This window comes from Megalops cyprinoides, chromosome 1, assembly GCF_013368585.1.
Source record: "Megalops cyprinoides isolate fMegCyp1 chromosome 1, fMegCyp1.pri, whole genome shotgun sequence".
NCBI classification, from domain to species: domain Eukaryota; kingdom Metazoa; phylum Chordata; class Actinopteri; order Elopiformes; family Megalopidae; genus Megalops; species Megalops cyprinoides.
In genome coordinates, this window is record NC_050583.1 from 49,951,464 (window position 1) to 50,063,203 (window position 111,740).

Sequence of the window (111,740 nt, forward strand, 5' to 3'; positions counted from 1 at the left end):
TAAGCATTACAGCACCACAGTGTGGTTCAGCCTATCAGTTCAGCTCAGTGGCTATTGGCCTTACATTGAACCTACTGTCCACAATACAAACAAACAGCTGTATTGACTGGCTGTGTTTCTCCTTTAGTGTGAAGGATCTGACTTCTTTTTAAATCTTATACGGCAAGCCTGAAGTTGAGCATGAGTTCCCTACAGCTGTGGAGAGGGGTTCTATCCTCTGCTACCCTATATCATTGACCCCCTGACCCCTGACCTCTGACCTCTGCACCATGTCTTTTTGTCTCTGACGTCCCTGGCCGTGCCGTTCCACAGGGCCATTGGAGCAAACCCGCTGTACTGCGACTGCCGCCTACGCTGGCTCTCCGATTGGGTGAAAACGGGCTACAAGGAGCCCGGTATCGCTCGCTGTGCCGGACCGCCCGGCATGGAGGGCAAGCTGCTGCTGACCACTCCCGCCAAGAAGTTTGAGTGCCAAGGTGAGAGAGAGCGACAGAGAGAGAGAGAGAGAGAGAGAGAGAAAAAAAGACAGACAAACAGAGACAAAGACAAAGAGAGACAAGGTAAGTGGCAGGAGAAGAAGTGAGAGAGAGAGGAACAAACAAACACAGACGAGGTAAAGATGAGAGAAAGAGACAGAAACTACCATTATTAATCAATTTATAACCAATTTAATCATTTTTCGTTGATCGGTTTGGATTTGTAGGCATTATTTGTACCTTTTTTCTTTCTTTTCATGTGTTGCATGTATGTATATATGTCTAAATATGTATATGTACATATATGTGCGCATAATATGCCTTGGCAATATTTACACTATGTATTTCATGCCAAAAAAGCAAATTTTAGTTGAACTGAATAGAACTGAGAGTGACAGAAAGAGAGAGAAGGGAAAGAGACAGGAGAGAGAGGAAGGAAAGAGAGAGGAGAGACAAAGAGAGACAGAGAGAGAGAAAAGAAAAAAGATAGGAGAATGAGAGACAGAGAGAAGCTTAAAGACAGCAAGTAATAACAGCTTCAGCTTTCTACCTCTAAACTGTTGAATTTGTCAGATTCCTAATCTCAGAGTGGACAGGGGATTTCTGCTCCCTGATTGGCCAAGGGCAATCTTGCAATCAGTAAGCAGAGCTTCCAAGTAGATTTGCTACCACCATCACCATTATATTTTATTTACAGGAAGTGCTATGATCTACATGGATGTGAATTTGAGCTTTACTTCAGTGAACCTGCCCTCATGCTCATGGCAGTGATGATTTCTTTTTTCTTCACGGCTCCACCCACAGATGCTGTTGACCCTGCAGTCCTGGCCAAGTGCAACCCCTGCATGTCCAACCCGTGCCAAAACCAGGCCACCTGCCAGCCTGACCCTGTGGACACCTACCAGTGCACCTGCGCAGACGGATTCGAGGTAGGTGGCAAGCCCTCACGACCCCCGGTCATTGTGGCCTGCACTACTGCTTTTAATTCAGAAAAAAATGACTGCTGTCAGGTCAAAACAAGAAAGCCCTGAAAAGCTATTCACATTTGGTCTTTTGCACCTCACACTTGTGTTTTATGTGAAGTGTGTAATTGATTATTTCCCTGTTAGTCACGCAGCCCTTGGTGCAAGGGCGGGGAAAGGCAGAAAAGGTCTTACATGTGCGTTCTGATGTGATTGGACCATAGCTCAGAGTGGTCATCCTTTCACAATAACCCCAGCTCATTCAGCTCATGCTGAATCATGAACATCTCATGATTAGCATAGCAGGCAAAAGCAAAACAGGACAATCGTCTCCTGACTGAGAAGTAACTATCCAGTAAATGAGACAATTAAATAAGAATCATCGGCAGCCTTTTACTCCAATGTCATCCGTGGTGAATATGCATTATCGTACTTTGTACAGAATAATATAACTATATGAAAAGAACAGCTGGTTTAAACTCTAAACCTTCTCTGGCCGCTTTGCTCTGATCACAGTTAGTCAACGTGAAGTGCACAGTAGTAATGCTGTCATGTTGGACTCAGTTACTTAAACGGAAATCATCTCCTGATTGGTGGTGCTTACTAAAGTTGTCAAGCTTTTATATTATGAAAAGTAGGCTCAGTACTTTTATCAAAGATATGTTCCCTATATACCCTCACCAGCTGCTGCGGTCCCTTGTAAAAGATGTTCTATTGGATTACTGAGAGGATCCCTTGTAATCCCAGAGAACATTGGTCTAATCCTAAAGCACATTTTTGGAGGGATTCCTGTACATTCAGTTATGCCGGGATCAGTGGGTCAGCGAAACGCTTATTGTCATATTGGGTTGGTGGTTCTCAACCTGTGGCGCCGTTAGCATTGAAGTGTGGCCCGTTTGATATGAACCAAAAGGGAAAAAATGGCTGGCTGCCACAGTATAGCTGGCCAGAGGTGCAAAGTAAGAATGGTTTTCATATGATGGAAAAAAATCTTATCTGAAACAGAGATTTCCACCTTTTTTATGCAAATTTCCACATTGGTTGTAAAAGTTGTATATAGATAAACTGTAACAGGTTGTATATAGCTGATAAAGGCGTGTGTATATGAAAGGTTAGAGGTGAAAGGTGCTCTGGGACACAGGTGTGACGTGAGGGGCTCTGTGCTGGCTGTGTTTCAGGGCAGGAACTGTGAGACGGCTCTCAGCGCCTGCGCCAGTAACCCCTGCTCCAACGGAGGGACCTGCAGCGCCACCGGGGAGGACGGAGAGGACTACAGGTGAGAGAGCGCGCCAGGTAGCATACTTTACCTCACACACACGCACACACACACACACACACATATACACGCACGTTCATATACACACATACACATGCACGCACACATATACATTCACACATATACACATACACACACACACATACAAAGGTTCACAAGCACACATGCACACGTATACACACAAACATGAACATATATTCACACATGCTCACATACATGCATGCTCACACACACACACACACACACACACATATACACGAACATACACGCACACACACACACACATACACAAACATACACGCACACACACACATATACACGCACATACACGCACACTCTCGCCTAGAAGAGACATCTAGACACAGATAAGAAATGATAAGAACAGCACACCTGGTTTTAAACACAAAGACTTTATAGAGTCTGCTTGACACACCATATAACAGCAATGGCAGAGAGAGACCGGAGGGTGTTGGGGGTCAAGGCCTGACTTTTTGTGCTCCCCCCCAGCTGCTCCTGCCCCCTGGGCTTCGAGGGCCCGGCCTGCGAGATTGACGTGGACGACTGCGAGGACAACGACTGTGAGAATGGAGCCACCTGCAGGGATGGCCTTAACAACTACACCTGCGTGTGCCCACGCTTCTATACCGGTAGGGGCTCGTTGGTCTAGGGGTATGATTCTCACTTAGGGTGCGAGAAGTCCCAGGTTCAGTTCCTGGACAAGTCCTTGCTTCAGGACATTAATTTGGCAAATGAAGCTGCGTGAACTTTGCTTGGTCTCTATTCCAAATAGCCCTTCCACAGGTACACAAACTGTCACGAGCTGCTGTCAATCACCGACTCAAATGAAACAGTCAGGCTTTGGGATCCATAGCAGAACACTCCAATTGGTTCAAATCAACAAGTCACTGATAATAGCCATTTCAGGTTTAATTAGATATTAATTAGATTAATTAGATATTCCTCTGCCTCCACCAACTTTCTGCTCACAGGCCTCTGCGTGCTCACTCGAGCACTAAAGCCAGTGTCAAAAAAGTGATGAAGCTGGGAGGAGAGGCATCCATTATTCAAGGCTACATTATTAAATCAATCAATTATTCAGAATTAGGGATTAAAAATGAAATCCTCAGTTGGATTGCTAATGCACGCTCCCTTTAGGCTGGTAATTAGAAACTTCACAGAAAGCTCACATAGTGCTGAGTTACTGGGTGCAAAAAAACTGCAGAGAACCATCCCATCCCTCTCTCTCTCTCTCCTTCTCTCTCTATCCCTTGCTCTCTGTCCTTTTCCCCCTCTAAATGACATTATGTTCCCCTCTTTCCCCCTCTCAATGTCGGAGTGAAGCAGAAGTCAAAACAGAAGTACACCTCCTACTCTCCTGCTCAAACTATGAGTTAATTAGAGATGCACACCTCCAGAATGTAACAACAAAGTGCCAGAATTCATTGCACTGCCAAGCTGTGAGAAACTGAGGTGGACGAAACAGCAAAGCAGGCAACAGTATACTGGATTTTCTCTATCCCTGCCACAAGGCATGGGAGGATAATACTTGATTCATTCCCAAATCTTCCTGCTCTCTGTTAACCAATGAATGAGCCATTGTTACTGTTATACTTGATGTTCTTGTCATCAAAAGTAGCTGTATAATAGTGCTTACTATTATTTTGTATTTTGTTCATTTTTATTCTTGTTGTTATTCTTGTTATCTATTTCTGCCATTACTCTTTATCATCTTCAATGTCGTTCCTTTTCATGAATTGAATTGAACTGAAATGAATTATCTCTCTGTCCCTGTCTCTCTTTCAAACACCTCCTTCGTGTTCACATGTGTTCTCTCTCTCTTTCTCTCCTGCCCTCCTTCATTCTTTTTGTCTCTCTCACTCTTTCACCCCCACTCGTGTTTCTCTCCTACTACCTTATATTTTATCCTCCTGTCTCTTTGTCTCTGTCTCTCCTCTCTCTCTTCTGCCTACCTGTCTCTCTCTATTTCTCACTCTCTCTCAACCATATCTCTCCCCTCCCTGTGTCTCTCTCCTGCTATCCCACATTTTGTCTTGCTCTCTCTTTGTCTCTCTCTCTCTGCTCTCTATCTTCTCTGTCTTTCCCTCCCCCTCTCTCACTCTCTCCCCTCTTGTGTCGCTCTCCCTCTAACTTGCATTTTTTCCTCCTGTCTCTCTCTCTCTCTCTCTATCTCTCTCTCTGTCTCTCTCTCTCTCTCTCCCCTCTCCCTCTGTGGTACAGGAGAGCTGTGTGAGGAGATGGAGGATGTGTGTGCTGCAGGGCGTAACCCTTGTCACCACCTTTCCACCTGCATCATCACTGCCATCGGACCCAAGTGCGTGCAACACACACACACACACACACACACCTAAACCTTTACCTTTTATCTTAAACCTAAATACATTTTGCCTGTAACTCTACTTCACATAAATATGCCACTCTCAGTAAGTGATGGGAGACACTATGTGACAGATACATTACATCCTTTCATCTGCTGTATAGATAGATGCAAAGACTCCTCTCCTCTTTTAGCGTCTTCAGTTGTGCTATTATCCCATTGATGTTGTGTATCTGTGTGTGTGTGTGTGTGCGTGCATGTGTGTATCTGTGTTTATGTATGTCTGCGTGCATACGTGTAACTGTGTATCTGTGTGTGTGTGTGTGTGTGTGTGTGTGTGTGGCAGGTGTGTGTGCGCTCCTGGCTATGTGGGTGATGACTGCAGCGTGGACTTCGATGACTGTGAGGAGAACCACTGCCAGAATGGAGCGCAGTGCATAGACGAGATCAACGGATACTCCTGCTTATGCACTGAGGGGTACAGGTGAGACGGACAGACTGACCACAGAGAGACAGACAGACACACTGCCAGTCTGGCTGACTGACGGACAGGCATACCAAGAGACAGACAAACATACACACTGCCAGTGAGACAGACAGACTGACACAGAGAGACAGACAAACATACAGAGAGACCGAAAAACATACAGAGAGACAGACACATATGCTGGCAGTCTGATAGGCAGACAGACTGACATAGAGACACAGACAGACTGACAGACAGACATACAGAGACACAGTCAGACCGACAGACAGACATACAGAGACACAGACAGACATGCTGGCACTCAGACAATACTCCAAGCCTACATTTCAGTGTAGTGAAATGTGGCTCATTTCTTACTGATCTTTTCATCAAATCGGGAAGGAATATTGCCTGCAAATATTCAGAAATTATACTTTCTGTGTGTTTTAAAAGTTTGTCTTTGAGGTCTGGGTGGAGCTTGGGGTCACACCACTTTCACGAGCTTTCACTTTCATGAACATTGATTGGATCTATACATTCTCACCCAGTGTGTAAGGTCATTTTAGATGAAGTCACAACACAACACTTAATTAACACAATTACACTGTTTACTTGAAGACCCATCAGTTCCTTCTCAGCTCACAGGGAGTGGGGGATGGGAGCTGTGTGGTTCAAGGCACCATCAAGGAGGGACTATTATTGGAATTACATAGACACTGTACAATTACGTACACACTGTGCAATACAATGACTGATTTGTACATTACATTACATTTCAATCACAGCAAATGCTCTTATCCAGAGTGACTTACATAGGTTACAGGTTTTTTTTTACAATGTCACCCATTTATACAGATGGATATTTACTGAGGCAATTGTGGGTTAAGTACCTTGCTCAAGGGTATAGCAGCAGCGCCCCAGAGGGGAATCGAACCTTTTGGTTACAACTCCTGCTTTTTTAACCACTATGCTACACTGCCGCCCTGTATACATATGCTTCAATGGAGTTAGAGTGTTTTCTATGACTGCCTTCCTCATTTAACAAACAGAAAACAGTAGATCACTGGGTTACTGTTGTGTCTCTTGTCCAGAAGATATGGCTCCTGCATATTTTCAGGATTTTAGGGGTTTATTCTCACCCCGACTTCTCTCCCCACAGTGGGCAGCTGTGTGAGGTGTCCCCTGCGCCCCGTTCTCTCTGTGACCGGGCAGAGTGTCAGAACAGCGCCCCCTGTATGGAGAGAGGGGGCAGGGCGCTGTGCCAGTGTCTGCCCGGGTTCGGAGGCCCACGCTGTGAGAAGCTCATCAGCGTCAACTTCGTGGACAGAGACTCCTACCTGCTGCTCAGCGACCTGAAGAACTGGCCTCAGGCCAACATCACACTGCAGGTGCTGGGCACGCAAACGCACTTACCCACACAAGCAAGTGCACTCACACATTTACACACACAGATAAACACAGACACACACACACAATTCATCCTGGTATAGGTATACACAATATACAGCACCAGTCAAATATTTGGACACACCTGATTAAGACAGTGGGAAGCATGCATTCAAAGACATTTACATCTAAAGACTTTTGCATGAGTGCTCGAAACTTGTTCCATAGGTAAACATAAATAGTGCAGTTGACAAAGTTGATTAATTTCTTTCCAAAAAACTTTTATTTGACTATTTTGAATAAACTAAAATATAGAATAGTTTTGATTTGTTTAACACTTTTTTGGTTACTGCAAATATTAATTTGTGTTGTTTCATAGTTTTGATGTCCATACTATTATTCCAAAATGTGGGAAATAATAAAAATCAAAGTGTGTCCAAACTTTTGACTGGTACTGTATATCCACACATATGTATGCCCTCAAATGTACACAGTCACATGTAGACTTGCTTAAACATACACACACGTTCACATACACTGTCTCTCACACACACACTCTCTCTCTCCATGCCTACAGGTGTCCACTGCAGAGGACAACGGCATTCTGCTCTACAATGGAGACAATGACCACATCGCCGTGGAGCTGTTCCAAGGTCATGTCAAGGTCAGCTACGACCCTGGCAGCCAGCCCAGCCATGCCATCTACAGGTCAGTACTGCCACTACAGCTATGGACGACAACCTCCCATCCACATGCTCTCTCACTGCCAGTCACAGACAGACCAAAATATACTGATGGGCGGATGAGGATTTGTGAACCCCAGAATGTTGGGGGTTATCAAGAGTAACCATTGACTCACTGACTGGAAGGAATCAAAGTGTTCGGCAATAGAAAAAAGTCTTTTTATTGGTTGATACAAATGGACTAACTGACCATCTAGGGGTTTGTGAAGCCCCAGTCTCCCATCAGAAAAGCACACCTGAGTATTTCTGTCCGTTCTCTGTCCCTCTGCCTCTACAGCACAGAGACCATCAATGACGGCCAGTTCCACACGGTCGAGCTGGTGACCTTTGACCAGATGGTGAACCTGTCCATTGATGGGGGGCTCCCGACGACCATGGACAGCCTGGGGAATGTGCGGCCCCTGAAAGGAGAGGCCCCGCTATACGTAGGCGGTAGGGTCCCTCAACCACAGGGCACTTTATGGTATCACTGTCAATCACCACCTGCGACCCACCCCCTCACTCTGTGACATCACAAAACCCCACACACACTGCCCTTCCTTCCCCACCCTGAGCGACCATACCTTCAGCCTGTGCTTGCTGGGTCCAAATTTAGTCCCATGATGCATTACTATGGCTCTATCCAGAATGGTTGTTTGTGTTTTATGTTGGATTTCTGCAAGTATAACTGACCCCATAACTGGGACAGCAGTGTAGCCTAGTGGTAAGGAGCACAGCTCATAACTAAAAGGTTGCTGATTTGATTCCCCACTGGGGCACTGCTGCTGTGCCATTGGGCAAGGTACTTAACCCAGAACTGCCCCAGTAAAAATCCAGCTGTAAAAATGGATAAAACTGGAACCTATGTAAGTCGCTCTGGAGAAGACTGTCTGCTAAATGGCAATAACATAGTGTAACTCCTCATGCCATTAGAAAATCAACTATTTATTACTCTGCAAAAACACTCTCATATCAGAGCCATGTTTTCTATATGTGCATGCATGCATGTATGCGTGTGGGTGCGTGTCCCTGCCAAACTCACCCTCCCTCCCTGCCCCTCCCCTCTCCCGCCAGGCATGCCCGAGGACGTCCACTCCGCCGCCCTCCGCCTCTGGCAGATCCAGAACGGCTCCAGCTTCCACGGCTGCATCCAGAACCTCTACATCAACAACGAGCTGCAGGACTTCACCCAGACGCAGATGAAGCCCGGCGTGGTGCCGGGCTGCGAGCCCTGCCGCAAGATCTACTGCCTGCACGGCATCTGCCAGCCCGACGGTGCCGCCGGGCCCGTGTGCCACTGCCAGCCCGGCTGGAGCGGGTCCAACTGCGACCGGCCCGCCAGTGATCCCTGCCAGACAAACAAGTGAGTGCCACCGAGTGGAGGCCTCCAGGCAATCACCTGAGCATCCATCACAGAATCAGAACTTCCTGCCCTGTACAGTACCAGTCAAAGGCTTGGACATATCTGAGTAAAATAACAGGAAACATGCGAAGACATTTTGGTCTAAAGACTTATGCTTAAACCTGTGAAGTTTGTTTCTTAGGCAGCAACTTCACTATTTACATTTGTCTATGTATTCATTTCCTTCCAAAAGGCTACTTTGAAGAATCTAAAATATTAGTTTTGATTTAGAACTTTTTTGGTCACTGCATAATTCCATTTGTGTGATTTGAGTTTTGATATCTTTCATATTATTCTAAAATGTAGAAAACAGTAAAAATAAAGAAAAAAAACCCTTCTATGAGTAGATGTGTACCAACTTTTGACTGGTACTGTAGGTGCACCTGACAAAGTAGCTGCAGGCTATTCTGGTGCGCTGCACTGTCTGTCTACTGCATGGTGGAATGCTGAAAAGTGTTGTCGTTTTGGCATTTGTTTAGGGTGCAGTGGGTGAGTCAAGAGCTTCAGGATCAGATGAGCTGTCTTCATTTTTTTTGCCAATCAATTCTCACCTCCTAATTTTTTAACATGTGCTTGTACATTACATTACATTAGATTCATTTAGCGGACACTCTTATCCAGAGTAACTTCCAGCAAGTTCACTTCCAGGTTGAATGAGCAACAGTGTCAGACCAGGTATATGGTGTTTTAGTGCAGCTGTTCCATCAGATGAGATGACACCATGTTGACTTCCTGTGTGTGTGTGTGCATGTTCACACACAGGTGTGTCCATGGCAAATGTGTTGCCTTGGATGCGCAGTCCTACCGTTGCGAGTGTGAGGAAGGGTACCGCGGTGCCCTCTGCAACCAGCAGGGGGAGCTCTCGAACCCGTGCGGCGCTCTGCAGTGCGAGCACGGCCGGTGCCAGGTCTCGGATGTGGGTGAAGCCTACTGCCACTGCGACAGCGGCTACAGCGGGGAGCTGTGCGACACAGGTGAGAGCGGCCCGCACCTGGAGACAGGCGGTGACAAGCACCCCCCCTCCATTGGTTCTTATTACATTATATTACCCTATTGGCATTTACCAAATGCTCTCATCCAGAGCGATTTGCACAGGTTACAACTCTTGCATGTTATCCATTTAAACTGCTGGATATTTACTGAGGCAGTTGTGGGTTATGTACCTTGTACAAGCAGCAGTGCCTCAGCAGTGAATCGAACCAGCAACCTTTTGTTTAAGAGCCCTGCTCCTTACCACTATGCTACACTGCTGCCGTATTAGTACCTTGCACAGGGGTATAGCAGCAGCCCCGGTGGGGAATCAAATCAGCAACCTTTCTGGTACCAGCCCTGCTCCTTACCCCTATGCTACACTGCCACTCCTGTCTTATCTGTTCATCATGTGCTCTGAAAAGCCCAGAAAACCACTTCAGCAAAATGTCCTGTATTTAGAATCAAGGCAGGGGGGCCGGGAATGAAGGACCTCATCTGCATTATGGTTTTGATGACTCATCAAATATCGCTGAGTCACTCGCTCAGTGTCTCGCGCCCAGACGCCCGCAGAGAGCGGCGGTTACAGCCAACGGAGGCGTCGCATGCTCCGCCCCACCAAAAACCCGTCATTTCATACCGCGAGGGGCTTCGGATAAAACGCATTAGCCGTGAACCTTTGCCGCAAAATAGCCGACGGATGTTCTCCTCCATTTCGCTCTCAGACAACAGGACAGAGGGGAAAAAAGTTAAAAGCATTTGCGTATTTCTGATCCTAGCCCAGTTTGTGATATCAGGCCTTAGTTCTCAGACCGGTGTTTTTGATGTTAGGTTGCTGATCTCAGATCAGTGTTTGAAATGTGAGGTCAAGTTCAAATCAATCAGTTAAGTTTTATTTTGTTATAGCACATTTTTACAATCAGGATTATCACAAAGTTCTATACATAGTGCATTTTCCAGAGGGAATCAAAAAACAGATCAACTAGGCTAGTTGGGGAAAAAAACTGGAAAATCAATCCCTGACCCCAGTAAAAGGTGGTTAAGAGAATGCTGGAAAATAATAATCGAAAGATAGCACTGGTGTAACACAAGGTATCAGTACATTTCTCATCTCATCTCAACACTTCATCAGAATAGTTCCATTCTATAGCCAGTGAGGTGGACAGGGGATAGAAATATTGGCCTCCGGTAGGTTATGTGAGTAGGGACCCTCCTGAGAGTGGATGGTGCTGCAGCAATGGGCCAGGCATCATGTTCATCTTGGTGAGTCAACATAGCTGCTAGCAGGTCACTTCTCTCAGTTTACATGTGATGCTAATCCCTGGTTTCAAGATGCAGTTTCTGACATTAAATTGCTTATCTCAGACTAGCATCTGAAACGTGAGGTCACTGCTGTCATTTCAATTCAGTTTTTGATGCAAACCCCTGGTGTCAGACCACAGTTTCTGATGTTAAGTCACTGATCTCAGGCCATCGTTTGAAATGTGGGGCCATTGTTCTCAGTCCTGTGTTTGTGCTGCTAAATTCTGGTCTCAGGCAACGGTCAGGCAAAGGGGCTGATCTCAGACCAGTCTTTGAAACATAAGGATACTGCTCGCAGTCCTGTGTTTATGACGCTAAACCCTGGTGTCAGGCCAGTTTGCTGACATTAAAGTTCTGATCTCTGCCGTCCATTTGAAACATGATGTCACTGTTCTCAGTTCAGAATCTATAATGCACAACCCTAGTCTCAGGAAACAGTTTCTGGCAGTTAAAGGGCTGACCTCAGATCAGAAATTGAGCTCCCAGCGTTATCAAGCGACATAATGATCCAACCCCCCCCCCCCCACCCCCCATGGGTTTCTCTTTGCAGAGTCAGAGTGCCGTGGGGAGCCCGTGCGGGACTTCCACCAGGTGCAGCGGGGCTACGCCATCTGCCAGACCACGCGCATGATGACGTGGTTGGAGTGCAAGGGGTCCTGCGGCGGCGCGGCCATGGGGGGGGGCACCCCAGCAGGAGGGGGTACCTCCTGCTGCGGCAGCCAGAGGATGAAGCGCAGGAGGTACACCTTCGAGTGCAGTGACGGCACCTCCTTCAGCCAGGACGTGGAGAAGACCATCAAGTGCGGCTGCATGCGGTGCATGTAGCAACACCCCCCCCCCCCCCCCCCCCCCGGCCCCTGGAAGAGGAGGAAGAGGAGGGAGTCGGAGCGAGAGAGAGAGAGCACGAGAGAGAGAGAGAGAGAGAGAGAATAGCAAAGTATATATGGAAGATTTATATATAAATATATGTTATGAACAACAATGTTTGTAAAATAGGACATTCTTTTTCCCCGGCTCTGAAGGGTGTATCATGTAAAATCGAAACAAAACAAAACAAAGGTCAACGCAAAAAAAAAAAAAAAACATTGTATTCCTAACATTGTTCAAAAGTGACATCACCGTTTGGAGCATTTGGGCTCAGAGAGGCTGACACGCAGTCTGACCTTTGACCCCTTGCACCTGTCAGTTGGTGGGGATGTCTGGTGGCCTTGGTTGGCGTCCCTGTAAAGATGGCCGCCTCAGTCGGGCAGGGATGGAGGTGGTTCTGGAAGAGCGGAGCTGGAGAAAGTGCATGACCACATGTGAACATATTCACACAGTCAAACATTTATGCTCACCAGTGTAGCACTGACTGCTTGGCTTATTTATTCATCGGTGGATTCCCAAAGGTGATTGGCAGGCAGTAGCTCTCCACGTCTCAGCCACTGAATGACATCCAATTGCATGTAAGCACACGCATACACAAACACGCAAACACACACCACACACGCACACGCACACACACACATATATGCAGGTTCACAGGCAGGCAAATGTACACTTCTGCACAACGGTACATGAGGATAAAGCACATCTGCCTCTAAACAGAAGTGGGAAAAGAGACGAAAATGTCAGATGGCTTAGTGGCAGCTTGAGTCGCTACAGACAGGAAACATTTCCCAGGAGGCCACCCAGTGCTCTTAATAATGAAGGATGTTTGCATGTACCTTGGCTTTAACTCCACCCACCATGAGCTCACAGTGCAGAATGGCAACCATGTGACCTAGCAGGTCCCACCCTACTTACCTGATCTCTCAGAACAGAAAGTGTGGACTCCAGCCTGTAGCTTCTCAGTGGTACAGCGAGTTGAGGGTGGGAAACTGCAGCAGGGCTAACAAGCTGATCTCACCTTACACGAGAGTTGATCATTTCACAGAAGTCTTTTCAGAGAATGCTGAAGCAGCAGTCAGAGCAGACTCGGGGGATTAGGAAGGACATCACTGGGTCAGGACATAAGGGTAGCTCTTTGTAGACGTGCATGCCTGGTGTTTGGTGGCCTCATTTGCGTTGTCCTCATTGCATTTCGATCCCTGTACTTTTCCTTCCATCTATGATCCTCAGACTGCATGGACACAAGGCCTGGGGTAGGCACGTACACACTCAAGCATGCATGTACCACACGGCCATGCTCTGTCACACAGAGAACAGTTCAGTCCAATGAGAGGGTAACCCGGTTTGATCCAACGCGAACGGACCCAACAGAAGGAGGCAACCCCCATGTCCTTCGCACTGAACTCCCGGCCACCTGGCTGAAGCTGGCAGTGCTCAGTGATTACTGATTACACCAAGCAGGTGTTGCCCAGCGATCTTATGGATCGCATAAGCCCCGCCCTCTGCTTTTACAGCATAAATGGGGGGAGTTCTATCCCCTCCCCTTTTGCAGTATTACTTGTGCAAATTATGTATGAAATTTCTTTTTAAACTGAAATGTATTATTATTATTATTATTATTATTATTACTATAAAATTAGGTGCAGAGTAGTTTTTTTGTACATTTTCTGTAATTTCAATTATTTTCAACATTTTTATGTTTAATTTTAATCCTATTTTTTCCAATTTGTATTTCATTATTTGGTATAGTATTTTTTATATTTTAAAGAGAAAATTGGTCTCTGGAAGTCTGTATCAGAAGTGACATTTGATTGGTTGCCTAATTGTTTTTTATTTTTCTATTGCACTCACTTAAGCAAATCAGTGTGTATTTTGCCAAAATAACATGGTTGGCCTTGTTCTACAAAAGGCAGTGTATTAGAAAAATGTATAATATTGTATGTCGTCTTCCTGGTGGATATCATATCGAATATTTTATAAGTATTTTTAGTGTGCCATTTTCTTGTTTTTATTTATTCTGTGGAAGGCTTGTCCCAGGTGTAGGAAGTATGCAGCATCATCTTTTTTTTTTTGATAAAGATGAAAAAAACTACAGAAATAAGCTTAAAGAAAGTAATAGAGAAAACATTTCTAAGGCAGTAGTAACTGTTAAAGTGTAAGGCCTATTCATGAGCCTGTTGAGCCTGCAGTGTGAAAGTACCCTTTCTTCTTTGGGTTACCTGAATTCTGTTAATTCTTCCCTGAGTGTAGGCCACAGTATATCTTTAGAAGAGTATAAAAACTCCAAAATTCAATATTATAAACACTGACACACAACATATTTATTTTACAGGACAGTATATGATGTATATGTATATATTTTTTAACTTTATGGTAGGTGGCATTTGTGCCGTTTTCATCTGAGCAATTTCTGAACGGCACAAAGAGGAATACACAGAAGACGGTAGAAATCCTACCTAAGAATACTCAGTTTACTGCAAGCGATAATATTTATGCCTTCCTGATTAAACCTGTCTGCTGCCGCAGTATAGGCGGAGTCAGTCACCACTCGTGGGAGAAAACATCAGAGAGAGAGCCCCCGACATGACCTGCCCACTAAAGTCCTTACCCTGTTACACGTAACACCCACGTAATGGCAGACGGCATGTAATGGCGCGGTGAGGCTGTACTGAACAGTTAGCGTTGCTGCGTTACGGAAATGTTTCTGTGTGGAATAAACGGGGGTGCTCTATTCTACCTTCAACAGACTGGAAATAGGATGCACCCATTGTACAGAACTGAGGGGCACAAAAGGGAAAATGCTAAATGGTTTATTATTATTATTACTATTATTAATTTTCTCTCAAGCTGGTGAGTTTATGTTGTTGAATTTACCCAGCAGATAAGTATTAAGTGCATTATCTTTTTTTTTGTTTCTTCATACTGAATGTATTTTTTGGGACCTGTACAAATGAAGCCATTGCAGCTTTGTTCTGGTAGAGGGCAGGGCTGATCAGTGCATAAAAGTGAACACAGAGGTGGAGGTTGTGTGCTCAGCTTACCGGAATCTTGTCCTGTCGCCTCCCTTATTTAGATTAGTAAATGGCACCTAACGCAGCGGTACCCAAAGCTGTTAGCTGAAGCTTCACGGTAGGAGTGTTGTAAGTTTTTTGTTGTTGTCAATGGTTTCCCTTCTCATTTCTATTCAATTGATCTGCTTTGGACTCCTCTCCCCAAGACCACTCTACTATCTCCTCTAAGCATTACTTGGTGTGTAATGTCCCGGTTTGTTGCTGAATGTGCTGCTTCTATTGCTTTTCTGTGAGTCTCGGAGCTGTTCGCCCTGATCAATTAACTGCCACCATGCTGAATGTACTGTAGCGCCACCTGCAGGTGTTTACTGGAACTCCGCCCCCTTTTTCTTTCATTAAAATTAAATGTGTGTGATTTTATTAAGCCCGGCTTCATGTCTCTGTTGATTGGTTCCCACGTCTCCACACTGCAGACGCTATCAGGTCTCCAGAAACCTTGCATGTTTAATCTAAATTCAGTACATTTGGAGGAAGAGAGCGTCTACATTTGCTAGGGAGGTAATTTGCTCAAGTGAAACAATGAGTAATATGCACAGAACAAAAATGTTCCTAGATGGAGAGCATTTTATGCAGCCAAGCACAGTCACAGATTTTGAATCACTAGATTCTCTTGGTGCTCTATTTGATGTGGCGTGATCCAATATAGCATCCTGATAACTCACAATGGCTGACCTGACATTCTAGAATGAGATGTATACTTACAGAGCCACGTTGTGTAAACCCGTATTTGCTGCTAAGAACCTGTTTACACTTTTTTCAGTACAGTCATTCCTCCAAATATTCAACAACTACCTCTCACTCCCCACACACATGCACATGCACATGCACACACACACTTATATATTGCTCTGCGCACAACTGAATATTCTGTTACTGAATCTACATTTTTACATCAAAAGCTCACCAAACAGGGGAGTGGGTGAGGGGAGAATGCATGAGCAGGAAGGCCCTCCATCCCCAGGAATACAGGAACACAGAATAAAGAAAACCCAAGCCCAGGGTTCACAGCGTTTAATAGAATTGTGATTTATGCTCCACCGTAACCATAAAACACGACAGGGAACCTCCCCTCTCCACCCCCCCACCCCCCCACCCTGGACACACGCACATGCACACACAAATGCACACACAGTCGCGTACACGAGCATACACATATATACACACACTCACATGCATTCACGCAGCATACACACATTTGCACATGCGTGTGTGCACACGCAAATACACAGATGCACACACACATGCACACAAATGCACGCACACACACACACACACACGCACACACACCCACGCATACATGCACACATGCTCTCATTCACAATCATGGAGACAAGAACATAAATTAAAGAGCAGTCCATGAAGTTCCCTGTTTTTCCAACTCGTGTCTTTCACTCTCAGACAGCTGCAGAGTGTGACCCAGTAACACAGCTGTTAAACGCAGTACAGAAACACAGTGCAGATTATGCACTGAGAGTTGCCGTCTCCTCAGATTATTCTCATTACATAATATTGCTGTAGTCTGTACCATTCAGAATGTACTTGCTTCTGTAGGCATGTAGTACAGTGTGTCTCAGTGGGATCTCAGATGATACTGGTATTCTAAATTAACCCGAATATGTCACTGCTTAAAAAGTTCACTAAATAAATAATCACGTTCGATAAATTTTACAATAACTTCGCCGCTGAATTTATAAGTAACGATTACTAAAACAAGTTGTGGGCATAGGTTGGTGCATGATATTGATACCTGAAATGGAACTCTATTGAACAAGTATTTTGAATGGATGGCTGGATGGATGGCTGGAGACAGACAGACAAGACACACTGACAACAGCAGATATTTCAGGTTTGAGGATTCTTGACAGTGGACACTAAAAGGCAAGATTTAAAAAAAAAACAAAGAAACAGAGAGTTCCAATTTAGCATGTCTGGAATGAAGAAAGACATCAGTTCACTACCATTTCACCCACAGATAGATACTTACAGCCAACCAGCTTCATTAAATATGGAGTTTAATAAAACATGCTGTGATCAGAAACTGAAATACGGAAACAGCAGATACAGAATTAGCCTACAGCATTATTCCTAAGCTTTTTTAATCTTGTCCAAAAATATACAAATTCTAACAACAACTGTTGCTGGCTTACATAATTTACTCATAGTAGTACATAATAATATTGGTTTAGAATAACATAAACGTCTGATGAATAGTATCTAATTCGTCCTTGAACGGCTAATAAAGATAAATTTGAAAGTGCCGAGCATATTTCTGAAACATGATGAAATCTAAACTGAGCAGTTTAGAGATTTTGGGGTGCACGTGATATTTCCTTGTTGATGATTGAACACCAGGGGTCACTGTTCTGCGAACCTCTATGTGAGAAAATTCCGTTACAGCACACACACACACGTTGCCATCTGCAGTTCCCGTTTTCACATATCTGTCAATAAACTGACATATAGTAAATCTGTTAATAAACTGACAGCTGCCTCCAGAAATTGCTTCTTGTTGCCGCCTTTACCTTGACGCTCATTGCGCCGTTTGAAGTTGTTGAAGTTTGCTGTTTTAAGGTGTATCGTATTAGTTGCCCTATAGGCTGTAATCGTACAAATCTAATAGTACTGTGTCCTCAAACAGACCTTGCTCTCAGCTGAGAACTGTCTCATTGTGGAACTGTACACATCCTGTCCCCGTACTGTTGCTATACTTACTGTACGCACTTTTGTAAGTCGCTTTGGATAAAAGCGCCTGCTAAATAAATAAATGTAAATGTAAAATACGAGCCTAAGAAACCCCATCACCTGCCCACAGCAGGCATGTGGTCACCGCCTCTGCCTTCTGCGTGTCCCTGTAGTTTTGCATCGGAAATAGCCTATAATTTATCATTATTGTAGTTGTTACCGTAACTGTCCTTGTCGTCGTCGTTGTTGTTATAGTTATGACCAGTCTAGGTACTTTTTCAGGCACCATTCAGTGTATAGTTTTTTCATTTTACTGCCTCTCCATGCATGGGCCTGAAATCTATATACTTTCATTTTTTATAGAATATGCTGTGTATGTTTTCATATTTCCAACACAACGTAATTCAAATAAGGAGAGAGAGAGTGAAAACAGACGTTTCAGCTCTTTCACTTAGTAATACTGTGTATGGTAGATGCACTGTGAGAGCAAGGGTAGGTTTCTTCACAAGGACATACAAGAAATGCATCTCCAGAGTTAGCAACTCGGAGAAAAGATACAGAGATAATTACAGAGACAGGAGGAGTGAGGCTCTGTGAGGCTCTCTGTCAATGAGAATTGAATTGTTGGCAGAGAAAACACCGGCCTCCTATTCTCGGAAGGCGTCCGGCCACTGGTGGTTAATTTACTTTCCCCGTTTCTTGCTAACCTAAATATGAAGAAGGGCTCAGTGTAGGGCAGAGAAACACTTCAAATGTGAAACTGACATTTCAGCCGTTGCCCTTAGATTCGAGGATACGCCCCGGTGTGGAACAAGTTCTGAAAAGATCCACTTTTCACACAGAGTCTACCAGATGTTGGTCTTCAAAAAGGAAGTGTATTTGCTCTATACCTGGCTGAAGACCAACATTTGGTAGAATCTGTGTTAAAAGTGAATTAACTAATGAAACCAAAAATCCTACCGCATAAAAATGTAAATTGCCGACATGAAAAACGTCATTCTATTACTGTGGGTCCTTTGGGTGCGCGAACTGTCTATCCATTTGTTACAGGTATATCAGATTTTTTATGGGCTCATCTGTTTCGTAAATCAATTGCTTAAAAGTCTGGTGCGAGTGATTGTGGCAATGCGCAATTCCATTTTGCCGAACATTATTTCCTCCATACGCCTGCCGTACAATTTAGCACATCATCACTCATGAAACAGCTCTCAGGGAGAATTCACAGTTAGCAAAACAAACAAATCTCTTCCCCATGCAGACCTAGCGAGAAATTGAAAGGAGGGCGGGAGAAGAATGAACAGCTCGGCTCGAGAATTGCGCCATGTGGTGACATCAAACGCTTCCACTTCAGGGGAAGGGGGGAGGGGAAAACTAAACAAACGGTTATCGGGCTAAACGTCAAAAACGCTTGCAATAAAACACAACATCATTATCTGTCACAATTCCATACTCCTGTAATCTTCAGAGACGATGTAATGGGAAAGTGTTTCTCTCTGGGTAATTTCAAAAGAAGATACGCAAAAAAGAGAAATTGCATCTGCGCCAGGTATATAAAGGCTGTTGAAAAAGAAAGAAAAAATCCACCGCTTTTGTGATCGGTGATGAAGGAGTCAGAGAAAATGGGACTGGGGCAGATTTCACGCGCGAGCGCAGAACGAGTAAGAAGTGGCGACGGACCGTGCAAATGTTTGGAAAATGTTTTTGTTCAAACTAACTGAGCCCAGTCGCAATAGGCCATGCAATTTTACAACTTTGAACAGTGACGCATAAGGCAGGCTGGTCCAGCTAACTCTTCCTCTGGTCCTGCTTCCTCCTTTTTTTGTGAGCGATGCATATTAAGAACCCGGAGGAGGTTATTCGTCGGCAGCGCCTCAAAAGTAAGTCAAAGGCCGTGTCTGCTCTCTCATGCAAAAACTGACCATTCCAATGTGAAATTTTGCTTTAACTAAAACTCCTCTTTCACCTTCCACCTTGTTGCTATTTTCATTTTTCTGTCTGAAACCTCAAAAAATTGTAGCTTGTGAAAACATCTTAGCCTTTTAAGAAGAGTTTCCCCCCACAATGCCATTGTATAATACAAAGTGACTGTGGCTTGTCAGGCCATTCATAATGCCCAAAAAGCTTGATACCATCAGGTTCACTATCACTACGGTCTTGTTTTCCTGTGTGCAACTGTTTTGTCATTTCTTGTGATGTTTGGCGGGCGACTGGACAGGTGTGAAGACTGTTCCCCTTCCCCTGTTGTGTTCCCCCTCCGTTGGACCTGGGGATCATCTTCCTTTGAAACCTAGTCATCATTTGGTCCTAGGAGGGTGAAGGCATAATGTCTGCTTCGTTTTGTTTGGATCCCACGCTCTGCGTTGTTTTGCTGTCTGCTGACCTCTTTTGAGCCCTTGTCTCACTGGTATTCATCTGGACAACCATTGAGGTCTGTACTCTGGTGGCTTCTATCTCTTTGCTTGCTTTTGGTGGAGTCACAGCTAGAGTTTTGGTATTGGAAGGTTTGTAGGGAGTTGTGGCAGCAGACGCTTCTGCAGAACCCGAGGATCGAAGGGCGGACTTCTTCAGCTTTGTTAGAGTTGCCAGACTCATGGGCTTGTTAGTTGTAATGCTCTCCCTCCTCAGAGTCATTCTCACAGGTCCCTTGGAACAGTTTCTGACAGAAACTGAAAGTCATCTGAAAGTCATCATCATCTTCAAAAATTTCACTCCTTGCCAGAGTGGTTGCCTCTAATTCCTTAAGAAGAGCCTCTATTCTTGTCTGTGAGTTAGGACCATCATTGGGTCATCCTACTCTTTCTGCGTTTCAGTACTGACGCTTTGGAAGCAGATACCTTGTTGCCACTCTCCATCCTTCTGTCTCTCTCAAGCTCCTTCTCCAACTCACAGATTTGCTGTGTCCTTATCACTCTTTTTGATGTCCTCCTGGCATCTGACTTCAGAAACAGTCTCTTTGCAGACAGCTTCTTCAGTGCTTTGCTGTCCTGTCTTCCGGTCACCTTCAAGGGGCAAGTTGCCAGCCTCTCTGCTCATGGAACCTCCCCTGTTGAGGCTTCTTGACCTTGGACTTTTGAACAAACCAATTTCACAAGCAGGAAGTGAACTTGTGCTGGAGCCATTCCTGACAGCTCTAGAAAGCTTTGTGGGCTCCAGGCTACTTGGTGGAAGACTACTCATCAAGCATAAGTCCAAAGTGGTGGTGCTGTTATTGCTACTTTTTAGGGCTCATCCTTTTGGTTGCAGTCATTCTTAACACCTCATCTCCCTTTCCCTCATTACCTGTGCATTAGATATTTAAGACTACTGCCCAAGATAGGGGAGCTCCTGTTCAGCTCTGGAATTTGACTGGCCCTCCTCTGAGGTTCCAGAGGGGGAATGGAAGGAGCTTGTTGGACTGCTCAATAAGCTCACACTTTCACCTAGAGACCCTGAGCTAAGATTCCTCCCAAATGGAGGTGCCTGATTGCCATGCCACACATTTTCCCTCTCCTTTGTACAGGTATGAAGAGTTTCTTTTGACAGTTTACACTTTCAGAGCAGGCCAGAGGAGGGCATACTTTCTCAGAGGCTTCAGCCATATTGGTATCAGCACTCTGTTTCAGGCCTGATTGGTTGGTTTCCACTGCAGCATTTTTTTCATGGTTCATTCAAGTTCTCCATGGAGGAGGTGGACCTTTGTCCTGCCATTACTGGGAACACTGTGTTTTTCATCCAAGAAACAGGGACACGTTCTGTCTCCATTGGCACCTGCAAGGTTGTGGCAGAGGCAGACAACCACACAGAACAGGAGGGGGCCGCAGCCTTGACTCCAGTCTGCAGGAAACCCAAGGAGTTCACAGCTGGTGATGACGCGGACAAAGCCTGGCAATGAACCGCCTCAAAGATGACATCAACTACAGACCCCTGGCGTTCGCAAGCCTCGAGTCACTAGAAGATAATACAGAAGACTGGCACAAAGCTCAGTTCAAGTAAACACACAAATGTCATTGATGATAAAAGTTATAAAATATTGGTTCTGAAAAAAAACTTAATTTCATTTTCATGATTTCATACACACACACACACACACACACACACACACACGCAGAAGTGTTATGTGTGAAGTGTTCTTCAACAGAGCTTTTGACATGAGTTTTTAGTAACACACACAAGCATACACCTGTAAATGCAATTCTTTATCTGCATAATACAAGCAAGACAGAAAGGATAATTACATTTTGTTTATAAAGCATACTTTCTAGCTTTGCCTTTAAACACAAAAATGCACTCAGTTACAATGAACTGGTCTTGCAAACTATATAACTTACCTGAAAAAAGAGTCAAGTGCTGAGACTAAATGTGTATTATTATGCTTTAAGTTTTAATTGTTTAACCTTTCAAGGCAGGCTGTGAAGGTGTTATTTTACAGGACACAAATAAAGACCCTGTGTCATGAACATCATTTTTTATTTTCCCTAGCTTACCAGGTAGCACATGTGCAATTTTTGCTCTTTTTTGCAAATGCCAAGTAATCACACTGCTACAAAACAAGAGGCATTATTTTTTTAACAAATAAGATTTTAGTTTATATATTATGTGCAATAATTCATGATAAATACAAGATCCCTCCTTCACTATGTTGTCTCTCATTATGCGTTATGTAACTGCTCCTTCGAACATGGCTTCTTAAAAATCCACAGACTTGAACCCTCTTGACACATCCACCATCTGAAAGTCCACAATACTTAAAAAGAGAAAAGTCCTTCTGGTGCCTTCAGCATGGCATGAGATGAATATTTAATATGTGGATGACCTATTTTGTGTGCCCGGAAAAGTTATTTGTAAGTCATTTCTTTTTTTTCCCCCCTTATTGCTAGGCTTATATCCTCTGGCGTCTCAACCATCAGGACTCATTGCTTTGACAACAGGGTCACACCATCACCAGGCTTCCTTTTCAAATGACCAGAACCTACCGCCATCGTGTGTTAGTGCAGGGAGATAAGAAAAGGAACCGGTGTACTTTCCTCCTAGCTTTGTTTTCTATAAGAACAGCCAAAACTAGGAGGACACAAGGAGAAAGAACCAAATGTGTTCATTCTATGGCCGTGTATGGTAATGTTTTGGAAGCCAGGCTTTGTATCTGAGAGGTTTCCTGTTCAAATCCCAGGTGGGATCATCCTTGCTGTACCCCTTGAGAACGGCACTTAACCTCTATTGTCTACAGCCTGTACCCAGCTCTAGGAAGGTGTAAACTGTAAGCCGTGTAAATAGCTATGTGGATAAAGGGGACCCGCTAAGCCGCGATGACTAAACCAGTGTAATTCCAACACAAGACCACGGAATAATAAAAAACAAGGAGGATTAATGTATATTTTCACAACAAAATTTATTAGAAGAATAGTGGTTTTAAAAAGAAGAGAATCTAGCATCCAGTGAACACTACCTTACACAACATTACAGCTGAAATGTGTTGCGAAAAATGGCATTTCTCTAATAGAATACAACATAACCAGTAAAACCTTACACATGCACAAAGACTGAATTCATCAGCGTTGCTTTGACGTTCAATGCAAAATAAAAAATAATAAAAAAATTTAAAGACCACGGAAATCAAATTTTATTTAAAAATCACATACATTATGAGACAGCTTATCTTTCATTAGTCCTGTTTGTAAGTCAGATTTTGCATTCAAAACGGAAAACAAATAGTGCAATCAAACCAACATAATCACTGTGACCCATTAGGAGTTCTACTACACTGACATTGATCATAGCCTAGAATAAAAGTTCAACTCACACGGTACAAAAAAAGGAAAACAAACAAAAATGTACATAAATAAACTACAGTACGAGAAAAATATCAAATCATACAATTCTGTCAAACTGTAAACAGTAAAATATTGAAATATTAAATGAGGTCCATTTCGTTTTTGGAGTTCCTGCTTTCTGATCATCTAAATTACATAGATCTGGGGCCGTTGGTTCCTAAGAGCTCTTCACTCAAACTGATGGAATGAGGTATATCAAAATGATGATAAAAAAGATGCCTTTAAAATAAAAAAACCTAAAACCCTGAAATGGTATGTGTATATCGTTCAGTCGCTGCTAAGCAAAGTGACCATGTAAGTATTTCATTTTTCATTTCCCTGCTCCAAATAACTTTTCCATGTCAAAAAAAAAAATCCTGAACAAGTTTGTAACCCAACACCACCACCAACATACCAAGAACATAAAGAGTAGGAAAGGAGAAGCTAGTCTCTTTAGCCATAATTGCAATATAACCAACAAGGACATCTTACTTTCAAGAATATCAGAAAACAAAATGTATTCACTCAAGTGGACCTGAGAAGTCAATCTGCCATCTTCAAAGTGAAGTTCAGAATCTCAAGGAGAAGAGACCAATAGAACTGCAATTTGAGCATTTGTCAGAACCTGTCCATTCACCCAAAAAATGCCACACCCCCACACTTCCAAACTGCCAAACTTCTGAAGACTAGCAGTGTACAAGCCATAAAACATAAGAAGTAGCAGACTTCAACAAACTAAAAGCGATTTAGAATTAGCCAGGCTGGACAGACTTGTATGAGCTTAATATTTTACCATTATTTTCTCTATGTTTTTTCCACCCTTCTCCTAAAACCTTGAAATCACCAATTGTACAATTGGGCTTGACTCACTAAGATGTCCTTTACATTTGCACAGGAGCATTTAAACACAACAAATGCAATCCTCCAATACAATGGCAAGCTACCAATGACTTTTTCGTATTACTACTAGGTGATGAGGGGACCCTGGCTGAGATAACCAACACTATCCCACTGGACCAAAGATAATCATGTTCCACCACCGCTGACTCCATTGACTCCAGTCCCTATTGGCCAATGAAGCATTCCCAGACTCAAACATGTTTTGGGCCACAGGGCTCAGTCTTCACGCAGAACGAGCATCTTCACTGACTAAGCCACTCAGGAGTGATTTTTTTTTTTTTTTTGAGGGAAAAAAAAACATAACCAGGACACACACACTGGCACCTCCCTCCCATATCCAAAGTTCAGATGAAGTTTTTTTAAAGCTCGTAAATTTGAAATACTTACATGTACTGAGCCAAGGTCTTAAATATGATATTAATACATAAGATGGCCAGAGAACAGGTCCCAAAAGATCTGTTTTAGTTGTAGTGAAAGAACAGAATGCCACTATATTAAAGTGTGGGAGGCACTGTGTGCTGTAGAGTTTATATGCAGCTTAAAAACACAGTTTGGCTAGTATTGTTACCTGAACTGAGTTTTAAATTGACATTCATTATACACATATATATATATATATATATATAAGAAAGAAAACGAAAAGAACAAAAAAGAGAATGAAGACAATAAAAAACCAAACAAAAGGAAATGATTAGTTCAGAAAGGATACTTATTTCTTTCTGTTTCACTTTAAAGTAAAAATAAAAAAGAAAAATGAAATAAAGAGTCACTGCTAGGCCTCAGAATCTAGAGGAAGTACCTGACCTGAGTGAGAGAGCAGTGTGTCAGTAGTCCCTGAGGAGTCTCGTTTTCCTCCATCTTTTAACAGTGAGATAGAATGGAGCCTTGTAATCTGAGTCTACAAGCAAAGTCACAAGAATCTGCATTTTTTCTGATAGCTGACAATGGATTAGCAAGCAGAAACAGAATAAGGAAAAAAAGAACACAGAGTGAGTGACAAAACATTTCACACATGTGCAGGAATGCACACGCACACGCACGCACACACCTACCCACACGCACACGCACAGGGACATACACACAACAAACTATTTACTTTATACAAGAAAAAAAAAGATTCAGCCGAGACACAGCAAGCAGTACCAGTGATGCACGAAGGGAGTGTACTTCTCCACCGAGAATTTAAATTTAAATTTCAATTTAAAGTCTCCACAACTGTCAAAATGATGGGACCTCGCCTTGCATAATGTCCAGTGTTTTAAATATGATCTCTGGTATCTCTCAGAAGACAAGCCCCCCTGTAGCTCAATATAAGCTATGTACAGTACTGATCCCCCAACCAAACACTGGCAAGCATGCAAAAAAATAAAAATACATATACCAAGAATCTCCAGTTCTTTCCCATAGATATAAAAGGAAAAAAATATTTTCATTTATACCATTGTTGAACGTGGTAATCCGCCAATGTATTTTTTCGTAGTATTTTCCATACAGTCCAAATGTTAAAAGACCCATTGGCAAACAGACAGCAATATCCTCAGTAGATTTATTTACACCTTTCCTGCAAAGAGTCCTGGAATGGTACTGTCGACATTTAATTACTGTACACACCCACCTCTTTTCTATAAACATACTGTCTATGTTTAAAAATCAACCCTTTATGCACAACAGCAGGCCTTGCTTACGTTACCTAAGCTAACTTTTCTTCGTGTTAAATTTATTCGCTCCAACCTCTATCCTACTACCATACATTTAAAAGAAGAAAAAAAAACATGACAGAAAAAGGAAATAATGTCTACTATATTGTACTAATGTATGTTGTTCCCTGAAGTAAATATGGGAAAAGTTTTATCCCTTGCACTAGATATAATTTTATATCAATATAGGTAAGTATATACAAGGCATATTATATGTGTGTGTGTATACATATATATGCAGTCAAATACATATGTATGTTTTTATATGTAACTATATGTGTTTGTATATATAACTATTACGTGGATATATAACATGTATATATACCACACACACATACAGATAGTTATATACTGTAAAAGGTTTAGTCACTGTTGAGTACTTTTGTTTTTTACATTCACTGACAATAGAAGTGTAATATTTTCCTGAAGAGAGAGACGAATTCATTTAATGACAGGTATCCAAGGTTATGAGCACAGCCCAGAGTGTCCTTTTGATGCTAACACTTCTGCAGAGTCCTTCACAATAAAATAAATAAATAAAAAGGAAAGAAAATTAAGTCTGATAAGCCGATTAAAAGGATATTATGTCTGTGACTAAATCAAAGCTACCTGCTTTTAAGATGATGAAACGATCAAGTAGTTTGAAAGAGAATCAACCTGCTGGGTCTGTTTGGTGTCAATAAAAATAGGACAGGAGTTCTTCCTCTCAAACTACTGACAGAAAACACTGTCATCGGGTCGAAATGGATCGTAGTCTCGCCCAAGTCCCTAATACGGACTTCAACACTGAGACCCAAGAATGCAGACACTCTATAAATGAACAGCAAATCAATCACCTCAATAAAACAGATTCAAATTCCTTATCCTATTATCACAACAGGTCTGATTCTGCAACATGAATCAAACTTGTGGGAAAAAAATACATCTATACTTAATATTACTCTATAGGAAAAACAACGGTCTCAAGCAGGGACAATTAGCTCTGACGTCAGACTGGTCTTACATGACTGAAAAAAAAAAGAGAACATGGATTAAAACAAAAAACTGAAAATGCTATCCAGCCACCACTACATGCTACGTGTTGTGCTTGGTATGAAAAAGAAAGAAAGTAAAAAAGAAACAAAAAAATAAATGAATGAACTAGCTGAGACTACCCCTCCACAGTAAAGGAAAGAGACATAGCAGGCTAATATTTTACAAAGGGTGGAGGCTGTCAAGATTTGCACGGATTTTTCTGAGGTATACTGCGTTGTAAAGTTACAGGTAATCATGTACTGACGTCTGCCGTCAGCCACCGTTTCCTTCTCCCCACCCCCTTGCGAGGGGAGACCGAAGGATACCAGGGTTCCCGTCTGGACCCCCAAGGTGACCCCTAAACCCCCAACGGTGGCCTTTTTAAAACAGTCAGCCCACCTTCGCTCAAGCATTTTTTTTTTTTTTTACAATCCTTGCTGTTTATAAAGCACTGGAAAAAAAAGGATATTTGGCTGAAATATACGTGATTGGTACATGTATGTAAGTGAATATGCGTTAATGTGTGTGTTTGTATTCAACTACTTCTGCTGAGAGACAGGTGGCCTTTGGACAGTCCACTCTGAAAGCCCTCGGAAAAAGCAACTGCAAAACTTAAGAGCACAAATCAGGGGCACGAACACATCGCCGCCGGCTCAGCTGTGTTGGTCTGCAGTATCTTTTCGTGGACTTGAATTGAATTGTATATTGAATTTGAATTTAAATTTGAATAAATAAGAAAAATGGATTTTAAATCCATACAGCTTGCATAAATAAAGGCAGATTTGAAAAGCATGTACTATCGCGGTTTGTTTTTTGTGGTTTGAATTAGTATGGATTTTTTAATAATTGCTTCTGTGCTATGGAGATGGAGATGATGACAGTTAAAATGTCCACACAGCATAACTTCACTGAATTTAGTCTACAGCAACACTCAAATGCAGCTTCTCTTTTCCACTGTAAGACAAAGTGAACAGAATGGATTCGCATGCACTTAAACTCCCCAAACACCTCATTTCTGGCATCCAAGTTGCTCATGAACAATTTTCTTTAAAAACCTACAAATATGCACAGATGGAAACGTGTATCTTTGACTGGAGCCCATAACTTAAGATACAAAAAGGCAGGCATGTGGCTGTCAAAGAAACTCAAGTTAACAAGGATTGAAGAACTGGTAAAAACAGGACCTCCCCAGGTTCTGTGTTCATACAACAATGAAAAAAAAAATGGCGAGGACTTTCAGTCAAAGCCCCCCAAAAATCTGAACAACCCCTTCTTCTTCATGCCCCACCCCGACGCTCAACTCCAAAACATCATACAACATTCACAGCTCAACCTTTTGAAATATTAAGCAGCTTTTGTGAGAGTTCATGAAATTTTAACAGGACTTTAAAATATTCACATACTGCCCAACCTTAAGTTTGAAGTAGGCTCTTCAATATTGCAGAGGATAGAGATTTCATTCCTGAAGTTAAGTCCACCCCATTTTGAACTGTGAAACATTTCCCCGAAAAAAAAGAAAAAGAAAAAAAAAACATGGCAATTTACTTCAGCTGACGATTATGGTCATGAAAAGAAATCCAGCAGAGTGCTCATTTCAGAACAGTTAAAATACCATTTTTCATAACAATGCAATTTCCAAAAATGTCAACTCTACCAGTATAGCGCACCGTTTGCTCTAACAGCTACTTTTTGAGTACAGAATTTCATAAAGACTGACAATGGTGATGAGAATTGGGGGGGGGGGGGGGGGTGTTTGTAGACAGGTTACGGTAAAAGGAGCATTTGACCAAAGCCTGGCCAAAAAGGCCCGAACGCCCACCAACTGCACTTGGAGTACAACGTTAAGCATGCAGAGGGCAAAAAGAAGAAATACAAATTGTTGAATGTTAAACCCTTTTTTATCATGAGGTAAAGAAAATGACCAATTGGACTCGCTGATTAGAAACCTTCCTGTCAAACCCAAGGTAGACTGTTTCCCGCTAACAAATCTCATATGAGTTCAAGTGACAGACTCCACCACATCATAATGGATACCTTTCTGTGTCCCTCCCCATCTCCCCACCATTTTTAGCAGGTCAATCTATAATGATACACACACCCCTTATTACAACAACAGAGGTCAGGCTGAGGTTATTAAGGAGATATTTTACAGTCTAGCTGAATGAGAAACCGGTACATTTGCGGTAAAATTCTGAATTAATAACAATGTCATGATGTTCCGTGGAAACAAACAAAACAAAGGAAAAAGGGTCCAACCAAATGTAAGAAAGGGAAAAACACATCAAGTGACATTTGATGAAAGGACCTGTTAAAACTGGCAGCTTTTGGAAACCACCCAACTTCCACCATTGTTTACATCGATTCCTTTGATTCCATCTTTTGGGACAGTACTGCACGTTCAAGAGAGAGGTAAATTATGCTTCCATCAATTAAACAGTCATACAAATACCAACTCAATCACATTTAAAAGGCTAGGTTTTTTATACACAGACAAGCAATGCATGTTAAATTTGTTCACAGCCAACTGCAAGCAACAATGGGTGGGGGAGGGAGAGAATTTCTACAAAATAATGCCTTTAAAAAACAGCTTAGAAAATCCTTCATTTTGCTCAAAAAGACGAGACCACACTCTTAAAGGAGAGGCACACCTTTACCTGTGAACAATGCTGCACGATTGTCATGGCAACATTCAAGAGCAGCCCTTATTATAGCCAATAACCTTTTTTGTTCTGGGCCCCATATACTCAGGAAAAAAAATGAGGGAAAAAAACCCCAGACCAATTTCTCTTCTGGTGCCTTCATTAGCGTCAATAAATTTTAAGATCATGTGATACATATTTATAAGGGGGGGGCTGGGGGAGCTGACTTTCCATGGCTCTGTTCAAGTCTTTCACAGTTTAATTTTGTTTGGCGATGCATTTCAAATCTCTTGTTAAATCAAACTGCCATCTCCCTCAAGTGCAGCTGATCTTAAACTAATTCCAGTTAGAACTGACAATTCTGCCTTCCTTGGCTGTTTTCCAACCACCCATCCCTGCCTCTTAAATAAACACAATGCCTTCATTTATTTTTGAATATCTTTGTTCACTCTGAGCAGTGATCCCAGTTATTTATTACAAATTGCAAGTATCCAAATTTGCCAGCAATTTACCACAAAAATATTGTTGTTTAAGTTTTACAGGGAAAATGGTTCCTCCTATGACGTCCCGATTAGAAACAGCAGTAAAGGCACTCAAGACTGCTCAATCAAAATGACTAATTACAGTGTCCAAGTGACCTCTGTGCCTCATCCTATGCATGGCGAATTCTGGGTGGTTCTCGATTATCTGTTGGCCTTAAGCAACATGGTATTTCTCTCACATGAAAGATTCTCATGCATTTTCATCAGGAGTGATGCAATATGCATCTGTGACAAAAGCAGCAAACATATTACTACTCTCACATCTCAAGATACGTTCAGTGCATAGTAATATATTACTATGGTAAGCTATCAAATAACAGATGCAATTTTGGGGACCTTGTGCCCTCCTAAAAAGCACAGGGTATTAAAAAGTCTTCCTTGCTAACAAACTAAAACTGACTTGAAAGCTTCTTTAGTCAAGGGATATCACACATGAAAGCCTTTGCCGCTGCAATGTAAGTCCTATCAGTAACGCAGCAGCAGCGGCTCTGACCCACATCGCATGCAACTGAATGCATAGTTCCTAAATCAGCCGCTAGCTGAAACGGGCTCAACGTTTTATGACTGAGGTTTCGGGTGGTAACCCACTGTCAAAAAACAAGCCATAAAATATGATATTATTCATGGAAACATGCGGCTACGCACGCAATGAGACTCTTATGTTGTATATTGGTCCGTAGTTTACCCAAGGAAGACTGGGGACAACTACAGTAGCTAGTCTCTGCCGATCGCGTTTGAAAATCCGGGCTGGCATTTAGTAAAGTTATCCAATGGGGGAAGAGTTATGGGAGTTTTTTGTATTTTCCTCACACAAGTTTAACATTGAAAGAAACCTTGTGTGAGTCCCGCAGCTCTGAATTTTACCAGGCTCTTTCGTAGTGTGCCTTGCCTTTAAATTCCACCGCCAACTATGCATGGACAAATCCATGTTACAATTTTATTCTTTCTTATCTAAAAACAGAAGGGTTACTTTCTTATCCCCCCTTCCTATTTCAAGGGGGTCTTGAATAAACTGAGCCTATGGAAACTTACAATGAAAAGTGGTGATTTTTTTTTTTCTTACAAGTGCGCAGACCATTAACATGAAGCAAAGCTGAAATACACTGAGCAACAAAACATTCCTTCCTGTCCTGCTGGTTCTGCAAAAACTCATGCAAGACCACCCATCACTGTACAAACTGTTCAAAAAAAAAAAAAACCCTCTGTCCCTCTGTCTCATAATACAGCTAAATAAATCACCATTTCCTGAAAAGGTCAAAGGTGATAATTATAGTCTTTTCTTTTGTTTCTTTCTTTCTCCTTTTTTGCCATGATAGCACATAACTGGTGTACCATAATATTCTGTCTGCAGACATCTGATCTTGGGCCAGGTGTTCTCCAATATCACGCCTACCTGTTACAAAAAGGAGCTCGACCTGGTTCAACACTACATAACCCACCCACACTCCTGTGTGGAAAGACAACCTGATAAGCGTGTGTGTGCTGTTCTTTCCAGACTATGTGCTAGAGTTAATACAGTAATTTGCATTCAAAAAAGTCCTGGGTTCAGTTAAGTATATATATAATAAAAAACAAAAAAGTTTCCACTGGTTATATCTACAAATCCATAAATATAACTCATAAAAATCCTGATCTGTCTTATTAGCACATGTACAATCAGCTGCTCTGGAGTGGTGTATCCTGAGGTATTAACTGTCAATCGGATATGAGGCATATAGAAAACACTAAATATTTATGAGCATGGCGATATATAGATGTTTTCTCAAATGGCGTGCCCATTCAGCGAACATGGCACATATATGGTTAACAATAAAGTGAGGTCATTTGTATTGATTTAGTTACAATCTCACACGACATCAGCAAAAAAAAATCAATAAAGATAAAATTACCTGAAGACATAAAAGCAAAATAAATATCATATTATATATATATAATTTTTTATAAAGGTATTTTTTTGGAATGCAGTGTAAAACAAGGTTTAACAGTAGAGAATTAACATGTCCCCCTGTCCCTATACCTTCTGTTATGCTCAAAGATCTCAGGTGCCAGATATCCCAATAGTGGTGGCTTTAACCTGAATTTGAGTAAAAGGTAAACCTACTTGAGGCGGATCTGCCCCTCTGCAGTTTTGCTTCTAGAGTCCACTAGAAGGCACAGAGCAAAGCAGGACCCAACATTACAAAAAAAAGAAAGGCTCCGACAGGCACGAACAAAAATAATCAGCAGTTTTTTTTTTGTGTTTAATTTTTTTTGTTCGCACCACGAATTGATGAGGTTGACTTTTTTTTTTGTTTGAAAATACCTGAATTAGAGGGATGAAAATATTGGTCAGTCAGATACAGTACGAAACAGTATGAAAACAGCCCACCCACCCCGCCCACCCAAGCACCACCCCCACCCCCCCCCCCCCCCCCCAAAAAAAAAAAAAAACAGGGAAAATGAACAAAAAATGAGAGGAGGAATAATTTCCCAGAGTATCGACTATCCCTTCTTCACACGCTCCTGAGAGGGATACAGGAAAGAGGCACGGAAAGGTCTGACTTCCGAGACTGAGGTATAACACTTGGGCGCAGAGAGCCAAGTTGAGAGCATTATATAGAATTTCCACTTACAGGTAGTCAAAAAAGTACGCATTCTCTAACTGACAAATATAGCTGCCCTCCTGTAACTATCCTGAGATACATTGAAGGCTACAAGTGAACGTTATCTGCATTAAAAGCAAGCTTCTGGAAAAAAAAAAAAAAAACAGTCCTTTTTTCAGATTTGAAAGTTTTAAAATTCACGTTGGTCACTACATTCATTAGTGTGAGTACGGAATTCTCTGGAACACTCTGAGATCTAATAAAGAGGCCTTTTTCAGACAGGGGGATCTGTTAACCCAGAGGCAAGACTACACAAACAAACAAAAAGTACACATATTTAACGAAATGGCATACACCATAGTACAGTAGGTGTTAATTGTCACGTTTCTAGGATACCAAAGCTTAAAACCACTGGCACCCTGTTTACCAGCTCACTAAGCACACGCAACAAGTATTTTAGATGAAAGTTTGTGTTTGCCAAACGGTGACTCCCAAAAAGTGGTTCAACCCTTTCAACGACATGTCTGCTTTTAGGATCAGCCATGAATCACCCCTTCCTTAAGACAGGGTGGATGGGTTATTCCTCCATCAGTAAAACATAAAGCATAAAGCACTGCATCAAATTTTTGGAGTGCTGCTGATCAAGCTCAAAGAAGTTAATCTGGTGTTAATCAGCTTCCCAACAGGCCCCCAGTGGAGGCAGAGGCAGCAAAATCGCTGCTTATGTGAATAAGATAGAGAGTAAAATGTGGGGACGCAGACATTTTCTGGGAGAGGTGACAGAAGTCTGACACTTTACTGAATTATCCAGCATGTTTTGAAAGAGAAAGGACCCTGCAACTCGCGCAACGAAGACCTTTGTAAAAACACGATCCGAGGATGATCCAGAAAAAAGGAACTGCTCAACTGCGTCCCTCTCCAGGGCCAAGATTTAAGTGCTCTCAGTTTAATCCTGCACTTGAGTACATCGTTTAGTGAGTGCATTCGACCATGCAGGGGGAACCACCCATTTCACCACTTCGTTTTATAAATAAATCAAAATGGCACCATGTACTTACATACATGAGTTGCGCACGCATATTGATACAAACATACAACTTAAGTCAAGTTGAAGTGCGACTTTGTTTTTTTTTTTTTAGATATTTTTAGCACTGTATCTAAAACAGTGTCTCTGCCGAGCTTTTCGTATCGCAAGTCAGAGGTTTTGTGCACATCACAAAAAGCATCCCTTCTCAAGTGCTTTGAAACAACAAAAATTCTGTTGAATTATAAATATTCATCCGGGTGCAATTTTGCGATTGTTACAGATTCAGGGGATGCTAAGGACTATATAATCAGTAGATAAACTCCAGTTAGACACTTCAACTGCTTAGCATTAATGAAGTGTTGTAATGCATTTCATGCAGATTTTTGGGCAAAAGATAATTTGGGCATTGCTGCAACAGTAGCAGAGGTTACAACACAAAGGAAAATTGAGGCCAGTGCTTACAAATCCTTTAAATACAAAATGGTAACCAACCAATCGGCTGAGATTAGGTAGCAACAACATCAAGATTTCGGCATGTTATGTGAAATCAGATCTTCGAGCATCACATGTATTGACCTTTGTCCTGTCACCGACAAGCAAACACAAATCCTCCTCATATTAAATACAGTATTCAGCTTCTCACTCTCACTGCCAACCACAGAATCGGTGCATGCCATTTAGTTAAAATAAATAAAACAGATAAAATGTACATTACAAGGAGTGCTTTAACAGTGTTGCAATAATGGAGATGCTTAATGAACAATTTCTTTAAAATAATTTTCTTTTTTTGTCACTTCAGACTGGGTGAGCACCAGGCAGTGTTGGAGCGTTTATTTTTCAAGGAAGGAGTAAGTGCTTTAAAAAAATGAAGAAAAAAAAAAAATAGCATACCAGAATGCTCACAGAGCCGCTTGCATCAAAATCCAATGAAGCAAGATCTTGAGAGCATTTTTTTAAAAATATTTAGATAAGATTCCCCCCGTTACTTTCAAAGAGAATTTCCAACTCTGCCTACCAATTCAGGGACAGCACACTACGCTAAATTTGCCGATTCGAGCTATCAATCAGCCTGTCAGTCAGAGGTAATTGAAGGAAAGTGTAAGTTTGGGTCTGAGCTGCAGCTCTCCTGTCCTGTTCGGACACTAAAGCTTTTGCGTTCTGGTCACCGTCCACAACCCCACCACACACACACACATACACACACACAAATGTCTTCTCTTTTAAAAAGTGCTATTTTCAGAAATGTATGGACATATTTAACACTCCCCCCCGCAACCCCCTGCCCAAACTTCTTCCCATCCACTTCAGCTTTTTTCTTAATTTTAACACGCTTTACTTCCACCTACGATGGCTCTGATTCAACACCCCCCCCCAAAAAACAGCCCAAAAGAAAGAAAAACAATTACCAAAAAAACTGCACTTTAAGAAGAAATTAAAAACATCAGTGTTAAAAACATCATATTATAGATAATTTTTTCTCAGTCACCCTGAGTTGAAAAGGAAAATTACTCAAAATGAAGATTGGCTTTAAGTCATTAGTAATATATTAAATCTACCCACCCTTAATGAGAAGCATTCCCCATATATAAATGTACACATCAACCTTACAATGCTGTGGCAGGAAGGTTCAAAAATCAACTATTTACGCAGCGTCTCGCTCTTTTAAAATTTCTAAACATGTTGTATGTGTGATTTAAGTTAGCGCGCACACACACACACAACACACACACACACACACATATGCCTGCCCACCCACCCACCTCCCCAATTTAAAATGCGTTAAAAGCGAAGCGCTCACCAGGAAAAAAATAAAGCGAAGAAACGAGAAAATCCAGCAGACCTCAAGTGCAGAGTGCTGAAACAGCAGTTAGGAGGTAATCAGGTCTACCAGGAGCAGTAGCGGCTCACAACGGCTTCCACAAGCCACGCAGAGTACATGGACATGTAGTGCAAACCAAAAAACTGATGAAATAAATCATTTTTTTTTCTTAAAAATCTCACAGACGTGCATCCCTGAATGATTTTTGTTTGTACGCATTTCGTTAGGTCATGTACGTTGTTTTTTTTTTTCCATAGGTATACGAGACGCATAATGTATATTTAAAAAGTTATGTTTTACAGATGAAGAAAAATGTCTACCTGAACAAAGAAAAGTTTATGTTCTATATGTTCTGAATGAGGATCCCTGGTGAGAATTCTCTTCATGGTAATAAACTAGTACATTTAAAAGCGGCTTACCAACTTTCTATCTCTAACTCATCTATATTTTAGTGTGAAGGGGGTCTGTCTGCAAGGGGCACTTTATAACCATTTTGTTCAAGGGTTAACCCCCTCCCAAAGCAGTCCACAATTTAGGATAGGCTTGCCTCTGTGGCACAGGCCACCAATTAGTTGGGGCGATCATGTTCAGTAAGGGGGGGGCACCGGATTGGTCAATCAGCTTACTTTACAAAAATTTTGTAAGGTGTCACATAACGCATGGCTTAAAATGCATTTGCTTTGCAATTTTTTTTAAAGAAAACACAAAATAAATGCGTCTACAGTGTCAAAGTCAGCACTGTAACAAATGAGTAGGTTAGTATGTGTTTCTCACTCTTATCTCCAGAGTTTGTTTTTTTTGTTTTCCTCCTTAAATCCCTGCGTTTGTGCTCACCCAGGTACTGCAAAGTAAAAATTGGCACAACTGAAGCCCCGTTCGTTCAATTCTGTTTTTGTTTTTTTTTTTTTGCCTTTTTTGTTGTTGTTACTCATCTTTTAGATCGTTCGCCCCCTGCAAGCCTTCCTCCCTGGCCACGGGCTCGGACTCGGCCACCACCTCCTGCCCTTCCATCCTCATCAGCTTCAGCTTTTTCTTTGGAGGGTTTTTCAGCGTCCCAAGCCGCTCCTTGACTTTGTACTCCAGCGTGCTGTGGGGGATGCCGTACATGTTCTGCGCCTTGGACACGCTCATCTTGCCGTTCATCACCACGGAGATGGCCTCCTCCAGGATCTCGCTGTTGTACTGCCTGTAACGGCCCCTCTTCTTGCGTGGCTGCTTGGAGCTGGGGTCCCCCTCCGGGTCAGAGGTTGGGTACTGCTGGCCGGAGGTGGACTGCTCCACGTCCGAGCCCCAGAAGTCCGCCCCCCCATCCAGGACGCCCCCCAGGGCCCGTCGCCGGGTCTGCTTGGGTAGGATGGCCCGCAGCTTCCTGCTCAGGGCGCTGTCCCCGTGCGCCCCCACCGCCAGCGAGCCGTAGCCGTACAGGTCAGAGGCGTGAGAGTCCCAGGACAGGTCCATGCCCCGCACCTGCGGGATCTTCAGGTCCACAGGGGGTGAGTGGCCGTGGTCCCGCTTGGCCTCCTGCGCCTTGGCCGGGGCGGGGCCCTTGGAGAAGACGCCGGAGCCCTCCAGGAAGAGGGGGAGGTCCTTCAGGTCGCCCAGCGCACTGCTGGCCTTCAGCTTCAGCAGCCCGTCCAGGTGCGGCTTCCTCCAGGAACCGTCCCGGGACAGGAGCGGGGCAGAGTGGTTGAGCAGCCCGGTGGGGTCTAGGCCCGAGAGGGACCCCGGCAGCTGGAGCAGGTGCTGCTTCTGACTCAGCAGCTCCTCCTTTATCAGCAGGGAGCGTGCCAATGGGGGCTTCAAAGGAGTGGAGTTCCCGTACCCCTCCCTTCTCCCGTCGTGCAAGCTTCTCGGGGGCAGCCCATCTTCATCTCCATCCCGAAAGATGGGGTCCACTCTCGGAGGGCGCCTGATTGGATGGAAGGAGAGTAGTGTAAACATAGGTGGGGGGTGGAGTTAGGGGAGAGAGGACAAGAGGTTGTGGCCACCCCTTTACTGTAACTCTTGCTTGGGTAACATCACTTTTTATTTTTAATTTTTTTTTGCTTTAACAGAACTTACCTGTATATTTTATCTCTCTTTGATAGATGCTGCCTTTGTATTAAGAAATAAAAAATTAATGGAGAACACTGATCAGGTTAAATGGAAATTGTTTATTTTGGGTTTTTTTTGTTTTGGTTTTTTGGGGGGAGAGGGGGTTGGGGCATTTTTTGTGCACAATATGTTTTTGCTTAATTTTGTTCGATTTTTGCATTTTTTTTTCAAAATGAAAAAAAAAAACAATTCTCAGCGCAAAGAACTTAAGGCAAAGGAAAAGAAACAAAGAAGAAAGAAGGAGAGAAAGAAAGATATTAACCCACTTGTCAGTCTTGGGGGAGTGGGGGGTGTTTTTTTGCTGAAGACCAAAGCCTTGGGTGAAATTTCTGAAAATAGCATCATAATCATAACCCAGTGGTGGAACGAACTACCTGTCCCGCTATGGACAGCTCCTTCACCCCATTCCTTCAGACGGGGCCTGAAGACGCACCTCTTCAGACTCTACCTGGACTGACCCAGCACACAATTGCTGCCCCCCCCATCAGTGCTGTCGTCAATTGCTGTGATTTTTAAATTGTGCTTTTTAAATTCCTTCTTGTTGCCGCCTTTACCCTGATTCTCATTGCGCCGTTTGAAGTTGTTGAAGTTTGCTGTTTTAAGGTGTATCGTATTAGTTGCCCTATAGGCTGTAATTGTACAAATCATAGTACTGTGTCCTCAAACAGACCTTGCTCTCAGCTGAGAACTGTCTCATTGTGGTACTGTACACATCCTGTCCCCGTACTGTCGCTATACTTACTGCATGCACTTTTGTAAGTCGCTTTGGATAAAAGCCAAATAAATAAATGTAAATGTAAATAATCACAAATTACAAAACCAAACCTTGTTCAGTTAATGACAGCTTTTTTGCCAGTAATGCTACCACCAAACAAGACCAGCAATAAAGGAGACAGCCAGGTGATGTAGGATGCTACATTTGTGTAGGGGCCCACATACATTCACACACAAATTCAAAATTGTTGCGTTTATTTCAGGACATAAATTTACCTGTTGTCAGGTAGTACCGGTAGTACTGACTTTGAAACAAAACCTTCAGGTAGTAGGCTGCAGGGCATGAAACCTAACCATGCCACATGACAAGAAACTATTTATACCACTGAAGTGTACACAGACACCTGAATCCTATCAATATCGCCATCCATCGCAATCATTTTCTTGATCTTTAGCGAAGAGTTAACTGAAGAGGCAAAAATCATGGTTGCATGGATGTGTGTGAATTATGGTAGACGATCCACTGGCCTCTAAAGCTGGTGCAAACAGGATTTAGCCACTGTTCTGTTTTATGTTTGCGCAAATGTACATTAACATGTATATTATAAAGCATAACACTAGAACACCAGGGAGATGGCAGTAAGGTCAGTTCTCTGTGGTTAATGGTTTTGACCAGAAACACTTCATTTCAGGGAATATGGGGAAAAAAGTGGAAGATCGGCTATCAGGATCAGGGGTGGAGAACACTGTGCAAGAAGGAATGATAACCAGGGGGAAGGACAGTGCACCATTATTATTATTTTCTTTTTTTAATTGCTTCTTCCCCCTTCAATTGTGTTTTGGCATCAGCAACTGAATATTAGGCATGAATCAGTATGACAACCTCTACAGTCATACAGCAGAGCTGAGGCGAAACAAATGTAATCCTATGATACACTCCACGCAGCCGATGGTTGTTTTTTACACTGCAAGTCACAGAGCACCCTACAGTGAAGTGGGCACCCATTGGAGGGTAAGCCCTATACCAACTGAATCCCAGAGAGCAGTGAGATGAGGAAACCTTGGGCGGCCAACCCACCTCTCCCCTCAGCAGAGTGAAGCTAATCCTGATCATTCCCCACAAATGACATGGCCAGTTTCAAACCCCGGCCATGGGGCACAGCCTGCCCACAAAGTGTATGCTTTGTTAACTGAGCCATCGAGGACCCCACAGTTTAAATTCCCCACATGCACAGCCAAGCTACGGATTACTGCAAGGGAGTCCAGTCCGCCACCCAGCTGGATACAGGCACCAACTACGTTTGACAGACTCTGACACCAAAATGCTGCATACCACTACAATGGTCCCACACTCTGAAAACACAGGCGTGGCACATGGACATCAGGTGTCATTTATGCAGCTACAGTGGGGCGCGCAATCACCTCCCAGAAACGAAGCTCTAACAAATGGCGAGCACGTTAAACCAGGCTGGCCAAAGCCATGTGGTGATGTGTTCATTTTGTCTCTTTCATTTGTCCCCTCCAACCCCCACTCCCAGTCATGTCGAATGGGGGTCAACACACATTTACCCCCAACCCCTTTAAAAGCCAAAGGGAAGCACCAATTCGACTCAATTCGGCTTTCCCCCAAAACCCAGCGACTGTGCAGCTGTGTGAGCAGGGAAAGAAGGGCACGTGTTAAATGAAGAATTAAACCCCCCTTAAAATAAAACATGCACACTCCAGGCATTTTCCATAGCCATCATACATTCTGGTGAGCGCTTCTAAAGCCGTATCTAGGCCAGTGCTCCTCCGAGCCCCACCGCAGCTCCGCTTTACCGGGTCTCCCGCACTAAATTCTTGGGCGTTCTCTCGCGCCTCTGTTTTTTATTATTAAAAAGGGGGCCGAGATGATTTTTAGATGCGTTACGTAACACCTTAATGAGTGGAAGCCTGGAAAGTCGAATGCCCACTGAGGAATTCACAGTACCGAGGCTTTTGAGAGAGAAAAAGCTCAGCTTGGTCAAGGCACTGTTTTATGAGCGAACTAATTGGTTTAAAACATAAAATGCAACATTGCCCTCAACTTAAAACTACAGCCGAATGCAGTCTGATTTCAATTCCATTCCAGCTCCTTCAACGCCCAGGTGTGCATTAAGAGGTATTTGGTCAAGGCACAAAAAACAATAAATTCTTTTCAATTCTTTCTTTATCCAGGTATAAGAATATTGAGTATCCATCGGAATACAATGTTGCATTATAACCGTTCTTTACAGAGGTATAGTCATTTAAGGTACAATAGCACATCATTCTGATGCGGTTTCAGTTTAGAACATTAAGCCATCAAAGCACCTTAAGGCGGACTGATTTTAGAATTAGTAACAGCCCACAAGAAAGATAAATGAAAGATAATATCAAACCAGTTTTTAAGCACCCATTTTGAGAACTGAGGAAGCCATTTTGGACAAAGCCCAGAGTTAAATGTTGCATTTTGTTTAGACACACCCTTTCTCACCTCCTGTTTAAAAATATGTTTAAAATTTTACAAAAAATTTTGGAAAACAAACTAAAAGATTTAATTAATTGGGAAAACTAACATTATTTGGTGGTCAGTACTATCATTTAACGGCTAGTAGAAGCTGACCCAAAAACAAACTCAGTAGTCCAAGAAATGGCATCTTTAACAACTCCTGACAAAAAGAATGAACTATTTATGACCATGAGCACATGCAATTATGGACAAAAAACCTTCACAGTAATATCATGTGTTAGCATTATAAGAAAATAAGCAAGACCTCTTAAAAGTTCTGATTTCTAAAATGGTAATACATCAATGTCATACGCACTATGCAAAACATGAATACAACAGCGATCTCAGTGCTGTCTGCACAGGAGATGTTAACAAAAGTCGTGGTATTTACCTAACCATTAATGGCTGTCCAACTGCTAATGCTTAGCAGTGTAACACACAGGACAAAATTTAAAAGGAAAAAAGTATACGTGTTCAATGCCAAAACCAGAATTCTCTTTTATCACTAGCTAGCATTCATATTTAGACACTGTGCTGTGTGAACTCAATCACCAGTCCCCGTCAGAGTCTCCCCCCTCTTTCCCAGTAAACTGTATTTAGCTAGTCACCATCAAACAACCTTTTGTCCTATAAGGCTGATCACACCATTTGTTCCTAACAATTGGTTTTATGGGAGCAAGGGCAGTATTACCTGTATGGGGAATCATGCAGTTACAGCATTGTCTATACTGGGGCACCTGTTCCTTGGGGGGAGTTATATGCACAGGTTTTCCTTCAAACTGTTGTTTTTCTGAGAATTTCACACAACACCAATACAGGATTTATACCAGTTGGTGGGAATGTGCTGTTAGCCCTTTGTAAAATGTGCTGTATTTCTCACAAACACACCACTCACACAAGTCCCTCAACTTATCTCTGGTCAGTCCGTCCCTTTAACACAATACACCAATTAGTATTCAGCTATACTGATTACAAATGTCTAGCTGCTCTGTTAACAGCTTTAGGGACCAAGAACATCAAACTGAGAATCCAATTAAGCTTAAATTAGATACCTGCGCCAACTTTAAGGGCAGAGCATTAAAGAAACTAGGCTGAATTGGGTTTTTTGTTGGCACAATCATACCTCAGAGAAGGTACTTCTCTCTAAGAGGACATCTCTCTTATCACTGAGTGGATAGTTTGGCAGAAAGCCAAATTAGGTAGACAGGTAGGTAGACATGCTCAAAGTAAAACTGAACTCTGAGCAAACACAGCTAACAGGGAGTTTGGGCAGCAGTGTAGCATAATGATAAGGAGCAGGGCATGTAACCGAAAGTTTTCTGGTTTGATTCCCCCTGGGACACTGCTGCTGTACCCTTCGGCAAGGTACTTCACCCAGAATTTCCTCAGTAAATATCCAGCTGTATAAATGGACAGCAAGTACAAACTGCAACCTATTGTAAGTCTCGCTGGATAAGAGCATCTGCTAAATGACAAAAATGTAATGCTATGCTATTCATTTCTTATTGCTGCAGTGAGTCGTGACTTTGTCCAGTCTGACAGGGAGCTCAGATCTATCAAAAGGGAAATGAAAAAGCAGACAGGTTTTCATGTTCTGTTTGCCCCGTTTTCTGCCAGTGAATCCGCTGCTCCACAGCGTGGTCTATGCCGTGTCACTGATACAGCAAACCTTCCCTATATTAAGCCTAAATGGTGTTAATTAGGGATGTAATGATATATCGAATTTTGCAATATCGCGATAAAAAAACGTCTCGATCCCGTCGTGGGACTGTGACGAAATCTACCAGGATATTACTTGGTTATTTCGCTAGTATAGCTGCGTTCTACTATCTCTCCTTCTCAAAAATTGTATTGTTTTTGTTTTGCAATTGTACCAGTGGGCGGTTTGTTCCTTAGGGCGGTCGGGTGATGCACCATCAAAGGGGGAAAGGGAGGGAATTTTTCTATCACATTCTACCACAGTGTTACGGGAGCTGTGACTGTTCTAGACACTTCGTCCTGCCTCTGAATATCATAGTCCAATCAGCGTCAAGTTGTGTTCTGTAGGGTACCGCCCCTTTCAGGCGATTTCAGTCTGGTTGAAATTTGCCCAGATCGCTCTGATAGACTCTCATGTTAAGGGAATTTTTTTCAAACTGCAGGCACTGCAATGCAATCTGTATGAGTTCCAGGTGGGCTTGCACTAACGTGCTTTTGTCATACATAACCTGGTGTAGGGATTGCTGGAGGAGTACAGGAGGAGTAAAGTAAGAAGCATGTAATCCTCCAATACACTGGGCCTGCAGCTAGCAGCCATTTTTGTGCCCCACAATGCACTAAAAGGACAGACCATGGGATTTTGGCATTCCAACTTATGAGCAACTTTGAGGCACCTTGTGAGTTGCCAGGAGGTTCTAAGGCTCTAATGGCTGAGGAAAATGTACCCTTCCCCGGTAGGATGAAGCCAAATGAGTCCCTCTGTTGCTCAATCTCAGACAGTTAGCTACTGATGTATCCCAGGTTCAGGCTAGCAATGTCAAGGCAATAAGGCTCAGCCTCCCCAGAGAGTGAGTACCTAACTGACTGACCCAATCAAGAGCCCTCATCTTGTTATAGAACCGAATTTAAGTTTCACGTTTAGTTTAAGTTTAAGCTAGGTTTAAGTTTAGTGTAAGTTTAATTCCTACAGCAAAAATGCCTTTTCCCAACTATAATGATCCCAGCTACCCCTGACTCAGTAGTACACAACAAATCTTGCCAATAACCTTGACCAGGAGACCTTCAAATACCACATGTGTGTTTATTCTGAACATTAAGACACGAAGAAGTTGTACTGGCCTGAATTCATAACTCAGATTTAAATACGGAAGTGCCAGGGGAGTTTTACTAAATTCCACCCTTTGTTCAGAATTGGCTCAACACAGAAACACCACAGCACAAACGTTGATACAGAACAGAACACAGACATTGGGGGGGGGGGGGGGTGAGGCAGGATTGGCTGACAGCTGATGCTCTCTGGCAAGGTGTGGCAACCAAACAACAGCAGGAGGAGGTTGGGGTAAGCTGGAATGATAAACCAACTGGTCAAAGTGAGAAGGGCTCTTACCCTTTGACTCTGGGCAGCTGGGAGTAGCACTGAGAGTTCTTGAGAGGGAGGCTGCCCGTGGGGCTCTTCTTGGTTGAAAGATCAAGGACTCCATCTGTACAAGAGGACACATCCAGAAAATATCATTATAATAATAAACTACTTTACAAAAAACAGATATACATTGATATACATCTTTGCGTATATTTTATGCAAGCGGTGTAGCACAACGGTAAGGACCAGGCCTTGAGATCCAAAGGTTGTGCATTGGTACTTCATCTGAATTGCTTCAGTAAATATTCAGCTGTGTAAATGGAGGGCATGCAAGCTGTGTTCAATCACTCTGGATGATGGCGTCTGCTACGCAAATAAATAACAGAAGGAATAACAAAACGTGTGCATTTAAATTTTAAGACTTTGAGCTGAACAGGCTCCTTGTTTTATTTTGCCCTGTGCTGCGGCTACCTTTTGTCCGTAGTGTTCCTCGTCCTCCCCTTAGCAGTGGGTATGCCCGCCAGTAAAACCGAATGCCGTCATATCCACCACCACACAATATACAGCATAATCTTTTGAAAATGAATTACTGCCGTCATCTACACCAATGTCATTCCACAGTTAAACAACCCCCAACAAAAAGAATTGTTAGACCTTATATTCATCATTTTGTCCACCTTAATTAATTTCTTTTTCTCCTTACTTTATGTCCCTTGAAAAGCGTTAGTTCGCTACTGGGTCAGGGGCTCTGTACTAGGCCGCAAGAGGCTCACAAGTGGGTCTGGACATGGATGTAACAAAGCACTGAAAGAGAAGACCTTGGCTAGAAATAACAGTGAATGTTAAATGAAAAAAAATACATATTGCATATATGACCATAGAAATTACACATCTGCAGCTATTTGGTGCTCTGAATGTACATTAATCCATAGATACACCTTTGGCGATATATAATACACACTGAAATTGATAAGGCAGACAGCATTTTTACACTGATTGTCCTTTTTCAAATAACCACACTCGTACAAACGGAGAAGCAGGCCAGAGTATCTTGGGTCAACAACATAAATGGGCGAACACAATGCTAGATTCTCAAATTTCAGCCATCGCTGGCGTGTTTGTAAAAAGCGTAGCTGTCAGGTTCAAAATAAAGGCCTTGCAAGGGGCCTTGGGATGAGCAGAGTCGAATGTAGCATTTGCGGTCGTGTTCTCTCCTTCTTTACCAATATCTTTTCACGCATCCGTCGGCTCACCCTGAACAGGTCGCATGCATCGACGCTTGTCTGGACCGACAACCATTCTTCCTGACACAACTCCAATACGAGGCGCAATTCTTTGCCAGTTCCACAAGCGAACCAAGATTCGAGATGGGACAAAAAAAACGAAAAAAAACCTTGGCAGAAATATGAAATAAAAAGGCATTTTTATTTGTTTAAGGATGTGGACAGCAGTGGCATAGCTCATTAATCTACATGCAGGTGCATGTGAGAAAAAGGTCACCAAAGCTGTTGTGTAAATAAAGGACCTGTGTGATTCTGCATCTTGCAAACATCAACTTTTTAGAACAGTTCAATCAACAGGCCTTCCACATTGGTCAAATACATTTCTGGTAGCTCTATTAATTTTTTCCACTCATATTTGCGACAGGAATGAAGTGCTGCAGGACCTTTTTTGCTCATCTGACATTTCAAGAAGAGACTCTATTTATGATTAAGTGCATAATCAGAAATGAAGCATTAAACTTTTTCCCCACATTTACGTTTAGTCATTGCTGGTTTGATTCCCCAGTTGGGCACTGCTGCTGTACCCTTGGGCAAGGTACGTAACCCACAACTGCCTCAGTATATAACCAGCTATATTAAATGGATAATATTGAAATCTGCTGTATGTGTGTAAGTTGCTCTGGACAAGAGCATCTGCTAAATGACAATAATGTAATGTAATGTAAGACCAAAGAGGCATCTCAGCATGTGTCAATCTGTCACACATTAAATTAAAACTTGCCAGTCATAATCAGTATAGTTGAATACTAATTGGCGTCATCCATTAAAGGGACAGAGTGACCATAAATGAGTTGAGGGACTGTGTGGATGGTGTGTTTGTGAGAAATATAGCACATTTTTACAAAGGGCTAACAGCACATTCCCACCAACTGGGTACCTTGGTCACTGGGTTCAACATCTGCCTTCTTAACGGTGAGGTCCAGCGGAGAGTCCTGGTCCGCCATGAGAAGCTTGCTGAGGACGGGGTTCTGTGCGGAGACAGCAGGGGTAGGGGCGAGGGCGGGGGCAGGGGGGGCGAGTGAGGGCGCTTTCGGCAGGCTTTGGTCCTTGGTGCCGTTGGGCTGGGGGGAGTCCTGAGAACAGCTGGTTTTTGAGGTATATTCAGCAGCGAACTGCCGGATCATCCGCTGCATTATCTCACGAGCCACTAGAGGAATGTGCGGGTCTGAGAAGCCAGGGATGTCTGCTGAGAGGGAGAGAGCAAAAGCAGAAAACAAAAAACAACATGAATTCACAAGATCAACTACACTGCAGCTGTGCAGATGCATGGACACACAGGCACATGGGTATTTTTCACACACAGGCACATGCATACACATACACAAACACACACACACACACACAAGCATGCAGGTATATTACACACATGTATGCACACTCGCGCACGCACACACACACACACCCACACACACACAAAGAGAGACACAAGCCTACAGGTATATATTACACATATATACACACAGACACACAAATGCAAGCACACAGGTATATATCATGCACACATGCACGCACACACCCGCACACACACGCACATACAAACAGGTACATATTAGATTCATGCACACACAAACACGCAAACAGACACACAGACACAAACAAGGACACACAAACACGTCATTAACCATATCCACGTTAAATATTTCAGAACATTCTGTAACAAAGGCGGCAGTCCTAAAAGCAACTTTTGGCCTTCGCAATGCCAGTGATGGATCTGGCAGACGAGCAATTTTAGAAAAACATTTCCTTTCGCTGCCGAATTCTTCTCAACATTTCGAGCACGAGCTTCCTGCGCTGTTAAAGTAAACAATATGCAATTAAACCTACGGCCCCCGAGACACGGAGAGGGACACAAAAACATTTACATTAAGGTACATCGCCAGGAAGGAAACCACAGCACCCAGAGGCAAAACCATCTGTCTGCTCAAAGGCTGAATATTTCTGTGGAGATTTTGCGAAATCACAGCTACATCCTACACGCCTTAGGACATGCACTGGTGTACAGAGCTGTTCAGTACATTATGCGCCCCTTTTAAGTTTTGTTTCCCACGTTTATTCATAGCACTTACCTTTTCTGTAAAAGACAGCATTGAGGAACTCTTCCGCTTGCTTCTCCAGCCGGTTAATCTTGGACTGTTCCTGTTTGCAGTCGTCCCCAGCTAACAACACTTGGCTGTTTAAGCCAACCAAATGTTCCTAAAGGGGGGCAAAAAGGGTCATTGATTAAGCCTAGGGTAAACATAACAACTCTGCAATACCGTTTCACAGGAAAATATAACCAAACAAAAAAGGTGAAACTATTCCCGATATTGTCTCCGGTTAGCACACCGTGACCAACTGCTATTGTTGTGTAGGGGTTAGAGTTAGGAGCTGGTTTTCAAGACTCTTCTAGAAAAGTTCTTGGACCAAACATTCCAGAAGCTAATTAATCCCGGAAAGCGCACATACTCTAACAGCTGCATTTGGCATGTTTTTTCACTAACATAACGTATTTTGTCAAAATATGACAAAAAAATCACTATGTTGGTATAGTGATTATAGGTATATGAAGGGAGACATGAGTTCATGTTCACCGGCCTTTTGGCTTAAATGTCTGCACTGTCTACTGACACTTTTAATACAAATCAACCTCAAAACCCTCTCATGTGACCTTTTTTATATAACCCTTAATCTTAAGGATGAACAAAATCTTTAAAATTAGCTAATCACACAAACACATTTTGAATGGAAAAAGAAAAAGGCTTTCTTTTTAGGGCATGTCATCATGGTTAATTGTATGTGCTCTGGTTCTGTTGGGGGGGGGTTGCATCGCAGGAGATCAATGAATCAATTGTTCCAATCCTCTCTGGGGCACACTGACATTTCATGCAATACCCTTCAACGAATAAAATTTCAATGCTTTTAAAAAAAATACATTTTTTGGGTACTAGATGTCTGACCTTGGGGGCTGAAAGGTCGCTGGAAAAACCACACTCTGTTTACCAAGCTGCCCATTCTGAGAGGCAGTGTTTGCCCTCTGAGGCAAAAAGTCTACAGTGACATCAGTCAGAGAGAACAAAAAGTTTCACTAGGCGTGCGTGTAGAAAATAATCAATTACAGGGCTGAGATACATCAAACGCAATACAATATAAGCACAGCCTAAACAAAACAAAAATAAACAGGGATGACCTTAACTGGGGCATGAGGAAGCCGAATCTCTTCTGTTGTCATTTAGAATGTATCCTGGACGAAAATATTAATAATTTGGTGGAACACACAGTATATGAGTATACGAATAGGGCACAAGTTAATATAATAACGGATTAATTCTAATACTGTCATGGCGTTGTACTACGCACAACTTCTTAGGTGACCTCGGATTTCTTCCTCAGAATCAATTTGGGTGCTCTGCCGAAGCGGGAGGCCAGGGAAACCAGTGACCTCATTAATTAGCTGCCTAGTCTGTGGCGTGGTCCTATTAACATGATACATGTACATCATGAAATATGCATTGTGCTGAGAGACAATATTGTGTTGATTTAACACATCTTGGGTTTGAGGGGACTGGAGTTCATTGAAAGTGCGATCTGGGAGATGAAGCTGGTGAGATCTGGCGCTGCATTAAAAAAAAAAAACAACTGAGCAATAATTTTTCTGGGAATATCTCAATTTTGAACCCAAGCTTTTGTCAGCAGCGGGACAAGAGATGATACAAACTCTCATCTTATGTGCAGAGTAACCTACTTAATATCACCATTTCTCTACAGCCAATCCTGGGGACATTAAGAAGGTTAGGACTGGACTGGAAGGTTAGGTTAGAACTGCTTTGAGGAAATGCTGAAAGTCAGTTTGAAATGAAACACAACTCTGTATTTAGCAAACTTTTTCACATGAGGAGCTAACAGGAGAGGGCTTTCCCTTTTTGCAAACCCCGCAGCTATCCTGTTACAACCTTACAGTAAAGGAGAAGTAGATAGCTCTCTATCTATCTATCTATCTACTTTTTTTATTTATTTATTTTCTGGCAGAAAACTACATCTGCATCCTTAGCTTACAGAAGAATCACCCTGAAAGCCACCTACTAAAACCTTTTCTTCCATGATGCCTTGGCCTAAAGTTTGATATCTACATATATTTTGAACTTTCTGAAAGCGATCTTTTATTGCAGAAAAACTGGACAAATGCCAATGATGCTTTTAATGTTTGTAATCCTTGAATAAAAGGAAAGAACTGAAAAGAACTGAAAAGTATTGCTTTGATGTTAATTAATAAATCTTTGATATTATTGAGTTTGAGAAGTATGTCTGCTGGGAGAGCACCTGCACTTTCTAACAGATAAAAAAAAATCTCTGTCACTTTGAGTAGGAACTGTTTATACCTTTAGGGGAAAAATACAAAATATTTCAGCCAGCAGGAAACTGTGATAAAACAGTAAGTTAGGATACAGGTGGGCAGTTAATCGATCTCATTTTACAGGCATGGGCAAGAGGTGTTTCATTGGCTGAATCCAGAATGTTAAAATGCAGCACAGCTTCATTTAAAACTGAAACAGGCAAGAGTGTGACACCAAAAGCATTTATATTTTTATGTTTATCCATACTTTATCCATACTATGATAACAGCTTTTTACATTAATCCTTGCTTTGCAATCTTAAACATTTAATTATATTTTGCTATTAATCATAATCCTGTTGCACGTTCAGCACTTAGTGTAAAATTGTTATCCAAAAGATGAATTGCACTTGTTACGATCTCTTTGTTCAGATCAGCCAACAAGATTACTTGCATATTCATGCTGATGTGCAGAACTATGCAACAGACGCATTCGCTCTGACTAAGCCTTATTGATTATCAGCTGCAGACACAATTATTTCCGATGGGCAATGTTTAAAATGTCAAAAATCTCACTAGTAAATGTATGCATTTTAGGAATTTTGACCTGTGTTGTAAAACAGAACATTTGCAGCAAGAACAGCAACACATAATGCCAATATCTGAACTGCAGCCAGGTCAAAGCAATGCCAGAACCTAAAGCCACTGCTGGCTTGCTAGCGTGTTGTGGGGGAAAACGTTTCACTAAAGAAGCATTGTGTCTCCGCGATTCGTAAAAGCCTATTGCTAAGTAATGTCACGACAATTAAAACTTGTGCATCGTTTGTCTCTTTTCACACAGGAATGCTTTGTAGATATTTGCTGTGCAGCAGCAGCATTTGTATAGGCATTTGTATATTCTGAAGGTGAAATGCAATGCAAGGGCTCGACTGTTTTCAAGGGCCTTTGAGGAGCGCGTGTGCACGGTACGATCCTTATCAAAACGCTGCGTATGATGTGTTACCATTGTGCTCCCAGGAATTAGCTAAATAAGGGTTGTGAAGCCCCAGCTGGAATCAACACCTTGCACACTGTGTCAGTAGATATAAGCAGGTAAAAAAAAAAAAAAAGAACAAAAAGACAAAAAAAAGCTAACACCTATGGAGAGAAGACAAAAAAGGAAAGATTAAATTACCTTCACTCTCTCTCGCCTTAAGCAGCAGAAGAGACAATTTTCATCAAACGACCAATCAGACACACTTTCCGGCTCGCGGTCTGTGAACCCAGAAGCAAAAGAGCATTTCAGAGGGATTGGAGAAAAAAAAAAACACTCACCTTTCAAACACTTGAGCTGACAGCCAAGAATGCAGGTTTCAAAACGTGTGCATTTGACAATACAGTTTTAAATGCAAATGCGTGGAGAAAATGGTTTCAAACAGGAGGCGTTGGGAGGGGGGGGTGGGGGAGGGGGAAAAAACAAAAATGTCGGGGGGGGGGGAGTGGGCCATCACTTTAAATCATCACCTTGCAATAACTCGGATGACCAATCGCTCAAAATCTGTGTCAGCGAATTGATTGCTGGGGTTTGCTGTTTGGAGAACAAACACGCGGCACGCCTATAATGTAAAACGACCCTGAGAGGAGGAATGACAAATCTGCTCCCCAGAATCTTATTACCGCTCAGCAGCTCCTCCAACTCATGCAGATTCTTGAGTGCTCTGTTATGGTTTTTTTTTTTTTTATTTTCTAGACAGCTGAGTTTTGTGGCACTGAAACCACTACAGAACCAAGACACTGAACAAATGGCGTTTCTGCACTTGCAGGAAAGCGCTAGTGCGATAATGTCTGCATTTCTGACAGATGAAACGGACATACTGTAATGTATACCACGTTAATTACCTCAGCTCCTGCCAGCCCATAAAAAACTATTTAAAAAAAATATATATCATGAATAAGGGGCTGAAAAGGACCGATACTAAAAGAAAACTGATGCCTTTACAAAAACATGAATAAAAGGTCGTGCCACCTATTAAAATGAGAAGTTCTTTCCCATTATCACTGTAAAAACCACATAATCAATCTGGCATAAAACAGACAGAGAAAAACAGAGGAGCCTAATACAGACAGCTATAATAACTTCATGTCTGGACGGTTGCCATGGTAGTCAATTTTCTTTTCCTCCTTTAGAAGCTTCATTTCAACACGCATTGTTATTGAACAAGAATTCTCAAAAAAAAAGAAAAAAAGAAAAACCATCTTTATATTTTCCTGTTAATTGTGGCGTGAAAGAATACAGGCTTTGGTTTCAATGGGATATCAATAATCCTATCTATGAATTCACCTTTGTGGGGGGAAGGGGAGTATTATGTGACTTTACTCGACTCAACCACCACATCTCTTCTTATACATTGGCCTTGTTAAATATACAAATACATATTCAATGTTAGCGTATTTGTAATACAGGCTGACAAATAGCTTTTACCCTGAAAATGATGTCATGAAACAGAATGTTTCACAAATAAAAGGTACCACAGGAAAAAAATCATTGGTTTTATTGGTATTAATATCAATTTCGCTTTTTACCAGGGATACCTTTACAGTTTTTTTGTCTCTGCTGTCATGGCACACTGCCGAATTGACTTTGAACAGTGCAAAAGCTCTGCCCCTGGGCGTCAAAAGCCATTTTTTTGCTCCCTCCTGTCGAGCAATGAGGGAATTACCAATGATTAGGCTTTTCGAGAGCAGCGTTGCTTTCAAATACCTATGGACAGAATCAGGCCTTGCATGGCGCTGGCAATAAACCAACAAATTCCAACAACCCAAAGCTCTCGACCTCCGTCACTGCACAAGCAGCTTGGCCACACAGAATGAAGACAATTCATTTTGAAAAGTAAAAGAAAGAATGTATCAGTGGGGGGTGGGTCGGAGGTCACAAGACTTCACCATCCATTTGGACAACCAGGCCAGAGCTTTGAGCTGCTGGTAGTGTGCACTTATGATGCTGCTGCATCAGAGGAGGGAAAAAATGACAGATTCAAGGAAGTGTCTCTCTTCTTTTTCCAAAGAGCAAATGGCACATTTTCAGTTTATTGCACACAAAGTGCAGAGCCACCACTCATGGTGACCAGGGTGCCAGGATGGCAATGGCCTGTGTGGATCCAAGCGCTGCAGTTTAAATTTGCAAATTTGGGGTGAACCAGTAGCATAGCAGTAAGGAGCAGGACTCGAAACTGAAACAGTACTGATTCCCCACTGGGGCACTGCTGCTATACCCTCGGGCAAGGTATTTCACCCAGAGTTGCCTCAGTAGCTGTCTGTATCAATGGACAAAACTGTAACCCATGTAAGTCACACTGCATAAGAGCGTCTACTAAATGACAATAATGTAATGTAATATAATGCAATTTATTTCTATGAGAACATGCAGCGTGGTGATGCTGCAGTTTCCTGTCAGTGTAGGTGTAGCTATAGGGACAAACTCACAGAGGATAAGAGACTCTGCTTGCTCTGTGTACAGATCATAACTGGCTCAAGCCAAATAAGCCAATGAGATTAGATCCTTAACAGAAAAGAAACATACTACCACTTTCACAGTACATCCTTTATTCTCTTGATTCAATGCTTTTACTCAGACTTTTCCATGTGAGACAAACTGCAGTATTTAACCAGTCAAATTTGCCTGATTTTCATAACCTAAAGATCAGGATGAATCCATCCATAACTTTTTTGCATCAGCTTTATGCAAAAACAGAGGTGTAACAAAAATAAAAACATAAAAAAGGTAAAATTATCCTTGCAGGTTCAGAGATAATGGTGAGACAGAGGACCTGTAACACTGGACCCCCAGCTCTGCTTTGCATTCATGTAACTCCGCACGGCACGGGAGAGAAGAGACAGCAGGCAGCACTTTAACAAAGGTGACTTAGCTTACTGGTGCATCGTGCCACAGGGTCAGAACACGAGGTCCAATCAGAACACCAAAGACAGGAACAAGCACAACAGCTTCTACTCATTCAAATGTAGGTATAACAGAAAGACATTTTCTTTACGTTGTATTATCTGCACTGCGGCGATAGTTGCTTTTGACTCTGCACTACTATGCACAAGAAACTCTATGCAAAATCACCTTTGTACAAAGAAACGTCTGCTCCCATTTTTCCTCTCGTTTAAACCATGGCTCTTTTCAGCTGCCTATATGCTTATGCATTTATTCTAGTATGTAAGATAACAAAAAAAACAACAACATTGGAGCTGTCCTTACCTTGAAATAGGGTAAGATCCTTTACAAGCCCTGGCCCAAACAGCCCTTCCAAAATGCTTTCAAACCCTGCAAACAGAGAATAAAATGACCGAGTGAATTCTCCTGACAGATGAGGAAAGAGAGGGTTTTTACACCTCCGAGACATGTGATGCTCTGTGTCAGTCCTCCAAGCTTTTATTTTACAAACTGACTCAAGGCATGGCACCAAACAAGTCTGAGTTTTTGCACCTGACCGCCAAAATGCAGTCTCCGTGAACGAGCGTGCACAGTTGTTTTTTCATTGCATTCTCACAGAGACACGGTCACCATTCAAGACCAACAAACTTGGAATGGGAAATACATAACTAATAAATCAGTGGGAAAGGCTAGGATTAATTGGTCACTCCAATAGGCCACTTCGTGAGTTGACTAAAACAAGAAAAGTGTAGGTTGTCAAAGCTAAATTCAAACATCTAGCATGAGAAGAAAGGTAACAGTTGCAGTGTACAAGCAACACAATTCTTCACTGCAATTACAACAACTGCACTTTCAAAACAGGGCAGATGTATATTAACGTTTAAAATACGGCATATCATCTTTGCAATTGAAAAATCCAACAAAATGATGACAATACCACATGGTTCACCTGAATGTCATACAAAATCCATTTTTAGTGGTCAGATTCCACATCACTTCCTGTCAAACTGTAGTCACCACAGTGTTTAGCTGGTCAAAGCAAAAACGTCACCCACGCTAATCGCTCAACCAATGTCAAAACCAATGAATATGACAAACTAGCTAGTGTAAAGGTCTCTCAGGTCTGTTCTAGAAGTGATTATCAATGGTTTACTTCACAGTGATCATTAATGTGCACAGCTAAATGTAAAGGAGGATTAATCTGAAGTTTTCCTGACAAAAGTTACATCATCTCATAATGAACCCCAGGGAAGTGGTGAGTGTGATGAACCAAGCAAGCCAGTGGCCCAAAAAAGACCAAATTGTAAAATGATTTATCACCGTCCCACCCCCTAGGTGATCTGACAAGAGACCTTAAGATTGATTTAAGATAGCCCTAATAAACAATGATATCATATGTATGTGTGTGTACTTATTTATATTATATATTACATATGTGTGTGTGTGTGTATTATATTTATACTGCATATGGATAGATAGATAATAGATAAACAGATAGATAGACAAAGACAGAGAGAGCCAAACAAATGTATTATACTTAAGGAATGAAATTTTTAGGACCATCACTTGTCACCATTTCTCCTTTATTCATATTAGCATTGGAGGACACAGAAATTAAATCACCCGACTTTATCCTTTATCAAACTCCACCGCTACACACCGCCCCCCCATATCCCCATTTACAGACAAACCAGCTTTTCATTTCTTCTCTCCCCCTCTAAAGCAAATCCCCTCTTTGCCTAATATTACAGCATGCGTTAATGTCACTCACTTTTTATTAACTGTAAATACTGGATTCAGCTGTTGCCTGGCAACCACACCGGGTAACGTGAATACATATTGCAGCCACTCACCAAAAAAAAAAAAAAAAAAAAAAACAGAACGGTTAAGTGAACATGGTTGAAACCATGGGTAGGTTGAGACGGGCACTACCTAATGAAGCCAAGATCATTCCTGGCCAAAGTTAAATTCATAACCAGACCAATGGCAACTGCTATTGTGGGGATTAATGTGGATCTGAGAGAAGTTAAGCTTTAACCCATTTTAAACCAAGTTAAGCATTTTTATTGCAGGAAATGACTCTGCTCATGGGATGACACAAATAGTTCGGAGACAGTGACGACAGAAACGACCTGCATTCTGTCAGGTTTACATATATTACAAGCAATTTGATTAACAGCAACACACCACAGGGTGCAACCAACATACAGTATACTGTACATTTTACATCACATTTATTTGTTTTTTTTTTTCTCCAAAGAGTCTTCTGTTTTCGTTCAGAGTTTTAATGCGTTTGTAAAGAGGAAGGGATGCTGAGAAACCAAGAAGGGATCTCACACTGCCCGTGGGAATGCCCTCATCTTCTCATCAAACACGCCCCTGGTGATCCAGAGGCCAATGGATCCAAGTCAATTCTCATTGGACGGATGAACATTCTGTGCAGATTCTGAATAGATCCTAATTGGACAGAATGTTCTAAGCTGATACTGAGTAGTTCTCCTTTGAAAACAGTCACATTCTAGTCAGACTGAAGGATCTGTAGCACAGGAGGACCTGAAGATTTTTTTTCCTTCAACGATATGTATTTCAGAGTAAAGCAGAACTTGTACCAACAGCAGAAGATGTGCCTTTAAAATGTAAGCGTAATTCAATTTTATGTGTTATCTCCTGACCTGTATCTCAGTGGCAACGTATGGGGAGCCGAGGCAATAATGATAAGTTGGACAAGTTGTAATTGTCAGATAACCCCTTAAGAGGTCAGCTGCTGCTTTCTCCATGGATGCTCCAATAATGATGCTTCACAGTATCTTAATGTTGATTCAAAGACTGCGTTTGTTCATTTTCTCACTACAGACACATCGCCGTGATAGCTAATTATGTGTTGTAATGATCACAATGAACAACAAAAAAGAGAACAAATGCAACAGATTATTTGGAGAACTGCAGCAAAAAAGGAATCCATTACCTTCCGCCTGTGTATTTTTCTTCATCGTTTACCTCTCCCGACATCTCAGGGAGTCTCGACTTTGAAATGAAGATTCTGGCTGTGACTCACTGCCAGAATGTGCTTCCTTTTCCATAAAAATCAGAAACAGCTTCACTGCAACTGATTCTTACACATGCACGCACACACAGAGCGACTTAGACCCCACTGGATTTCACCGTACATTTTGTCTGACATGCACACAAACCAGGGAGAGTATGCACCAAGGAAACACAATTCAATGGGTTGAATACAATGAATACAATGAATTTCACACATTGAATGCTCATATGTGCACTCAACGGCTGCATGTAAAACACTGGTCGACATTTCATAAACTAATAAACAAAAAAGAGCAGAAGACTAACATGAAATGCGATGAAAAACTGTTTTATTGCAGAAGAATGTGCTCTTCTGTTGTCAGCGCAGAAGGACAGAATGAAGCAAGTGAGCAAGCTCGACCAAAAATAAGCCGCGCAGTGGTAATTAACCAAACTGGCAATTACCTTCCAGGTCACCGGCTCTCTGTGAAATTTAAAAAGCCGTACGACTTGAGGGGTTTAACAGCTGCTGTGGTGTTTGGCATTCTGCAGTCAGCAGCACAGCCAAATACTGTTCAGGAAAAAAAGCTTTCAGCAGTGGTTGGTACGATTATAAATTATTCAATTATATTAAGACTTAATATGAGGACACAAAGTCGAGATACTGCTAGGGATACAGTACTCAAAATCCTTAGAATAAAAAACATTTCAGTATGGATGTGTAAACTATGTGTATGTGTTAGGTGTATATATATCCACACAGATACACATACTGTATAACATCAGCTACTAATCTATATACACTTGAATGCATGTAGAAAGGAACATGTCCATTCGGCCAGCCTTACAAGCAGTGGACTAAACTGAGTTAAGTAGGCACAGACCATGGGGTGTGGGGAGGGGGTACCATGCTCTTTACCGACTTGTCTCTGATGTAACAAGAAACACCTACCGCTGATTGGTCAGGTGAAATACCCACTACTTTTGACTGGTCACCCTTTGTGCACACATTATCACAGTTTAGAGCACTGTGTGCTGGGTTCCCCCTCTCACACACGTGGCCAGCAGGTAAAGCTACAACATCATAGAAAAATGCCACGAACACAAGGCTTAAAGAAACTGACAAACATTACAATGTTGTTATTCAGCAGGTGCTCTTATCCAGAGATACATAGGTTAAAATTTTCTCCATTTATACAGCTGGATATTTACTGAGGCAATTCTGGGTTAAGTACCTTGTCCAAGGATACTACAGCAACTCCCCAGCAAGTATTCGAACCAGCAAAGTTTCGGTTATGAGCCCTGCTCCTTTACCACTACAACACACTGCTGGCCCAGGACAAATTCTCTGCTACTTCTCAAGCTCACATAGACATACTGGCTGCGGTCCAATGGCTCTAATCTCAGAGGAAATGGGCAACACCCCAAAAGCTCAGGACCAGCATGATATCCATCATACTCGTGCCCTGCGGACCACAATGCCTTTGGAAGTAAAGAGAGAAAACAGCCGTGCCTTCATCTGAGCAGGGATGGGATTTCCGTGCATATGCAGGATAATGCTCACACAAAACAGAAAAGAAAATGTGCAATTAAAATTAGGCTACAAAAGCATTACTGTCAACATACTAAAACTGGTCAAATGAAACTTAGCATTATGCCAAACAAAGCCACATTTATCCACACCTTTGCATTAAGGTGCTTCACTTCATGACCCAACAGATTATTTAAACACATCTTTATCTTACCCTTTTAAATCAAGTACGCTGCCACGGGAAGCGAAGGTGGAGGCCATTCATTATTTAAATGTAACTATCCAAATTTAACAGTATAATGCCAGCAAGTTCCGACCCTAAATGTCAATCTTTGACAACAAGCAATTTCCCTCGCATTAAAAAAAACTCCTAATGCCAAGACCTACTCAAGTCGGTGAAATGTCAAACATTCACAGTGTTCTTTTAGGTTGAGGAAGCTCAGAGCAATATCAATTGAAAAAAGAAACAGACCTGTCAACTCTCGTGATAAAAATCGACTGGCTAAAAATAGTTCATTTTAGTAGTCAAATCAGAATGGCAGAACTTCAACAATATATACCAACATGGCTGAATCACATTATATGTTATTTGCAGCCTATCAAAATATATGTGTCATACTATGGTTTTTTAAGAGACATTAAACAGTTGTACACATACAGACATTGTTGAGCATTTGTACATATTTGTGATTTGAACTGAAAACAAAATGCGTAAACAGGAGACCCCAAAAGGACAGAAAGGGAAAGACAACTTGGGCCCCTTTTTCCTTGAACTACCTGGAGGCATACCCACTAGCTCAGGCCCACTCCATCCAGTCTTCCTCTCTCCTGTCTTGTTACAAGCATGTTAATGGCAGGGTAAGTCTGCCACATTGTATGGGCAAGTGCAAATGCAGGAGGAAGAAAATATTACAGAAGACATTCATTGATATTCTCTGAAGTACAACTCGCTATTGAGGAATCCAAAGGTTGGTCTGTAGAGATTGTCAATTATTTATTCATCCTCTCTGGTAAAGTAGTTGTGTAATGACTGTAGATAGGCAGCTATACCAACTATTTTTTTTCAGTGAGTACAACCAGCTCACCTCATAAATATTAGAACCATTAGATCAAACAACGGGGAATGGCACGGCTTCGCAAAAACACTTCAACTCGAGCAAAACTCCACAGCAGTTCGTAGCAAACATTTTTGGAGATGAGATTTTTCTCAGAACATCGGTGAGTGGCCTCTCTAGCGAACACCGTGATAAACGCTCGCTTCCCCATCATCCATGCTCAGCTCCGATGGTTCGCCCCAACGCTAAGATTACACGTAGTGATCCCTCACCCTAGTGGTTTTGGGGTTTGCCAGCCCTGCTGCATAAATCCTAGGTACAATCTTTTAAATGATATAGTTTGATCAAAATTCACAAGTTTTCTTCTTGATGAAACAGGGGGTTCCATGATGGAGCTGGTTAGCGAATGAAAGCCTTGCTTTCAAAAACGATTAAAACGCCCACTTCCAAATGCCACAGATGGCCTGTGAAAATGTCAAAGGTCCGGCAAGCACTTCATTTTATTAAAGCAGAGCGCTGTCCATCTTTGCACACTCGTTTTAGGAGAGAATGTTTATTTAATAGGGTAGTTCAAACAAAATCAATCTTATTTGCTGACCTACTTTATGCGTGCATTTCAGGCAATCAAGCAGTTTTTATTGCTCGAGCGCTTGTTCCATTTCAAGTGCTCCGGCACTCATGTCCGCCCTTAGATTGGAGTTCATCCCCTTTGTTGAACGGCTATTTCTGAAACATGCTGAAGTGTATAAAAGGGGAAAAATCCATACGATTTCAAGAAAAAGAAGAGTGAAGTTAAAAAAAGGATTAGGCTGCTTTAAAATGGTCAAATTCTTCAACAAACATTTCAAAATACACCTGAAATACAAGGCTGAAAAACAAAAAATGAGTAATATTCAGTAAAAAAAAAAAAGTGGTTAAGGTCTCAGCACAGCCTCAGCCCAGTATAGCCCCTATACACCCAGAAACCCTTCATCCTTTGCCACAAGGAACTGCAGCCACTCAATAACAAATTAAAAATGGTTCATCTTGAATTTCTCCCTCTCTTCCAAAAAAAAAGTAACAAGGGCAGTTTAAATGTGTTTGCAGTAGCCCCTGCCCCCATCACCACCCCCCACTCGCTCCCTCTTGTGTTGTGCGGGCAGCACTCAAATTGCAGTTATCCAATTCCATTTCTGGAAAAAAATTTCAGGGCTGAGGAAAAAAGTAGGTCATCCACTTTCGTTGACGTATCGGCCCAACATCAAACGCAGCGCTGCAAGCCTGCACGCCGGGTTTTCATTTTTTAGGGCTCCTTTTTTTTTTAATCAAATTCACTTTAAAGGGACCGCACAGAGCGAGCCCATTTCCATTACATTAACTGCACGTTTTCGATTTTGCAGCAAGAAATTATCCAGAGCATTTATTTTTTGTTTATTTGTTTTGTTTTTCAAATACAATTCAAGTGGGAGAGACCATTCACGGCCCAAACTGCTGTCTGAGACTGTTCCAGTTTTTAACGGAAGCCATTCTGACTATAGGCGATTTTGATTTTTCCATTTTGATGCCGGTTTGATAAACAATGGTGGTGCAATCACTTCAACGTGAAAGCTTTTGGAGACAACTTATTATAACACAGAAAGATAAGGACTAATAACTAATGTTGCACAGTACTAAATGTTAAAACCATTGGGCCTATGTAAACGCACAGACTGTCTGACGAAGAAGGAAAATCTGAACAAACCGTGGAAGGAGGCACGGGAAGAAGGGATGATGCGAGGAATAAAAGAAGAGCAGCACGCATCGCTGCAGTTATCATTCGGATGGCAATGGCATGGCTTCCTCACGCTCCTGCTGTACAACAGGAGAAAGCGCTCGGAGAGAAGAGGTGTTGAGCAAAGTGCTAATGAGAAACCACAGAAGAATCAATAACCATTAGGAGCGCGACGAGAAGAGGAGGGCGAGCTGTTAAGCGTGATTAAATCTCCCTAAAGCACCCAGTTGTTATAGGGGGAAAAAAGAAAAAAGAGAGGAGAAGAATGAAAAGAACCAGCATGACAAAGAATGACAATCATTATTGTGCATTCATTTATTTTTAATTAATTTAATTAACAAGTCCTACCAAGTCGCTGCAGAGAAGCACACACAGCTTTGAAAATACTTCCAGGAAAAGTCAAAAAGACTAAATTTAGTGGGTGGTGGATGCAGTAGCTGGCATTTAGGCGACAAGCGCTTCAAGTGAGTTGACTCTTCCCTGGAACAACCCTCTGGCGTGGAGTGCAAATCCATTACAGAAACTGAAAAGCACATTCCCTATTCTTGATTATTTATGCCTGCCATGTTACCGTGGTACAGCGTCACTGGATTGGCATACGATTTTCCCAGCCGATGTGAAGAAATTAATGGAACGATTAACAACCCAATCTTAATTGCCAGAAATGATTTCAGTGGATATTCTCTCAGCACACATTTGACAACTTATGACTGACTATACACTTGAATAACTATTTTCATTAAAAATGTACGTAAATATTCATTAGATATGAAAACCCAAGAGGACAGGTAAGATATTCAAAAAGGGACCTTAATCCAAATCGCTCAATCAGTATTTTGTACACATCTAATTTTGTTTACACCACAAGCCATTGCCCAGTCCCAAAATGTCTGTATCTGAACAAGATCATTTTAAAGATCAGGAACTGGTGTATTGACTAAGCAGATAATGATTGCTCCATTGACCCACAAACACTGCGCTGTATGTGCAGGAGACAAGAAGAGAGAGGAAGAGAGGAATGCAACCAACGAGGCCGAAACTGGGTCGGGCTGCGGGTGGCAACCAAAGAGGATCTGTCCATCGTTTCCACCAGAAACGGAACACTCTGAAGTGTTTGGTCGAAACATTGTATTGCTCGAACACACGGGAAGTGGAGAGACCTTAGGCTTAGGCCTGCATTTAGGGTAGAGACAAATTTTCATACACCTTTGGGCCTCTCCAGCCTAGTTACCCCCCCCCCTTACCATTTTTGGTACAGTCCTGATCCAGATTATGGAAAGGGGCCTTATGACATTTAAATCACTCAGTTAGATCACAAGGAGGATGCTGGTTTTTGACCTGCTCTGTCTGCACACGCTTCCTACAGCAGGCTACATGCGTTCGACTGGATACCTTTCCTTCACGAGCCATTCCAGCCTCCATGACCTATCACAGCAAGGCTTCCATGGCCTCTGTGACCTATCACAGAAACCCCTTGGATTTGATTGACAGGTGAAGCACAGAGATAACCTGTGTTGATTGGTTTGGCATTTACATGTGTAGGTTACATTCCAGAACCATTTATTGGTCGGTTTACATTTAAGGACTGCTACTGTGCTTTAAACATGAATGTTTTTCCAAGCGAATGTGAAATAACCCCAAATCCGAAGATGAAGGGCAAATTTTGGACATCCGTTCAGCAAAACGATCTGTGAACACAGGGGCTGAGTTATAGCAACGGTTAAGAACTTGCACCATCTGTTTAAGCGTAGCCTCCCAACTGTGCTCTTTTTTTTCATTTTTTCCATTTTCTCCCCAATTTGGAATGGCCAATTCCCTGAATTTTGGGAATGCCCAATTTGTCATCGCTATTTGGTCCCATTGCACAACCCCCACTGTCAATCCGGGAGAGCGTGGACAAGCACGTGCCCTCCTCCAAGACACGTGATGTCAGCTGCTGCTTCCTTTTGCACTGCGGTCCACAAGCTAAGCTAGCATGAGTCGGAGGAAGACAATTCATATGCAGCTTTAGCACGTGGACCACAGGCGCCCGATCGACCAGCAGGGGTCAAAGCCCCTGCCGACGTACCCACCCCTATCCCTGGCAGAACGAAGCCAATGTGTTCCGCCTGTGAGCTCCCGGTCACTGTCGGCTAGTGACACGGTCGGGATCGAACCCGGGCCGTAGCGTTCAGTCTGCACTCGGAACGAGTGCTTTTACCAGCTGAGCCACTCGGGAGCCCCCGAACTGTGCTCTTTTAAATTTTTTTTGTTTGTTTTCTGTAACAGTCATCTATTAGAGGGTGATTTTGTACTAACAAGACTAACTAATGGAGGTGCAAAGGAAATGCTCCATTCACCCAAGCAAGCACTGTGCTGGTAGTGCAGGAGGTAGGAAAGGAGGGGAGGTCATCAAAGAGGTCAAAGGTCAGCTGGGCTGGGAGTGTACACCAGGGCAGCTCAATGTATTGGGTCTGTCGGAACAGACGGTGTGTCAAGACAATAAGCCACACAGATGTGTTGAGAACAGGCAGATCATCAGTTCAACAAAGGACGAGCTTCTGTTTGCTATGGTGAAAGACTTTCATGCATATCCTCAAGCTGATGTAGCTGACCCAATGCACAATATAATATGAAGCCCTGGAGCAAAACCCTCTACAAAAACTTTCACTCAATAAACAAGTTTACAGTATAAATGGAAATACATTTTTTTTTTATTTAAGGTTACTGAAGACTAAGAAAGTATTACTTTACAGCCATGGTAAAGTCCTATCAACAGTTAACTTTCCCCTAACGAAACCTTCAGGTATTTTCAGAATTTCAGACATTTTTATTTCTTTTTCAACATGAATAGAAACACCTCCCACATCTCTGTGTTACCTTCACAGCTTCACATCTAACAGAACAAGTTAAGACCCATTCCATTGTGCTGCAAAGCCACACTGGCATCAGTGTTTTTTTTTTCGGAACTGAAACGTTAAGGCCTGGACTATTCTTCATTTTTGAGGTTCAAGGCTTCGTAAAGACACTGCCAGTGTCGAGACTCTGCCTCTGAATTAACCCAGGTGAGTAAAGTCCTGCCCTCCTTCCTTCGATCACAGAAAAGGAGCCTCCGGCTACAGAACCCATTATTTGGCCGAGGTGACAACAAAAGGTGCAGATGCTATTAGCCATAAATGCAAAAAAAAAAAAACCCTTGCCAGCGCCCGACACTGTCCCATTGTATTCAACCTTAAAGAAATCCCAAGCAATTTAAAAGAATCATTATACTGCTTACAAAATGCCTTTTTTGTGCAGCACATCTCAGATTTTTTTTGACCGTATGCATTGAACAGCAACAACAATGTGGACCTACTGTAAGATATTGATATACAGCTTGGGCAAGAAGAACAGGTTGCCAGGGTCTCATAAGCCTGAATACAATTTACTCAAAGCACACGCAATGAAGGAATCAAACAGGTCTGTTTTCAGCACCGAGGGGAAAAGAAAGAAGGAAAAAACAACCTGCTTTCCCCCACTTCCACTTAAATCTTGGATTAGAAAAAACCCTCATCCAAAGCCATCTATAATGCTCATAGTTACTTACACATTCTCTTGCCCATTGAATTAATTCACTACCGTCAAGGTCAGCCACCATGCAAACGCTGTGACCAACTTTAACAAAGAGCCTGAGTTTACTTCTCTGTTATTATCCAGAAACAAGGACAAGGATCAAGGTGGCAGTCAGGAAAATGAAAAATTGTCTTGGATATCACAAGAAAACTGATTTTTACAGATCGGTTGACCAGGGGAAAAAAGTGACTTAAAAAAGATCCTTTTAATCAAATTGCACAACGCCTGCGAGGTTTGATTTTGTAAAAGAACTGAACTGGTTCTATTAGAACCATTAAATCACTCTTTTCAAACCACATTTTTCTCTCCATAATGAACTCCTTATACCGCACATTAGTTTGATTAGATTAGTTCAGCACTTGGCTGCATTTCCGCCAGCTGCTATTAAAAGCACGTATGAAAAAGGAGGGAAAAAAAAACTTGTGCAAGAAACTCATCTTCAATTGTATGGATGATTCCTCACCCAAAGGCTCGAAGCGTTTCTGCAATGTTGCTTAGAGATACCGGGCTACATTTTGCTGCATCGATTGCTGCTAATTAGACACTGTCTCTCTTCCAGTCACTCCGAGCCCTATTTATATCCTTTGTGTTTTGCCTGCTCTTGATTGGTAACAGTTTAGAATGTCTGCACGGAAAACGGTTGCAAAACGAAAAGACGCAAAGACTAATTGAGCCATTCTCACTGTATTGGTAAAGGGGCTTGTTAGTCAATCACGCCGACTAGCGCGTTTTTGCGCTCCTGACCGAGGTTCAGTTAAAACGCTGAACGTCACAGTCATTATTACTGAAATATAAACGACCGGCACATTAGCGCGGAGGGACATTACGGACCGAAGCCAAAGAGCCACCATGTACTTTCAGGAATCAGCGTCTTCCTGAACTCTCCATTTTAAAAGCACCAGCGAAAAATTAAAAAAAAAAAAAAAAAACTGACAGCCTGCACCCTGGGTATCGCTTCCACGCTATATGCACATTTTGCGTCGTTAGGACACTGATGTTCGCGCGCAGCACGCTGTGAATTCTCCAGCAATTAACAGCTTGAGAATCATCACTTGGTGCAACACTTACTATGCAGAGCTGGCACGGGTTTGTGCGCAGGTTTGTCCGTGCACTCTTTATTCTTCCCCCATACAGCACGGAATTCGACCTTAAAAATACAGCGTGTGGGTTACAGTGATTAACAGTACATTAATTCTGGCAGTCTAGCATAATGGTAAGGACCAGGTGTCGTAACAGAAAGGTTGGTGGTTGGATTTCCAGCTGGAGCACTGCTGCTGTTCCATTGGGCAAAGTACCTAACCCAGAACTGCCTCAGTAAATATCCAGTTGTATAAATGGACAACATGTCAAAACTTTAAACCTATGTAAGTTGCTCTGGATAACAGTGTCTGCTAAATGCCAATAATGTAATGTACTGTAATTGATTCCAAACTGAAAAAACAATGGTGTAATGACACTCATATGTTAAAGATACCCTATCTGCCATGTCAATGACATGTAGTTTCCCTTCCTCTTTCCACAAGGTCAGTATGGTGGTCAAGGGTTAAAACTACCTCAATCCTGTGGTGCAAGTACTTTTTATTTTTACTTATATGGTATAGAATTGAACTTTGTAAAATACAGAATATGGGTTATACTGATTACCAGTATATTAATTCTAAATTTTAAAAACAATGGTGTAATGACCACCTGATGTTCAACGTGAGATAAATTGTTTTTTAACAGAAACTGTTACATTTAATAATAACATACATTAAAGCATTAGTTATTTCACTAAGACTCCAGTTCCCAGATTCAAGCTCCACGCTGCAGTTTTCACCTTTTCAAAAGCTGTAACAGAATGAAGTCACCTAGAGACATACCAGGCAGCCCTGACCAAAAAAAAAAACTGTGTTTCAAACTGCACACATTTTTCTTTCTGTTATGTGGGAGTGCCACACGCTTGGAAACTGAAAAGCTTGGGTTCGACACAAAGCCAGATGCGCCCAGCGGCTACACAGGGAGTGGATCCTCCCCTCTACACTGCGGCTCTTCAGCCAGAAGGACCTGCAAGTCTCGACCAAGGTCCTCGACCTTCTGACAAGGTCTGGTGTCATTTTCATAGGGGACGCAAACCATTCCCACACCACGTTCAGTACCGATCGTTCACGGAGTGTTAAGGTGGCAATGTTGTGATGGTCTGCCTTGTATGAAACCATCCTCACAAAAGTTTGGTAAGCAGCTCCTACATCTGCATAGGACACCAGCTCTCAAGAGCAACTTGGGAATGGCGTTTATCACCCTTTTGCACCTTTACTGTTCAGAATTAGACAGCTGGAAATATCCTATGAATGCATTAATAGGTTGACCCTAGTGTATTTTCTGAACAAGACCATTTTGTACACATGCTTAAATTCACTGTTTAGACTGTGTTTGAACTGATTACAAATGATAAGCACACATACACCCTTGTAATGAAATGTGTGAACCTTGATTTCTATTCTGGACCATAACAGACACATTACACTTAAGGGGAAAAGGATCCAGGTTAATTAATCTGAAGATGTGTCAACAAAAAGTCATTTAAAAAAATGACATACTGATCACTATATTGACCAGTTTGGAACATCAAATCAGATATCTTCATTTAAAACAGTTACTTTAGCACGGTTTCCAAATGTGATTGCAACTAAAAGTGATGAATTGTTTATGTTGATCCTGATCCATTTTAACTGTCCTCTCAGCTCCGTTATCGTGTGCTGAAACAGCAACAAGCAAAGGGAAAATGCACTGCACCGCCAACCTGCCACACCAGGGGCAGGCAGGCCAGACCTGGTAATCCACATTACCGTGTCAATATTCACTGTCAGACACTGGCGTGACTAAAACGATCAATCTCCAGCGCAGTGCTTAACGCGCTCCCCGTCTAACATGACGGTGTAAATAAGCCTTACTAAGTGCCTGCCGTAGACAGGTGCTTGGAGACGGCAGCAGCCGGCTGCCGCTGTTGGCTGCTGGTGGTGGCGTTCAGCAGAACAATGCTTTCACCAATCATAAGCTCATGTAGGTCACAAAAAGTTAAGCGTAACACGGGCGGCTGAGCTATCGCACTTTTCCACCGCATCAATTATGGATCTCCCCCCTCCCGGTTCATTTTAAAACAAACCCAGCTACGCTACCGGTGTGGCTCCCCGTTTCCGCGCACCGCGATGCTGCACCGATGCGCAGGGCAGCAGCGGCGCACGCCAGACCGCCGCTCCGTGCGGCCGCTTTATTGGGTTTTAAGCGTCCACTTCAAAGATGACGTCAGAGAACATCTATGCCTGCGTACGCTTCCCGCCCCTGAAACCGCTCTTCAAATTGTGTGTGTGTGTGTGTGTTTTTACGGTCACATTACGTATGCCGCCAGAATGACAGAATTATGTAGAGATGAGGTTAAACAATCTCATTTAGGCCTCTCTTGACCTAGATCTCCTTTGAACTAAAGCTGGATTGGGGGAGAAAAAAAAGAATTTGACGAAACACCACAGCTGTACAGTATACAGGCTGAAAATCCAAACGTGTGCCGAACTTCGCTGTGGTAAACATGGGGTTTCACCAGAGCAAATAGCTGTTGAAAAACGCAGGGATTTTAAAGCTTTTAACGGGCGTGATTAGCGCCAAAGGCAAGGTTTGATTTGACTCTAAGTACCAAATATGTGGCATTACTTTAATGCCCAATGCAGGGCTTTAAAAAACATAATGGCAATGTAGGTTATTTATAGTGACAAATATATTCCACAGTTATTGTACTCAGTATTTGGGCAAAAATACTTTTCTGAATGTGGTGAAGTTCCTTATTTAAAAACCCTAAACAAACTACCCCAAAAAATCCACAGCTTGCAAGGTGCATAATAACATTCAAAACCAGTGGATTTTCACAAAAAAAAAAAAACAACCACTGAGCATATGGTGCAACATTAACAACCAAAACACTACAGCGAAAATAATCTCAGAAAGCCATGTGACTAGAAAACAGCCATCTGCAAACGATGCATTCTCAGATCTGTTTTGTGTAAACATGGCGTCCAAATACAATATAAAAACAGTCTTTATAATTATGAGCATTATTACCGTTTTATTGCAATGACCGGTTTCATTCATTTCTGAGTGCACTTCACCACCACTGCCCGGGTTAGCCTACTATTTAACTTAGGCTTTCGAGAGACTGTTCATTAATAATATTTATACAGGGGGCTTATAGGAACCAGATAGATTTAAAAACCCTCTTCTCCATTGCTGCCATTAGTGGTTATGCAATGCATACAGCAGCAAAGAGGTTGCTCTCCAAAAAAATAAATAAATCTGCAGCCCAGCAGATGAAGAATTATGACATCAAAATTTTATGGAAAGCACAAAATTATTCAGATGGCATGGTTCCATTTCACTCTAGGCTGTAATCCAAAAAGTCAAAGAAAATTAGGAGATTTAAGATTACACACATTTTAATGCAAAATTAAAAAAACAGGGTCCCAATCTGCCGTAAGCGATGTGGCAGCACATTTTTTTACGCCAATTGCATTCTCTGGCTTCATGCTGATTACATCTGTGTAGATGTACTCAGCTGAGAGAGTAGTGTCAGTCCCAGAGGCAGCGGCTGCATCAGCCTTAAAACAGGGCTTTTTTTTTTTTTTTTTGAAAACACACCACTTGAAACCAGCGTCTGTGTTAATATCACCGTGCGTTCTGCACATACTCTGTTAAATTGTCAGTAAAACATACACACACAAAAAAATGTGCGCATGCACACGCACACGTAAACATACACACCATCAATGTAAAGCCATCATGTGGAAACAGCAGTCATCAGTAGTCATGTTCATATCCAAATCCCCAAACCTAGTCCAGTTACTGCTTCTCTTATATAACTCTCATACATGACTATATATTACATATTCTATTCCTATTATTCTCCTTTGCATCGTTTGTGTCCGTTTCTACAAATGCAAGGACAGCCCACATATCATGAATGCCTACAGCTTTCATCACGGAGCCAAAGACCTCAAAGACACTGTCAGCACTGTTACCTACACTACCACACTGTACAGACAGCTCCTCATGTAGGTCCCAGGATTCCGCCAACTAGACAAATGACATCATTCAATGCCAAGGGAGATTAGCCAGTCTTAGCCTAATTGCTATCAACCCTAAACTGATAATTGAGCAATCACAACACTTGCCAGTACAGACTTGGCTAACAGTTCCTGCTAAGTGTTATTTCTCCTCAAATCTGTAGTTTGGTGTCACAATATTTGCAAATGAACTGACAGAAAGTATTTTGATGCAGCTCCTCCACAAAAAAATGGATTTAGTGCTTTTCCTTTCAAATATAACAACATCACTGTGTACATCTACCTGTGTTACCTTTACAGTTACCTGTGTCAGGTAAGATGATTAGATGAGCACAGACAGAGTGGCTTTAGTCACATAAACAGTGATTTCCAGATAGTAAATTTTCTATATAAAAATCTCATTCATCAAAGGCACATCTCCCTTTTTTAGGTCAAAGCCTGATATTTAATTGCAAACCATGACTATGAAATGAAACTGAAAAGATCTATGGGGGGAAAAACTAAACTAACATATGACAAGACACATAAAAGGAGAATCCAAGAGCCGGTTTGACTGAAAGTAGTGTGGACCTCAAAGGAGCATTTCTTTAATGATCATCCCTTTTAAATCGCAAGGCAGGCGCCCCCATACAGAATCATCCGCACATCTTCCACATTTCAGTGAAACCAGACCACACCTGATCCACCTGGGATTCGAACCCACAACCCAAGGCACTCAAACCACAACACCACATGTGCACCATCGATTTCCTCTTCAATCGAGTACGATGGACGAAACTTATCAGCAGGTCTTCCTTAGAATGATCAACAAGCGTAATCTTACAGCTCACAAAATCACTCCATTCAAGACTACAATACACAGTTAATTACCGACGAAGGAACTATCATCAAAAGAGAAATGGAGACAGAGACCTTGAAGGAAGGCACCGCAGAGTGGATCTTTTCCTGATAGCGTTTGATAAATAAATGTCAAACGCAGATTAAAAAAAGGCAGCTTCTGCAGTGTGATCACTGCCGACGCTTTCCAGCCTTTTTTTAGTTTACGTTCAATGCGTTATTTGAAAGCGTTATAAATAAGCCTTTAAGCGCAGTTTGTAACAGTGAAGCATCAGCTAGTCATTTTAACGAGCTAGAGCATCTTTTGATTTTCCCATCAGGCGAAAAACACAAAATACAGGGAGTTATCCTTCCAAACTTGCCCACAATCAACTTGTGACAGAGGACCCGAGAAGATGTAATGGGGCAATGGCTGTTGACGGCAAGAGAGACCCTTGAAAACAGCATTGTCCTTCCCAAAATAAATGCATTAATTGACTGTGCAGGGAAGAATAAGCACTTTCCACAGTGTGAGGGCTTGAAGATGGAGGTCACTGGCTGCATGACTGGGTCATGCCCACCCAGCATTCTGAACTTAACAACAGTGTGGCGGGAGTGTAGTGTAGTCATAAGGAGCAGGGCTTGTGACCAAAAGGTTGCCGATTTGATTCCCAGCTAGGGAACTGCTGCTGTACCCTTGGGCAAAGTACTTAACCCACAACTGAACTCAGTAAATATCCAGCTGTATAGATGGATAACATGTAAAAATTGAAACAAATGTAAATTGCTGTGGATAAGAGTATCTGCTAAATGACAATAATGTTGTAGTGTAATGTACTGTAACCAGAGGCAAGCAGGTTTGAGTATGAGGCAGTACTCCCAACACCTGTGAGCCAGGTGCTCCTGTATGTGTATCCAGCCACATACAGGAGAGACATCATAAAACATGATAAAACGTTCTTAAAAGATTTTGGTAGGACTGAGATTATGCTCTGCCATGAAGCCTTCTGTGTGGGTGTATAAAATGAGAAAGGTACCCACAGTACCACGCAGTTCCACCAATGTACATGGAACAGGTAAAAAGGGTAAAGGTATAATAAAAAAAGTTCAGCAGTACTTTGGGAAGAATACAACTAACAGTGGAAGAATGCATTGCATTTCTAAAAAAAATCAATGCATTTCCGCTAAAAGCCCTAATTAGGCCAATCTGTCTATCTGTACACAGTTATTATAGATTTGGAGAATGACTGCCCTGATGGAAGCTTTTAGCTTTGTTTTGAAATTATAAAAATATATTTGTATTATCATTTCATCTCCATTATCCCCCAAGTTGTGCTTAACTTTTTAGCTTTACAGTTTTATAAACAAAATGAACACTTACTCAAAAGCAGTAAGTCGGTAACTGGTTATGGTTATTTTTTTTCCAGAGAACAGCTTCCTAACTTCATTGTGAGATTCAGAGCACACAAATCAAGCCAATTGCTTAGCCCGACCAGCACAAGGAGCTCCTTCTCTTTCCTTTCTGGCCACTGAGCAAACAAATAATCAAACCAGCTACATGATGCAACAGCCATAGCACTTCTGGCACCATTACCATCCCAAACTAATTTCACCGACTTGGTCCACACTACTTACACACTGACTTTACACTCAGGCACTGTCTAACTGAATAGCATTTACAAAAGGGGGGGCAAGCGTAGAGTTCAACGATGTCATCGATTTAAACATTTCATGACAAATCGGCCCTCATGTCCTGCCTGTGTCTCAGAGCGGATCCGCTTCCATCATATGATTTTCACATGGAGTCATGCTTGTCATTAACTCCCCCGCACAAAAGGGATCATTCACAAGGCCCCACGAATAAGCACCGCTGCAGATGCACAGCTTTCGGGTATGTGAAGATATTGCAGCTGTTCAGAAGGCAATTACACCCCCACCGCACAGAAATTAATTTAATTGAGTCCTGGGGACACCTTAAATTAGAGCTGAAAGGCCGTGATTTGAAGGCTCATTGTTTCAGGATTAAAGGTTGGACAACATTTGTACATACGTACATAAATAAATACATAAATAAATAAACAAATAAATAAATAAGGATGCATTTGGTGGGGGACAGGAATAGCTCTTGTAAAAAAAATCACCACAAATAGGCAGCTAATGAAAATAAATTTGCTTATGCAGTTAGTACCCAGCAATTTTACAAGGGGTTAGTACTGCATGCTTGGCATGTCCCTCCCACCACCAAATATTACGACTTCTTTCCAATATGACTTAGCCAACATTATAAACATGTCAAGCCCTCCATTTGAATACATCAGTCTGAATGCTCAAAGATGCCAGTGCTATATGCTTCCAAACCTCCACATGCGGATGAGCTCTGTGGACACCTTTAAGAGGCAGTGATCACGCAAAGTCCATACTGTGCTGTTGCTAGAAAATATAAAATGCAGACCTACAAGCTTAATGCAAGCCACACACCACTTAAATCCAAGACGAGAACAAGGTCAGGAATGGCAGACAAAACTCTGCAAAAAGTCTTGTTCAATTTGGAGGTGGGAGAGAGGAGAGGTTCAAGAGAAACGTATGGAAGCACCACCTACACAAAGTCCCTGCCGCTAGCCAGCGCGGTGCGACTGGGCTGCACTTTCTCTCGAGCCCGTCTGAATGCAGAAACATCACGATCTGAGAAAGGCAGAAAAAAAGTACACGCTGTGTGAAACCATTTGAAGCCGTTTCAATAAGGCGTTAAATAAGTGTCCTGGAATTTAACCTTTTAAAAACAAACTGAATAATACTGAAAAATATTTCTCATTTTACAAGGCCACCTCTGTAACCAACAGGACAATGCCGCCACACTCTGTGTCACTTCGCGAACGGCTGGCGATTTCGCGCAATGCGGCATGGTAAACCCGAGATCGTTTAACGGCAATAAACTCTTAAAAGCCATATTTTTAAAAAATATGACACAGAACACAGAAACCGTAACAGGGAGGGGTGCAAAACCCAGTGAAATCTCGTGACCTCCTCATGGTTACGGTTATCGTGGCATAGCAGCGGTGACCTTCAGATTTGCTCGAATTCTCCACCTAGCGCGTTTGACACTTAATGTATGGTGACACGGATACATGGAAGGCCCAACAGTCTTATACAGGGTCTGGAGGATGTCTGTCATGTCAACTTATGTGGAAGTGGTTTTGGGGGGAGGGAAAGGGTGGGGGGGCTGACAGTTAATATGCATGTCCAGAGAATCACATCACGTGAAGATCATGTGGTTTCCTGGAGAGGAATTCCAGAATTCCAGAGTTATCTTCAGCGACTCCTTTATAATGAACCACGGATGAAGCACAAGGCAAATCCAAAGAGGTAAAAAAATCATAATAATAATGATAAATTTGTTCCCCTATAAATCAGCAGGTCTACATCTGGCCCTGCATCTGATAAGCCCATCACCTTGTGCTTCTGCAAGAGGACTAACAATAATAATAAAAAAAAAGCAGAGAGATTTGCTGTGTGTTCATCCGTGCCGCAGTGACAGAGCAAAGCTTAAGTAGCGAACGGCAGACGCTCCGCTGCAGAGCCGTGTGTGTAAACAAACGCACCACGTGTAAGAGTGGTTTCAGTGTAACTGCGCATGCTGGCTAACCTCAATCCATGGTACGCCGGGAAAGAACGCCTGGGAATGTGTTTCGCCAAACGCACCCGGGCACCGATTTACAAGCGCCCTCAGACCGGATGAATACTTCTGAAAGCCTGCAGTGTGCTAGACAGGGGGCCTTTCTCATAGAGGAAATCTCAGCTCAGATCTGAGTGTTCTACAAGCAAGGCCTTTCCTGTGACAAGACATCTCACATTCCTCAGTAACTTTAGCTAAGGTGGGGCCAGGGAGCTGAACATCAAGAAGTGATTCTCACCAAACTGGATGGGAAAATGTAAAATATTTTTCTTTGCCATAAGGCAACCTCCACTGTTGAAATTGTAACTGATCCAGGTTCAGCAAACAGTCTAAAGGTTACAGTAAATGTAAATTTAATAACTCTGCAGTTACTATTTTATACCTGCATTCAATCATTTTCCAAGACAAAGTTTACTGTAAACCAAAGTGATATAGTCTCTCACAGTCCTGGTCACACAAAGTAGATGTCTATGACAAAGCTCAGTCCTGCTATTTGGGATTTGATTTGCAAGGCGAGACAGTTCAAACAATACTTCAAAATACAATTTGCAATCTCACGGGCAGATCTGGCCTCCAAAGGAAAAATGAGCAGGGTACAGCCTGTTATACCAAACCCCTCACAACACCATAAAATTCCAGAAATATCACACAAAAATGCAACTTTACAGTCCACCTTCTCATCCAAATGGATTAAAACTGTCTTAAAAAAAATTAAAAATTTGATTGGTGATTAAATGAAATTAATGGTGATTAAATGAATGGTGATTAAAAAACACCCATTGCCCATCCCAACCTGACATTAAATACAAACAGAATAAAAGCTTATTCTATTTCATCCTTCTCTTAAACCTCTTATCACATCATTTCCATTGTTTTTATCACAACACACGACAAATAGAGACTGAGAGGTATTGTGACAACCTATCAATTTCAATGACTACAATCCCATCAGTTAATTTCCACTGAATATTCAAACAGCTAAAACTGTGATATTTCATTATTATATTACTCAATGTTTACCATCATTGTGGAAAATGAAAGACCAGAGGAAAGATGAAACTTAATAAAGATCGAGAAAGACTAATTAATCAGTGGTGCTTACGATAATTACAGTATCAACCGGTAAGGCTGTTGAAGCAGGTGGGCAAATCTTACAGCAAACGAGGTGAGACCTACTGGTAAAATGTGTGGTACCTTAATTTCACAGTATGATAAAGTTGTGGTGGTTTATCACAATGAAATGAATATCTACCACGTCAATAACAGATCTGGCTGCCTTTTGTTGAAGGAGCTGGGTAACAGCTTTCAGCACAGTTTTTCCAAGTTATTGTCAAAGTGTTCATGGACTACAAGTCAGTTCAGCAGCATCTCCAGCTCACAGCCCACCTTTAATAAAGAGCCAAGAGAGTGAGCTGTGTGCTCCCCCTGTCTGGTGATAGATCAAAGGGCAGCCACAGTCCAGAGGAGGTGAGACGGTTTTGGGACAAAGTGCGGATGTTCAACTCTTGCTCTCCAATGTCTTGTGCTTTTTTAAAAGAAAAGACACTTCACTCAACCACCTGCCAAAGGTCTTTTTATTTCACTTTCTCCCAGCAGTGTGACACCTTCCATCCTGAAGCGTACTCACTGTGAAAATAAAAGAACAGCGCTACTAATGAAGGCGACTCCCTGTGCTTTCTTTTTCTTTTTTTTTCTGAGAGAAACCACAGGCTCCCTTCACTCTCAGCCAAGCACAAACTCCCAAATAACCAGCGGAGTGACTGCTCTCGCAAATCAGATCAGGGAGGTTATTCAACGGAAGCAGACTAAATGCAGCCTTTCACAGGAGACAAGGGGAACACTTACTGTGTGACACAGGTGCACCATTCCATACAACACCACGCTTAGAACATTTAGAGCTAGTGGTTAACAAGAGTTCTGAGTTCTACATTATATTACCATCCTTTCCTGAAAAGGAAAATACAAACCACTAATGAGTAACTCAGGTGTGTTACTTCTGGGATTCTATCAGGATTTTAACTTGTGAAGTCTGGAATGAAAAATATATACTTTTTTCCCCTTCATAAAATGTTTTATTAGGCTATTTTTAAAACCATTTGCAACTACCTCTAACTTAGATAAAGAACACTGGGATGAGCTTTAGAAACATCTGAATTTTACAATAAAATTGTGAGCATTCATAAAACAACATCACATGGCTTGTGCTGACGTAATTTTAATCCACAGCAACTGACTTAATGAGTTAAATAGGAAACAGGACGCAATTGTTTTAGCCAATAAAGTGAAGGGAAGCTGTAAATATTGATTGACAGTTATCTACACAATACAGGAAGCACAAATTAATCAGCCGAATCTCCCACAGTCTGCACAGTTTGGACTGTGCTTGCTCAAAGTAACCTCTCCTGGACCTACCGCTAGCCAATACAAGTGCTATACTGTTTCACAAAAGTATGTGTGAGGTATAATACATTTGAATTTCCCTTTCTGATACCTGCTGCTTCTCATCGTGTTGAAGCTAGGCACACACGGGAGTTGCTACTTCCTCAAAAACCTTGTGAAGTTTAGGTCCAAGAGACGGACGATTAGACTACCACTACAGATCAATATTGCAGAAAATATTATGCAGGAATGATTTTTTTCTTTTATTTCCTGTTAAATTTTGCCTTTACTACATAAAAATGTGTCATTTATGTCTATATTCTAATTGAGATAGGGTGGAGATGGCACTTTAAAAATGTAGTGAAAAAGATGAACTCAGCCATTTTGAATTCTTAGAAACAAATCAAGGCGCCCTACTACAGAATGGATAGCCATCAACGGTTGAGCAAATGCGCAGACATTAAATTACTTCTCAAGTTTGCACTGCTTGCAGGAGGGGCTTCAGATACTTCACTGTCAAGAAACCTTTTGATTTTTCTTTGAAAAATATCTGGGAGAGAGCAGCATCTCCAGAACTAGAACACTGTGGGACAAATAGAAATTGATTCATTTGTTTGAAATGGCATTGATCTTCAAAAAAAACCTTTCCCACTTTTTCACTACCATGATCGTAAACAAAAAAATAATGCCCCAATAAATTTGAAATTTGTTCACCCCCTGATAGCACTATGTTTGTAGAAGCTAAGAGCAGCGATCTGCTACCGCACACATTAACACACAACTCCAGTAGATGCCCATAGCAACATCTATTAAAGAACTGAGAAAACCTAAAGCATTTTTCATTTCAAGCTCAGCACAAAGGACTTCTACATTCAGTATACCCAGTGAGAGCCCAGAAATAAGAAATCCACCATGTCGTGATGCTTAAGTTCAAATTTCACGACTGCACTCTTCTCTTGGACAGGGTCTTATACCAACGTTACCACAGTTGAAATGAAAATGTATACAGGTTATATTTCAGTTTAATAAGGGGGTGGGGGAGGGGAGGAGTGGCATACTGCACTCCAAAATCTAAACAATGCCATGCCCTAAAAATGTTCTTTTTTTAAACAATTCCTCTTTTCACAGACCCATTCATTCACAAAGCTTATTACGAGGCCTGCATTATAGGCTTGAATGATGAGAGAACAAAGGCCATTTGTGGGTCAAGGATGGAATAAGACAGTAGACAGAGGCCTTTTTCCAAATCCAATATATGAGCACACTCTCTGAATCATTCTGAAGAACTCCTCCCCAGCAAATCCTTTTTTCTGGTTAAACAGAAGAACATACCAAAAGAGACATCAAATAAACGATTGATAGCAATCTAGTATCCAGAATTTATAGTTTTTCTACCCCTTCCTCCCACCCTGCAAAAAATGGATTAAAAAGTAGTAGCTGTTGGGGGGAGGGGGGGTACCTGTAGAAGCACTTCTTAGCATTGAGCTTTCCATCTGCAAACCCAATTGAAACATCCACTGCAGGTTCAGTAAAGCAAAGCTGATGAGTAGGAGGTGGTGCTGAGTGTGTGTGTGTGTGTGTGTGTGTGTGTGTGTGCGCGCGCACACTGGGGGAGTGGGGGGAGCAAAAAAGCTGCATGCATTCCTGCAGCTGAAAATAACAAGCAACTTTTAAATGAAGCCATTTTCATTTTTCCCCTCACCACTCACTCAAGCCTTTTCAAAAATGCTTTAGCACAGCAAAGATAAAGCTGTATTTCAGCACCACCTAAATGGAACATTGAAATCACTAGTGAAAAGGTCCTTTTCACTGATAAAATCTTTTCAGCATCCCACAGCCTTTAACCTTTAAAAAATGTTTTTTTACTAAGCCTTTTTAAGCTATCTTATGGAGTGGAGCTGCGCAGATGGAGGCAGACTGATTCTAGGGAGAAAGCAGATTACTAGAGTATGCAAGGGGTCAAAAGTCTATAACGCACAGCACCTCTGGAAATGTAAACAATCTTACACAGTGCCAATATCGGCTGTAACCGAGCCACAGTCCAAGTTAACAGTACTGTTTGGGTCTTTTTCGCCCTTCTTTATGTATTAATTCAGGACGGTTCTTATAACTGTTATAACTTCTTTATTTCGATATGTCAACTTAACAATAAAAATGCAGTTACGACGGCTGTCATTATCCCCTTTTTAAGGTTCACCCTTATCAAGGACAAGCAACGACGCATCAATTCTGCCTTCGGTTTCGGGTAATTTCCCCCTATAAACACTGCTAATCGTGTTGTGACGAGACACAAACTGCAGCCAGATGAAGTCAACTGCAAAGGAAGAAAAAGGGGTGTTGACTGACATCGCGCCGACATCTCACCTATGGCTACCCATAACAATGCAGCAATAGCTAAATCAATAGCGAAGGTGTAGCAACGGCTTCAATGGTTGCAGTGTCAACATTCTGCCAAAACACACACACACACGCGCAAACACACAAACCCTTGCACCAGTTCGTTTCACAATATCTGTGCGTCTTCATGTATGGCAAAACACTTCTCAATGTTTTCTTTCTGTTTTTTTTTTTTGGTGGTAATGGTGGGGGGGGGGGGGGGGGTCATAAAATAACTTACAAATAACCTACAATGAAATAAAAATGCATGTACGTATTTGGTTAAAGCTATAACCATTAAAATTGACATGTAATGTACTTCAAGTCTTCATTAATAATGCCAACCCTGTCAAATCGAACTGCTGCGAACTGGCTTCTGGATGGCGGGTCAGAATTGCACAACACTGGGTAACATTTTGTCATATGAATAAATTGAGCCAGCTGCGCTATTTAGCTTGGCTACAGATAAAAGGAGATTATAATTTCAGTTTTGAAAACGACGAAACTGTTGGATGAGGAGATCACTGTGATGCGAATCGTAATCTCTCAATAACATCGAGTATACCTACAGATTTAAAAGGATTTAACATAGCTAATGAATAGCCTGCCAATGGGGGGAGGGGAATTAGGATACTGTACATTTTGAGTGCTAATGGTAGCTAGCTGGCTAGCAAACCTACATCAGTGCCCAAAAGCAAAACAGCAAGTTGGCTATCGGAAATGAAAAATATTGCAGTCAGATAGATGGGCAGCCTATCTATCTCGTTCATTAGCTAGATATCATTTGCCTAATGCTATTTATATATATATATATACTATATATCTTCACAGCAAGCTAGCTGTATGTCTACTAGAAGCAAGCGGTAGCTACCAGCTAATGGATATCTAAAATACAACAGCTAAACCATAACACAATTCACCAGAAAACATTACTACCCAGCTAAGTTATGCTCGGCAGGAAGATATCTCAGTTGTTAAATTATAACAGGTCATTTCAAAAAGTAACTGCCATTGTCTTGACGGTAGCTGGCTAGCTAGCCATCGACAGATGAAACGCACTGTCATTTTCATCGTGTCAACCCCCACCTCCCCTAAAATTCAAAAATAATTTTCAGTGACATTTCCCCCAATGCAGCAATGCGCGCTCCCCAAGTGCCGATTCGAGGGCAACAGGGTAACGCGCTTCAACGAGCCCGGCTTCATTATAAGGGGGAGCGCGCATCGTCCTCCCCCCACAAAAATACAGTACAATAAAAAACGAGGAGCGCGCATCCAGGCAATAGAGAACGTGCCCTCATTGGCGGAAGCACGATTCCCGCTGTTCACGTGATACGCCCTCCGTACAATAAATAAACAATAATGGAAAAATATGCTAAAACAGTATTTCACATTTTAAATATACAAAATAAACATTGGCTGCATATCAAACAAGCGAATACGACCGTTGACATTCCTGTAAAGCGCGTGACTGTCACAGAAGTACTATAAAACTCAAACTGCATTTTTGGGTAGGTCCAGAGGGAGGCAAAACGCTGGAAGAAACAGCCTAGTGAGACAAAAAAAAAAAGCCGCCCCGTGCTACTCCTTATGGTTGGATAGAGATTTTTTGTGGAAGAGCCCATGCAAAACAAAGTATACTCTCGCGAACACCGCACACGTAGGGTGAACAGCCGGTTCTCCATGCAATGTGAAATGAGCTTACCTACACAGTGAATGAGTTTATGCCGCCACGAGTCAAGTTCCTGCCGAAAGCCGCGCCTCTCGATCGTGCATTGCTGCCTTTTGCACAGACTCGCCATTTTCTATCGGCCCCTCCCGCAGGCGCACACGTTCTGCTGGGTGCTTCCCAGCTGAAACGTCATCAAGACTTTTTTGTGTGTGTGTGTATGGGTGGAGTGTAAAGGAGGGGGGCGCTGCTGCAGCATCTTGACCATCGACCCGCCCACCAAAATAAAGGTCTAATTTATTTTAGACAAATTGCTGTGTGGGGTTGAACATTCTGGAATGGAAGGTGTAAAATGTGTATGAACGTGCAAAGAAAATGAACAGAGGTCCTATGAGTCTGGGCAGAATCATATACCATGATATATTGTATTTTAGGATATTTCTCCACACAGCCACTTAAAATTTGTTGCGAACGCTGAACCTATATTTGATCCACTGTACGCATTTTTAAAATGTGTTACTTAATCTACAAACTGCTCATGGACATTACTGTTTTACAGAATATGTAGTCATTTAAAAGTGAAACTGATAACCTTTATGGCGATTGTATATAATTTATTGATTATATCTACCAAAACCCGAGCAGCTGCATTCTTAAACAGCAGCATGTAAAACGAAAATAATCCGCAATCTACGTTAACCCTTTACAGGCAAGGCTCCAGTATATCGTAGTATTGCACGTTTTCATATTTTATTAACCACATAAAAATATATCTTTTAGCAGAGGGTGTTAGAAACAGACAGCTAGTCAGAACAGAATTTCAAAAACAACATCATAGTCTACATCATTGCTTTTATTAACAATTCCTCACTATATCATTAGATTAGGCTGACACAAATGGTTTGTGTGCTTATTAACAATGCTCTTTCACACTCTGAACTGGCACTCACACTGGAACAGACCAGTCCTAAAGAACAATGACTCTGATTGAGGAGTTCAGTGTTCAGCAAACAGAGTCCGTTTTGTCTAAAATTTGTTTGTGTGACAACTTGTTACTTTTGCCAGCCCATAAACTACAGTAAAATCATCCTTTTTTTCTTCAAACATCTTTTTTTCTTTGACTGTCAGTGGAAAAAAACCTGGTATTCCTTTCTAAATGAGTACTGAGTCTACAAAAATCACCCGGTCTCCATCCATGGAGCACAGTCTAATAAGCAAACCATATCAGCAGACATCCAGTTACATTCACCAAATGAGTATATGAATGCCATAACTTCATAACAACTGAAAAAAGCATTGGGCAGTTTTTTTTTTAATCGCAGCTGGATTGCAGCCTCTTCATTGATGTACTACATACACACACATATGTACATACATATATTTATGGAGAGAGAGAAAGCAAATCTCTTGCTGTGCTTGTGCTTGTGACATACCCTCATATAATCATTATATTAATTTACTTCAATTAATCTTACTATATTACCTTAATAATAATTACGAAATATAAATAGATTTCTTAATACCCCCCCCCCCCCCCCACCCCCCGATCAGTGACATATAAAAAGTAGTACAATCAGCATTTTTCATGTTAAACATTGTAAAACGTGTCAAGTAGCTATTAACCATTCCTCCTCAGAGGACAGCACAAGGAAAAGCTGGTCCTTTTGTGTTTTTTGGCGATTTTTGTGTTTTGTGTTTTGACGAGTCTGACAATTATCTGCTACAGGTTTGCAGTCACACAAAGAAAGGGATTCTTTCTGTATTCATATTCACTGTCTCACTGGCAACCTTGAGTCTTAAGTGTAATATCAATCCTCTGTTGAAACCCTAAATTCATGGCAGATTACAGATCTGAACCAAAGTGTGCCATTTCATTTACAACTTAAATAATGTATGTCCCTTCCCAAGGATGTTAGCCAGTTAAGGTAAGGTTAATTCACTTACTCACCTTTCTGTTAGCTGCATCTTACAGGAAAATTCCTGTTTGTTTTCCCAAATTATACACAGGTGGCAGTGTAATGTGGTGGTAAGGAGCAGGACTCGTAACCAAAAAGATGCCAGTTCCATTCCCCACTAGGGCTGTTGTACTCTTGGTCAAGTTATTTAACCCACAGTCAATAAATATCCAGCTGTATAAATGTTTAACATGTAAAAATTTGTAACCTATGTAAGTTAGTCTGCATAATAGTGTCTGCTAAATGTCAATAATGTAATATATAGCAATAATATGTTACTCTATGATGCTGAGCAGAGTGGCAACATTGTGACTGAATCTGGGTTACACACATGTATAATATCTACATGTACAGCATATTAAAGTGACAGGAGAGCACCTTGGTGAAAGCCAGAGTTCGATTTGACATTAACACTTAACATCACTTTTTGCCTTAATGTCTTCTGTTTTTTTCTTTTTTAAATGACCTCAGCATTCCAATACAGACCTGTGTGGACAGCTTAGTTCTTATTTTTTGTCAGGTGAAAAAATGGGAAGAAACAGGTGTCTCTGGGAGCTCTGGGAGTCCATTTAAACAAAGATTCCTGTCTTGTAAATCAATCAATTAATCAGTCTGTCAAATTGTATTCATTACGGCACATTTTTATGATCAAGATTGTCACAAAGCACTGTACATATACTGTAGTGCATTTCCAGAGGGAATCAAAAACCAGAAAACCCAGGCCAATTGAGAAAAAAACTGGAAAATTATTCCCTGGAATAAGGCAGTCAGGAAAGTCATGGAATATAATAATAGAAAAAGATGACATTGGCATAATACATAAGGCATCAGTTCATCAGAATAATTCCTTTCCATAGCCAGTGAGGTGGACAGGGGATCAAAATACTGGCCTCAGGCAGGTTAGGTAAGCAGGGACTGTCCTTCTGGGAGTGGAGGCGCAGCAATGGTCCAGGCATCCTTAAGAGTAATTATCAACCCTTTCATCCAACAAGAAAACAATATTCATTTGGGTTTGCGAGAATTGATTTCAGGACATAGTGATAAAAACTTGCCATCTCCTAGTTGTTTTGCACAAGGGTGAAATAAATCAAGCCCCACTGAAAGGGCTAAATATAATCACCGAATTGATATATGAAGTTACATAATACCATTAAACATGAACCCCTCAGTTTATGCCCCTACAGAGAATAGGAGCGCACTAAATGGCAAGGACAAACCGGTTTAACACAAACCACTCCGGCAAATTAAAACGGCGAGCTCATACTCAAGCTTGGGGGGGGTGGGGGGGTCTATTGCCCCTTACAAAAATGTCTACTGTGGCGGAGACGCTCCGGAACGCACAGCCAATCAGAGCCCGTTTTAAACGAAAGTACGGGAAACCATGCAATGAGACAGAATGACTTTAAGACGATAGTGAAGCCTTTGCTGGCAGAAGACGTGGGGTTGTGGAAAGCTAATTACCATCCGAAGGCGTAATTATTTTTCCCTGCACAGACTGAAATGTAAAAAGGAAAGACCTACATGCCTTTGAGACATCAAACATATGAAACAGGTAAATGATTTGTTTATTAATTCACCAAAGAGACTGACAGCAAATTAATCCCGTCATACCTACGTTCAAAGTGGCTGAAGCGGCTCAATATTCTATAGATAGATAACGGAGACGCCGGGCGACAGGAGGGGCAGTGACTTCGCACCGTTACTGTGGCAACATTTTATGAGAGGGGTATGAAATACGTGCATAGTACGCAAAAATACCCCGACACACCCGGTTTATCCAGTTCTGCGTTGAGACGTCAGTTGCATTGTGATACAGTCAGCACAGTCCTGGCAGTGACACACATAGCTAACTCGGCGAAGGAATCGAAAACGTTCACAGTCAGACTACAGCAATTTTAAAACGTTTTGTTTGCGTGGAAACTACTTAGGTTCAGGCAGGCGAGCTATCAAGAGAACGGTCTTTCTTTTTTCAGTTAATGATGGACTGTCACAGTGTCTCCGGCATGTGTTTCAAGGGGGGTGAACGGATACAGAACGAAAATGTGGGTTATGGAGTTTTACGAGAGCGCATCCCAAATACATTCCCAGTTGATGTACCTCAGGGAGCAGCAGTACTTTGCCCTTGCATTTTAGCAAGGAGGCTTAGAGACCTCTGTGAACCTCCTTGGTTTCGGTGACCGTTGTCTTCACTCAGAGTGAATTGAACACTGCTTCGGTGTTTATTTTCAACTTCACTTTAGTTTCTTGAAGCTTTACGCATCTGTGGTCATTGGCGCATGGTTTATGCATTGCGCGTGATGCAGGGGGTTTAGGAGTAAACGCCAGCGTAACGTGAGCGTGCTTCTAGAAGTTAATCGTTTCCACGCGTCTGATTTATACACCATGCACTAACGCGCGCGCAATCAGCGCAGTTTTTATGGATATCAAAATGGTATAGGTTAGTGTCAGTGTTGTGACTTTAGCATTCGAACATTTTTGAATATATATATATATATATATTAAAATAAATAAAATAACATAATATAAAAAAAATAACAACAACAAACAAAAAATGGTAACTGAAAAGCGACAACGTGTCCAAATTCAGACAATGCATTGCGTCTAATGAATTCCTCTCTGTGGTGGTTACTCATGCATTGTTTTCACATAGCCCCCCACCTGTGGCTTATTTACCCCTCCTCTGTTGGACTGAAGTGTCTACCAGGGCGGCGCACTACTGTGGTGGTTGCGTTCAGGAGTGTGGTGAATTGTTACTGTCATAACAAATGCTGTGTGTGTGTGTATTGTTGCAGGACAGCGGTGACATGACTTTGACGAAAGGATCCTTCACCTACTCCAATGGCGAGGAGTATCACGGGGAGTGGAAAGAAGGCAGGACTTACCAATAACATACCTTGTTATATTTAATGGTAGTCGCTGGCTAAGCAGGCAGCCTTTTTTCCGGGGCAGCTGAGGAGTGCTCACAAGTTTGGGCATCACATGCATGCAGTAAGCTATTTATAGTGCTGGATTCTCACCAGAGCAACATAGGGGAAGTGCCTGGCTCAGGGGTACTTCATCTGTGTCCCACCTGGGGAGGCAAAACATGCAACCCTGCCCCCCTTCCCCTCACAGCCAGAGTTCCTAACCGCTCCAACACACCGTTGCCCTACTTTTCAAAGCGTCCTTGCCCCGCCGAAAGGATGCAACTTGTGCCGATGGGGTTTGAGACAGGTCCCTGCATCCCGTCCCCACTCTCACGGCATAGCAGTGTGCCAGTGTCCCTACCCATTACATTATATTACATTATTGTCATTAAGCAGATGCCCCTATCCAGAGCAACTTAGATATGTGAGAATTTTATCCATTTATACAGCTGAATATTTACTGAGGCAGTTGTGGTTAAGTAGCTTGCCCAAGAGTGCCCCTGCAGGGAATCAACCAGCAACCTTTCCATTACGAGCCCTGTTCCTATTTCCTGTTCCACTACGCCACACTGCTGCCCCTGAATGAAATGAGTCCAATCCGGGCCTCTAAGCTTTTGATATTTGTGGGCATGAGTATTTGGGACTGCAGGTATGGCTTATAAAGGGTTGTTTCCATTAGCCATATTCAGCTACAGGTTGATGGCCTCAGTGAACGTGGCTCCTTCTTAAAGACAGACTGCATTTCCATGTCATTATGTAGAGGGGCAGTTAGTGACAGCAGGATTCTCTGCCCATGTGGCTACAAGCACGGGCACCTCCCACTTTTTTCCATGCAGTGATCAGTCTCTCTGACTGCCTGGAGAAGGTCAGCCTCTCCTTTTATGTTTTCTTCAGATCTCGATACCAAAGGTAATTTCTCTGTGAGGGAGATGGTGCTTTGCCAAGCCTCATTCCTCCTTTATCATATCACAGGGTTCCGTGAACTTGCCTACTTCTGCTGTGTGTAGAGTGACCGTGCAGATTCTGAGCCGTTTGGCCATGCCTACTGGTCCCCTGTTGCTGCCCCACAAGGAGCTTCCCAGAATTCTACAAAGTGCAAAGTCACTGACTGTTGCTGTCAGGCTAAGCAACTGTTTATTTCCACTTATTATGCTTTCATTGTCTACAATGGAGGCTGTTTGTGGACAGATGAAATAAACTCTTACGCCCTTGAGTAGCTGTAATTCAACTTCATTGTGCCATTTCTCATCATAATAGAAACCCACAGAGAAGAGCCAGTTTTTTTACAAAGCTATAAAGTCAGCTAACTTCAAATTGTTTCATGGTTTGACAAGCCAATCCACACAAATCAAGGAGCCAAACGGGGTCCTAATAAACATCCAGCTGTGTAAATGAATAAAAAACTGCCAACCACCCTGGGTAAAAGAGTCTGCATTAAAGATCAGCAATATGGCATTTTATATTTGGATCCTGCACTGTATAAGGGGCTGGGTTATGCTTCTTGCAGGCAATGCAACTGTAACCGTCACATGAACGAAATGACGGAATTGCGACCGTAACGGCTGGTCCCATATGGGGTTGCCTTGCCTGTTGCACACCTCCAAGAATTTTGTAACAATGCAAAGTGCTAGGCGATCGACCGCAAGACCACCGTGTTCTGTTGCTGATGAATGATGTCATGGCTGTAACAAAAATTGACCAGTAGGAACAGTGGGCTGGACCTAACTGTTTTAGCAGCTGATACATACAGCTGATTACTGCCCTGTAAAAATGCTATAAGCGTGAAGGGTCAGCTGGCAGAGGGTGATACCATGTCCATGTATGCATGTGTGTCTGCATGCAAATTTGACGCTTGAATCTGCCCTAAGCCATTCGCACTGGAGGACTCACTAAATAAGAGCATCAGCGAGTGAACATACAGTGTATTATAAGAGCCAATGGGAGGAAATGCAGCTGTGTAACTAACGTTAGGAAATCTTGTGGTTGGAAACATGAATGTTACCTAGGTAGCTATGCAAATACCAGGGAGCTGTGTCTTTTTCTCTCTCTGTAGAGTCTGCAGCATGACATCCCATCAGCGCAGGCATGGTAGCCATCTCCACGCCTTTCACTGCCTTGAAATGGAAACGAACAGTCATGCGTGCTAATCCATGACACCAAAATAAAGAGCAGTTTTTTCCTGCTGATTTTTCTGCTGCGTTGAAGCTCATGTACGTTGGGCCAAGCCACTCACCTGCACCACTGCGGGGAGTTTGACGGTTTAAAATATCGCCCTGCCCCATGGCCCAGGGGGGAGTGTTTGTTGTCAGAATAAACAAAACCAAAGTTTCCACCCAGTTACATTATATTACATGATTGTCATTTAGCAGATGCTCTTAGCCAGAGTGACCTACATAGCTTAGGTTACAATTTTTACATAGGTTACACTTTCTACATGTTATCCATGTATATAGTTGGATATTTACTGAAGCAGTTATGGGTTAGGTACCTTGCCAAAGGGCACAGCAGCAGTGCCCCAGTTGGGAATCAAACCAGCAACCTTTTGGTTATGAGCCCTGTGCCTTACCACTGTGCTATACTGCCACCCCAGTTACTCAGGTGCATACCAACAAGATTCCCCTGGAACACCCAGGAAAAGTTTGCTTCTAGAATAACTAGCACTTGTTTAAGTAACAGTCCAGAACCTTTGAGCCTGTCCTTGGTGCGGCAGGATGCAGCACGCAAAAAATGTGTCGTTTGAAATGCCATTCTTACCTGTGCATCACTTTCCCCCTGCAAGCACGCATGGAATAACACATTCCAATCACCGTTTGGATACTTTGCATTTTTTAGATGCAATTTGTCCTGCATTTATTTTGTGGAATGCCATAAAGGTGGCAAGGTTGAAGAGATGTTTCTGTGTTACTACTGTGATGTATCAATGTCACTCTTTAAAATGTGTCTCGTCTATCTAAACCTTAGATTCTCATAACAATACGACTGCCCAACAGCTTGTCTGAGTTACAGTGCAGTGAGAAAGAGGCTCTAGGAATGCAGTATCTTTTGTTGGTATTTCAATCTTTGCCTTGGTTAATAACAAAATCACTTATATCCTGGTTTGACATTATTATATCTTGAAAGGATATTTCCTTTTTGTGTAACCAAGAAACAATATCATTTTGGCTGAACTACCCACTTTGTAACCAAACCACACCTATTTTTGAGTCCTCCACATTCCCAGGTTACCCCTCACTTCCTCCTTCATAGTTTGTCACTCTACTGGAGTCTACTGGAGTCTCTGTTTCCTGTCTGTCTTTGCTGACCTATTTATTAGTAGTTAGATATAAGCAGAACCATAAAGGTATTTACGACAACAATAAAACATATAGCACATAGAAAGGTTTAGCCTTGCAACAGTTGAACTATTCCTTTAACATTGTGTTCTGTGAATGGGAAAAAATACACAGAAGTAACAGCCTTCTGTAGCAATATCACACCATTAAGGTACAGAGGTGACTGTGATTCTTGGCTATATAAAGCAATTAATTAATCAAGTTAATTAATAACTTAATTTTATTAATTTAGTAATTTATTTTACTGTACAACTGAAAACAACAAACTGAAATGTTATCTATTGAGAAAACAGCAAGACTACATGCACAGTGCTTTTAGAGTTTTTAGCTTTTAGTGTTTAACTTTGACCAACAGAAGCAATTTTGTCTGAATTTCATTCTTGGCTCACATTCCAAATCGGCCTGTTCTTAGCGCCATTCTTCATTTGGCCTGGTTGGGCCTGTATGCTACGGCTCTTAGTGTTCAGGGATAATCTGCGGTGCACTGTGCAGGCTCTGAATGGGGGAAGGGTTTGGGGGGGATAAGCTTCGCCTGTGTCTATCTTATGGCATTATTACATGGGAACAAATCTCTGGAGATCTGAGCACATGTAGGTTTTTCAATCAAATGCAAGTGTTTGTGTGACACCAGCTTAAAGGGGTTGTGGTCTGAAAGGCTTCAAAACTGACATATTGGGTGTTTTTTTTCCGAATTGTTTTTACTCTGTGTGTGTGTGTGTGTGTGTGTGTGTGTGTGTGTGTGTGTGTGTGTGTATGCGCATGTGTGTGTGTGACAGGAGTTGGGGGCAGGGTGGTTTACCATAGGGCTAGTCAGTCATTTGTCAACCTAAAATATGTGCATTAGGACTATTGATTGAAATAAAAGCTGTACAATTTCAGCTAAATCCCAATTAGCTGGCCACCCTGAGCCAGCACAAGACTGGTCCCTTGTAGGTCAGTGAAATCACAGATTACATGTTGAACTGGTTTACGCCATCAAATTAAAAAAAAGAGTTAACACACATGCACTACAACATAGAAACACTGACTCTTCAGTGGAGTGGAGACTCACCAGGACACATCGCACTGTAAAAGAACAAAGCTAAAATGAACTTAAAAAACATGAATAAAGTATATTGAATATAGACACAAAAACAATCATGGACAGATCAATCCAATTTCAAAACGTCCCTAGCACTACATAAAGATTTTCACTTTTCACATTTGTGAAAGTAGCATCTTCATGCTGCTGTTTCAGCCTTGCAATGTTAATTTCAAGCTACTTATATCTTTATGGGGCATGAGAGAGAGAAGAAAGAGAGAGGGAGCGCTAGTAGGCTAAGCCTCTGTAATGGATCACATTAAAAACAGGAACCCACATTCCGAACCTTCTTTACACCGGCTCCCTTTTCTTTTTTTTTTTAACTCGACAAAATCTCCTCTCTCAGAACCTTTCAGATTAGGAAAAGGGTAACATGCTAAGCACAGACAGATGGGAAGCCTAATTTAGCAAACCATTAGCTGCCAGGAGAAAACCCCTAAATCCCAGCACACTGAGAGCTCTGTGTGTGTGTGTGTGTGTGTGTGTGTGTGTGTGCGTGCGCCCTTTGTGCTAACAGCATGTGGAAGCATGTGTTTCACGTTTTAATTTATCCCCAAACACATTAGGAAAAAAACAACTCTGAACTGTAATACCAAAGGGCAGTGTACAGTTTTGATAATCCCTTTCTGACCCAGCAAAGCGTGCCAGTATCAGCGCACCCCTTTCTGAAGACATTCACACATTGCATGTTGTGTTTCCTACCTTTGTGTGCCGTACAGGTCGGAGGCACGGTTTGGGGCAGCTGCATTTTTCAGACGGGACCTGCTATAAGGGACAGTTTGAAAACGGCCTGTTCAACGGCTGTGGGGTCCTGGCGTTTCCCGACGGATCGAAGTAAGCGCATGCTTCTCAACCCGGTGACAAAAAGAGACACCTCCCAAAAGTGTGAGATAGTCATGTTTCTTTTTAAGTGATAGAGAGAAAGGTACAGGGAGAGAGAGAGAGAGAAATTAGTGATGGAAATATAGTTAGCATGTTAGCTTGTTTCCAGCGGGCACAGTTTTTTTTAAAGTTTTCCCTCATTTTCCAATGCTGCAAAGTGTCTTCATCCTGCTGGATGCGTTCAGTGTTTATTTCATGGAGTAATTACACCTGAATTTTTTTTTAGAAATGGTCTAATTCATTTGGTCACAAAAGACTGATGTTTAACCAATGCGATCCATTTTATTGTAGGGGAAACCAATGCATCGATTCACTGATTCATTACCGTTATTGCCTAATAGATAGACATTTTATAATAATTGCATCAGCTCCTTGGCACACAGAGGGTTCAACCTTGGAAGGATAGTAGGGTAATTTTACTGGCTGTTGCAGCAATTTTTTTTTATGTTAGACCCCCATCCACCCCCCACCCACATGTGTAATATGGAAGGTGTAATATGAACCCTATATACCACTGCCTGTATCACAGACATGTATGGAATCTGTAAATGAAAAAAGTAACACTTTAGTTACTCAAGGTAGGAGACCGCTGATAATGCATTTCTTATAATTACAGCCTTGTGAGTCAGTCATACTGTTCAAAGCCGACTATAACTCTGTTCATATAGAGGAGAAAAGACTTAGGCATTTATGTCTACCCACTACCTAACCTCTCTGTTGAATTCTGAACTCTGGAAGTTGGATTTGCGCATTTTTAATTATTCTTAAATATTTGTTTTCCTTTAAATACAGGCAAGTGTAATACTATTTCTTATTCCACACTACTGCACATTAGTTGTGCACATATAGCACAAGTAGTTGCGTATTTTGTATTTAATGTCATGTGTATTGCTTGTTTGTTTTTTGATATTACATTACAGTATTGCTATTTAGCAGGCACTCTTATCCAGAGTCCATTTCTACAGCTAAATATATACTGAGACAATTCTGGGTTAAGTTCCTTGCTGAAAGGTACAGCAGCAGGGAATGGAACCAGCACAAGCCCGTTTCCTTACCACTACACTACACTGTTACCCTATCTGCCTTATAGCTGGCTGCAATCCAGTTTTCTCCTTGTGTGGTAGTAAAGATGGTGATGATGGTGATGATGATGGGCTCTCACACCACCACGCAGGTATGAGGGTGAGTTCGTGCAGGGGAAGTTCCAGGGCACTGGGGTCTTCAGCCGATACGACGGTGTGACATTCGAAGGGGAGTTCAGTGGTGGATGTGTGGAAGGATACGGTAAGGCCGTGCTTCGTCGCCAATGTAACATTACACTTACAGCTCATGACCAGCTCTGCAAGGCGGCCTGGGTGTGCAAGGCCTACTTACACACCAGGCATTTCCCCTTCTGACTGATACTGTATCGCTATGGCCGTTACTTACTTATATTTAGATTTTTAGATTTTACATTGATTTTTATATTTTATATTTAGATTTTTATACATAGATATTTGGGTTTAGTATATTTAGAAGTATATTTAAACTGCATTTTGCTTTGAAACTCCTAAAGAGCAGTCTTACTTTTACATATGTGTATTGTAGAGTAACTCAGGCAGATGTGAGGATTATAGTAGCTAACAGGATTGCAGGATTGGAAGTTTGGGAGTTGTGAGGATGGGTTGTGTTTTGTCTGGCGGAATCCAGCTTGCTGTTGAAGTCGAAAACAGGGCATGGGACGGCCTCTTACCTCCATCGCTGCATCTGATCCTGTCCCGCGCAGGGCTGCTGACGTTCCCTGACGGGGCAGCGGGGTCGGAGCGGAACGAGGGCCTGTTTGAGAACAGCCGGCTGATGAAGAGGGAGAGCTGCCAGGAGGTGGTGAAGCGGGCGCAGGCCTCGGCTGCTACAGCCCGCGGGCTCGCCGTATGACCCGGAGCGTACGGCGTCAGGGACAGCAGGGTAGCACCTGACTCCTCTCTCTTTTTTCTCTACCTCCCTCCTTACCTCTCACTCTATCATACCAACTTTCTCTTTCTCTCACTCTCGCTTCCTTCCTCTCACTCTTTAACTCTCACATTTTCTTTCTCTCTACCTCATCCCTGCCTCTCACTCGTTCTCACGATCTTTCTGTCTCTCTACCTCTCTCCCTTTGCGTCACTCTCTCTTGCTCTGTTCCCCTCTTTCCCCTTTCTCTCTCCCTCTTTTTCACATTCTAGCTCTTCTTTTTGTCTGCTGCTGCATGCAGCAAAACCTCTTCTGCCTATATTTCAGTAGCAGGCTCAGTGCTACAGTGTCCCCCACATAGATGCCTCTTCCCCCCAAAAGCCTCCAATCCAGGGTCACGTGACCTTTATGAAATAAGTCATAAATGTCAGTATGTGGATCACTGAATGAATTTTCAGACAGCAGAATGCGTTTAAGGTATTTGCTGAAATTAGATTTAACGGAGTTACAGGGCTTAGGATGGATGTGGATGGACATCCTTTTTCGCTCGGAGTCCAGGGGGCAGTGGTTACACCTGGCAATCCAGAGGAGACTGCTGAACCCCTTCCCTCCACCCCGTTGGCTGGGTTCCCGCAGGAGGGATCTCACACAGGAAAGTGAATGGTCCGACGGGGTGTTATGCAGGCTGAGAAAACCGGTTTAGCCGGGTCTGCCCGACTGAGTGGTTTACAATGCGAAATCCAAAAATGTACAGCACGAATATAGTGTCAACAAGTCATATAATGCCACTGTCACGTTAGCAATGTTTGTGCATACTGCAGATAACATTTTACAATATCTGTAGCTTAAAAATAGATTTTACATGTGCTTAAAATTATGTACATTATATATGCACGTTGTCTTATGTGTACAGTGTTAAAAATCTGTTCTTCAGCTTTGTTAGAATTGATATTTTAACATTGACATTGGTACAGTATTTTAACTGTACTGTCACTTTTTTCATAAGGGCACCCAACCCTAATCCTGACTCAATCCAATTAGTGCCAAAAAACTGACCCGGGGTCAGTGCCTGGGGCGCCATCTGTCTACGCAGTGGTAGTGTACAATGCTGTGCGTCCACAGATTCATTTACACCTCGCCAGTGACGGGAGAGTGGGGTCACTTCTTATGGAGCTACCATATGCTGTCAGTCACTGACACACCAATCAAACCACTTCATGCGCCATTGCAGAGACACTGTGATTGGTTCAAATCACTGATGTCACAAGATAGCCCCGTCCTTGCTGGGTATTTGGGTATTTTTATGTAACCCCACTCCTTCATCACTGCTTAGTGCCGTTGTGGTGAATTGCTGTAGGGCTCTGGTTCTGCTGTGGAGTTTACACAGTCAACTCAACCCTCCACCCCCTACCCACTATGCACGCACGCACACACACACACACACACACACACACACACACCCACCCACCCCAGACCTGGACTGCATCCTGCCCCCCACCCCAAACAGGGCTGAAGTGGAGTTTGGAGTTTGTTGGTGCTCAAAAGCCTTGGAATGTAGATCTCCATCGAGAGCCAAACCCCGCCGAGTGGGAAGTGGGTCTCCTCAGCAGGGAAGCTGCTATCAGGCTGCCTACATCAACAGCCAGCTCTCAGCGCCGAGATTCACCGCGGCAATGGAGGCAAGTGCCTGCACCGAGTGTAATTACGCCGATCTCCTTCAATCTGATCAAACCCTCTCCCGTCTTAAAACCACGGGACATGATCATCTCCTTGAGCAGGGTTCACCTTTTCACCTTTATGCCTGCGTGAACGAAAACACCAACGAGCAAACAGGAAACGGTGCATTTTAGGGATGCACTCTTCTGCCTTGTGAATGGTGTGAGCCTCTTTGTGTGTTTGAAATGCATTGTCTGTAAAAAAAAAAGATATTGAAAATTTGAAGTGGTGTTATTCACCAAAAGCAAAGCCTGATCAACAGATGTTTGTATTGTGAGTAGAGCTTTATCATCACAATTTTCACATCTGTGCCATGCATGTGAATTTGTCTGTTAAACAAGAACTGAACCAGGCACCTTAACCCTTTTGCACGTAACTTATTTTATGCTATGTAGCACGCGTGTTATGTTACATGGTTTGTTATGTTTTCATTAGCGTTATTAATCTTCTCATAGTTTTCACCGCTGCATTTGCTATACTTTTTAACATTACATTGAAACTCAAAGCTAATATTAGCTAGAATGCTACCAATCTAGTGTTCTAATCGCACCGGTTTGACCGTATGTGCTAAATGGCTAATCACACCGGTGTGACCGTATGCGCGAAAGGTTTAAACAGCTACAGCTACTCTGAAGGCCATCTTACCTCCTAGCAGTAAAATGTCATGTACTTTGTCTGAAGCTGTTCACTCAGTGGGTGGGTGAGGGAGTTAGTGAGTGAATAACTGACTGACTCACTTCCTGACTGACTGACTGACTCTATGGTTTCCAAGGCAGCCTCCTCCATTCACAGCCAAAAACAGGAGTATCGGCCCCCCTCCCTCAGGGGAGAGGAGGTTAACAGTACGTCCACACTTGGCTTCTGAAAACTTCCACTTGGTCGGCAATCACTATTTTCCAGTGAGAGCCCTACTCATTCTGAAGCTGAACATTTTGCTCACAATAACATTGTATAGTGGGAATCCAGTCTATTTTGAGCTCTCCCAGCATGCTTCAGTGTCACAGAGAAAACACAACAGCCAATGAGTTGCCACCAAATATTAACCTCACGTAGGGGGCGGGATATGACAATAATGTTACGACCACCTCCTGAGCTTCAACAACACAGACCCTGGCGTTAGGGCTGATTTAAGCTTGTTGTGGTCAGTGCAGCCTTACCCATCATACAAACAAAGCGATGTAATTGTGACCCTAACAGCCTGTTGCACACCTCCCCGTCTTTGTAACAATGAAAAGGACTATGCTGGCAATCACAGGATTGCCACGATAGATGATGTAGTGATGATGACTACTGCCACCTCTGGAAAGCAAACTGACCGATAAAAACATGCTGGAACAAACCGTTTTGGCAGTTGATACGTACCACCACCTATTGTCTAATGTACATAAAGCAATATACATAAAGGGTCTTCTTCCCACAAACAGCGGTGCCATATCCACATATACACATTAGGATCCACATGCAAATTTGAAGCATAAATCAGCCCTTAGTCCTAAATCTAATGTGGACGTACCGTACAGATGTATGACAATGAGACCCTTAATATGAGAGCAGTGACCATGTGTTGTCAGTGACCTACTGAATCATAGCATTTTCTCTCTGGAGAGCAAAGACTTTTGATTGGTTCTTACCAGTCAGTAATTGACAGCACATGGTAGCCCTGCCCATTATGGTAGAGCCTTGCTGCCCTTATCACTATGTATGACTGCTTGTAATGAGGTTGAGGAACAGCTGAGAAGGCTTGTTTGAAGTTAGGCTCCACTCTCAAGGAAATGACCGCAATGATATTATTAACCAGAACTGCCTTTGCTGTGTGAAACAGTCTTAATATAAGATGTAATTTGGGAAGACGGACCATTGTTCCGGCTTGTGTGTTTTTTTAACCCCCCTCTTCTGCTCAGTGGAGTATCCGGTTGAGAGACAATGCCTCAGCTCCCAGAGGAATGTGTCAAAGGTCTTATTTCTGGGAGAAGCTGCCATCTTTTTCGTTCCCGGTAACTGATCGTCAGCTGAATGATTCATGTGGTTGTACTGTAAGATGCACTATGATATGCCAAGATTTACTCGTACACACACAGTGGATGTCTCACCCCTTTTGTTTATGCTGTATGCTTGTAAAAGGGGTGTTTAAATAAATGGTGTGATGCATGTAGGTTTTGAGATTATGTGAAAAATATATATATATATATATATTGTGAAGCAACTGGGATCTGCGTCTGTGGTGTCCTTATTACCACAACACTAAACAAAGAGCCTAAAGAGAGTTTCACTTATAATTATATGTGCCTCTGTGCCTCAGAGAATGGATGTGCTTCATAATCAATACAGGATGGGTGTTAATATTTTGAGTCATTGTTTGCAAAATGTTCAGTATTGCAGAGTTGTAGAAGTCTTGTATCAGCACTAATGACTCAGATAAGCCAGTTCCCAGAAACACCGCTCTTTCATGTTGTCTTTCTCTTGCAAGGGCTGAAATTAAATACACACTGTTGCAACAAAAGAGAGGTGGTGACTGGCATGACAGAGGAACAAAGATTGCCCTCTTTCCCAAGATATTTATATTCAAGAGTCTTCTGAGGTAAACTTCTTTTTTGTCGTTTGGCGTGATTTGTTACCTCTCACTGAACCATGACGGCAGCGGCAGCCCCCAAAGGACAAAGGGCAAGTTCATCGCGTGTGCTGTACAAATTAAAAAAAATAATTTTAAAATTTCAATATGAGGGCTTATAAAAAGGATATGCATTGAGAGAAAGGATTTTGGACTATGGTCCTAATTCAATGACTCACACATTCAAGCTTTAGGTAGAATTTGCAGACTGCCGCTCCACCCCCACCCCACCCCCCATTTTCTTCTGCCACTAAAATAGCTCTAAGGTGTTCTCGCCTGGACTTTAACCTGTTTGCATAACGCATTGCCATGGCGACCATTTGGTGTTCCCTTAATTTGTATCATCTCAATTCCAAGTGCTCGCAAGTTGCCTAATCAGTGGTTGCCATGGCGAAATATTAAAATATTCTCCGCCTGTGTGTCTTTTTCTTTTACCTGACAACAACGAGAAGAGCGAGGAGCGCGCCTCCCTTTGTTTCTGCGCTGTGGAAAGGGCTGCTTCCTGTGCGCCCTGGCCCTTACCTGCGTTTTTCACCCGGTCAGCAGCGGAACCGCTCTGTCTGTTAAAACCTGCCGCTTATCTTATCGGCGCAACAAGCGTTGCGTCTCCGCTGTCAAAGGGAAGTGAAAGCGCGGTGTTAAAACTCAAGTGTTGCTGGAATTAACACTGCCTTTGTATTATTGGGGGGGGGGGCAACATATGCGCAGTTAATGAATAAAAAACTCACGCACTTAACTGGCACCGCTTTCAGCATGGCCTCTCATTCAGCCTGCACACTCGTGAATGGATACCTTTGTTACAGGGGTTAATTAATTACACTTTAAAAGAGTGACAGATGTGCCGCGGTTTTATTTCATTATTTAGCTGTTATTAGAGCCTTGGGCGTCCTTACACATTTTTAGGGTGAATGTCAACATCACAGGAGTGGGAGAGGAGAAGCCTGGATGAATTGATGGGGGACCAAATCCTGTTAGAATGTGATTTTTCTCCTGTACAAATTCGATTTTTTACTTCTCCCCTGAGTTGTTGCTCGGGTCTTACTCTGGTACTCGGCCAACAGAAGAGTCCCTCAGAAGCCAATACACATGCTCAGTCATGCATCTCTTTCTTGGTGGGGGCGGGGTCCTTTAAGATGGGTAATATAGAGAGGTCCCTGAGGGTTCCCACGCCATGGAGAAGATATCACAGAGCATCTCTCTTATGTGGCAAACAGGGCAGTTAGGTTAGCTGACTGGGAATCAGAACTTACCCTTTATGAGAAAAAAATCACATTGGCACGGTTTTAAAATCTGCTTAACTGAGTTCACTGGGATGCCTCTATGACAGCTAATGGATTGCAGGCAGCACTGTTCCTGTAATCGGCATTGCCCTCATGTGGCTGACTTGTGGTATTGCGTGCTACAGATGCCGCACATAACAGAAGGCAAGGCCAGGCATGTCAATTTTACATGATCTATGTGAGTTCAGAAATTAAACTAGAAAATGCCATTACTTCACTTTTGGTAAGAGTTTAATCATAAGGCACCAGAACACTCATTTTTACAGCAGATGGGCTGATATCCTGCACATTTTGGAAACCTTGCACCTCAGCTCCCCTGTTAGACTTATATGTAAAAATGGACATGACTAAACATTTGTTTAACACGCACACATGAGAACATGAGTGTTAGATTAAACCAAAATAAAAATACATTTGGGTATTTACATGTATTTGCATGGCTAGATTATCCCTACATAATAATACACCCATACATACGTATTAGCAGACTTGATTCTTGTTGCTTTTCACCTGCCTTTGCCGTCATTGGTATTGTATATAATCAGATGTTTTTAAGGCAGTTGTGATCAAAATCGAATATCTAATGCCAGCATGACAGGACTCCATTTTTGTTTGCTTTCTGAAAACCATTTGCACGTTAGAGTATGGTGGGGTGTGGAGTGAAAGGAGCTCAGATGGAGGACAAAAGTTTAGGACGCCCTGCTTTAATACCTCATTCCAATGGAACGGGTTGGTACTCCTCCCACCAACTCCTCCACCCAGCACATTACCCCATTCAGAGCCAGCCATTGGAGGAAAAGTCCTGCCGCAGCATCTTGACCTCTGACTCGGAGAGAGGCTGCAAGGGGGCGCGGCATACGCCACCATGGTAACCGAACCACTCCATTGCCTGCTTCAGGGCTGCGACCCCAAACTTCCTGGTCACCTGGGGAAAAAGAGAGATACAGAGGGAGGCAGATAGAGACGGCATGATATTCAATTGCCTTTCTTAACCTTCAAAATCAATAGCACACTCCTCCATTAACTAGAGTCTACTGGAAGGTCATGGCAAAGGGGTTATTTAAACAGACCTCAATCCGGAAAAAACTGACACATTCTGACAAGGTCATGGGCTGACTGAGTGAAAGAGTCCTACATCAATTCTGTGAGATCAATTTGAACCCCCCCCCCAACAACTGTCAAATAAATGTAATGAAAAACAGAATAAAGGATGCACGTCTTTACCGCGGTGTTGGGTTCGATGAGCCGGTACTGGAGAGCTTTTGCTGCCTCCCATTGGCCAGACAGGCACAGCTCCTCCAGCTGGCACACCTGTGGCCCCAGGATGTTCGCCAGGGCACACACTCCGCCCACTGCCCCTGAAACACGAGACGTGGTGCATGGGACCAATCAGAGAGAGGGAGACAGGTCTGCCTGGCCTCACCAGCCTATTTAAAAATAGCAGAAGGCTGACATCAAGGAACCCTGTCACACCACCACCCCCCCCCCCCCCCCCCAACTATGAACAAACAATAGAAGAGAAAAAATGAAGACTGTTCACCATTCCACCCACTCCCAAAAGAACACAGCAAACGTCTCCTCGGAGGAGGCTGAGTGCCCTCATTGTGATTGGCTGACCTTTTCACCCTCCCCTGCCCCCAACCAAAAAAATCCCTTCCCTTCAAGTTTTCATGTTCTGATTGACAGGTTGCAAAGCCTGCTAAATTCCGCCTCTCTGATTGGGTGACGACGGGTCTCAGTGGGTCCATGGCTCCACCCACTGCAGATCGTTTCTACGGCAGCGCATCACGACGCTCCGAAAAAGAACCGCGTTGGGTGGAAGAGGATCCCCTTTACTGCAGTGCTAATATTACATGCATTGTTATGATGCAAGCCCCAGCATCAAAGGCTTCAGGCAGCTGCTGGAATCAAACAGGGAAACGGTTTACGCAAATCCGAGTCTTAGAAAAGATGAGCTTGTAGTTAATAGGATTTAAATTAAATGTTAACATGAAATTCACATAAAATGAGTCAAACGAGAAAAGGTGGGTTGCATCCCTCCAGAGAGTTAGAACCGCTTAACAGCGAGAAGCAACCCAAGAAAGTGGAATTATGGGTAAAGCAGACAGACACGTTACTGTCATTAATAAACAACAGCGCGCAATGGGCTTTTCAAACAGAGACACCCTGGAGAAGAAGAGCTGACTCATGCCATCGAAGGTGAAGGAAATGACTCAAATCCTACCTACAGAGTAGGCAGCCAGGAGGAAACCAGCCGATCCCGCCAGTACCTGGAAATCCTCTGAGCTAGTTTTGTGAATAATCAGAGCTATTCTTGTGATCTGTGGGAGGAAAAAAAAAACAAATCACGACCATCTCATGACCAAATCTGTCAGGGTCTTCTCAAGGGAATATGTCTCAGAAAGTGAACGGTGACTTTAAAAAAGCTGGATCTGAAAAGAACGGGGGAAACAGTCCACTTTTTTAGTTTGCTAATTCAATTGCAGTTGGTGATATTTCAACCCTGCAGGTGGAATGGTAAAGCGAAAGGTCCCTCTCACATCGCCTCCACTGTCCTTTAGTCCCACGATGTTGGGGTGCTGGGAGAGGGCCACCACGGCGTCCACAGGCAAATCTAGGCCCGTGTTGGCGGGCACGCTGTACAGGACCACAGGCACCGGGCTGGAGTCCGCCACCTGCAGCCGGAGACCGAGGGGACGTCACTGACCGCAGCCCCCACCCCACACTCACAGAGGGGTACCCCACATGTTGGGCCTCAGTTGTTAGGTTTGGCACATGAGCAAAACGAGAAACAACCTTTGTCTGTATCAGATTTCATTTATTCATCAGAGTAACGGATTACTCAGCAGGAAGATCCATACATCAGAGTTCCTGTATTTTGGAGGTGGTGTTATTCTTACTTTCAAGCTTGATATCACATTTGCCACGTTTGCTTTTAGGTCTTTATTGCTTCCAAATTCAGAATTATTTTTTTTTTTTGTAAGTATAAGGCTATTGATCTAGCCTTACGGCACCCACACGCAGCTTGCTATGTATCTCCTGTTGAAGTCTTGATCACCAAGAAATAGTAGAGCATATTGTTAATATGCAACTACTTGGAAGTGAAGTATACTCTGTCATTATATCCAGGAAATAGGTATCCTGAGTGCCTTGTTTAGATGCAAAGTTACTCATGCTGATTTGATTTTTTAATTTCCTAATTATTGTGGGGCTTTTGAGTATCGTTTTAATAATTAAATTGATTACTTACCACAGAGTTAAGGAAGCATAGAGTAACAATGATGCTTTATTGCATCTGAAAGCAGCAAATGTAGCTATACTTACTTAAAGCATGTCTCTGTGTTGTTTCCACACACATTCCACACACACACACACAAACACTACTTGTACACTGTTGTATAAATAGGTAATGGAAACTGTTTGGACTATGACTGTCGTCACCGTGCGGTCACCTGTGTGTAGTGGTGAATGAGTGCTTTACTGTCCATCCTCCCACGGTAGTAGCATGGGGTGACCACCAGGACGGCGTCCGCTCCAGCCTGAACCATCTGCTCAGTCATCTGCACTGTGGCCATGGTGGCTGCCAGGAGAGAAAGACCGCGGGCCTGCTGTTACCTCACACAATCCAGCTGCCGTTACCTCACAAAATCCTGGTCTACCTAAAGATACAGGGGCAGTAGTGGAGCCCAGTAGTTAGGAGCAGTGCCTGTAATCACCATCATCATCGTCATCATCATCATCATCGTTACTATCTCACAAGGAGAAAACGGTTATGCAGCCAGCTATAAAGCAGATAGGCCAGCGATGTAGCATAGGGGTAAGGAACAGGGCCCGTAACTGAAAGGTTGCTGGTTTGATTCCCTGTTGGGGCACTGCTGCGTTGTTGCCATATATATGGCTGAGGGGCCATGCCGGTGGCGTGGTCCTGGGTGCGAACGCGTCCCGCTTACACTCGCAGCCCGATCCGGCCATCACCAGCTTCTCCCGGGGGAGGGCCTCCCTCACCCTGCGCACCACCTCCACCCGCTCCTCTGCTGTCAGGTAAGGGTACTCCCCGTTCGAACCCTGGACCACCAGGCCTGCCACAGAGAGGAGGGGGAAAGAGCGTCACCTTAGAGCGTTTCACTACAATCCACACACAGGTTATGTGTGAAAGTTGGCTCATACACCTAGCATGTTGAGATCTGATCATAATTTCTCATTTCAAACTGAAAATCATTTTTGAGATATGGGTTGTCTTTTCTCCACTTTTACGCATATCCAACTCAAGTATTGTTGACATTTTACGATTTTACACCTAGGTAAGACAGTCAGAATCACAAAAGACAACAGATGTATCAGTGCAGAGCAAGGGCTTTAATATGACACTGAGATTGTTACACTGACATCATGACTGCGTCCTGTGTAATGCCTGAATAACTGGTGAACACAGCTTGGACCTGTTAGAGCAGTCCTGTCAGAAACAGACACAGTTAAGCTGAATCATTAGGGTACACCAAAGGAAATCCCAATCCAAAGGAAACTGACATTGCGGAAATACAAACAACTGAATGAGTGGCCACAGCCTGATAATCAAAAAGGTATTAAGGCATAAGAATCCTTGGTTAGCAGATAGTATCGGCTGTGCAGGGACTGAAAACTGCAGGTACCGAAACCTTCCTACACTTTCTGACTCTGATTTGTTCCCAAAAATGCAGACAAATATGGGCAACATCCTATATAAACTGCCTTCCCAGACTCCCGGACAACCTTGATGCGGGTGAGGGAGGACGAGCAAACTGATGGCCGATGTATTTCCTTTCCAAGGTCTGAGGAACAGTATTACTGTTCACACAGACAGAAAATGGACGAATCTTGTTTCGTTTTTTTCTTTTTTTTTTACAACGGGTATTATATTTTACTGTTTATGGACAGCGTTGTTTATATTATTACTAGATCAGCTATAAACTTGCTTTAGCAATAGTACTCTTTTAGAGTCCTGCGTACGGTACACATTAGATTCAGAGTATGATTTTAAAACGAATTAAGACCCTGAAAGCAAGCCTTCTGTGCACACATGGCTGCAGTTCTATTTCGAGTCCGTTAGGTGCCCCCCTACGGTCTTTGCCTCGTCTGTGCAGGGGGAGGGGAATCGCTTTTCTACCAAGTTTGGACTCTGTAGCTGCCAATATTACCCCGACCTTCAACTCTTACAGGCAGACAAAAAAACTAGCCCATTATCAAAGCTGTGCAGAACAGGAGTGATTTTCCTACGATTCTTCAAGGTTTAGTGCGGTCCCTGCGGTTGACAGACTAACCACAGGTTTTAATAAGCTAAAAAGTCCCACATTGAGACCTAGACCTAGGCCGCTTTAATGAGAATACAAAAATAGAAAGGGAGGACACGGGGAAATATTTATTTTAATTAATTTTGGCTAAATTAATTTAGCTAAAACATCAGGCAGCGAAATTATAAGGCCAACGACGGCAATTGGCCACACACAGCATGAACATACTAAGTAAAACTGGCATCGTATTTTCTTATGGGATCAGCTATTCTCTGTTCTTACTATTAGCACGTTATCTATTTGGGAAAAAACAGTTTGATCAGAAATGCACTGTCACCCGAGAGTACACCAAGACGGCAAGTGGGTACTACCTCGAAAAGGCATCTTGGCGTATTTCTGCAGGTTGTCATGCAGTTTCTGGTAGTCCACCTCTTCTTTCTCTGTGAACGGTGTGGCTATCGGAGGGTAGATGCCGCGAATGTCCATTCTCTGACCTGCACTCTGAGCTGCGGTCCGCCTCCATAGCGTCGCAGCGCTTCTTCTGCATGTTTTACCTAAAGTTCTCAAAGCAAGCATTATCAAAACCGGTCTGCCCGTGTTGCTCTGGGCTAACTGTTGCAGCTAGTTAGTCAAACTCCGATTTTATTGGTAATGCAGTGAGCCGGCTCTCAGTTAATATACAACACCGCTATCCAAATATTTACTGAGCGCCCGAACGGAGAAGCTATGGCTCAAAAAAAGATTTATAAAATTAAACAATTATCAGAACAGATGACAGGGACTCAAACATATCATTTAAGTAGAAACTAATAATAATTACTTGTGTTTTATGGAACTTTGCGTCTTTGTGCAGAGTAAGCGTTTGTGGTTGAGAACTATTACGCAGCTTTTATGGTTAGCCAAGTTTGACAAGCTGAAAGTGCAACAGGTCCCTAGCCCAGTCGCTTGCTAGTTATGTTCTTATTGAAACGCACGAAACGACAAACTCTTTGTCTTGTTGACCCAGCTTCTGTAGTGTCCTGTAGTAATTCGAGAACAGTATAGTCTAGCTCTAGTCTAGACAACTAACTTTAAATCTGTTGGTGTAAGTGGCTGGTTTGTAGTTTTGCATTCATTTATACACAACTTACAACGACCTTCACTTAACGTTACGTTGTTGCCATGATCACTCCAAATATAACGATACAATAAGCGCTGTTTATCACGACTTATGCTATACTAGTTTGATACAGACGACTAATTTGCGCACATTAATGTAGAGAGTTTAAAACACGGTTTAAATCTGTACACCGTAAACTTTTGCCTAGTTCCAGTCTCTCTACGGATCCCGCGTGCTTCGTAAACTAAGGGACATTCTAAAAATTCCAATTCCAAATAGCCGCTCCACGTATCGTAAAAGTAAGTGAAGAAACCTTTTGCAGATATAAACGACTGTCACCTTCCAGCAGTGAATCAACTTTTTCATTTTATAATTTTAATGCATGATATTTGCAGCCATTTTTAAATAAATGTTTTCATATCATAAATTCCACAGAGAAGGAAAGGGGGTGTTCCTGGATACTTTCTACCTCAGCAACTGATCCAGGATCACCATACCCATCCTAAGTATGATTGATCCAAATTCGGCTTGAAGATAGAAAACACTTTATATGAATGATAAGAAATTGAACAAATAGATGTTTAAATAGAATGTGTAGTCAGATTTTAATCAGAGCACCCCATAAATGTGGATGTTCCCTTCTTTGCTAAGTTAGTCTTTCAAAACCACGACAAACTAAAGGTGCTCGATTGTTTCATTGCACACATGCTAGGTTGTGAAGTGGTCTGAAATGTGTAAAATTTTCCCAGATTTTACTTAATGGAGTATAGCATGATAAAAAGCTTTTATTGTAGTCGGATGGTAGCATTTATTGTTTTATATATTGCGCAGGTAGGTTGAAATTACATTTGCATCCATATTTATCCGTTGTGCAGACCCTCTTAATCAGAGTAATGAGGGTAAAAAATGGCAAAATGCATGTAATTAATTCGCGTGAAAGAGTAAATACAGGACAGAACCGACCACTTCCGAACATGCGTCAGCCCCGTACACAAGTGCCGTGACAAATACTACATACATGGTTCAATAAATAAACAACACAGCCTACAGCGTAGCTCTTAAGTGCAAAGAAGCATACATGAATCTCAGCATTTAAGTGTCACTTGTGTCACGTGTCTGGAATAAGACGCTTGTTTACAATGAGAACAGTGATGACAGCACCAAAAGAACAAACGCCAGAAGGTAAATGTAAGTTTATCGCGTTTCACAACGAACATCCGTTGTCCGTGATCATGCCAGCTGTGTCATTACACAGGCCCACTAATGGGGCAACAAGCAGCAGCTAGGATTAGTGATCATTTGCAACTGTCGTCATGTCCGTGGATAGGAAAACGCTGGCCGTGGTTCTGTAGCGCTCCAGGGCAGTATACCTAAATACAAGTAGGGTCAAGGACTCCTGGGTGGCGCAGCAGGCTAAGGCGTTCTGAGGCTGAGTCCGACTCCGCAGCAGTGGAACAAAATTAGCCTGGCTCGGTGGGTAGGGTGGGTTTTGTGGTTCAGATAATGTCTGGTAGGTGCATCTGTTCTAATGTCGTTCATTATCCTGGTGCACAATAGGAGTTTTAGCGTTACAGCTAGTAATTGCTGGCATGAGAGTGTGTCAGAGGATTGCATTTGCTGCTTTACGAGTAGCCAGTTGTAATTGTTGTAAATATTGAAATATGAAAAAATAACGCAGAATAAGGCATAAATCTTTTATAGCAAATAAAGCCCCCACATTTCAGGATTAACCCAGCAACACACACGTATTAAACATACTCTCATTTCATAGTTGCATGACTAGAAAGCTTATCAACATCTTTGAATATGGCAAATAGTAATGGCCTTTAGTGTACAAAAACCCTAGGACCTGGGTTTAACTAGGCTATGTCGCTTGTTTCATTGGCATTTGTGTTATCAATGTAGATTCATGCTATCCTTCTAATAATGCCTCTCCTCGTTGACCTTGAAATACTACTCCATTCGAGTGACATTAATGACCCTGAAAATGATGGTCACAACATTCCTGCATGCATATGTGCATTTCACTGGTGCTTTTGCTGTGCTTTGGAATGTAGCAGCAGTGAAATGTATTTATATAGACAGACAAAAGTAGCAGGAACACCAATTAATATAACAATTTTAACTAATAAAGAGTTGGGCCATCCTTCAGAACAGGTTCCAATCCTTGCCTTGGAACAAAGAATGAGGGGTAAGGAGAACTACTTTGGGAAAAAGGTATGTCTTTAAAAATATCAAAAAGGTGCTGTTTGGAATAAAGGGAAATCAATCATGACACAAATCTGGCTGTGGCTTGTCATTTGAAATAGCAAAAATAATCCAAGGTCAAAGCCATCCTCCGAAAGATACCAACATGCATTTTGCATCTGAAATGCTTTGGAAAGCCATTTTAATAAAGCCTTTTTCATCTTTGTGCCTCAGTTTTGCCTTGGTATCTTTTGGACGATGCCTTTGACTTGGTATCATGTTTACGATTTCAAATTACAAGTCATAGCCATAGCCATTTTGATCACTCTTCCAATCCTTCTTGGAATGCAGTTGTACAAGTTTTGAACTGCTTCTAGTGGGATATTGGACCACTCTCCAGCTTTCTGAGAGATAAAGGAGGTGGAAGTCTAGGAACTCTACATTCCAGAACTGCCTATAAAGGTTCTGTGGTGTTTAGATCTGGTGATTTGGAGGTCTTGGCAGGTATCTGACTTCATCCTGGTATTCATGAAACCACTATTGAATCCATTTAGCAGTGGATGGGGGTGTTATGGTATCATATTCCTTGTCCAAAATTCTACCCTGTATAGTAATAGCTGGACCCAGTCACTCCCACAAGATGGCTTTTTAAGTTAAGTATTGCACAGAGAAAACATGGATCACATTTGTTCCCCACTCAGTTGTAACCTTTTAAATACAATCCAACAAACCAAAGTCTACACCAACATTCTGCTTTTGGGAAGTTTAATGAAAGCCACTAGAACTACAGAGAAGTATCAGAAGGTTGCTTGTTCTAGGTTAGGTTGAGCAAGAGACCTCCTGTTAAAGAGGTCACTTAAATCTGACAAAATACATCTTAATGGCCATTAGAAATGTGTTTTATGGTCAAATGAAAGGGAAATTGCTTTTTGGACATATGCCATGCTAAAAAATACTTACATATTGCCACTGTAAACTTTGGCAGGGACTTTGGTTTTTTTTTACCATCTGGGGATCCTGAAGCCCTTGTCAAAATGGAGGAAGTCATGCACTCCAACATGCAAGAGAACATTCTGGCCAAAAACCCGGTTCCCTCTGCCTAGAAAAAAATGGATATTCAAGTATGACAACGATACAAACCACATATCTACTCCATAACTACAAAGTAATCATTATCTGGGCACAAAATAAGTGTTCTTAACCGGCCATCTCATCAACATCATATCATCATCACATAAACATCATCCAGAATCTCGCTCATCGTCTGCTGAAGACAAACCCAAAATTGAAATCCCTTTCCTTCCCTTTCCCCCAGAATATGGACTGGATTCACATGACATGACATTGCATTACATTACATTACATGCATTTGGCAGACACTTGCATTTGGCGGTGGTTAAATGTATGTTGAGGGTGAAAATGAGTGGAGTTACGGTGAGCTGCTTTTACCAGCAAGGAGGACTGAGATTGTAAGGATGGTTATCCGTCGTCGAGAGCATGAAAGAAAAACCCACAGAGGAAGTAGGGGGGCGGGGTCAGGGTCCGACGCTGCATTCACAGGAAGCTACAGCAGCTGTGTAATTAACCCTGGAAGCCCTCTGCTTCTGTTACATACACACGCAGGCACTAACGCAAGGATGTTCAGATATTCAATTTAGTCCTGCGATGCTTTATCCTGGATAAAGGGCTATTAATCTTGATAATAAAATCACCCACCCATCCCCCCCACCCCCAAACTGGAAACAATTGATCCCTGTGCCTGCGCAGTGAGGCGAATGTCAGAGAAAATGTCATACTGCTTCCTGTCAGCAGGGAAAATGAACTTCACTTGACCTTTTACGCTGTCTGACCATGCCATCGGAATACCGGGAATCAATCAAATTTCACAGTTTCAAAAAGTGATTACTTTTGATTAATTTCTCTTTTTTTTCATTTGGCATCGAGCAATGGGCGTGTTAAGGCCTTGATTTGCAGAACAATATTTCACGTTATTTTAATATTTGTATTCAATATTGGCTTCGTGCATCCTTTCTGGCAAATGTTTTTGGAAATTTATAATGATGACTGATTTGTGTTGTATGTGGGTGTGTCTATAAGTATGTGTGTGTGTGTGTGTGTGTGTGTGTTTGTGTGTGTGTGTGTGTGTGTGTCTGTCTGTCTGTTTGTCTGTCTGTCTGTCTCCATCAAGGGCAAATAAAAATAGTCCCAGATTTGTGTCAGGCAACCAAAGCAAATTCATCATCTGCAACAGTGCCCAAATCTTGAATAGATTCAAAGTAATCCATGTTCCCGCAGTCCTCAAATCGAAGGGAATTACCGAGGGAGTAGGAGTTGTCTATGGAAAGAGAGAGTTTATGGTCAGGTACCTCTGAACTGGGCAAGAATCTGGTTTGTTTTCAGATGCTGTGGATCCCCCTCCATTCTACCTTATTTTGACCAGGCAGTCTTGGACAAAAAGCAACCCATGGATCAGATTGGATTTAATTACTGAATCTGCTTTGGTGATTTATTCCCGAACATAATTGGACCTGGAATTCTACTCAGCGCGAAGAGCTCTGAAGCAATCTCATTGCGGAGGGTGCCATGTCAAATAAAGTTTGATTGATTGACTGACATCTGATGGAATCAAGATCCACAGACATGGAGGAAGGTAGGTAAGTTATTGTGCTGTCATGATAAATCATTATTACTGCAGTAACCAAATGTACAAGAATACATTGTGAAATGAGCATACATAAATAAATTGTCCCCATCATTCAGACAGTTGGAACATCTCTAGCACTTGACTATCTGCAGATATTGTGCTTGTGAGACACTTCAACAATTATGCACCGAAACAGCTTTTGTGTTCTCAGAGCAGTTGAGTCACTTTTGAAAAATGACAAAGCACCATTTATTAAAAATGCATCAGTTTATACATGTGCCATTTTATTACTGTAACAGTGAAATTACTCTTAGAAACCACAGAATTATAGAAACCCTGGTCACTCTCCTGACCTGTGCATCATACTCCAGCAACTGACCATATCAGGGATTCAGCTGCTGCTTCCTGACATGACCACCAGATGGCCTCATGACCTGCTGTGTTCTCTGTCTCATTTAATTAATCTCTTCCACCTGTGTTTTCCGTTTCTGTTTAACTTCTCCCCTTTGTCCACGTATTTGCTCAGTCTTGACTTGCCATGCTTGTTGTGTGTGAACACTCGTCTTTTGTTTTCTCTCGAGTCCTCAGAGAAGGAAACCTTTTCCTTTGAACCAAGCCTTTTGTGTCCTGAGTCATCTCTGCACTTGGATTTGCCCTGTTCCTTGTTACAGACCAGCACCCTTGAACAGCAGAGACACAAAGTATGTCCCCCTTGATAATACCAAGTCATGCTTTTATGCAAAGGCAACAGCTGTTTTCCAATACGTTGCTATACTGCACACTGTTTCTCAGATTTGGTCTCATCCTACAGCAATGGCGATCTTAGCATTTACACTGTGGCAAGATGAGGAGCTGGCAGGATTCAGAGAGAACTGAGGGGAAATGAGAAGGGGGAGTGGGGGGAGTCAGAGGGAGGAGAAAGTCACTGCTGTCTTTGTATGCCTTTGGGTTGTTAAAGAGGATGTGGAGGAAAGGGCAGGGCTGGATCTGGGGAAAAGGGCGTCGTCCTCCTCCCCGAGCTCACGATTTCAGCTTGGTGGAGCCCAGGAAGGACATGCTGCCATTGCCGCTAGACTATCAGAAATCTGTGTGTTCAACATTCAACATTCTGTTGAAGTTTAGGAATAAAAAGACAACAAACATTCTCGTCTCTACTTTATTTCATGGTTTATTTTCTGTATCCAGGGGCAATTCATATAGCTCACATTACATGACAGAGCAGATGTTCTTATTCACAGTGACTTGCACAGATTACAATTTTTACATGTTATCCATTTATATAGCTGGATATTTATTGAGGCAAGTCTGGGTTAAGTACATTTCCCAAGGGTACAACAACAGTGTCCCAGCAGGGAATCAAACCTGCAACCTTTCAACTATGCTACAATTATATTGTACATATTATCCATGGTCTGATTTGGACACCATGCTCAAGGGTAGCTCAGTAGTGTCCTACTTGGGATTCAAAACCAGAACTTTCTGGTTACAAGTTCACTCCCCCAGCAATGCCACAGTGTTACCCTTGGCCTTGACATGATGGATATTCATCAGCTCTGATTGATGAAACAGTAATGAATGACAGTATCGCAAAAAGCTGTGCTGTTTCAAGTCTGCATTAAGTATATTGCCATTTAAGATATTCCTCTTTTATTCTTTCGTAGAAATCACTTTTGCCTCCCTAATCTGACGGGATGTTCTCTAATTGGAATGGTGTCGAGCTGCCACCTTGTGGCTGTGCATGGAACTAATCATTCACTTCAATACCATTTCAAAATTGTGTGGAAGGAACTCAGCTGGCAAAGAGCTTGCTTAGAGCAGCGTTTCCCAACCCTGCTCCTGAAGGCACACCGTCCTGCATATCTTCTATCTATCCCTGCTCTACCTACCTGACTGAACTCATCAGTGGCACTTTTGATTAGCTGAGCACACCTGATTTTGTCAAGCAGCAAGGATACATAGAAGATATGCAGGACAGTGTGCCTCCAGGAGCAGGGTTGGGAAACACGGGCTTAGAGCATAGGCTGGGGCTTATGGCCCACATTCTAAATAGCCTGTGTCATCTGCTCGTAACAACTGCCAACAGCAGGCTTTGTTA

The 111,740-nt window shown here is 42.4% G+C and overlaps 4 protein-coding genes across 5 annotated transcripts in view; 2 read left to right on the forward strand and 2 right to left on the reverse strand.

Annotated features, from left to right (window-relative positions):
* Window positions 1-12,123, forward strand: part of slit1b (slit homolog 1b (Drosophila)) — a 116,825-nt gene extending 104,702 nt beyond the window's left edge. The window contains exons 26-37 of the mRNA XM_036547678.1: window positions 313-476; window positions 1,281-1,405; window positions 2,617-2,714; window positions 3,222-3,361; window positions 4,953-5,046; window positions 5,396-5,533; window positions 6,675-6,903; window positions 7,479-7,609; window positions 7,922-8,076; window positions 8,698-8,986; window positions 9,788-9,999; window positions 11,847-12,123. Coding sequence (XP_036403571.1) covers window positions 313-476; window positions 1,281-1,405; window positions 2,617-2,714; window positions 3,222-3,361; window positions 4,953-5,046; window positions 5,396-5,533; window positions 6,675-6,903; window positions 7,479-7,609; window positions 7,922-8,076; window positions 8,698-8,986; window positions 9,788-9,999; window positions 11,847-12,121 — 2,050 coding nt within the window. The 3' untranslated portion in view covers window positions 12,122-12,123. The remainder of the gene's footprint in view (window positions 1-312; window positions 477-1,280; window positions 1,406-2,616; window positions 2,715-3,221; window positions 3,362-4,952; window positions 5,047-5,395; window positions 5,534-6,674; window positions 6,904-7,478; window positions 7,610-7,921; window positions 8,077-8,697; window positions 8,987-9,787; window positions 10,000-11,846) is intronic.
* A 24,218-nt stretch (window positions 12,124-36,341) lies between these two features.
* Window positions 36,342-80,892, reverse strand: lcor (ligand dependent nuclear receptor corepressor). Of its 2 annotated transcripts, XM_036538613.1 has the most exons (7): window positions 80,796-80,892; window positions 54,133-54,198; window positions 51,067-51,146; window positions 47,650-47,776; window positions 46,461-46,766; window positions 44,328-44,421; window positions 36,342-37,834 (listed from the first exon to the last, which is right to left on the reverse strand). In XM_036538613.1, the coding sequence occupies exons 1-7, from the start codon at window positions 80,890-80,892 to the stop codon at window positions 36,850-36,852; spliced, it is 1,755 nt and encodes a 584-aa protein (XP_036394506.1). In that variant the 3' UTR covers window positions 36,342-36,849. The 2 variants fall into 2 exon arrangements, with proteins under 2 accessions (XP_036394506.1, XP_036394514.1); XM_036538621.1 differs by lacking the exons at window positions 51,067-51,146; window positions 54,133-54,198; window positions 80,796-80,892 and having other exon boundaries at window positions 46,461-46,769; window positions 47,650-47,722.
* A 6,791-nt stretch (window positions 80,893-87,683) lies between these two features.
* Window positions 87,684-92,829, forward strand: LOC118790745 (MORN repeat-containing protein 4-like). Its single transcript, XM_036547788.1, has 4 exons — window positions 87,684-87,708; window positions 90,753-90,867; window positions 92,090-92,199; window positions 92,681-92,829. Exons 1-4 carry the CDS (start codon window positions 87,684-87,686, stop codon window positions 92,827-92,829), a joined length of 399 nt encoding a protein of 132 aa, XP_036403681.1.
* A 5,799-nt stretch (window positions 92,830-98,628) lies between these two features.
* On the reverse strand, window positions 98,629-104,602 carry hoga1 (4-hydroxy-2-oxoglutarate aldolase 1). The gene is made up of 7 exons (XM_036545515.1): window positions 104,087-104,602; window positions 102,399-102,527; window positions 101,901-102,028; window positions 100,989-101,123; window positions 100,673-100,769; window positions 99,673-99,806; window positions 98,629-99,373 (listed from the first exon to the last, which is right to left on the reverse strand). The coding sequence occupies exons 1-7, from the start codon at window positions 104,289-104,291 to the stop codon at window positions 99,224-99,226; spliced, it is 978 nt and encodes a 325-aa protein (XP_036401408.1). The 5' UTR covers window positions 104,292-104,602; the 3' UTR covers window positions 98,629-99,223.
* Between the last annotated feature and the right edge of the window lie 7,138 nt (window positions 104,603-111,740).

Excerpts from the sequence above, each read along its gene's own strand:
- lcor (XM_036538613.1), bottom strand. The coding sequence starts at position 80,892 with ATGGCGAGTCTGTGCAAAAGGCAGCAATGCACGATCGAGAGGCGCGGC. Across the intron at positions 54,199-80,795 it reads TAAACTCATTCACTGTGTAG|GGTTTGAAAGCATTTTGGAA; the intron begins GTAAGCTCATTT and ends CTCTGTTTGCAG. Across the intron at positions 46,767-47,649 it reads TGCTGTCTTTTACAGAAAAG|ACATCCCTGGCTTCTCAGAC; the intron begins GTAAGTGCTATG and ends CCCTCTCAGCAG.
- LOC118790745 (XM_036547788.1), top strand. The coding sequence starts at position 87,684 with ATGACATCCCATCAGCGCAGGCATG. Across the intron at positions 90,868-92,089 it reads GCGTTTCCCGACGGATCGAA|GTATGAGGGTGAGTTCGTGC; the intron begins GTAAGCGCATGC and ends ACCACCACGCAG. Across the intron at positions 92,200-92,680 it reads TGGATGTGTGGAAGGATACG|GGCTGCTGACGTTCCCTGAC; the intron begins GTAAGGCCGTGC and ends TGTCCCGCGCAG.
- hoga1 (XM_036545515.1), bottom strand. The coding sequence starts at position 104,291 with ATGCTTGCTTTGAGAACTTTAGGTAAAACATGCAGAAGAAGCGCTGCG. Across the intron at positions 102,029-102,398 it reads GGCCGGATCGGGCTGCGAGT|CCACCATGGCCACAGTGCAG; the intron begins GTAAGCGGGACG and ends CTCTCCTGGCAG. Across the intron at positions 101,124-101,900 it reads TCATTCACCACTACACACAG|GTGGCGGACTCCAGCCCGGT; the intron begins GTGACCGCACGG and ends CTCCGGCTGCAG.